The sequence below is a fragment of the Oncorhynchus clarkii genome, chromosome 15 (genome assembly GCF_045791955.1).
Source record: "Oncorhynchus clarkii lewisi isolate Uvic-CL-2024 chromosome 15, UVic_Ocla_1.0, whole genome shotgun sequence".
In the NCBI taxonomy this organism is placed as follows: domain Eukaryota; kingdom Metazoa; phylum Chordata; class Actinopteri; order Salmoniformes; family Salmonidae; genus Oncorhynchus; species Oncorhynchus clarkii.
Genome location: NC_092161.1, coordinates 21019848 through 21164026, shown reverse-complemented (window position 1 = coordinate 21164026; position 144179 = coordinate 21019848). Strand labels below are relative to the sequence as shown.

General features: G+C 42.2%; 5 protein-coding genes and 1 pseudogene across 30 annotated transcripts in view; 1 reads left to right on the top strand and 5 right to left on the bottom strand.

Annotated features, from left to right (window-relative positions):
- LOC139367033 (serine/threonine-protein phosphatase 4 regulatory subunit 1-like) overlaps positions 1–11453 on the bottom strand; it is a 23465-nt gene extending 12012 nt beyond the window's left edge. The window contains exons 1-11 of one of the 4 annotated variants that reach the window (XM_071104968.1): positions 11346–11453; positions 11157–11201; positions 8999–9083; positions 8773–8879; positions 6371–6513; positions 4780–4926; positions 4179–4286; positions 3806–3871; positions 3309–3467; positions 2043–2167; positions 1152–1900 (exon numbers count right to left, since the gene is read on the bottom strand). In XM_071104968.1, the coding sequence (XP_070961069.1) occupies positions 1152–1900; positions 2043–2167; positions 3309–3467; positions 3806–3871; positions 4179–4286; positions 4780–4926; positions 6371–6513; positions 8773–8879; positions 8999–9083; positions 11157–11201; positions 11346–11352 (1741 nt within the window). In that variant the 5' untranslated portion in view covers positions 11353–11453. Of the gene's footprint in view, positions 1–1151; positions 1901–2042; positions 2168–3308; positions 3468–3805; positions 3872–4178; positions 4287–4779; positions 4927–6370; positions 6514–8772; positions 8880–8998; positions 9135–10978; positions 11054–11156; positions 11202–11345 lie in introns of those variants that run through there. The other 3 variants (XM_071104965.1, XM_071104966.1, XM_071104969.1) reach the window with 3 other exon arrangements.
- An 8040-nt stretch (positions 11454–19493) lies between these two features.
- Positions 19494–23703, top strand: LOC139367039 (vesicle-associated membrane protein-associated protein A-like). Its single transcript, XM_071104979.1, has 6 exons — positions 19494–19684; positions 20355–20507; positions 20762–20865; positions 21156–21236; positions 22387–22563; positions 22730–23703. Exons 1-6 carry the CDS (start codon positions 19627–19629, stop codon positions 22889–22891), a joined length of 735 nt encoding a protein of 244 aa, XP_070961080.1. The 5' UTR covers positions 19494–19626; the 3' UTR covers positions 22892–23703.
- Positions 23704–23760: 57 nt separating this feature from the next.
- On the bottom strand, positions 23761–29065 carry LOC139367036 (protein APCDD1-like). Its single transcript, XM_071104972.1, has 5 exons — positions 28542–29065; positions 28025–28220; positions 27060–27615; positions 24947–25268; positions 23761–24845 (listed from the first exon to the last, which is right to left on the bottom strand). The coding sequence occupies exons 1-5, from the start codon at positions 28585–28587 to the stop codon at positions 24388–24390; spliced, it is 1578 nt and encodes a 525-aa protein (XP_070961073.1). The 5' UTR covers positions 28588–29065; the 3' UTR covers positions 23761–24387.
- Positions 29066–39137: 10072 nt separating this feature from the next.
- Positions 39138–41881, bottom strand: LOC139366814 (DNA topoisomerase 1-like; annotated as a pseudogene).
- A 2217-nt stretch (positions 41882–44098) lies between these two features.
- On the bottom strand, positions 44099–47305 carry LOC139366733 (zinc finger and BTB domain-containing protein 14-like). Its single transcript, XM_071104425.1, has 2 exons — positions 47113–47305; positions 44099–46062 (listed from the first exon to the last, which is right to left on the bottom strand). Exons 1-2 carry the CDS (start codon positions 47303–47305, stop codon positions 44717–44719), a joined length of 1539 nt encoding a protein of 512 aa, XP_070960526.1. The 3' UTR covers positions 44099–44716.
- Positions 47306–57282: 9977 nt separating this feature from the next.
- Positions 57283–143600, bottom strand: LOC139367032 (erythrocyte membrane protein band 4.1-like 3a). Of its 23 annotated transcripts, none has more exons than XM_071104953.1 (25): positions 143436–143600; positions 93203–93315; positions 91973–92176; positions 85285–85389; positions 85149–85191; positions 84933–85008; positions 84383–84601; positions 84042–84129; positions 81172–81324; positions 80550–80647; positions 80123–80298; positions 78396–78533; positions 76637–76848; positions 75712–75759; positions 75464–75499; positions 75210–75275; positions 74101–74295; positions 72132–72230; positions 68139–68258; positions 66757–67365; positions 64352–64486; positions 63260–63358; positions 61182–61262; positions 60379–60495; positions 57283–58607 (listed from the first exon to the last, which is right to left on the bottom strand). In XM_071104953.1, exons 3-24 carry the CDS (start codon positions 92024–92026, stop codon positions 60385–60387), a joined length of 2961 nt encoding a protein of 986 aa, XP_070961054.1. In that variant the 5' UTR covers positions 92027–92176; positions 93203–93315; positions 143436–143600; the 3' UTR covers positions 57283–58607; positions 60379–60384. The 23 variants fall into 23 exon arrangements, with proteins under 23 accessions (XP_070961054.1, XP_070961053.1, XP_070961041.1 ...); XM_071104952.1 differs by having other exon boundaries at positions 85134–85191; positions 143436–143599; XM_071104940.1 differs by lacking the exon at positions 143436–143600 and adding an exon at positions 142487–142623 and having other exon boundaries at positions 85134–85191; positions 93203–93336.
- Between the last annotated feature and the right edge of the window lie 579 nt (positions 143601–144179).

Genomic DNA, 144179 nt, shown 5'->3' with positions numbered 1-144179 from the left:
AATCCCGCCTCGCAGGGGCTGTGGAGGTGCTTGCTATGCCACTGCTTATAACTATAAATTAAGTAGAACTATAAGAAATCTAAGATGTGTCAAATTATATCCAGCTCAGTGCTCCAGCTATTTGTTGTTGAAATAGCGCCCCTTCTGCGCACATTTGGTAATACCGTACATCCCCCAGTATGGTAAAGAAACAGTATGAAAATCTGGATCCCGCCCAACCCTAACACAACCAAGTTGAATATGCATTGTTCGTCAAACCAATGCATTTTTTACATGCCACTAGTGCAAGATCATGTAGAGATTTAAAGTCATGTGTGCCCCATTTTTAGAAACGGCAAATCTCAGGAGACTCCTCTGGAATTGAACTGCTATAATGGTATTTCCCACACAGTGGTGATCTGTAGTATAGGCCTGGCCTATGAGTTGAGTTCTCTTTCCATGCAGTATGATGTATTGCATCTACAGGCAGCACAAGTAGGCTCACAAATACAAGAGGATTGCAGGAAAAGCCGTTTGTCATAAAGCAACAGCTTTAGTTTGAAGTTTCTTTCCAGTGCATGTTGGTAACCTCTGACAAGGCCCTTAGTTTCATTGTGTGATTCATGACATTGCTATACCGGTACACACCTCTCACAATTTTTTTATTTACTGCCTCTCAGTCCCTTTCAAAATCGGGCCCAAAAACATCCTCCCGTTTGTATTGTGTAGAATAGCCAGGCACCAGCAGGCTGCTAACTTCAGTGCTAACCTCACATGCCAAAGCGACATCAAGGGTTTCCTTCCACCGATAACACAGTTAAATGGACTCGAGGTCCAACCTCTCAAAGCGTTGGCCTATAGCGCTAGCCTCTGAGCTCTATCACCCAAAACTACCTGTGAAACATTGCTGGGGTTAGCTTGGAAAATACAGGTTGTCACTTTATTGCCCAAGGGAATTCACACTCCATGACAACTTCTTCCTAACGGAATTACATACAGCCTACAACACACTAATAGCCACTGTCTCTGAATGGACACAACCCCACGTATTTCAACAGTGACCAAAATAACCACCTCGAGTTAAATGATATGGTGTTTAAGTAAGCAGCTTATAGCTGTAGTGTAAACCTCTAATAGTGAAGTAAAGCTTCATAGACACACACAAAGCTCACCTTTCACGTCAGGGTCATCAATATGAGGCTCCAGGTTTTCAATCAACTCTTCCAGCTGTTTCCGGTCCAGGACAGGTGCCGAGGCCTTAGTCTTGCCGTGACTGGAGGAGCCATAACTGGGAGACTCCTGCTGGCAACTTTCCCCATGCTGGAGCAGCTCAATGTCCAGGTCCATCTCAGCGATGGGCATCCTCCAGAAGTGGAAGGAGTTGTAGAGCTCCTGCTCGGGAATACTGTCCTGAGGACTGACAGAGGGGGATTCCTCTACTGGCTCAGACAAAGATGAAGGCTCAGATATGTCTGCTGGTGAGTCATCCTTCTCATTAGAGGTTGTGTGCTTCTCAGGTGGCTGTGGCTCATTCTCAGTATCCCCTGAAGGGGCTTCCTCCTCCTCCCGAGCCCCTACTGTGTCGGAGGAGTCGGGGGTTAGCGAGGAAGGCTCCTTCTTGTTCTTCTCGCCACAGAGGCACTCTGGAACTATGTCGGCATCCTCGCAGCACGGTCCACCGTCTGCCGCCTGCTCCCCACCCCCCTCCTCTGCCACATCCACTCCTCCTACCTCCTCTGTCCGGCACAACACCCCCTCCCCCAGGTGGCCTGTCGAAACGCAGTCCTGTTGTGGACAACCCTCCTCTTGGTTGCCATTTGTGCATGCAGGCATGTCCTCCCCCTGCCTCTGAGAGTAATTCTCTGTGTTAGCCCTTAGGGAGGGGTCTGTAGTCTCCGGGTTCCGTGGTTTCTCCTCAGTACTGGGGGAGAGAAAGGAAGCTAGTTACAAACAAAGCAGTTCAAATCTCAAGCTTGGTGGATTTTCTTCAGAATGAAAGGATCCAGCCATTCATGTAAATTCCCTTTTAGATGCCTGCTCAAAAAGGCCAACAATGGCTGCACCTGTTCTGTGGGTGGACACAGTAACACTCGCCCACCTCCCCCTCTCTGAAGTACTGGCCCACACTGTTAGGGCTGGCGAACGTGGAGATGAACTGGCCCAGTGACTGGAAGGCAGCCTGACGCACCTGAGAGACACCCACAGTAAGAGACAAGAGGTCCAGGAACAAATGAGTACGACACTTACTTACACTCATTTAGCAGACACTATTGTAGAGAAGTAGCCAAGCTGTGAGTTCAAATAAGAAGGCAGAGTGCTTAAAAAAATAGAATTAAAAAACACCCTGTCAATTTTCCATAATGGTGGGAAAACTGGGCTAACTATTGTTAAATAATCACTACCACCACCAGGCCTTGCAGTAAAACACATGTTCTCTAAAGAGTTATTTACCTGCAGCATGAACAATGGCATTCTAGCCCCAGGTCAATGTTTAATGCCTATGCTAAAAGTATTTACCAATGGAGGGGTATCCTACGAAGCAGGTTTGAAGAGTTAGCAAGGTAAACACATGATAACAGGTCATACGAAAGTGGCTGTCTTTTAGGTCAGGTAAATTTCTATGGCAACGAATTCTTCAGAACTAACGTGCTCCGGGGAAGGCTAACTCCACTTAACCTGAATGAAATGACTGAGCCATGAGTTGAGGACCAATGAAATCAGATTCCCTCCCTCTTGCAAAGATTGCATCATCATCCCCTTCATGAGGAAGACTGATTAAATATTTCATTAAATCAAAAAGTTTTTTTTGTATGTTAAAAAATACATCACATTACAGATTTAGTGATGACAGAACGCCTTTTAAACTTCACGCACAGAAAGACCTTTAAGGAATTCAATCATTTTATCGGTAGGAATAAGGGAAAGGTGGTTGTGCATTAATAAGAACACCAAAGTCGGCACTTCAACAAGCCTATTTCACACCATTGCCTGATGAATTTGCAATAGAACTTTCCTTTCATTTCAGCACAAATTTAAATGTAGCACTGACTCGCCCATAGATCGATGTTCAGCATTGTCTCAATGAAGAGTTGAGTGTTCGACTAGCCACGTGCAACATGCATGCACCGTTACAAGCCTGCTAGAGTGAAACGGCAGGCTGGACGAGCAATATCCACCGTCGTCGTACGGATGAAACCTGAACTGGAATGTCAAGCTAACAAGCTGGTTAGCTTTTGAAAACCCAGAGTAGATCTAGATTGCTTCGTAAGATACCCCTTAGGTTGTGGGTTGCCAAATGGCAGAAATCCTCCTTTCTGTTGAGTGCTCACCCAACGGGAGGGGTCACTGATGAGGCTGATGAAGAGCGAGGAGAGCTTGGTCCTGCGCACTTCCTGCGAGGTGGACGAGGAAACGGTCATGAAGCACTCAGCACAGGCCTTCCTCACCCCCCACACGTTGTCCGAGCAGAGCTGGAAAAAGCGGGGCAGCTGGACAGGAAAGAGGTGGGAAAGAAAGGGAAGGCAGAAAAAAAATGTTCAGTTAGTCAGAGCTTGAAATGCCCTTTCCTTGTCGCACAGGGCCAAGTGGAGTCACACAGAGAGAGAGAGTCAATGTGTCACCCGTTACAATCAATGCCACAATACAGTTGCAACAGAGAACAATACACAGAGTGCAGAAAAATACTGACAATACAGTGGCAGTTGGGAACGACATTAGGAGCAATAGTAGCTTCTGACTGTCAGATTACTCATGCGAGTAAACCCTGGTGTGACAAGGCTAACAAGTCAGTTGGCTGAGAATGAAACCAAAAGAGGTCAACATGTACCAGGAGTTCCTCTGTCGCATCTCCTCCGACAACACTGCAAATGTCGCCAAAGTTTGCTGCACAAACCTGCCATAAAACACAGAAAAAACAAACATCTAAAGCATTGACTCAAAGCCCACGCAGATGTAACAATACATTAAACAAAATAGCTGAAAAGACCAATACTACATGTGAGAAAGTCTGAGTGTGTTCAGTCCCCATAGACAGTGGGACAACCACTGCCTGGGAGTGGTCTAATCCAAGGCTGTGTTCATTACGGCACACAACAGAAAGCGTAAAAAATTGTAACATAACAATTTCAGGTAGTCCCTCGTGTCTCAGTTTGTTTTCATCCATTTGGTGGCGAATGAACACAACCCTAGACTCTACTGACCTTGCGTACGTGGAACATCCTGCAGTCGCAACACATCTCACAGAAGCGGGGCAGGAAGAGGCGCTCGGTGATGTCCTTGCCCACCATGGGGGCCATCTTACAGATGATCTACACACATATGCAGACAAAAAAATTAAGTCTGTCAGCATCCTCCTCACACCGCATGGAGGTTTGGCCACATCACAAAAAGACTACCTGTGTCCTACGGACAGCCTTGAAATACTCTTGCCTTGCACTATCTGCAGGAGGACAAACATTAATTTGAATGCTGGCTGCAGCCTACCCCTGTATATCACAGCTATTGTAAATAGCAAGCCAGATAAAACAAAGGGGTCAACCTCATGACATAAAATGCTAATGTTTTAAAGTAGCATATCTTAAAGTGGCACACTGATTGCTTGGTAATATAAAAACATGTGAGCATCATGTTACGAATAAACTGCTCCATACTACATTTCCTCACACTCGTGCTTCTGAAATAAAACCCTATTCCCTATGTAGTGCACTACTTTTGACCAGAACCCATAAAAAAGTACTTAAGTAGTGCACTATATAGGGAATAGGATGCCATTTCAGACATCTCCTTGGTCACGTGACTCACGGCCATGGCTTCTGTTTTGACATCGTCGTTGCTGTCGGGGGCGGTCAGGTCCACCAGGACAGGGCACACCAGGGTCTCAATGTCCCCCCTCTCAATCAGCTCCTGCTCCAGCAGTACGAGCAGGGCTGCCTGGCTGGTCTTTCTGACCTAGGGAGACATCACAATCACTATATAGAAGTTATTAATAACATTAGTAAAATATTAGAGTTGCAATGAAATGTTTCTTTTCGCAGCTTAATTCACCATTCAAAAAAGTTAAATAGGTGTACATTTAACATGTGTCAATGGCCATATACAGGCATCTGAAAATGTGAACAGGTAAACTTAGCCAAAAAAGAAACGTCCTCTCACTGTCAACTGCGTTTATTTTCAGAAAACTTAACGTGTAAATATTTGTATGAACATAAGATTAAAAATCAGACATAAACTGAACAAGTTCCACAGACATGTGACTAACAAACAGAATAATGTGTCCCTGAGCAAAGGGGGGGGGGGGGGGGGGGGGGGTCAAAATCAAAAGTAACAGCCAGTATCTGGTGTGGCCACCAGCTGCATTAAGTACTGCAGTGCATCTCCTCCTCATGGACTGCACCAGATGTGCCAGTTCTTGCTGTGAGATGTTACCCCACTCTTCCACCAAGAAACCTACAAGTTCCCGGACATTTCTGGGGGGGAATGGCCCTAGCCCTCACCCTCCGATCCAACAGGTCCCAGAGGTGCTCAATGGGATTGAGATCCGGGCTCTTTGCTGGCCCTGGCAGAACACTGACATTCCTGTCTTGTAGGAAATCACGCACAGAACGAGCAGTATGGCTGGTGGGTCATGTCAGGATGAGCCTGCAGGAAAGGTACCACATGAGGGAGGAGGATGGTTTGTGCCCATAGGCGACCTTGTTGCCGGTGATGTCTGGTGAGGACCTGACTTACAACAGGCCTACAAGCCCTTAGTCCAGCCTCTCTCAGCCTATTGCGGGCAGTCTGAGCACTGATGGAGGGATTGTGCTTTCCTGGTGTAACTCGGACAGTTGTTGTCGCCATCCTGTACCTGTCCTGCTGGTGTGATGTTTGGATGTACCGATCTTTTGCAGGTGTTGTTACACGTGGTCTGCCACTGCGAGGACGATCAGCTGTCCATCCTGTCTCCCTGTCTTAAGCGTCTCACAGTACCGACATTGCAATTTATTGCCCTGGCTACATCTGCAGTCCTCATGCCTCCTTGCAGCATGCCTAAGGCATGTTCATGCAGATGAGCAGGGATCCTGGGCATCTTTCTTTTGGTGTTTTTCAGAGTCAATAGAAAGGCCTCTTTAGTGTCCTAAGTTTTCATAACTGTGACCTTAATTGCCTACCGTCTGTAAGCTGTTAGTGTCTTAACGACCGTTCCACGGGTACATGTTCATTAATTGTTTATGGTTCATTGAACAAGCATGGGAAACCGTGTTTAAACCCTTTACAATGAAGATCTGTGAAGATGTTTTACAAATTATCTTTGAAAGACAGGGTCCTGAAAAAGGGACGTTTCTTTTTTTGCTGAGTTTATGATAAACAACACAGAGGGATAATGTAATGAATTGTCACACGCCTCCTTTACCTGGTTGTTCTGGTCAGCCAGGTATCTCACGACGATCGGTAGCAAGTATTTAGAGAAGGCAAACGGAATGGAAGGTCTGTTCTCTTGACAGAAAATGGCGATGTGAGGAACTTGCTCCATTAGCTCTGCTCTTACAGTGGGCTCTGAAAGAGAGAGGTCATCCAATATATATATAATATAAACAGTAGAAAAGGGCCCAATGAAGTCTGAAGATCAAAGGCCCTTTAAAAACAAAATGATCTGGTTTCATCAGACAGCACAAGTGCTCAACCATGAGTGAACCCTGGCTGGATGATGAAACCAGAGCCTAAAAAAGGACTTTGGGGACACAATCTTTCTGGACAAATATAATGATATCCCCCTCTGTCCATAGGGAGAATATAATTTGTCCTGACAGAGAGATTGTCTGCAGAAAGTTACATTTGCTTAACTTCTGATGTGAATTTAGGTAGGCCTACATTTGAATGAAATACATCAATCCACTAATAAATAGAGTATAATATTTCCCAGGCTTGCCCAAAAGCACACCCACCTTTGAAACACTAGGGGAAACACTTTTTATTTTATTAACGATGTTCATGACGAAGTTGTTTTAAAACATGTCCACTGACTGACTGACTAAGGTCCCCTCTGGTCAGTGTACTCCAGGGTTGAGGGCCCTGGTTGCTGTTCTAATGTATGCATGCACCATTAAGCAGGGCTTAAGTTCTGTTATAATCTCCACCCGACACAGCCAGAAGAGGACTGGCCACCCCTCATAGCCTGTTTCCTCTCTAGGTTTCTTCCTAGGTTCTGGCCTTTCTAGGGAGTTTTTCCTAGCCACAGTGCTTCTACACCTGCATTGCTTGCTGTTTGGGGTTTTAGGCTGGGTTTCCGTACAGCACTGTGACATCAGCTGATGTAAGAAGGGTTTTATAAATAAATTTGATTGACTGGCTACTGCATTACGCTATCATGCCCTGCGCTTGCAAGGACACTGCTAGTCCACTATCCTACATTCAGAGAACGTACAAGAAAAACTGAGTTATCCCAGCTAATAACACCCAATCCATTTCCTAAACCCTACCACATCCCCATGGCCCTAACACTTCAATGTCTGACTCCAACAGGCTCCTGAACAGCTTCTATCCCCAAGCCTGATAAATAGCTACACAGACTACGTAAAGTATTTGTCCCATGTTTCATGAGCTGAAATAAAAGATCACAGAAATGTTCCATATGCACAAAAAGCTTCTCTCAAATGTTATGCAGAAATGTGTTTACATCCCTGTTAGTGAGCATTTCTTCTTTGCCAAAATAATCCATCCACCTGACAGATGTAGTTGAATCAGCTTCTTGATATGTCACATGATCATTACACAGACACACCTTGTGCTGGGGTCAATGAAAGGCCACTAAAAATGTGCAGTTGTGTCACAAAAATGCCACAGATGTCTCAAGTATTGAGGGAGCGTACAAATTGGCATGCTGACTGCAGGAACATCAATTTCTACCATAAGCTGCCTCCAACGTCATTTTAGAGAATTTGGCAGTATGTCCAACTGGCCTCACAACTGAAAACCACAGATGATGTTAATGTTGTGTTAAGAGTGCCACATGGTGGCGGTGGGTTTATGGTATGGGCAGGCATAAGCTGCTGACAACAAACAATTGCATTTTATGGATTTGAATGCACAGATATACTGTGACCAGATCCCAAGGCCCATTGTGAGGCAGATGCATATCTGTATTCCCAGTCATGTGAAATTAATAGATTAGGACCAAATGAATTTAATTATTTCAATTGACTGGTTTCCTCATATGAACTGTAACTCAGTAAAATCATTTAAATTGTTGCGTTTATATTTTTGTTCAGTATAAATATGGTTTTGGAACTGATCCTGTATATTGCTTACTTTCTTTCTCATTTTTGTTCTACCTTATGTTATTTTTAGTACTACATTGATTAGTGTTGGATTTAGAGCTTGCAAAAAAAGGCATTTCACTGTACTTGTGCACATGACATCAAAATTTGAAACTTGGATAAGTAGAAGCAGTGGTGCACCTTCTGCTATATTCCTTAGCATGCCTTCACCTTACAGATCTACAAACATCGAAGGGTTAGGGCCAAGGGGGGGGTTGAACATGGACCGGCTGTAAAAGTAAGGCCCAAATGCATTTCACCCGTTTGAAATGGCAGCCAGGTGCAGTAAACAGTCAGTTAAATACACCGCTCCATCAAACATTTATAGGCCTCTCTCTGCACTGGTGACCAGCTAAGGAGAACAGGCTGGCTACTTAATGACACAGAAATAGGGGCATGTCCAGAGCATGCAGACACACGACAGACACAGGTTTGGCGTTTTCAATTCAGTGAGCCGTTAAATATGAAACAGACACGTCATTCAGCAATGGGGTCTTACCTGAGTCATCGGCCAGTCGGCCCACTCTCTCCAAGACAGTGATACAGTCCCGCTCATCCTCATTTACAGCTTTAAGTGTGTCCAACAAACTTCGTGCCACCATTTGTCTGGAATTCACACAATAACAAGCAGGCATAAAAAGGAACCATTTTACTATTATCCAGAATAAATGTAAAAAGTCTTCAAAGTGTGTGTTCTAATAATGTTCCATTGGATAGCTAGCTACCTGTTAAAAATGTTTTCACTAGCCACGTATTTATCCAATCTTCCAAGAGGAGTCAGCATCTCATCTTGCGATACAAAGTCCAAGGCTGAAGGTATAATAATGATGTCAGACTCTGAGCTGTAGTCATCCACACCAACTATTAAAGACATTGGAAATATTGTGCATGAGAGGCACCCACCACCACCCAGACAGGCCGGTGAGTGACAGTGATGAGGAACAGCGAGTAAAATGACATGACATGCAGTAGTGGCAGAAGCTTGGCAACAATGCTAAACCTATTAGCATATCAGCAGTAGTTAAAAGAATAAGGTCCAACAGAAAAAAGGGCACAGTGAAAGACAGAATTGGTGAGAAGAACACATGAAATAGGTCTACAACGAATGCCTCTAAAAATGACAAAATGCCTATGGGTGTGTTGCACTATTAAAACAAAGCAATCCACCCTCTTGCAACACAAACAACTAGCTTGTACTGTAACAGTGTCTAGTTACTGCAATATGGCACTGCTGGCAGGCGCATGCACGCTGACTTCGGTCACCAGCTGTGCGGTGTTTCCTCCAACACATTGGTGCGGCTGGCTTCCCGGTTAAGTGAGCAGTGTGTCAAGAAGAAAGCTTGGTGTGGTTGTGTTTCGGGGCACGCATGGCTCGCGACCTTCGACTTTCCCGAGTTCGTACGGGAGTAGCAGCAATGGGACAAGACCAACTACCAATTGGATATCACAAAATTGGGGAGAAAAGGGGTACAAATTGCAAAAAATAAAATATATGGGTGCGTCAAATTCCCACTTTTGCCAATCTATATTGAAAAATAATTCAGGGCAAAATGTAGCGTTGGTCCCATGTTTTATGAGCTGAAATAAAATATCACGGAAATGTTCCATACGCACAAAACGCTTATTCATCTCAAATGTTTTGCACAAATTTATTTACATCCCTGTTAGTGATCATTTCGCCAAGATAATACCTGACGGGTGTGGCATTATCAATAAGCTGATTAAACAGCATGCTCATTACACAGGTGCACCTAGTGCTGGGGACAATAAAAGGCCAGTTGTCAAAACAATACAACAGATGTCTCAAATTGAGGGAGTGTGAAATTGGCACACTGACTGCAAGAAAGTCCACCAGAACTTTTGACAAAAAATGTAATGTTCATTTATCTACCATATAAACCGCATTCAACGTAATTTTGGTGAATTTTGTAGTATGTTCAACCGGCATCACAATCACAGACCACGTAACCACGCCAGCCCAGGATCTTCACATATGGCTTCTTTCCCTCCGGGATCCTCGTAGACCAGCCACATGGACAGCTAATGAAACAGGAGTATTTCGGTCTGCAATAAAGCCCTTTTGTGGGGATAAACTAATTCTGATTGGCTCCCATGGTTGCACCCCTGCCCAGTCATGTGAAATCCATAGATTAGGGCCTAGTGATTTATTTAAAATTGACTGATTTCCTTATATGAACTGTAACTCAGTAAAATAGTAAATTGTTGCATTTATATTTTTGTTCAGTATAGCTAGTTATGTTTTCATACTAATTTAGTTTGGCTAGCAAACCAAATAATCCAAAATCATTAACATTCCACATCGGGGAGGTTCAGATTGAGTGACTAGAGTCAAACGGCCCTGAACGAATTTCATAAAAATACGCTAGTCTTTGAAAATAAATCAACAACCTCCCTCTGCCGAGGTAGCTAGCTATCGTGCACAGATGCCCGGTGGATTAGGTTTGGAACCTAGAGTGCGAGATGTTCAAAATCAAATTGAATACAAAGCAGTGAATCGAAACATGTAATACTGGTAATCTGCTTTACCTGAGCTAGATAGCTAGCCGATTGAGAGATGCTAACTAGCCAATTAGCTTGCTAGCTAGCTGGTTAGTTTATGACCTAACTTCAGCGTGCGCGTGACATAGCGTTAGCTGTTCCAAAATGACTTTTGCAAGCATTTAAAATGTATGATGTGAATATACCTCTTTACACATCGAAGAATAGATCTGTAAGTTGTTAAGAAAGGTCCAACACGTATACCCAAGGCCCACTCAGACGACCCACCCATGAACTCCATTGCCGACAGGGCAATTATGTAGCAAGCTAGTTAGTACCCCTAGCAGTTAGAGTTCCACACTGAAAACAGAGGGGAAAACTTACATCCGTCCAACTCCTCCTGTGAATCCTCTTTGAGCAAAGATATATCTGTAAAAACAACCAAAAACGGAATGAAAGGATACTCAATCGATAGCTTAATTGTACTTTCACTCGAAACTTTTAAAATATGGGACGGGAAAAAAGTGTTAATAACGCATTTTCCCGAAGCTAATGTAAATAAAGGCTACGTACCCGCCATCTTGTCCTGGTCCTACATTTAAAGTGGTATGGGCAGACGAGGCTTCAACTGGAGAGGGAGAAAATAGGAGCCGCCGTTAAAAACTGAACAACGAGCGGTTCGGATAGTATCAAATCCGTGAACAAATCACCACTCCACCTAGAGGCGTTGATAGTAAAGTACAACGCCCAAAGAATAGTTTAATCAATTGCTTCAAATTCTGTTCAGTGACTGAATAATAATGTTCTATCTTGTGATACTGTAATTGCTTTGCTTTATCTTGGCCAGGTCGCAGTTGTAGTTTGAACTTGTTCTCAACAAGCCTACTTGGTAAAATAAAGGTGAAATAAAAAAATATATAAAATATAGCAAAATATGGTGGATAAATTAAGAGTGTTCACTCAAGCCGTTTACCAGCATCAATGTGTGAATGTAATGTAATGCATGATCTACTGTTGGAAGTGATCATTTCCCGATTTCGTGTACCATGAACGTTGATGTTACTATTCCAGACAGGGTACCACTCAGAAGATGGGGCTTTCATAAAGCAGACTGGGAAAAGTTTGGTGATCATTGCTTAAAGTCTGTTGGAGAGTTGACTTTAGAGAGGCCGGTTGATGTACTGTATGTGCTGCCTCTGTGACCTCACTGATTTTGAGTGCTGTGAATTTATATGTACCAGTAAGTGAAGTGGGTGAGAAAAAGAAGGTGGTTCCATGGAGGACTGAAGAGTGCACTGCGGTTATTCGAGAAAGAAATATGGCTTAGAGTGTTGCAGAGGAATATGACTCCTAAGAATCTACTTGATTTCCAAAGGAAGAATGCTTTAGTACGTAGGATCATTGAGTCTGTCAAGAGAAATGCATGGAAACAGTTCTGCTCTACAATAGGCAGGGGTACTGAACTGGGGGATGTATGGTCTATGTTGAAGAAGATGACTGGAAGAAGCAAGTCCACTCTAATTCCAGTTTTGGTTATGGGTATAAAAATGGCCGTAACTGATCAAGAAAAAGCTGACTTGTTGGGGAAGACATTTGCTGGGGTACATAGTGGGTTACTTTGGATTCAAGTATATAAGCAATGCAGATGTGAGATTTTAAATGCTCATGTTAATGTGTATAAGAAAAGGGATACTGTTGACTCTTCTTTGGATGCAGTTTTGACCATACATGAGATGTGTTCAGCCTTAATAGGCTGTGGATATACAGCCCCAGGTCATGATGAGTTGTGCTATGTAATGTTTAAGCATCTACCTGATGAGGCTATACATGTTCTCCAGGGATTATTTAATATGATTTGGAGTAAGGGAGTTATACCTTCTGGTTGGAAACGTTTGGTAATGTTACTTTTTGTAAAGCCTGGTAAGGACCCTTCATGTGCTGATAGTTATAGACCAATAGCACTGACCTCTAACTTGTGTAAAATGAAGGAAAAGATGATAGTCAACAGATTGTCATATTTCTTGGAACATAGAGGTTTATTGAGTCAATGGCAATGTGGTGAAGGTAGATCTACTTTGAATGCATTAGTAAAGGTGAGCAATGAAGTTGAAAAAACTTTGGTCATGAAAGAAGTAATGGCTACTGTCTTTTTTTTACATCGAAAAGGCTTATGCCACTATGTGGAGAGAAGGCCTATTGATTAAGATGGAAATACTTGGTATTGGTGGGAGATTATATAACTGGGTTTTGGCCTTTTTATTTAATCACTCATTTTGAGTTAAAATAGAATCCATTTTGTCTGATGCCAATGGAGAAGACAATGGTTTTCCTCAAGGCAGTGCTATCAGCAGTGGTGCCCCACCTGTTTTGAGCCCTACATTTGTTTTTTTCTTGGGCTTGCCTGTTTTGCATGTTATTTTGGCATTAATACGTGTCACATATCAGTTTGCAAACAATGTAAAACAATATATATATCATTAGGTTAATGAAGCCGCATACAAACATGGTCTTTTTTTGTTTTCTTGAGTAAGGCAGCTCCAAAATGCAGGTGTTTCAGCCTAGCTCAGTGATTTCTGTGGTGGTGGGGCAAGCCAGCAGAAAATACAGAGCTTTGCTCCAAGTCTAAGGGTAGGGCTAGAAAATTCGAGCCCCTTGGGTGCTGACAAAGAGTTACATTAGAAGTACCCATCCAAGAAGGCTCAAGGTCATTGACCACAGATAAAATAACATCAAATCACGTTATATGTACAGTAGCTTTGATTGGACTGATCATGTCAACATCATACTTTCAACAATCTTAGCTAGCAGTCATCATCATGAATCAAGTCGACAATCTACTGGCAAATCTTTTTTAATCCTTGTCATATGAAGATAAATAATGAAGATAAATTATAGATAAAACATAAACATTACACAACAAGTTGGAAATCACAAATTCAACAATGAGTGGTTTGGAAGGAATCAGTGGAAGCTATTCAGTGGAGTGGCTCTATGGTCCCAAATCTGAGATGAAGGGTCTCTTTCCCAAGTCAATGAAGCATGTTTTGTGCCACGCACAAAACAACTGTTAACTCTAAACTGCGAAAACTTGACTTCTGTGAGTTCAAGACAACTGGGAAGTCAGGAATAAACGAGCTCCGACTGGGAAAATGCGTTTTGAATGGTCATCCAACTCAGAATTGTAAATCTGGCCTCTTTCTAGCAATACAAAGATCAATGACGTCATCATGATTCAACCTTGTTTTTTTCTGAGTTCCCAGTTGTTTTGAAAGCACCATGTATCCAGAGAATGGCAGACATTGATGACAAAATGTGCCCAAGAAGGACCGTCGCGCCACCTTCCTGTTCAAGTGAGCACAGCACAACAAGGTGAGTCCAAAAATGTATTATATGCTGCTGCATAAATTATGTATTATGTCAGGGAGCAATGTATACTGTAGCTAAGAAAGTAATACTAAGTGTATGTTGTGTATACTGTAGCTAAGAAAGTAATACTAAGTGTATGTTGTGTATACTGTAGCTAAGAAAGTAATACTAAGTGTATGTTGTGTAGTAAGATGTTAGTAGCCCATGTGCCTCAACCTAATAATTTGGTATGTTTATCCTTTAATTTTGCCTACTGTTCTGACTTGGTGGTGCACTTGGTGGTGCCTATAACCTGTTTTAGAGAAATGTAATCATTTAATATTTTAAGAGCTTTCATTGTCCGCTTATATGCCCCCTTTATTTATTTATTTTATGGGTCTGACTTGGTGTACAGGGAGAACACTGTAAGAATGGCCCGTGTTCTGACTTCTGTCGATGTACAGTATATTTCAAAAGTGCCAAACACATAATTATATTGACTATGCCCGTCCTAGCTCGCTCATTAATGTCTTAATCGAAATTACAGATTGCCTCACCTGCTTGTTGTTTGTTCCCTTATGCCATAGTTTGTACATCTCAATTGTCATTAGAATCCACACTGGTTTAAGCAAGTCAGCCATCTCAGCTATGTTTTTTTAATAGGTAGTAAAGGAGGCTGAATGAACTGTTTCACTGCCAGACAAGGCTCCGCTGAAAGCCAGGTGCAGCAGTGGTAAGATTTTGGGACAGCTTTACATAGGCCGTTTGTGGGCACCGTTTGTCACTGTTATAGTGCAATTAATGTATTGTTTAGTGCTGTGTGTTGCAGTGACTTTGCTGGCATGCATTCCACCTATATTTATATCGCCACTGGCTATCAGTCCTTTCTTGTACAACATGATTAACGATGTGTTTTCGAATGTAGGGAGGGGTATTGGGGCTTCCCTATATGCTGATGATGGAGCTATTTGTAAGGTGGGAAGGAATGTCTCATGTGATCAAATTTATAGTGAATGTTGAAAGATTGTCAATTGACTGGGGTTTTAAATTGTCAGTGGCGAAGTCTTGTATGTTCTTCTCGAAGAAAAAAGTTGCTGATAATATACAGTTGTTTCTGTACGGACAACAGCCCGTGGGGAGGGTTTCTAAGTATAAATATGTGGGTCTATGTATGGTTCAATGAGCGATATACATGGAAAGATGTAAGAAGTGTAAGAAGGCGATGAATGTTATGCGCTCGGTCTCTGGTTATGAATGGGATGCTGATAGACAACCGTTGATGGATATTTATCGAGCTCTGATCAGGAAGACAATTGATTACGGGTGTATAGTTTATGGAACAGCAGCAAAGACTTGGCTTCAGAGGCTGGACAGAATCCAGTATATAGCTTTAAGGATATGCATTTATATCAAAATTGGATATACGGTGTAAAATAATTGTCATTAGCTTATTGAGTTAAGTAAAATCAAATCAAATTGTATTTGTCACATGCCCCGAATACAGCCATGTATTATTACCTTACCGTGAAATGCTTACTTGCAAGTCCTTTACCAACAATGCAGTTCAAGAAATAGAGTTAATAAAATATTTAAATAAACTAAATTTAAAAATCTAATCAATGAAAAAGTAACACAAGAGATTTACATAACAATAATGAGGCTATATACAGGTGGTACCGGTACCGAGTCTATGTACAGGTTATTCGAGGTAATTTGTAAAGTGACTATGCATAGATAATTAACAGTGATTAGCAGCAGTACAACAACAAGGGGGGGGGGGGGGGGGGCAATGTAAATAGTCCAGGTGGTCAATTGATTAGTTTATTTGTTCAGCAGTCTTATGTCTTGGGGGTAGAAGTTGTTAAGGAGCCCTTGGTCCTAGACTTGGCACTTCGGTACCGCTTCTCGTACTGTACCGGAGTGGGTGACTGGAATCCTCGACAATTTTTTGGGCCTTCCTCTGACACCTCCTAGTATATAGGTCCTGGATGTTAGGAAGCTTAGCCCCAGTGATGTACTGGGCCATACGCACTACCCTCTGTAGCGCCTTATGGTCGGATGCCGAGCAGTACCAGGCGGTAATGCAAAATTTTTGAGGATCTGGGACCCATGCCAAATATTTTCAGTCTCCTGAGGGGAAAAAGGTGTTGTCATGCCCCCTTCACAATTGTCTTGGTGTGTTTGGACCATGTTAGTTTGTTGGTGATGTGGACACCAAGGAACTTGAAACTCCCGACCCGCTCCACTACAGTCCCTTCACTGTTAATGGGGGCCTGTTTGGCTCTCCTTTTCCTATAGTCCACGATCAGCTCCATTGTCTAGCTCACATTGAGAGAGAGGTTGTTGTCCTGGCACCACACGACCAGGTCTCTGACCTCCTCCCTATATGTGTGTTTTGTCCTATATTTTTATTACATTTTATTTGTATTTTTAATTGCAGACCCCGTTCCCGCAGGAGGCCTGTTGCCTTCTGGTAAACCGTCATAAATAATCATTTGTTTTTAACTGACTTGCATAGTTAAATAAAGGTTAAATAACTAAATAAAATAAAACAGGTGTACCCTGAGGCTCTTGGACTGTGACTGAATGTACCTTGGCCTGACACTTGGATGTGCCTGCCCCAATCCTACCTGCCTGTTGCTGCCTCCACTGATTTTATTGCTTGGATGAGTTACTTGATGTGGAATAGAGTTCAATGTAGTCATGGCTCTATGTAGCCATGAGCCCCACCCTGCCTATTGTAAACCATTTCTCCATCCCATTCCCCCTGTTAAGCAAATGAAAGGGAGAGGCAGTGACTGTAGTCAATTGTAGTCAATTATTTTTCCAGTCAATTACTTTATTTGATAAACACCCTTTATTGTGTATGTGTGTCCCGTTTTGAAGGTTTAATAAAACGTTCATTCAGCGCATGAAATCCGTATTTTCATTTATGAAATATTCAACAGACTGAACAGTTATGTACCAATGAGATTAATTAGTTGCATTGCAGTTGTGTGTGGTGTTGTTGCCATTCTGTCACAGATCCCCCCGGAACTTTCATCACGCACACCTGTCCCCTATTCCCACTGATTACTATTTGTATATATGTGCCCTTTCGCTTCGATTGGCCTGTCCATTATTGTTCCAATGTCCGTTGGTCGTGTGAGTACCTGTGCTATGTTGGGTTGGCTTTCGTGCCACGTATATTGTGCAGATGATTACGGGTCTCGTCCGGTGTGATAATCATTGTGTATTTATTCGAGATACTCCTCACTCTTTTGTTTGGGTTTCTACCTGTGTTTTGTATACGTGTTTGTTTGGTCTTAGTCCCCGTGCCTGTACATGGCACGCTGTAAATAAATAAAAACTATTACGCATTCCTGCGCCTGTCTCCCTACCCTTTGCACCAGCAAGACACATTCAACCTCATCTAGCGATGGTATGGAATAACGGATAACTGACAAAGTACCTCAGCCTTAGGAGATCTTTGGGGAAAGAAGTCACACTTCCAGTTTGCACAAATCCTTATTTGATTTGCTGTGATACAGATAGTATAAAAGCATACATTCAATCTAGGCATGTTTTAATTGAAAATGAAAGCATAGTCTTTCTTTATTCACCATTTCAATAAGGAAAGTACAATACCTGTATTGATGACCAGCAGGCTCAGACAATATCCATAATGACTATAGAGAAAGTACTCACCCTTCAAGACTCTATGAACAGATAGCTTTTCATAAAGTCATATGGTAAGTAATGAAATACAAGTTTCTGGGTGTGTGGGGAGTGGGTCAGTGACTTGAGGGGGAGAAAGAATCAGTGGAGGCAGCAGCAGGCTGGTAGAGGGGGGGCAGCCAGCATTGTAAGTAAAGACATGTGCAGGAAGATAATCAGCCTCTGTGTCTTTGTATCCCTTCCCTTTAACTCATTTTTTATGTCAGCCAAGGCCATCTTTTCAAAGAAATGCCATTTATTTCCATTTTTAGTTGAGTAAGGAGTTTATTGCTTCAGTCCTTGTATAGTTTTCACTTCTTGTTACCTGGTAAATAACCAACAACCATGGATAACCACAAGGAGAATAAGGTGAAGAAACAATCCATGTCAGCCAGGCCCATCTTTTTAAAGAAAAAATGTTTCCATGTTTAGTTTAGTAAAATAAGTAGTTTTGTTCAGGTCACAAGATAATCCATACAATTTCAGTAAACAACACCACACTTAGGCAGAATCTTTGAAACATGGTACTGGAATGTGTAATGGCTGTACAGTAGAGGAAACGGTTTAACATATATTATTTTGTGAAATGTATGATGTAGAAAAGGAGCAGTAGTTTGACAGGATCAGAGAGGTTGGACGGGAGTGGGGAGTAGGTGGTATTTTGGGGGGAGGTGATGGGAGTAGTGAGGTTTGTAGGGAATTATTACATTTTAGTAGAAATTCAGGGTTAGTTAAGATGGGTCGCATCCCCAGCCGCGTCCTCAGAGCATGCGCAGAATAGCTGGCTGGTGTGTTTACGGACATATTCAATCAAGCCTTATCCCAGTTTGCTGTTCCCACATGCTTCAAGAGGGCCACCATTGTCACTGTTCCCAAGAAAGCTAAGGTAGCTGAGCTAAACTAAAATAAATAAAACCTAATACAACTCAAACGGAAAGCATTTGCATTTTTTTGCAAAGCACTCACTTCCGTCATCATGAAGTGCTTTGAGAGACTAGTCAAGAACCATATCACCTCCACCCTACCTGACACCCTAGACCCACTCCACTTTGCTTACCGCCCAAATAGGTCCACAGACGATGCAATCTCAACCACACTGCACACTGCCCTAACCCATCTGGACAAGAGGAATACCTACGTGAGAATGCTGTTCATCGACTACAGCTCAGCATTTAACACCATAGTACCCTCCAAACTCGTCATCAAGCTCGAGACCCTGGGTCTCGACCCCGCCCTGTGCAACTGGGTACTGGACTTCCTGACGGGCCGCCCCCAGGTGGTGAGGGTAGGTAACAACATCTCCACCCCGCAAAAGAGAAATGCTCACTAACAGGGATGTAAACAAATTTGTGCACAAAATGTGAGATAAATAAGTTGTTTGCGTGTATGGAACATTTCTGGGATCTTTTATTTCTGCTCATGAAATATGGGACCAACACTTTACATACATGCATGCATACATACATACATACAGTGTATTTGCCCCTAATGCAATTATCCAGTCTTATAAATCCCCAGTGGGATTTTGTCAAATTAATAAATTATATAACATTCTAACCTTGTTTAGCATTATCTAGTCCAAATATGGCACTATTTGTATACGTTTCAATGGGGGGATTTTATTTTGAAGGCGAACACAGGTAAGAGCACTTATTTCGCGGTGACGTGCATTTTGCCCTGCTGCGCGCTTCCTTAACAACTCAACTGTACTCGTGTTCACGTCTATTGGCTCAGAGTGACTCGTTTCCCATATAGGTGATTTTACACTGACCTGGCTCCTTGGAACGGTTTCAAACAACACAATTCACACGAAATGTCTAAATTGGAGCAGGTCCTTGATCTTGAACCACCGTATGATCTCAAATTTAAAGGTAAGATAAGAATACTGTCGGTAGCTAGCTAACGTTCCCACCTGTACTGCTAACGTTACAGGCTGTAGTAGACGCTTTCGGGAGTGGTAGCTATCGTTACCACTACAGTTCCCTGGACCGGGGATGTGTAGCTACAACAACCCCACTGACACCGCTTGTATACCGCCGCCATTTTGAGATGGAAGCGAGGATATATGGGCCTACCGAGTTACAGAGATATCACTTTAACAGTACTGTACTTTCTAATATTCTAACCAACCTACTGGTTTTGGAAGGCGTATGCTCTCTAGATCGGTATGCTAGTTAAGCAACACATTCTGATTCGACCAGACATTCACTGATTAATTTATTTGCCAGGGTTAGTGGCAAGGCTGCAAATGCGGTTGTGAATGGGGGCAAGCTGATTGACTGACAGCTCATATGCTAGTTATCCCACACATTGACACATTGCATACCCCATTTCGCTATGCACAGATAGTGCATGCATTGTTATAGCTACATGTTTATCTGAGCCTAGATACACTCTGTTTTCAATGGGTAATTTTACTAAACAGTAAACAATCTTCCATAATGTGTAGCAACTAGTCTGTTGGTTGTCAATTTTGTGCCTGTTGTGTGCCATCTTCACGTGAATCCATTGACCCTCAACACCATCTCCTCTCCCATGCAGGTCCCTTCACAGAAGTGGTGACCACAAACCTCAAGCTCAAAAATCCCTCTGACAGAAAAGTATGCTTCAAAGTGAAGACGACTGCACCTCGCCGGTACTGTGTACGGCCCAACAGCGGCATGATTGAGTCAGGAGGCACTGTCACTGTTTCTGGTAAGGCTTTGTATCTGCAGACCTTTGTCAGTGTGCTGGCAAGTATGACAGAGTATCACTCAAGCAACCCCTTTTCGTCAACAACACTAAACAAGAACAAATTATATCCTGTCACTATTTCCACTATAATTCATTGTGTGACTTTGTAAATGCAGAAGAATCAAGCATGTACATGTCAAATGCATCTACCAGTACGCCTATATGTAGGCATAGTTGTTGACCCAATTTTGACCCCATATCTTCTGCCTCCACAGTAATGCTCCAGCCCTTTGAATATGACCCCAATGAAAAAAGTAAACACAAATTCATGGTACAGACAATCTTTGCACCATCCACTGCTACAGACATGGACGCAGTGGTAAGTTTTCCTGTCTACATTACTACTAATTACATTTTGTGCTTTATTCTAGTGGCTATGTCATCAATGGAAAACCTGCTTTTGTTGATCCACAGATTTCAATACTGTATTTAAATAGCTTTTTGTCATTTCTCCAGCAGAGGGCAGCAAATAGTATATTACACAGTTTGAGGGTCTTGGGAGACAAATGAGAGCCTATGCTTATTGCTTATTGTTATTCCATCAGCGGTCCCTGTGATCAATTAATCCATCTATGTTTACCTTATCTTGTACATGTTGAATCACCACAGTGGAAAGATGCGAAGCCAGATGATCTGATGGACTCCAAGCTGAGATGTGTGTTCGAACTGCCCTCTGAAAACGATAAAATGGTAAGTAGTGTGTACAGTAGTAGAAAATATAACTTATCAGCGGCCTTCCAGGGTTCTGGTGTTATACGTCCAATGTTGTACTTTTGTCACAGCCACAGTTCAGTGTTGTCTGTCAATGCATCTTTTTCACATTCTCTCAGAGTCTACATGGCTTTCGCTCTCCTTACTGCTGTTTGTTCCTTTCTCTGCATTTTATGTAGGTACAGTCATATGATTGTTGCCCATATGCGATCTTGTGGATTTTTGTGTGGATAAACTGTAATAACAAGCATTTCTACCTCACAGCTCTCTATGGTCACATCTGAAACACTCACATCATGTAACAATTACAACTTGTTCCTAGTGGTGACAGGTCCGTTTTGTTGGTTAAACACAGTCATTTATAGCAGTCTATAATGTTTTGCCCTACAACCAAAGCAGCAATTGAGAACCACTGAACACCCCAAAGTTAAAGACATGACCTCTATATATCTATGATCATGCATGCTGCATGTGCTTCCCCTCGTGCGATAGCCTAGCGGTAGTGCCAGGGAAACCCGTGGTAGCATCATGGCATTCACCACTCCTGGGCAGACCCCCAAGCTCAGCGCCAGGCACCTGGGGGACAGGGCAGCCCCCACCCCCGGAGAGTACCGCACTCCCCTGTGCAGCTGGCACCACCTGGCAGCCCGCTACGACTCCAGCGATCTCCCAGAGTTCATGTCAGCACCCAGCTCAGTGAGAGGCAGGCAGTGGAAGGTTTGTGGCAGAGCAGGAAGTGGCTGTTCAGGGGTAGATTGGGAAGTGTAGTTTACTCACTGTAGGTGGTCACCGCTCTTCTAGTGTAAATTCTGATTGTAGTAGAATAGTTGTCTGATCAGTGCTAAGAATGCTGTACAGGTATGGTTGTAGCTTTGTAACAATGTAATGTTGAATAATGGTTATAACTGTAATTTTGCCATTAGGCCCCTAATGAAAATGTATCACCTCTTCATACCAATTTCAAACAAATTGAAGTTTTCAAAAATATATTTCCATCGATGTAACGGTTTTATGACATTTGATCTACTCAAAAGCGTGTTTAGTTTATTTGGTTGGCATGTACAGCAATGTCGGGAGGGAAACTAGGTTCCTGGTCACTTTTGTATTTTTTCACTTTGGCTGCCTCCAGAATGATGTCGATGCAATCAAAGCTGCCCCCGTCCTCAACTCCAAAGCAGATGGCACGTCGGCGCCAAGGCCCAGCAGCGCGTCCATGGATGACTCTGAGATGAAGAAACTGATGGCTGAGTGCAAGAGGCTGCAGTACGATGTGGGCAAACTCTCAGACGAGAACAGACAACTCAAGGTATGGTCATAGGTTGTGTGATGTCTAGGGTTGATGGGATATTAGGATAGTATAATATATTGGTGATAAAAGGTAATATATCCTCAAGGCATGGAGACTAATGTTCTTGTAAGATGATATTGGCCTGGGGCTGTGGTAAAGAAGGATGTGTTTATCTTCCTCTCAGGACGAGGGCCTGAGGATGAGGAAGTCCCACCGGTCAGACGACATGGTCACCGGCTCGGGCGCCATGATGAGCAAACAGCACTCTTCCAGCTCCCTCCCCTCGCTAATGGTCGTCATAGCAGCTATCTTCATCGGATTCTTCCTAGGGAAGTTCGTCTTGTAGGGGTGGGGAGGGGGTGGGCGAGAGAGAAGGAAAGCGGGCCGGCATAGGCTCTCATTTGTCTCCCAAGACCCTCAAGGTTAAAGTGTGTGTTATCGTTGACCTGCCATTATCAGTGATAGTGTCAGCTCACTGCGTACGTACATATGTTCTGTGTACCCGAATCATAAACTGGCCTCGCCTTTTACAATCTCACACGGTTAGTACACATGTGGGGAAAAACAGAGAGGAATGAGCTTTCTCTGGGGTTTTCTTGGGGGGGTTCTGTTCAGATGTTCTGTTCTTTTTTTGGGGGGTGAGGCATCAGGAGAGGGAGGTTTTCTTAACTCAAATTTTACACTTGTTAGAGTATCGATAACAGGCGAGTCGGGGTACTGGGTTCAAGACTTTGGTTGAACAATTCTAATGAGTTCTCTTTCTGTGGTTTTAATAAGAGTTGGAATGTTCAGTGTCTTGTATGTTATTTTAATCATTTTAATAAAATGGGATGGGGGGGCCTTCCAAGCAAAAGACTGCTAAATGTTGCTGGATGGCCTCTTACATTTAAATGTTCACTGAATTCTTAAATCCTTAATTTTTCTTGAGGAATGTGAAACAATACAGTATGCTGGGAATATAGGTGTCTCCTTCCATGGACATTTCCTGTTTCCTACTGACACACACAGAATTATTACATTTCTTTCTAGATTTTTTATTTTTCTTTACACAAGTTATATATATATATATATCCCTCGTGAGGCAAACGTTGACTGAAAATATCTCTCTGTTCTTGCAGTCCTGTCCCATGGTATTTAACATTGAAATAAAATGTTTAACATTATTTTTGTGGCAGTTTGTCATCTTTGTGCATCTTTTGTCTTTGAGGAAGAGTGAGGCTCGATTCCATTTGTGTTTGGTGTCCTCCATTCCTTTTAACTCCAATTGCAAACGCCATGTGATTAACATGCAAATGTCATTGGAGAGAGCTGCATGGAGCATGATGCATAGGCTGAGGTTCAACCCCATGGGGCTTGTAAAGGCAATGTTCACGGTAAGTGCTGCATATGTCGGCTCGACATTCCTTAAAAACACACCACCAACTTTTTTTGTAGCAGGTTAGGAGAATTAAGTTTAGTTTCAAATCCACAAGCTTGAATATTGACAACCATCATGACTACCTACACAGAGAAAGGAAGAAACCAGTAATATGGCAAGGAGAGAGAGCGAGAAACCCGAAAAGTCACTTGTATCGAAGTGGCGTGTTATTAGGATGTCCCATGTCGGCTCAATCGAAATTACTTTTAAATGGCATGTGGGCCGTGTTCATTAGCGCACACCGTACGAAAACAAGCATTTTTAGTACAGTAGATCATCGTTTCACCTGTCATAGTGTTTCATGCCTACTGAACACGACACAATGATAATGTAGCAACTCAACATTAATTACATACACTGTATTAAGAGTCTAAAAGTCCAATGCACAGTCAGTGCTGCTCCACAACATTCAGCCACTGCTAACCCTAGCTGAGATACAGAACGGGTATAGCTGCAATAAGCAGTACTTTGACCACATCCAGCGTGCCACCTCTTTCTCCCTGTTTGCAGCAGCTACTCCCCAGCCTATGGAGCTGGTCGGCTTCCCTCCCCCAATCCGTTGGCCCCTGGTCGGCCCCTGTACACTGCACTAGGGGAGCCTGGTAGGAGGTGGCCGTCTTATGGGGCTGGTTAGGGCTGGAGCCATCCGTGGGCCTCTGGCCGTTGAAGAGAAGGAGGTAGTCCGCCGAGTCTCGATCCATGCGGAAGAGTTCGTACTCGGTGTGCGGAAGCCGGATGCCCAGGGCGGCACAGCCATGGGTGGGGGTGACGTCCTGCTCCAATCCCTGGCGCCATGAGCCCTCGGCCCCGCACTCATTACCCCGGAAGATATTGAGCAGGGAGGTGGTGGCCTGGTCCATGGGGGTCACCCTCATGTGGTCCACTGTGAAGACCAAGAGGGGATAAGGGAGGTTGTTATGCACACTTTAATAATGGCATGATAAGCTGTGATCATATATATTTTTTATTTTGACTAACGCCTACCTGTGAAGACAAACTCTGTCCCTCCCAGGACCCTGGTGGAAAGGACTGCGTGGCTGTAGTGACCCCGTGCGTACAGGCTGAATGTGGGGTGTCTGCACACTGGGTCAGAATAATGCCAGTAGTGGCCCTCCCAAGTGCGGTTGTGGTTGTGGAAAACAAAATGGCGGGTGAGGAAGAGGACCCCAGGGCGGACCTCACACCGCTGGCTTACCCATTGGCCCTGTAGTTTGACGGATAGGTTTTCTTCGCATGGCAGGATGGGAGGATGATGCTGGTCCGCCCTGGCCATGACTCTGCAGATAAGGCAGGTACGCTCATGGCTCTGCAATGGAGAATGTTTTTGAATGTTACATATTGTGAATCAAGAAGGAGAAATACACACACCTGCAAAAGACTGTGGATGTTGAACCGCATCCCATTTCAATGTGTTACATCCATTGTACTATCAACATTATTCAGTTGTTTCATGAAATGTGTGTTTTTAAGAACCTTGCTTACTATAATACAATAAGAGAAGCATAATGTGCTAAAAGGTGAAATAGATATGTCAAAGCAGTTTAATGAGTTACAGCATGGTGATAAATAACACCACTGATGCAAACTGAAATGTCAACAGACAACCAATCATGATGATGAAAAACACAAACAAGGCAGTTCAAACTGGAGTCTGTTGTCTGACTCTGACCTGCCCAGCCAACCCAATAAAGGAGAAGAGTGCTGGCTTGGCAGACTGTTTTCTCATGTGTTACTTGAGAGTGTTCCTGGCCCCACTACACATCCTAAATTGATGGCAGCGATGAAAACAATCACCATGGGAAAGAAACAAGAGCTTCTCCCTGGCCTGGAAATTGCACTTGGTGATGGGGCTACTACTACTCTCTCTCTTCTCTGGACGGGGCTCGTTGAACTTATTAAAAGCAGTGGGTGCCTTCTCTGCCTTGCTCTCAAGTCCTTCATCATTAAACAGAATCAGCCACAGGTGTGTGAGTTTCAAAATGACAATAGCTGGGAAGATGGAGATACAGTTGAATAGACAAATAAAACAAGATATTTTCACATCCAAAGCCTCTGTTTTGGATTATTCCAAACCTTTCAACAGTCTGGTAGACTAGAACATCAAAGATGACCATCATACACAATGACTGCCTTTATGGTTTTCGATCCCTGTTTACACTCATTGGGCTGTGCATACATTCTAGTAAAAAGCCCATCAAGCCCCTGTTATGTGGGGAGCCCATTTTAGAGTGTACTCTTAGTGGTTGAGCATCAGATTAACGTTATAGCTGAGCGTACTGTATTCATTCAAGGCTGGCTGTAGCTCTACCACCTTCGCTACCATAGAATGAATGAATCACTTTCAACATAACTCGCCTCAGCTTTTAACTTTTAACTAGAGCTCATTTACATTGCCCTGACACATTATAGGCTGGGAGTTGTTTGTGTTGGTTAAAAAAAAGACATGCTGGTAGACATATGGGTAAATGCTGCGGGGAGACATAAAAGGGATGGATCCTTTTGTATGACGGAGGAGAGGGAGCTTCTGAACTGAAGGCCTAGTTCCATCTCTCTGGTCAGGATCCAGTTTTATCCCTCTGCCCTCGATACAGCCTCAGGCACACACACACTGCCACAGAGTAAGGGCAGGAATTCAGAGCACAGCATACTGCGCCACTATTTGCTATTCTCTTTGAAGAGCGGCTGTGGAAAACCAACCAATGGATGATCACTATCATCCGTGGGTCCGCTCTGACGCTGGGTTTGCACAATTCATATTCTCTCCCATTTTGCCCAAAATCAAACACAGAAAGTTGTTGTGTACAAGAAGCTACAGACAATACTGTGATTGTTGAAAGAAAATAAAAGTGCACAGCACTGGAATATGATGTATCACATACTGTACATGTGTGGCATCATTGTTGCAACAGTTTGTCATCTTCAACATCCACAATACTTTTCAGTTAGTAGGGATTTGATACTTGAAAATGAAACTACAGTATCTGCCAAAAGGGATTCTATCTCAGTGGGTCTCAGTATGTAAGTGATGACCCTGAACATAAAAATACAGAACAAAATATATGTAATAATATACATTATATATCTCTATGACTCTGACCTTGGTGTGCTGCAGGGGCGGCTGGTAGCTGGAGGGTTTGTGGTGGGTCCTCTGGGCTCGCTCAGTGTGGACATCCCCCAGGAAAAGCTCTTCAGTGTGGTCATCAGGGACCTGGGCGCCATGATGGCGGCGCTGCTCCACACGCACCAGCTGCAGCTCATTCATAGTGAAACCCAGCCTGCGGGCACAATCCCTCCCCCGCTCCTTCTCCTCGCCCCACAGGTCATAGCTGATATGGGGCTCCCAGGGCTCCCACGACTCCCCTCCAACCAGGGATGAAGCTCCGCAGCTGGGCTTGAGCCATTGGCTGAGGTTCCTGGCTACCTCAGGGCTGTGGAACACAACCTGGACGCTGTGGAGCTGGTAGTTGGCCTCGGTGCCTCCGCGGACCACCCATGAGGCCTGGCGCAGGTGCAGCTGGCCCCGGGCGAGAATGGTGTAGGTGGGAGAGGAGCAGCGGTTGTCCCTGTAGTGGAACAGGAGGACCTGGAAGGTGTGGTTGTGGTGGAAGAGATAGGATCTGGTGATGAACTCTGGCCCAGGTCTGACCTCACAGCTGACAGGGGGAATAGAGCAAAACATGAATGATATTAGCTTAGTCAAATTATTCACTATTCCAGTATTATGCAGTGAGTCAGGTGGGTAGCTAGAATCAAAACCCAACCTACCAGCCAGTTCAACACCTAGTATTTTACCCTAAGAGGTCTAAAGCTGAACCTGGTGTTGTGCCAAGTAAGTTTACATACAGAATAGTACTATTATATATTGCCGTGAACTTAACCCAACACCTAGCAACCTCCTCAAGAAGTTTAGATCTCATGTGTCTAGAGCTGCAAGGTTCAGGGTTCAAGCTCTACCCCCTGACTTCACTACAATATATTGACTATACATTCTTAAAATGATGTACATTTTTAATAAAGATTAATAACAAACCGTTTAATGGCGCACATTACACAGTAGTTTACCTGGTGGATACCCAGTGGCCTGCGATGTTGGGTGGTATATGCACTGAGATCTGTCCTCCATGGAGGTGCTTGAGCATGTAGTGACATTGGGACGCAACAATAACGGCATGCCGATCATGCTGCTGCCCATGTTTCCTCCCCAAGGACCTGACACTGGCTCTTATGTCAGAGTGAAGCAGAGAGCCCTCACAACCACCTGTAGGAACAGTGGATAAACGGGGATGTCATTAAAACACTTTTAAATAGTTAAAAAACTCGCAATTATGCATGTTTTAGTAGTCTATTATACATTTATGAAAACTATATTACACAAAATAACATGAAAATAGCATGCTTTGCAAAACATATATTGCTAAATTCTAGAAAATAAAACAAGAATCCACTACTTTAAAATCGCATTTTCAAATCATATACGTTTACATTATAGGCTATATCGCCCAATATTGGATATAATAATACAACTATTTAGGATACATATTAACTTGAAAATACTTCCACCTTAATGTTAAAAACTCACCATTGAAAAGAAAAGCAGTAGAGATAATCAATTTGATCAGTAACATTGTTAGTCTTGACTGAGACGACACTTTAAAAAATATTTTAATTAGGTAAGAATCACTCCAATTTCCATGATAAAGTATTGTTCATCGTTAATGAATTGTCTTCCTTCCCATTTGAGCCGTTCGTCACCAACCGTTCATTCCAGAATAATCAAATAGATCATTGAAAATTCCGTTGTCAATCATTCTAAGAAACGTGGCTTGCTGCGCCGATACGAAATAAAACGAGTTCCTTTCAACAATTTAGGCTACCAATTCAGCAGTTCTTCAATGTTGCTCTTAGATAAATGTTATTCATTTTGTTATGTTTCCTCTATCCGATTTTTGTATTTTAAATGGACAGGCGCACTCCTCTCTGTCCTCTGTGGCATAGTTGAAGAACACACACACGAGTAATATTTTCGTAGGAGGGCACTATCATGCTTTGACTCAGTGCCCCCCAACAAACCGATGAGTCAAATCCTAAAGTGAACGTGAGCAAAGTAAACTCCCGCAAGCAAAAAATAACCAGTGATATGCTTGGGCAGTTTAAAAACAACTGTAGTAGTAGAACACCTAGGTCTGCACTCACAGCACTGTGCCACTGACAATTTGAGCAAAAGTTATAACATATCTTATAAGCAGCTTTTTCATTTTTTCACTTTCATTTTTCACTTGCTGCTTTGGTATCACATTTCAGACCAGTGGTATAAATTATTGTTCATATTAAATACTACACATTCAAATAAATAACTGTTCAAGACATTGCCACACCATACATGAATGCACTGTACAGTAATATAGCAGACACATAATTCTACGTTCTACATTTTACATCAGGCTATTGCAATACAAATGCAATAACCAATGCACTCACTATTTTTATTGAAATCTCCTGGGTTATGAATAATTTGGTGGAATATAAATATGCCTTGCAGTTGAGTAGTGAGAGGGATATTTGTCAGTGTGTGGTCAAAAATACCTCTCACTCCAATCTCTCCTCATCTGTATTTCCTCAGTGACCTGATGGGTTTTTCAGCTACATAAATAATTTATCAGTTTCGTTGAGTAAAAACATACAAGAAGCCTACAGTATAAAATCCTGCTCCTGAGGTAAACAGTAAAGTCGATGATCCACCCAAGCTTTTTATCCTAACATTGTGAAGTCCAATAGTAAGATTCTGCAAATGAATTCCTCTCTCTTTCTTTGTTTCTGTAATTTGCCCTCTCCTCCATTATAATGTTATTGCAGTTAGAGAATCAATGCATGCACTGAGATAAAATTGATTTTGATTCATTGTATCCACACACATTTATAATGTATCAATGTAAATAATACATAGTGGGTTCTAAATAATTATATTTACAATGTCACTACCAATCATTATGGCCAATCTGGTCTCAAAGCATTTCGTATTATTCTGTACGCAAATCAGAGGGACACCATTTAGTATTATTTGTTACGTTTTGTAAGGTATGTCTTAATATGTGGATGCACATCACACATTTTTACAAATCCTAACTAGCTGGCTAATGTTAGCTAGGCTTGGGGTTAGGGGTTAGGGTTAAGGTTAAGTTTGGGAGTTATGTTAAAGGGTTAAGGTTAGGGTTAGCTAAAATGGTTAAGGTTAGGGTTATGGGAAGGGTTAGCTAAAAGCATTAGGGTTAGCTAACATGTTAAGTACTTGCAATGTAGCCAAAATGCTAAAGTATTCCATGATGAGATATGAACTCGCATCCTTTGGGTTGCTAGATGTTCGCCGTATACGCCCACCCATCCATGCTGACCAAACACGCTCTCATTTGCCTTAAGTAACCATCTGTCTTATATAACCATACCAAACGTAACAGACCATACTAATTTGAGTGTCACCGGATTTACATTGTCTATGAGACCAGGCTTTATAATGTGATATTCATGTTCTAAAAGGTGCTGCCTGGTCAATCCGTCGTCTGCATTGGCCATACAAGCATTTATTGTGATGTGGCCTTCACAGACGTCAGAGCAAACATGCCTTCTGCGCTTCGCGGCGCAGCGCAGAGCTGTTGTGAAGGAAGTTGTCAAGGAAGTGAGTCTGTGCTTATACAGGACCTCCCACTCTCACCTACCTTCAACCAATCATGTTAATGCAGAGCTATATGGAGCCCTCCGCATTATTTCAAAATTGGAGAGGAACACTGCAATGTGGTACGGAGATCAATTTGGCCTCTGCGTACCTCCTGAGGCTCCGCGATTGCGTCACACCATCCATTTTGCGCCTCCGGCCACATTTTCGGATCAAGCATAAATTGAATTTAAGTCGCAGAAGGTCTCACCTAAGTGTGCGTGTGTGTAGTGGGAAGAGACTGCTCCTTGTGCTCACTGGGCGCCTGCCAGCCTGCTAGTACAGCCTAGCACTGGCTCGCCCAAACCCTTAAGGGAACCTAAGCATATTTAACAAGACCAAAATATACTTACTATGGGCATTTGTGTTGCTGAATGAAAACATGCTTGCGTTGGACGCCACTTTGATGCTCAATGGGGTAAATAAAATGCAACACGAGAAAGTAGAAAAATAACCTTTCATGTCCATGACTGGGAATGTCTTGAATGGGCACTGAGTATTGGCATGGATGAAGGCATTGAAAGGTTCTGATATCAAAACTCAGTTTGTGGTGTAATTGAGGCGTTAAAAATGTTTCCTCAATGGACAAAGAGCTATCAAGATTAGTCAACCAGCTATAAAGTCCCAGTATTTAAACCCACGCCAATCACTGACTGACATCCAGCCACATCTTCTCCATCCTCCATCCCTTCCTTCCACATATTGATACATTTTTACCAATACAGTGATGTGGTGACTGGAGAAGTGTGTATACTCTAATTTTGTCCAATTCTTTTTTTAGAGTAGCTACCCTTTAATTCAAGTGTGCAGGCACCTAGTACTGTTGTTTGATTAGCGTTGTTTTTGTAGCACATGAGATGGAGTTTGCAAAAGTACGGCGTAGACCATCCACTACACCAATGTTTCAACTTGTTTCATTGAAACAAGGATTTGTGAATTACCACTACCCATTTCATAATGTTGACTGTTAGGTGCACTTTGGGCTGGTTTCTTGAGCGCTGGACACAAAATAATCTTGGACTTACTCCGCTGAAGGACAAGAGAGAGTGTGAGTGAGTGTCTGTGAGGAGATGAAAAGAGCAGCTGTGTCTGTGGTTCCCCACAGGACTCCTCTCCACTCAGGGGGATCTGGAGGCCGATTAGGGATGGAATCCTTGTGGCCTTTGTCGTTGGGGGTGACAGGACCCAGAGATCAAGGGTCAGTCAGCCCTCACAGATGGGAGTCAGTTGACCTCCTCTTCTAGAAGTTGGACATTGTGGGTGGATGGCAGATATATAGATGGATAGATATACCACACTGGTGTTGAACATTGCAACCCAATCTGAAGTGATATGAGGTCCCACTGGGCACAAACTGGTTGAATCAACATAATTTGTTTTTATTTAACTAGTCAAGTCAGTTAAGAACAAATTCTTATTCACAATGACGGCCTAGGAACAGTGGGTTAACTGCCTTGTTCAGGGGAAGAATGACAGATTTGTACCTTGTCAGCTCAGGGATTTGATCTAGCAACCTTTCAGTTACTGTCCCAATGCTCTAACTAGTAGGCTACCTGCCGCCCCAAAATCTGTCAAAGTATTGTGACGTGGAATGTATGTAGAAAACACATTGGATTTGCAAAAAACAATGTAAACTGTTGTTTTGAGGATGACATTTCAACAACTGGGAGTATGTCATCATTGTAACCAATATGATAAAATATGATGGATTTGTATCTTTGAAACAACGTCAGATCTTCAACGTTGATTTACTATATGTTAATGATTTAACCCTACAAATTAAACATGCTAAACTTGGTGTTGAAGTTGAAGACATATTTCTGGAGATCTTGTTGTATGCTGATGAAATAGTTATCTTTGATGAGACGGAAGATGACCTCCAGAAAATGTTGAGTATTGTTAATTTATGGTGTACTAAATGGAGACTAGTGATAAATCAAGAGAAGACCCAGATTGTTCATTTCAGAAAGAAGGACGTGTAGAGAAGTGCACACAACTTTTATTTTGGTACAACCTCATCATTCTTCACTGGGCTCTACAAATACCTTGGTTTCACTCTGGATAAACACATGACCTTTGAAGATCCCATTAGATCACTGGCAGATGCTGTAGGTAGAGCCTTGGGGTCAGTTTTAAACCAAATGAAAATATGTGAGTATCTTGGTTACTGTGCTTATTCTCAGCTGCATAAATCCTGTGTGTGTCCAGTGATGGACCATGCTGCTGGAGTTGTGACAATGTTCAAAACAGAGCAATCTGCTGCTTCTTGGTGTGCACAAACTGACTCATCAGTGGAGATATGGGCTGGTAACCATGTGTGGTTAGACAAAAAGATGACATGGTACGTCTATAGAACAGACTGATAAATATGCCAGAACACAGAATCACAAAAAAAGTGTTTGACTGGGACCTTACGCATAGATATCAGTGGGCTAGAGCATTTTTATAAATGTTGTTGTGAAACTGATTTGCAGTGTACACTGAGTGTACAAAACATTAGGAACACCTTCCTACTATTGTGTTGCACCCCCTTTTGCCCTCAGAACAGACTCAATTCATCGGGGCACATGGACTCTACAAGGCGTCAAAAGCGTTCCACAGGGATGCTGGCCGATGCTGACATGCTTCCCACAGTTGTGTCAAGTTGGCTGGATGTCCTTTGGGTGGTGAACCATTCTTGATACACATGAGAAACTGTTGAGGGTGAAAACCCCATATCCCCTTCAAAGGCACCTAAATATTTTGTCCTGCCCAGCGGTGAGTATATGCAGGTATACGCCGTATACCCAGTCATTTTTCAGTGAGCATTCCATATACTCACTTCTTAATCCCCACTGATACGTATCAAAGTAGTGTAGTGCAGCTATACACTCTATCAATTAATAGGGCTGATGGAACAGATCGGAATGTTTAGTTTAACATTTTTATAAACTATTATTTCTCACCTTTTCAGCTCAGTAGCTCATAGTAGCTCATAGGCAGTAGGCCTATGCGTGAATGCTCCACAATACAATTTGGGAAAAAACTGTAAGCGGTTTCATGGACAGAGATCAAATCAAATTGTATTTGTCACATGCTCCGAATGTAGACCTTACAGTGCTTACTTACAAGCCCTTAACCAACAATGTTTTAAGAAGTTTTAAGAAGAATAAGTGTTAAGTAAAAAATGGATAAGTAAAAAATAGGATAGAAAGGTGACAAATAATTAAACAGCAGCAGTAAAATAACAAGCGAGGCTATATACAGGGGGTACCGGTACAGAGTCAATGTGCGGGGTCACTGGTTAGTCAAGGTAATTGAGGTAATATGTACATGTAGGTAGAGTTAAAGTGACTATGCATAGATAATAAACAGAGTAGCAGCAGCGTAAAAGAGGGGTCTGGGTAGCCCTTTGATTAGATGTTCAGGAGTCTTATGGCTTGGGGGTAGAAGCTGTTAGGAAGCCTCTTGAAGAATTCTGGTTACGGGACGAGCAGAGGCTTGAATTTTGTTTCAGACAGGGCGTGTTTGAGATTGCTTAGTTTGTTCACAATGCCTGGTGGAGAAATGTATTGTTTGTGTAGTGTGGCTAGATGGTATCTGTACTTGCCATGGTTATTGTATGTATATCATTTGTTAAAAGTTATTTTGTTTTGAGTACAAGGAAAATGTTACTGTGTTTACTAGTGTCTTGTAAGCCTGTGTGGGCTGGGCACCGGTAGGTGTATGACACTTAAATAAATAATATCAATCTTTATCCACTATCAGAAAAAAAACTAGAGGCTACGCAGCACCTCCTACTGGAGAGTTGGTCTACCTACAGCTACCTACCCCGGCCAAACCCGAAAGACGCTGGGCCAATTGTGCGCCGCCCTATGGGACTCCCAATCACGGCCAAATGTGATGCAGCCTGGATATAGGCCTAGGGTCTCAAGCTTGGGTTGATTTCAAATGAAATATTCAAGTTAATAATTTATATGGTGATTCATGTCTCCATCTCAAGCCAAAACCTAAGTTAAAGCATAGGACTAAATCAAATCAAACTTTAAAGTGCATTTAAAATTTGATTGAGTCCTATTCATTATCTTAGATTTTTGGTTGAGATGGAGATGTGAATCCAACATATCAATTCATAATTTTAGAAAAACTGGAATTAAAGCAGACTAAAAGTCAGTAGCACAAAAGATACATCTCCTTCAAAGGTTGATATTTGGATGGGTTGACAACCAAACACAAATCAACATCCCCTTTGCAATACAGTAAATAGCCTATTAACAAATTATATGTTGGATTCACGTCTCCAACTAAACCAAAAGTTAAAGAATAGGATTAAGCTAGTGGCACAGATTTAACTATCCAAGCATTAGATACAACTGCTTTAAATGTTGATATTTGGTTACATTGTGAACAAAACACAATTCAATATGACTTTTGTAACATTGTAAATAGCCTAAAGTTGAAGCTATCTTAAAAACTAACATAACAGTATTTATTCAACCTTAAAATGAGTAACACATCCATGGCCACAGGTTACTGTAACTATAAAAATATTCTTACGTAGCCTAATCATAGAAAATGTGCATGTTCAAGAAAGCATACAAAGGTTCCAGGTCTGTGGAGATCTTCACAATTGCTATAATAATCTGTTCAGAATCTTGAACAGCATTAATCACTTGCACTATGTACTTTTAATGGAATCTTAACTGCAATCCAGGTCATTTGGTTGTGCAATTAGATGAAACAGTGATAACACATTAACTCATTGCATAAATACAAAATATCTGACATTGTATTCCCATTTGAACTTTGTTGTGCTTTTAGATGGTTGAAAGGATAGTGATTACACATTGGGAATTCACCAAACTTCTGGCTGTCTTTCTGAGTGGGTGAATAATGGTTGAAATCTCATTGAGCAACGTCTCAACCGATTATAACCCAAATTTCCACATTGAAATGACGGTGTGAGCCCAGTGGGGTGTATTAGGCACCAGAAACATCAACTCAAACAATACATGCAGATATTGTAGCTTCTATGACCTAGAGTATAAATCATTTATTCTCAACAAATAAGACAATAACGTATTTATGTGAGAACTGGGAATGCTTTAGAGGAAAATATCCACAAGCCTCAAGTATTCTTTTTTAGACAGGTTGTCTCTGTTGTCTGGTCAGACAAAACCAGAAAAAGTTGATGTTTCATCCTCAAGCAAACAGTTTGAAATGATAAGTGTCTCTAAACATTTGAAGAAGAAAAAATAGGCAGTGTGTTCCCAGGGAACATTTCCATGTGGGGCTCATATGGGTCAATGAAGGGCTGTTCCATGGATCACATGAGGGAAACCCAACAGTGACCCACAAAGTTATCCTCAGCATCTATATTAGCCTCAATGTTAACCCAATTGGGTACCTGCTAAGATAACCAATTAGAGCTCTTGCCCATTTGAAACTAATTTAAAACCCAGGTGGGGCCCACCTGGACATGTTGGCTGGGGTTGTTGCTTGAACATCTCAATGTGGTGGACATGTGGTGCATTGACAACCAACAAGATAAGACAAACACACCCAGGTATAAGGGAAGAAGGAATGTTGTTCTGGCTCTGGGGTTCTGAAAAATGTTCCACACGTGCAAAGAAATCTGTGTCGAGTCCAATTGGAGCATCTCCCCCCACTGTGCAAAGCAATTATAATCAGTCATTAATAATAACCCTAATTTAAGAAATGTATCCCAGAAAAATAAAAAAAAGAGAAACCACAGATGATCAATGTTGGATTAGTAATAAAAGTCTCAGTAGCAGTTGTGAGGAAACAACCCATCCACATCAATAGATGGTAAACTGCCATATAAAGTAGGCTGTGATTGAGTCATTAGTAACTCTAATAAAAAAATGTAGCCCAGAAAAGGAGAAAAAGGAGTGAAAGCAATGGCAGATCAGTAACAAGCATCTCAGTAGCAGTTTGAACCAACCCATCCACATCCATAGATGGCAAACTGCCATTAACAAGAGTATGGCAGGTCAAGTCCACTGGTGGTTATTCTACAATGTCTTCCTGCAAGCCCAAACTTCAAACGCTGGCCTGGAACAATGAGAATTCTGACTGGGCTTCCTGTTTCCTCCGGGGCTTGTGAAGTTCAAAACACCAACAGCGAATGAAAGCTCCTCAGTGATGAAATCACCAATCCGGGTCAGAATATGATTTTTGTCTCTTTCCCTCGCAGAGAAAAATTGTTCAAACACTGAGCAACAAAGTTTTTTGTAAAAACACCACCATCAATTTGATTTCACAAATTTTACAATATCTCTAGGATAGAAATCCCAGGCCTTGGCTACATATAATCCTACAATTTCTCCCAGATTCTAGTTTCAAAGTTCACAAGCTCTTTAAAACCATGGCCTTAGAAGCATACTGGGTTCTGTGAATGCCTATTATCTTACGTTGGCATATTTTCCCCATTTTGTGTTTAAACTCATTACCACTGTGTACCTTCGGCTGCTAATCCCTAAACAAACCGAGAGGGAAATCCCAAATCCATGTCCCAAAGAACTCCCTCCGTCTGGATTAGATTAGTGAAGAACACCGGCGAATCGAATCAGACTGCAGCAACACAAAGCAGGGATCAAAAGCTTAGTACTGAGACAGAGCCCAATAGGCTACGGCCAGATCTCAAGATTGCTATTGAAAGGTAGAGGAAAAGTGTAGACTGCAAGGGCCCTCCAGGTGAAGAGCTGAGAAGATTTATTTTTCACATTTTCAACGTATTAGGCCACACAACGCACTGCAGCAATGTTAAATAAAAAGAGTGTTGTCTGATTCATTGGTGGCCCTGGCCTGCAGCATGTGTACTACAGTGAATAGTTTACCATCTATGTTTGGCATGGTGGTTAAAGAAACGTAAACTCTGTTCCAGCAACAAAGGTTGAGTGAGGAGATTGCGTTCAGAGACATCACTGAAGTTGCTCAATGACAGAAGTTGCTCAAGTTCCACTTGTGCAGGGCGGTAGGCAGTCAGGCAGCAGACATGGTGCAGTCTAGAGGAATTTGTCCCACATTTTCTGTCTCTCTTTTTCAGAGGAGCTGCACACAGAGTTTTGATGTGGCGCGTTGCAGTCTACTGACCACAGTCCTGTGGGAAACCACATGAGTCTGGCGTCACTTGGGGCTATAGCAGCTCATCCATATGAAAAGGGAAATAACAGTCACATCAGCACAATTCACTAATGTAAAAACACTATGGTTTGTATGCTTCACAAAAAAAGGTACAAAAACGTCTCCACATGTAAAGACCTGATGATGAACACAAAACAACTGTTGTACTACATTTGCTTCCAGCTCTAAAACATCTCCCGACACAGTGTACATTACGTCTCCATGCCAGTGGCGCACAACAGAAAAAATATGTTATCGTACACTACAGGCGGACTTTGGAAGTCCACGCATGTTCTTTAGCCCGGTGACATTTACCTATGCTAAAAAGGCTGGTAAAACACGAGGGACTGCAATCCAGCCAGTATGACCAGAGGCAGGTTTTGAGGATTACATTCTGAGAGGATTGGAGAATTCAACATGCCATGCCAACACAGCCCAACATCTCACAGCTTCAAACTGCATAAGACAATATCAAATCTGGTACATTCCTGCCTCTTTTATATTTATGTTGGTATATTAATATGATTGTATATATAGATTTTTCTTTATACTTTGAAGGGCTGTAGGAATTCGCTCTGGAGAAAGGCAGCAACAAAAATTAAACACATCAATGAAAAGGTATTTCATTTCACACATATATTTTTGTTGACAAAGGAAACAAATCTTATCAAACTCAAAATGTACCTTGTCTACTATTGCTGCTCAAATCTCACAGTCAGAAAACAAACACTGCTGGTAACCAATAACAAATAAGGAAATATGGAGTTGCAAATAAAATTGTGAACATTAGAAAATGCCACATATTTTTTTTTTTTTTACGATAATACAAAATCAATGAGTTGTCACAGTTCAGAACTGAAAATCTTGCCCCCTTGCGTTTTGTTGTAGATCTTGTCGATTGGCATTGAATTTCCCCGTCAGTCATCTGTAGCTAGAGCTTCTTCAGCTGTTCCTCCAGTCTCTTCACCACAGCCTCCTTCTCAACCAGCCTGAGGAGAGCAGAGGAGACCACACCTATGTTTAAATATGATTTGAAATCATTTCAAATTATTGATATGTGCTTAACTGAGCTTGCTTGACTTAATTTGACCAAGAGAATGGCCTCAAAACAGACAAACCACCACTGCTGGTGGTAAAACAATGGAGGCCTAAACAAGCATCTCAGTAGCAGTTTGGATCAACCCTTCCACATCAACTGTGGGTAAACTGCCATAAAGCTGGGTTATGAAAGGTCATGTCCACTAGCTGTTATTCTACAATGTTTTCCTGTAAACGAGGAACTGTAGGGTGAAATGTGAACAGCAGGGGTCAAATGCACTCACTTTCAAGTCCTATCAGTTCCTTCCTTCTTGTGTTCATTTTATGCCTCTTTAAGCTCCTTCTTGGTCACATCCAATTGCTGCTGCTTCTGTGCAATCTTGAACAATAAAGGGACAATGTTAGACTGTGTTTTACCTTACATGCATAATTAGTATTTCAACAAAAATAAAAAATAAATCACAATATTGTAAAAGAGGCATAGAGTATTTTAAAATGGCATAAGAATGGCACTACTAGCTACTACATAAATCTGAGAACGCAAATATTCCAGTTACCTTGCCCTGCATGTTTTGCATGGATTTCTCAAAGGTATTGGGTGCTGCCCTCTGGTGGTTACAGAAAATGGCCACAGCTCTGTTGGCCCGGTTATAGCACAGCAGACTCATATCAGCTTAGGAGGAAAACAACAGGCACATCTTTCATTGGTGTACTCTCTTTACTATAAATCTGCATGTTTCAGAGATTCATGTAGTCATGACACAGAGAACATTTGAGTAAAAAATAACGCAAAGTAAGACCAACGAGGGTCAGGTATGTCACAGAGAAGAGCTGAGAATTCTTGTCAACTATTGTAAACTAGATCTTCAAAAACCTGCACTGAGTATATTGATGTTGGAATAGAAAGTGGACTAACCAGTGGTGAGCTTGTTGAGCCGCTCTTGCAGAGTGGTGGAGGCGTTGAAGGTTCTTGGCTGTTAGCCCCGGCATGGACTGGTACAAGCTTGTTCAAGTAGGTGGTCTAAGAACAAACAACAACCACGTTTAACCATATCTGCTGAGGTAGATAAGGATACTGAATGAACCACATAGCTAGTCGTTCTTTGGTTACACTCATTTCCCAGCATTTGCTAAGCATGACCTAAACATGAAAGAACCAGGTACACTGGGTCTTCAACTTATGTTTATTCTATCAAACACGTCATCGTCAGACTCCTTGTTCTCCGTGAACAGCTTCAGGTTCTTGAAATCATGTGTACAAATAATATGTCTGTGAACATTAGATGGATGTTTAAGCCCAGCTTAACAATACATTATACAGGGGAATGGATATAGAACAGTTGCTAGACAGTGCTGCTCACCCTGTCTTTCACAGGCATAGTAGCATCATGGATTCATCATAGTAGCAGATGGAGTCTTCGCCCAGGAAGTCCAACTCCACCATGAACTCCTGGGCTCAATCCTGCTGGTGCAGGGTGATGTGTCCCACTCTCAGAGAGCAGCAGCGCACAGCGTTGGCCATCTCATTCTCCTCCTTCTCATTCCCCACTCGCAGGGCCAGCTACATGCACAGGAAGACACACACACACGACTGTTCTCCATTATGTGTTTAAGGTTAACTGAACTTACACTTTGTTAACCACACTGAGGATAGTTGTGAGGTCTGTACCTTGACTATAAAGTAGAGTGCCACTCCTCTCTGTCTGGTCTTCATCTCCCAGTGCTTCTAGTCCTCGGCACAGCCTCCTGATGGTTGTCACCTTCGGCTTGCGTTTACAAGCCACCTCGTACTTCTGCCAGTCCTTCACTCCCTGAGCACAGAGAGAAAGACTTCTAAGTTTATGGCTTAAAATAATAAACTAGAAATATAATAGAATTTGAAATGTATGATTTTTACTGGGTTCAGTCTTCAGGCTCTTCTCAAAAGCTTGGGTTTCTAAGACAACTATAATTTAATTCATAAATATCTGGGTTTATCAATATCCAAATATGATTATTTTCTTTCACAAAAGTTTGAGTTTCCATATCTTAAAATATTGTTCATTTTTGTACACAATAAAACACCACTGATATGTTTGATTATTCAGGAAAGTGGGGAGAAAGGCTTTGTACCTTAAGTCTGGAGCTGGGTTTGAACATGATGTACTTGAATTTTCCCTGGACGTTCTCCACCCAGGAGGCCAGCCAGGTCACTGTGTCGTCATGCTGCACCTTCCTCCCATTGTCATCCATAGGGGCCACTGGTATCTTAGCGCCTATGGAAAAGCAACCAAAACACTTTATTTCAAGCTTATTGCCTTTAGATCGCTAATTCACTTTTGGGAGCAGCATAAACTTATAGGAATATTGTTTGTTCTGTATGCTCTACTGCTCACTTGCTGCAGTTGATGGTGAAGTCCTCCGGCTAGATGCTCACTTTCAGCTTGTCCATCTTGGGATGTTCTCCCCTCCTGCAGAAAAGCTCTGTGGGCTCCACCCGGAAGTTACCAATCTTCTCCCTGTGGGCTCCACCCGGAAGTTACCAATCTTCTCCCTGTGGGCTCCACCCGGAAGTTACCAATCTTCTCCCTGTGGCCATCCAGCACACAGAAGCCGCACCCCTCCATTCATTATTCTATATATTTTTCCCTTCAGACCTGATCGAGGGAAAAAACGAAGGTTTCCACAAGGGTTGCAATGTTATTACTCTCCCTAAGAATATATTTAAAGTTTGGGGACTATGTAATCAGTTACCTGTTTGTTCTTTTGTCATGGCTTTCTTCTCCTCCGACTTCTCCAGAAATGATTTCTTGATGTGCATGAAATCAAACTGACAGCTTCTTCATCTGCTCCCTCTTCTCTGCTGTCATTTCCTGTTTAATCAGTCTCAGGCTGTTTTTTAAATTTAAATCAGTGATACTAACCTCTCTCTAGTCTGTAATTAAGTTATCTTGGAAGGCACTCTTTGTTGTGTACTCATGGTCCAGCATCTTGGCGTAAAACTAGGCTTACGCCACATTATTAGGTAATGGTTTGTATTCTGGTGGGAAGAGTGGACCTTTGTGCTTCAACGTTGTTCATTTCTTCCCATTGTTGAAATGACCTGCTTCCCACCGGACAATAAGCATATCACAATTTGGTTACAGCACAGAAAGCCATAAAATGTTTATGCAGGTTTAAATCCAACTCAAGAGATAGACACAATAAAGACAAATACAACACATCTCTAGATGCCAGGCCAGATCTAGCTAATGTAGCTAGCTAGCTAATGTTACCCCTTTTCATTGACAATGTGTGGCTAGTTAGCTAGCAAGAATCCTTCTTCTAGTTAACTAACTAGATAGAAGAAAATGATTCACATTTTTGGTATTTCCCTTTTTCACATCAGTTTCTTGTTTTATTGTTATCTGTATTATACCATATTAGAGTTGCTTTTGGAACTACAGAGAAAATTAAATAAAAGAGACTTTTGGAATGACTTTACTGAACAATACTGAACAATTTCAAAGATTTTATTGAGTTATAGTTGATATAAGGAAATCAGTCAATTGAAATCAATTCATTAGGCCGTAAACTATGGATTTCACATGACTGGGAATACAGATATGCATCTGTTGGTCATAGATACCTTTAAAAAAAAGGTGGTGGTGTGGATCATAAAACCAGTCAGTATGACCACCATTTGCCTCATGCAGCATGACATCTCCTTCACATAGAGTTGATCAGACTGTTGATTGTGGCCTGTGGAATGTTGTCCCACTCCTCTTTAATGGCTGTACGAAGTTTCTGGATATTGTCAGGAACTGGAACACGCTGTCGTACACGTCGATCCAGAGCATCCCAAATATGCTCAATGGGTGACATGTCTGGTGAGTATGCAGGCCATAAAAAAACTGGGACATTTTCAGGTTTGTTTAAGAACATTTCATTTTCTGGAAACAGCTCTGGTGGACATTCCTGCAGTCAGCATGTCAATTGCACATACCCTCAAAACATCTGTGGCATTGTGTTGTGTAATAAAACAGCACATTTTAGAGTGGCCTTTTGTCCCCAGCACAAGGTGCACCTGTGTAATAACCACGGCTCTTTAATCAGCCTCTTTATTAACCACACCTGTCAAGTGGATGGATTACCTTGGCAAAGAATTAACGCTCCCTAAAAGGAATGTAAAACAATTGTGCACAAAATTTGTGATATATATGCTTTTTGTGCATATGTAAAATTTCTGGGATCTTTGATTTCAGCTCATGAAACATGGGATCAAAACTTTACATGTTGCATTTATATTTTTGTTCAGTGTATTTAGTGGAGAGCAACAGATGTTTTTAAAAAGAGTTCCACCTCTATACCTATGGGCACAAGCACTGTTCATGACACAAACTGATCACACCCCTCTTGTTGGTAGAGAGACATTCTTGCAGGTTTAAAGCATATTTCCTGCAATTATATTAATTTTGCCATGTCTAATGCGTATTCATGTGATTTAAATGGCTCAAACACTACAATAAAATCTATGGGCTAAAAAGCTTTAGCTGACATGGGCTAGTGGATCTGGACATTTCTGACAAGCAACAAATAGCTAGTTATGCAATGACTTACATGATAAGAGAAAAACTGTTGATGCACTGACCAATTTTGAAATTGCTCTTTGTGCATTCTAATATTACAACATTCAAGAGTGAGTTTGAAAGCCGAACTGCGATCCTTAAAAGAAATGCGCACCCTCTAGGGGGCACGCCCCACAGTTTGGGAACCACTGCACTTGAGAATAGCAACAACCATACACAGAGTATGAAGAATTTTTACTGTGGAACTTGAAAATTAATGTTGTTCACCTGTTAGTTTACAAACTTATTTTTGGTTAAAAAAAGTATCCTTTCCCTTTTTTGCTACTTTTAGATTTGCGCTACATTGACATGGCAACGGGCGAGAAATTACATAAGGGAAGCAACACATCACCAATCACAAAATATTCAAGCTAAAACATTTCCTGTATCACTTTTCTCCCATCAGATTCCTTTTCCTTGGCAGATATATTGTTGTTTAAGTCAATGTCATTGCAAATAAAGAACACCTCATCACCAACATACTGTATCTTACTCTCTGTTTACATTGAAGTTACTTTACTTTTGGTGTGAATAATTTCAGCATTAGAAGAAAAATGTACTCCTTCCAGAAGGTGGTGATGCATCCTGCGAGAGAAAGACAGAGAAACCCCATTAATAAACACTTACTATTTTCTGCTAATACAGCTACAATTAATTTCCCAAAATAATGCAAAGATATGATTTGTTGGCAGTTGAGGGTAGCATTTTTTATTAAAGCAACACATATTTTGATGTGCTAAATGTACATGTCAATTACACTAAGAGTTGTGTGTGTGTGTGTGTGTGTAACACAATGGAATATTTAACCGTCAAACATGTAGGAGTTTGTAACCATTCTTTTTCATACATTTTACAAATCAAACATTTTATTTCCAGTTTTCCTTATAAAACCAGTACTGTATAACAGCACTAATATATTGACAACCAAAACCAGGTAGAGGCAGTAGTCAGAGCATTTTTGTCCATAAGGCTGCCATAAAATTTACACAAACACATTTGGTATGATCATTCCTACCAAAACAAAATATTTTAACCATTTACAATATAAATCAAGAAAAAGATGTCATACCACAGAACAGTGCAAGAAAACCTAAATTACATGAAATAAGTCTGAAAATATATGAACACATTCAAATCCGATCTTACTCCACTACATCCTCAAGAAAAATTCTCAACATCAAATCTATGTAATTACTTGAGTATTTAGGCCTCCCAAAAGAAAATACAAAATGAAACATAATCGAAACACTCAGATTCTTCTCATATTGTCTATGACAAGTGAGGTACAAATGTTGTGTGCTATGAGCACGCTATGGACTCCAGTTGTTGCTCGGCCTCAGCGGCCATGGCTGCTGCCTGCAGCTGTTCAGTCTCAGTTTGCAGGGAGCTGGGCGGCATCTGCTTCCTCTCGCTGTGCATGTTGTTCTCATGTCTCTTTAGATCCGAAGCTTTGGCAAAGGCCTTGGTGCACGAGCCGCAGACGAAGGGCTTCTCGCCCCTGTGGCGCCTCTCGTGGTCCTTCAGGTGGGACTTGTGCTTGAAGGCCTTGTCACACATCTGGCAGCCGAAGGGACGCTCGTTGCTGTGGACCCGCTCGTGCTTTTTAAGGTCGGGTGCTCGAATGAAGGACTTGCCACATACATCGCAGCGGTAGGGCTTGAAGCCTGTGTGGATCTTCAGGTGCTCCTTTAGGTGGGCCTGTGTAGTGAAGGCTTTGCTGCAGATCTCACAGATGAATGGACGTTCTGCCGAGTGCAGCTTTTCGTGTTTCCTCAAACGGTTCTCGTCGATGAAGGTCTTTCCACAGATCTGGCAGGCGAGCTGTTCGCGGTGGCCGTAGAGGAGGTACTCGAACTTCATGTCCGTCGTGGATGTGGACCACCCAGGGGGCTGCTCGTCCTTCACCTCGCCGATGCTGTCAGCAAACGTCAGTGTGGTGGTGGCGTGACCCGCCAGGTCTTTTGGCTCCGTGTCCATGGGCTCCACGTCCTGGTCGTAGCAGCTCACCTTGTGCACGTCCTCATTGGCCAGCTCTTTGAGAATGGCCTCCTGCACTCTCAACGCCGTGTTTGGCGATTTGTCCAAGTCGTGATTGGCCGTCGGCTCTTCCACAAGGTCGTCAGTGGGAGTGTCATCATGGTCACCTAGCACCTGCACGTCGTTCTCCTGGCCCAATGTAGGGTCATCAGTAGGGAGAGCCATTTTGACAATATCATAGGGAAATGGTTTGGCATTATGGACATTATTTTCTTCAGTGGACATATCACGCTTCTGTGAACAGAGTTTGTCCAGAAATCGGATTCCGAGTATCTGGCCCGAAGACATCAGCAAATTCACATCCTTTTTCTTCACAGTAATCTTGGCTGTGTACATGTAGTTCAACACCTCCTCGAAGATGTCTGAGCGGATGAAGTCAATTTCTATGACTGAGGAGTTGTCGACTTCATGTTTCTTGAACAGCTTTTTGAAGTAGTTGCTGCACGCCGCTAACACGCAGCGGTGGGCCCTGAACTTTACGTCTTCAACGACCACTGCAATGTCGCAGTGTTCACCCTCCAACCGTTGCTCATTTAGTATTTTCAGGAAGATGGTCTTGTGTTCGTCATCCATGTACTTCACTGTTTCTGACATTGTGGACTGATATTCTGGAACAAATTAGAAAGAATGTTATTAGATGTCGTTTACACACTTCACTCTGAACCATTGAGAAATAAGTATACTGCTGTAGGCCTATACTCATGCACTGTGTGCCATGGCCCGATATGTTGTTCCTTTGGATGACACCATAATTGCTCTTGCGGGCAGAATAATGACTGAAAAGGCCATACTTTTTTTCAGCATTTATTATCATATCGACCTAATAAATGTAGTAATCTGTGTACATATGTCTGGGATAAGAGAGCCTTACTGTGATCGTAGCCTATTTATGCTATCACTTAGCAAGCTTTTAATATACCCTCCTGACATGCATCACACGAAGCATATTGTTGAAGCATTTCATTGAATGGTTTTCGATTTTTTTTAACGAAACAATATCAATCAAGGTTTGTGGTGGATGAATGTTGTTTGGATACATTTCATCTAGGCAGATTCAATTGATGGGCAATTGTATGACTGATCATTTTCAACCCAGAAAAAAATTAAATTCTATAACGTTGCACATGATAAACACGTCACATTATGCAAGTTTACTTAATAGCAATTACATCCCATTTGCGAGCTAGCTAACTAGCTTGCATGCATACAGTAACGTTAAACAGATTACAAAGCTAGCAAAATAGCTTTAGATTTGGGGGAGAGTAGCTAACTGATTAGCTAGCCTCGATGCTAACCTTTAGTTGGCTATTGTTTGCATCCATCTGGGCTTACATTCGTATTGTATACAACAGAGCATGACTATGATGTTTATCTTACGAATTTTACGACCGTACTAAAACTAATTTATGTCGATGTAAATGACAATAACACTATCCGTTTCATTATGAACGGAGGGAGAGAGGGGTGCCTATCCGACTAACCACAAGCACGCGAGGAAGCGCCTGTCACACTAGCACGGAAAAAGCCCGAGCAGCCATGAACACTCCTGAAATGACGAACTCGAGCTTTTGCTAAAACCGTGAGCGCGCAGGCATCTTGGTTAAACGTTATGCAATATTTCGGAAACGGATCTGATTCTCTAAAAATATGTTTCTTACCTGTGGTAGAATATGTTGTCCCCTTGAGAAAGTCTCCGATGAATGTCAAGCAGTGCAAAAAGAATAATACACTTTGTGTGTCGTTTGCCTGAGGACGAGCATAAGCGGAAGGACGCGCTGCGCCAGCACGGAACTGCAGAATTTGAGTGACTATGCGCGTAAGAACCATAGAGATAGATAGAAGACTCATCATGGATATATCCCAGTATAGCACAGAGCTTGCCAATGACGGCTTCCACCATTTTAAAGTAGTCAACTGGGTGGGAATTTCTGAGTTGGGAGCAATCAGCCAATGATGAAGAATACAATTGACTACTTTAAAATGGATATGGCTATTGCTGTCACACAGGGGTGTCGTGCACCCATTATTTTAGAGGGCACGAAGTGTAGGGCAAGGGGGGGGGATTTAAATTGATTTTAAAAAATCCTCAGAAATCTACACACAATACCAGATAATGACAAAGCGAAACAGGATTTATTTATTTTTGTGCAAATTAATAAAAAGGAAATAAAATAAAAATAATTTATTTACATATGTATTCAGAACCTTTACTATGAGACTCAAAATTGAGCTCAGGTGCCTCCTGTTTCCATTGATCATCCTTTAGATGTTTCGACAACTTGATTGGAGTCCACCTGTGGTAAATTCAATTGATTGGTCATGCTTTGGACAGGCACACACCTGTCTATATAATGTCCCACAGTTGACAGCGCATGTCAGAGCAAAAATCAAGCCATGACGTTGATGGAATTGTCCGTAGAGCGCCGAGACAGGATTGTGCTGAGGCACAGATCTGGGGGAAGGGTACCAACATTTCTGAAGCATTGACGGTCCCTAAGAACACAGTGCCATCCATTCTTAAATGGAAGCAGTTTGGAACCACCAAGACTCTTCCTAGAGCTGGCCACCTGACCTAACTGAGCAATTGGGGGAGAAGGGCCTTGGTCAGGGAGGTGACCAAGAACCCGATAGTCACTCTGACAGAGCTCCAGAGTTCCTCTGTGGAGATTGGAGAACCTTCCAGAAGAACAACCATCTCTACAGAACTCAACCAATCAGGATTTTATGGTAGAGTGGCCAGACTGCTGCCACTCCTCAGTAAAGGGCACATGACAGCCCGCTTGTAGTTTGCCAAAACGCACCTACAGACTCCCAGACCACGAGAAACACAATTCTCTGGTCTGATGAAACCAAGATTGAACTCCTTGGCCTGAATGCCAACCGTCACATCTGGAGGAAACCTGGCACCACCCCAACAGTGAAACATGGTGGCAGAATCATGCTGTGGGGATGTTTTTCAGCGGCAGGGACTGGGAAACAAGTCAGGATTGAGGCAAAGATGAATAGAGCAAAGTACCGAGATACTTAATGAAAATCTGCTCTAGAGCGCTCCGGACGTCAGACTGGGGTGAAGTTTCACCTTCCAACAGGACAACAACCCTAAGCACACAGCTACGTCAATGCAGGAGTAGCTTTGGGACAAGTCTCTGAATGTCCTTGAGTATCCCAGCCAGAGGCCGGACTTGAACCCGATCAAACATCTCTGGAGAGAACTGAAAATAGCTGTGCAGCAACGCTCCCCATCCAACCTGACAGAGCTTGAGAGGATCTGCAGAGAAGAATGGGAGAAACTCCCCAAATACAGGTGAGCTTGTAGTATCATACCCAAGAAGACTTGAGGCTGTATTCGCTGCCAACGGTGCTTCAACAAAGTACCAAGTAAATGTTATTTCAGTTTATTTGTAATAAATTAGCTTTAAAAAAAAAATGTTTTTGCTTTGTCATTATATGGTATTGTGGGTAGATTGAGGATTTTTATTTTTTAATACATTTTAGAATAAGGCTGTAACCTAACAAAATGTGAAAAAAGTCTGTCTGAATAATTTCCAAAGGCACTGTATATACAAAAGTATGTGGACACCCCTTCAAATTAGTGGATTTGGCTATTTCAGCTACACCCATTACTGACAGGTGTATATAATCGAGCACACAGCCATGCAATCTCCATAGACAAACATTGGCAGTAGAATGGCCTTACTGAAGAGCTCAGTGACTTTCAGCGTGGCACTGTCATAGGATACCACCTTTCCAACAAGTAATTTAGTTACATTTCTGCCCTGCTAGAGCTGCCCCGGTCAACTGTAAGTGCTTTTATTGTGGAGACTTCTAGGAAGTGGTAGGCCACACAAGCTCACAGAACCGGACTGCTGAGTGCTGAACTGCATTACACTTGACTGCCTCTGGAAGCTTCATAAAATGGGTTTCCATGGCGGAGCAGCCTCACACAAGCCTAAGATCACCATGCACAATGCCAAGCGTCGGCTGGAGTGGTGTAAAGCTCACCGCCATTGGATTCTGGAGCAGTGGAAACGCGTTCTCTGGAGTGATGAATCACGCTTCACCATCTGGGAATCCGACAGATGAATCTGGGTTTGGTGGATACCAGGAGAACGCTATATGCCCCAATGCGTAGTGCCAACTATAAAGTTTGGTGTAGGAGGAATAATGGTCTGGGGCTGTTTTTTATGGTTCAGGCTAGGCCCCTTAGTTCCAGTGAAGGGACATTCTAGACGATTCTGTGTTTTCAACTTTGTGTTAACAGTTTAGGGAAGGCCCTTTCCTGTTTCAACATGACAATGCCCCCATGCACAAAGCGATGTCCATACAGAAATGGTTTGTCGAGATCGTTGTGGAAGAATTTGACTGGCCTGCACAGAGCCCTGACCTCAACCCCATCAAACACCTTTGGGATGAATTGGAACGCTGGCTGCGGGCCAGGCCTAATCACTTCAGTAGTATTTTGCTATGTGACTCACTTTTACTTGAGTCATTTTCTATTAAGGTATCTTTACTTTTACTCCTATGACAGTTTATTACTTTTCCCACCACTGAGCATACCTCTTTACCGGTTCAATTGTCATTTTAATAATTGCTTCATTCTGACATCTCAATATACTTCACAAACATACCTAGGATATTACATGCAGTTTGTGGGATGCCTATCTAAACTGACCTCTAGAGCAGTCTGCATCCTCCTGGCTTTTAAATTATATTTTTTAAAGAAACTAAATATGCTTCTCTGCAGCTCTGCAAAAAAAATCTGGGTAAAAGATTAGTCTTATTCAGTACATTTTAGTAATTTCTTGCTTTTCTAAAGTCTAGCAACCTTGCCAGTTAAGATAGTTAGACAAGCTATTCAACCTTGACTGATAGCATGAAATGGCTCGGTAGCTAGTTACGAGAATGGGTATCTACAGAAACTGGCTAAACTAATGCCAACTTCATAAAATTGCTAGGTGGCTAGTATTACAGAGAGAAAAAAAAGAATCAATGTGCATAGCTTGATCAAATGTATTTCCAAACAACTTCTGCGAGTCCTGCCCAGCTAAAATCAAAAACTGTGTGTATCACTCTACTTTGCTCCATGGTGCACCTTGGAATGAACCACTTAAGGAGAATAAGGGGGGGTACAGTTAATGTGCCCTCTACGCAAAATACCGCTAACAGATTTCTATAAATAACGTGGGCTTAAAAAAGTTTTAATTAATTTAACATCTGAAAATGTTCAAACAGGACAAATCTATATGTATGCCAGTGTCACAGACGCTATAATAGCACAGATAAAGATCTTACCTCATCTCTATGGTACGTACGTAAATTGTAAATGGATGCAGCTACGTTCAAAACGTAAATGCAACAAAACACGCAGAAACAACACTGATGACTGAACATGCTTGCGCAAATTACCGATGAGAATAAAATCTCTGGAGCGCGAGGAAAACGGGACCAAATTTGGGTCGCGAAGCGCTTTTTACTGAGATTCTAGTCATTGGATGATAGAGAGTCAATAATTCGAGTTGTACAGGTGTGCACGCACGGAGTGTCAAACTAGTGTTCTACATGGCACCACTCATATTTAGATGAAAAAGGTTGACATTTTTAAAATCCTTTAACTAGGCAAGTCAGTTAAGAACAAATTCTTATTTACAATGGCGGTGGGTTAACTGCATTGTTCAGGGGCAGAACTACATTTTTACCTTGTAAACTCGGGGATTCAATCGAGCAACCTTTCGGTTACTGCCCAACGCTCTAACCACTAGGCTACCTGCCGCCCAAATGCCACATCAAAAGTTGATTTTTGTGAAGCAGTAACCGAAAGAGCGGATCGGACAGTAAATTGACAGACAGAATGTTCTGGTGCTCACCTCCCTTAGAGGCTTTTATTTACAATATTAACAGGTGTAGGACTAATTGGCCAATCAACTTTGTATAGAAAATAACACAGGACGTTGACAAAGATTTGAATACATCAAACATATCAGTATAAACTATAAAGGCAACAACTCTGCCTATAACAAACTCGGGTGTAGTTCTACTCTAGCCAACCTGCTCTCCCCAAGGCAAAGGCCAACTGAGCACCTAAATACTCTTTCCAGGAACACCCTTCAGCGGATGGGCATAATTTGTGGAACGTTACAACAGGAATCTGTTCCAAAAACGTCGTAAATAACAAGGTTGCCAACAAACAACGCATACAAAATTGTAAAGCGGCAGATTAAGATACCGGGTAGGGAGTTGGCAATTTAATTACGTTTTTCACTTACCACGTTTATTCCGAAAAATGTCTGTCCTCACTCTGGTAGCCTATGGACAAACATTAAGAATAAGTTACGTGGTGAGTTGATGCCTATTCGGCATTTAGTTAACTAGGTGAATTGATCATGCTACTTTGTATACGTTGTTTGTTGGCCTCCTTGTACTTTACGATGTTTTTGGAACAGATTCCTGTTGGAACGTTCCACAAATTATACCCACCCTCCTTCAACTAGGAATGTTCCATCATGATATGCGTAATTTCCCATGGACATATCATAAACAACGGTTTTACATAAACACACACACTTCAATAACTTGTGCCATAACTTCTACTTTTAGTCACAATATACATTCATGACGTAATTCACCCCAGCGATAATGAATAACTTTGGTTATTCCTGTCATATTATAAATATTCCTTGATGACACGTAGACTAATTTGCCTCATGCATAATTCACACCAGCACTTCAACAAGGAAACAGCGCAGCGCTTCAGACAAAAACACGAGGTAGGTTAAATTAAATGAGTATACTCTACCAACACATCTATCGTTATTCTAATTATATATTTCACATTACAATACTGTTTTAATAATAAAATCCATATCGAGAAACTATTTTCACAATGGATGTACCCCTACATTTCTGATGGTCCTCAATTGTAATGGAGAAATAAATTGACATTGATAATTGGATGGCATGGTTCCCTTCAGTGGCATTCTATTGGTATTCTAAATGTAAATGCATAAATTACATTAAAACAATATTCTTTGTCTCCACTGCAATGCAGTAATTAATGCTAATTAGAGATGCCCCATTGCATAATGATTCCTAATGTAGTATATGCCAGGGAAGTGAGATTAATTCCAGGGTGTCAATGTAAATTGTCAGGTGGTGATTTTTATGAATTTTTCAGCAGTCTAATGGCTTGGGGGTAGAAGCTGTTGAGGAGCCTTTTGGTTCTAGAGTGGCGCTCCGGTACCGCTTGCCACGTGGTAATAGAGAAAACAAGCTATAACTTGGGTGACTGGAGTCTCTGGCAATTTTATGGGCTTTCCTCTGACACTGCCTATTATATAGGTCCTGGATGGCGGAAGCTTGGCCCCAGTGATGTACTGGGCTGTTCGCACTACCCTCTGTAGCGCCTTATGGTCAGATGTCGAGCAGTTGCCATACCAGGCAGTGATGCAACCGGTCAGGATGCTCTCAATGGTGCAGCTGTAGAACCTTTTGAGGATCTGAGGACCCATGCCAAATCTTTTCAGTATCCTGAGGGGGAAAATGTTTTGTCGTGCCCTCTTCATGACTGTTTTGGTATGTTTGGACCGTGATAGTTCGTTGGTCATGTGGACACCAAGGAACTTGAAACTCATGACCCGCTCCACTACAGCCCCGTCGATGTTAATGGTCGCCTGTTCGTCCCGTCTTTTCCTGTAGTCCACGATCAGCTCCTTTGTCTTGCTCACATTGAGGGAGAGGTTGTTGTCCTGGCACCACACTGCCAGTTCTTTGACCTCCTCCCTATAGACCGTCTCATCGTTGTCGGTGATCAGGCCTACCAATGTTGTGTCGTGAGCAAACTTAATGATGGCGTTGGAGTCGTTTGGCCACACAGTCGTGGGTGAACAGGGAATACAGGAGGGGACTAAGTACACACCCTTGAGGGGCCCCAGTGTTAAGGATCAGCATGGCGGACGTGTTGTTGCCTACTCTTACCACCAGGGGACGACTCGTCAGGAAGTCTAGGATCCAGTTGCAGAGGGAGGTGTTTAGTCCCAGAGTCAGTCCTTAGCTTAGTGATGAGCTTCGTGGGTACTATGGTGTTGAACGCTGAGCTGTAGTCGACGAACAGCATTCTCACATAGGTGTTCCTTTTGTACAGGTGAGAAAGGGTGGTGTGGAGTGCAATTGAGATTGCGCCATCTGTGGATCTGTTGGGGCGGTATGCAAATTGGAGTGGGTCTAGGGTGTCTGGGAGGATGCTGTTGATGTGAGCCATGACCAGCCTTTCAAAGCACTTCATGGCTACTGACGTGAGTGCCACGGGGCGGTAATCATTTAGGCAGGTTACCTTCCCTTCCTTGGGCACAGGGACTATGGTGGTCTGCTTGGAAGATGTAGGTATTACAGACTCAAACAGGGAGAGGTTGAAAATGTCAGTGAAGACACTTGACAGTTGGTCTGCGCATGCTTTGAGTACACTTCCTGGTAATCCGTCTGGCCCAGCGGCTTTGAATGTTGCCCTGTTTAAAAGTTTTCACATCGGCTACCGAGAGCGTGATCACACAGTCATCCAGAAAAGCTGGTGCTCTTGTGCATGCTTCAGTGTTGCTTGCCTCGAAGCAAGCATAAAAGGCATTTAGCTCGTCTGCTAGGCTCGCGTCACTGGGCAGCTCCCGTCTAGGTTTCCCTTTGTTGTCCATAATAGTTTTCTGACGAGCGTCAGAGCCGGTGTAGTAGGATTCAATCTTAATCCTGTATTGACAATTTGCTTGTTTGATGGTTTGTCTGAGGGGATAGCGGGAATTCTTATAAGCGTCCGGATTAGTCTCCCGCTCCTTGAAAACGGCAGCTCTAGCCTTTAGCTCAGTGCGGGTGTTACCTGTAATGGCTTCTGGTTGGGATATGTATGTACAGTCACTGTGGGGATGATTTCATCGATGCACTTATTGATGAAGCCGATGACGGAGGTGTTGTATTCCTCAATGCCATTGGATGAATCGCAGAACATATTCCAGTCTGTGCTAGCAAAACAGATTAGCCAAATGGAGGGTGGGGGAGAGCTTTCTATGCACCTCTGTGTGTGGAGTAAAGATTGTCTAGGATTCCCTACCCCCCCCCCCCCCCCGGTTGCACATGTGACATGCTGGTAATAATTTGCTACAACTGATTTAAGTTTGCCTGCATTAAAGTCCCCGGCCACTAGGAGCGCCGCTTCTGGGCGCCGCTTCTGGGTGAGCATTTTCTTCTTAGCTTATGGCCTTATAGAGTTGGTTGAGAGCGGTCTTAGTGCCAACTTCGCTTTGTGGTGGTAGATAGACGGTTACGAGTAATACAGATGAGAACTCTCTTAGTAGACAGCTTATCATAAGGTACTCTACCTCAGGTGAGCAATACCTCGAGACTTCTTTAATATTAGACATTGCACACCAGCTGTTATTGAGAAAAAGACATACACCCCCACCCCTCGTCTTACCAGAGGTAGCATCTCTGTTCTGCCGGTGCATGGAACATCCCGCCAGCTCTATATTGTCCGTTTCTTCGTTCAGCCACGTCTCGGTGAAACATAAGATGTTACTGTTTTTAATGTCCCGTTGGTAGGATAATCTTAATAGTAGGTCATCAATTTTATTTTCTATCGATTGCACGTTAGCAAGGAGAAAGGAAGGCGTTGGGAGTTTACTCACTCGCCTCGGGATTCTCAGAAGGATCCTTGATCTGCGTCCCATTTTCTGGCGTCTTTTCTTCACGCCTGTTCCAGTGAAAGCAGGATATCCTTCTCGTTGACTCGTTAAAGGAAAAAGTTTATTCCAGTCAGTGGTGAGTAATCGCTTTTCTGATGTCCAGAATATATTTTCGGTCATAAGAGACAGTAGCAGCAACATTATGTACACAATAAGTTAAAAATTAAGTTACGCAAAAACAATTGCACAATTGGTTGAATGTAAAATGTCAGCCATGTTCTTCGGCGCCATCTGTTTCATGTATTTAATGTGATGCACATCTCTTCAACCATTGGATTGCACCATTGACATACACTGAGTGTACTAAACATGACATAGAAAAACCAGGTGAAAGCTATGATCCCTTATTGATGTCACCTGTTAAATCCACTTTAATCAGTGTAGATGAAGGGGAGGAGATCGGTTAAAGAAGGAGTTTTAGGCCTGGAGACAATTGAGACATGCATGTGTGCCATTCAGACAAAATATGTAAGTGCCTTTGAGTGGGGCATGGCAGTAGGTGCCAGACACACCGGTTTGAGTGTCAAGAATTGCAACGCTACTGGGGTTTTCACACTCAACAGTTTCCTGTGTGTATCAAGAATGGTCCACCACCCAAAGGACATCCAGCCAACTTGACACAACTGTGGGAAGCATTGGAGTCAGCCTGGGCTACTTTAGACACATTGTAGTCCATGCCCTGACAAATTGAGGCTGTTCTTTAAAAAAAAAAGTACTTTTACCCATTTCTCTCCTCAATTTCGTGATATCCAATTAGTAGTTAGTCTTGTCCCATCTCTGCAACTCCCCTACGAACTCGGGAGAGTCGAAGGTCGAGAGCCATGCTTCCTCCGAAACACAACCCTGCCAAGCCGCACTGCTTTCTGACACTGCTCGCTCAACCCGGAAGCCAGCCGCACCAATGTGTTGGAGGAAACACCATCCAGCTGGCGACCGAAGTCAGCTTGCAGGCACCCGGCCTGCCACAAGGAATCGCTAGAGCGCGATAGGACAAGGAAATCCGGGCCTGGCCAAACCCTCCCCTAACCCGGATGGTGCTGGGCCAATTGTGCGCTGCCTGAATTGAGGCTGTTCTAAGGGCAAAAAGGGGTACAACTCAATATTTGGAAGGTGTTTCTTAATGTTTTGTACACTCAGTGTATTTGTTATGGTGTGTGTTCAGAGTACCCTATCTTGAAGCCTATAGGGGAATTACAACAACCAACATGATGCAACCAACACAACCAACATGTTCCAGCCATTGGGACAATGTCCCTATCTGCCTCATCATGCCAGACCAGCTGTACCTTCACAGTTGACTTCATGTTGCATCTGAATTGGAGCAAAGTCAAATCCAATATGCCATAAAAAGCTAAATCTGCAATGGAAAGTACATTGTCGGTACTGGATAGATTTTTGATACACCAAAAACTATTTTGCAGAGCCAGAGAGACATTTGAAACATCTCTATATTGCACAACTTCCACAGGAACAAGAGAGTGTATTAACTCTTACTTAACTGGGTTGAGAACCATTTCCATTTCAGTAGCTTCAGGCAAGCACTAATATAAAAAGATAGATATATGTTCTATCTACTGTACGTAACACATACTGTTCAAAAGCCTAATTGGATTCGTGACAAACCGCTGTAGCCGTCCAGCATCCTTTGAGCAGGGCAATCACAAAGTAGTCTGACTGGAAGCCTGAATACAGGCCCTGGTTTCTGACTGGTTAGGTTCCTCTTTAGACAATGCTGTTGTGGAACTGAATTATCACATGACCAAATACTGCTTCTCATACGAGTCATTCAAAGTAACTGTCTTGCTGATGGTCATTTGGCTTGGTTATTATTATTCGTCTGTCACACAGAACCAAAGTGATTTACACCACATGTAACACTTGACCAGCCATTTTTTCACACCTTTCCTTTCAGCTGGGTTCCTTCCATCAATAATTAGCTAATCTTTAGAAGAAAAGAGAGGAGTGAAAGTGGAATTTATGGTCTAGTGTCACTTAAACTTGTAAAAGTCATTACCTTACTGTAAATGGCTTCACTGTAGAGTTCCTGCCATGAGTTTATGAAAGCATAACAGAGATCGCATTTCAGTGATTGACAAAAATCCAACCCAATGTATTTATCATTTTATTTATCTTGTGGGAAACACATTCAACATGGATGATTTTGCAGCTGTTGAGTTGAGGGGAGTGGGATCAGAGGCATCATGCTCCTAATATCTGAGGGGGAACCGATGACCAAACATATGTCTTATTTTTTTATGTAAGACACTACTAATGATTCATTCTCATCCCAGTTGTTTACATTGAGGGGAACATGTCACCTCAGGTTCAATGAGCATGATGCCCCTGTGTTGGATGGCCGCTGACACATCGGCCTTGGAGAAATAAAACACACATTGCAGGGTTGTAGTGGAGGTTGTCTGTCCGTTCTTCACAGTTTTAAGGCTTGGATGTGCCACGCAGGGATAAGAGGTGCATTCTGGGTATGATTTAAGAATGTGCAAGACTGTCTTAAATGGCACTCTATTCTCTACATAGTGCACTGCTTTTGACCAAAGCCCACTATATAGGTAATAGGGTGTCATTTCAGATACAACCCAACAAGAACGTTCAATCCACCGACCACTGTGTGAATACATATATTATAAGGGTTTTCTTGATCAACTCGGAAGTCACAGTAATGGAGTCTGTTTAACATTCCCTTCTAACGCAATTCTACGAGATCTTGCCTCATTATACTCATCTTTACTTTGTAATTGAAGTAAAACCAAATGAACATATTTACAATTAAAGTAAAAACAACAAAATCATCTTTGAGGGTATATGGTCTACTAAGCAAATGTACGTACCAGTACCATACATATTTTGTTTGCCTTTTTCCAGGCAATACTGTATGTAAAATGGAATAAAAATCAGCATTGGGATAAATAAGGGGACGTATGGCAAGATGAATGTCACATCTATTGCATGGATAAATATTGTGCCATCATACACGTTCAGTCTAGCTACTATTATTGTAGTTCGATAATAAATAAAACCGAGTATACTATCATAACTCAAAACTCTCATGACATACATTCTTCTCCCTTCGAGCCTGAGTGCACAGGTCAAGTAAAACATGTATATAATTTGATATTTCCTCCAATGTATTTGTTTTCTCCTTTACAAAATGCAGAAATGATCCCTTTTCATGCAGTATACATGTTCCAATGAAGGGCTGGCCAGCTTTGGAGGTCTGTGTTTGCCAGTAGTGTTGGTGAGTGTGGGTTAGGTTAGTCCAGTAGTAGTCAGACGGAGTAGTATAGTAGTGTCCTCTACAGTGGTGTGTTGTCTGTTGGCAACGTCACTATCCTGCTTGCATCTCATACTCTGAAGAGTGTGAAGTAACGTTAACAGAATGCCCCTGAAACGTCGGTGAACCCAGTGATCCTTCAATCCTGAAAAACAGAAAGGTTATCCTTATAGAACACATGCTTAGATGAAACAGAATGCTGAGCATTCACATTCTCTAACATCTTTTTCAGAAGGATGGAAATGAAATACATATTTTCTGTTTCTGCAGCTACTATGGCTGAAGATAACCCTTATGGAAAAACCACATAAATTTTTACGTGAACACACGTGAAGTGTTCCATAAACACGTTTTTATGTTATCACATGTGATCTTAATGTGAAGTTAATGTGATAACGTGACAACATGTAAAGCAACATGAAACTACACATTTAAAAATGTGATCGCATGTGCAGTGTTTCAAAAACACATGTATTCACATGATTTTGCATGTGAAATCATGTGATTTTCCTGTAAGTGGAAGAAGCTGTTATGGCTGGAGATTAAAAGCAGAGCACGAGAGGGGTCCTGTGAAAGACAGTCAATGCTTTGTCTGTTATCGGCAGAAAAAAGCTTTTTACATCTAAACTAACACTTATGAGACACGTACAAACACAGCATCATACAGGCTGCATGCTAAGACATGACAAAAATAAATGAAAATGGTCAATGCACAAGTCTATACAGCCCTTGCAAAGCAAACACAAGCTCCGTCCAGTAACATGCCTATGCTACAGTGTACAGAAACCTTGATAAGAAATGTAAAATGGTGTCTCTTTCCTCAGCATCATGCCATAACAATAACCAGAAAATAATGACCAAATCAGGTAATGTTGCTCAATACACTCTCGAAATAACCCTTTATTTAATAGGAATGAGACAAACTGGCAATTTGAAAACCGTATTGTCGGTATTTCCAGTACATTTTAAACAGTACCAGAGACGTCCAGCAGACAGCACTATAGACATCAATCAAAACCCACCTCTAAATTTTGACAAAAGAGAGTAAAAAGAAAATGCACACACCAATGAGCAAATGCACAATGTTTTAATTGCTTATGGTCAATAACGGTATTAGAAGCTGAAAGGAAAAAGCAAACATTAGCACTAAAAACATTTCTAGAGCAAGCATTTCAGCGACAGAAGCCAGCCATGGAAGACTATACTGGATATAGAGACTCCATCCACACAGAAGGAATCACGATACTGAGCGGGGCACAGATGAATGTGGAGTGAAAGCTGAAAGCATAAAAGCTAAAAGCAGCCTCAGGTTAGTAGAGCTAGCTGAGTGTCAAGCAGCCTCAGGTTAGTCGAGCTAGCTGAGTGTCAAGCAGCCCTTGTTAGTCGAGCTAGCTGAGTGTCAAGCAGCCTCAGGTTAGTCGAGCTAGCTGAGTGTCAAGCAGCCTCAGGTTAGTCGAGCTAGCTGAGTGTCAAGCAGCCTCAGGTTAGTCGAGCTAGCTGAGTGTCAAGCAGCCTCAGGTTAGTCGAGCTAGCTGAGTGTCAAGCAGCCTCAGGTTAGTCAAGCTAGCTGAGTATCAAGCAGCCTCAGGTTATTCGAGCTAGCTGTCAAGCAGCCTCAGGTTAGTCAAGCTAGCTGAGTGTCTAGCAGCCTCAGGTTATTCGAGCTAGCTGAGTGTCAAGCAGCCTCAGGTTAGTCGAGCTAGCTGAGTGTCAAGCAGCCTCAGGTTAGTCGAGCTAGCTGTATGTTAAGCAGCCTCAGGTTCGTTGAGCTAGCTGAGAGTCAAGCAGCCCTATCGAGAAGGCGGTGACTGAAGACAACCAAGGAGCCAGAGGAGGGATGAGGAAGGAATGGAGGGAGGTCAGTGTCCTGTCAGCCAGCCACACCCGTCACTGACCGACCGACGTTGTCCCCTTACCTGCGGTCATTCTTCGCCCTCCTCGGGCGTGATCTCAGTCTCTTTGTGGACCACTACTTTGGTCACTGACATGTCAGGGTGCTGCTCTTTGGCCTCTTTTATGGCCTGAGCCAGGGCCTAAAAACAGTACGCCAAACACCCCATGGAGGGAAACAGAGAGGAAGGTGGAATGGGTATGATCAGAATCACAAGTGTAAGGGTTGGACTAGTCACAGTATGTGTTTGTGTACACCTCAGTCACTGTGTGTTTGTACACGTTCGTCACTCTGTTTATACACGTTTGTCACTGTGTGTGTACACCTCCCGGTCACGGACCTCAGCTGTTGAACAACAGAGCTTTAAGTCACTTAAAGGCAAAGCATCTCTCAACACAGTATCCAGCAGGCATAATATGGACAATTATTTCAAATTGACGTCATTTTCTGGTGGTAAACTGTTATTCAGGTTGAGAAACGGCCATATAACCAGATTGCAACCAACTGGTTTCTGTAGCAACCAGGTAAAGACGTATTGTTCATGACAACATTAACACGTGAAAGAAAAGATGTCAATTTGTTATCTAGTCAGATTACAACCAGATAAAGGACGTATTTTTCTGGTTGCTAAAAAGACAACTAGTATACAGCCTGACCATGACGTCATAAAAGACACTTTAATGATGTTATTGCCCGCTGAGTAAGGAACCCAATATTATCAGCATTGTATCCAGGTACCACCTGTGTTGTTAAAATAGCTCTGCCTATTTAATAGCTGTAAGGCTACTTGCATGCTAAAGGACACACAGTGTAAAAGTGTCTTCCTACCTCGTCATGGTCTATGTCTGCATCCCCCGAGATGACGATTCTCTTCTCGATCCTCGTTTCCGAGATTCCTCCTTTCACAGTCTGGTAAAAAAATCAAATGTCATTTAAGGGGACATTTAATTCAAGGAACAACTAAGTCAAACTATATTTAGATATATTTGGTATACAGCATGTGGGAAGCAAACGCCAAGCTCAAACCAAATGAGCCATAAGAACCACCTTGGTTAAATTCTATAGCTACACCACTAACAGACTAGTAATATCCATATCTTCTATTCCAGGCTTCCCCAACTGGTTCCCAGGTTTACTGAGCAATTATTTCATTTTTTGTTTTGTTGGACATTAAAAAAAAATGGTAAAAACACCAGCAAATCAGCTTCAAGTGATTTTAATTTAGGAAATCTGTTCCAAAGTATTCCCATGCATAATAGAGATATACATGTGATTGTATACAAATGTAGGCAAGGTTTGAAACTAATCTGTTTGGGCTTCTTGCGGTCAATTTGCAATCTACAAATATTTGTAATTATGTTCCGGACCCCTGACCATCCACTCAAGATTTTTTTTTTTTTATACTGAACACAAATATAATCGCAACATGTAAAGTGTTGGTCCTATGTTTCATGAGCTGAAATAAAGATCCCAGAAATGTTCCACACGCACAAAAACCTTATTTCTCTCAGATTTTGTGCACAAATTTGTTTACATCCCTGTTAGTGACCATTTCTCCTTTCACAAGATAATCCATCCACCTGACAGGTGTGGCATATCAAAAAGCTGATTAAACCGTATGATCAATACACAGGTGCACCTTGTGCTGGGGCCAATAAATGGCCACTCTAAAATGTGCAGTTTTGTCACACAACACAATGCCACAGATGCAATTGGAATGCTGACTGCAGGAATGTCCACCAGAGCTGTTGCCAGAGAAGTGTTATTTTAGAGAATTTGGCAGTACGTCCAACCGCCCTCACAACCGCAGACCATGTGTAGCCACGTCAGCCCAGGACCTCCATATCCAGCTTCTTCATCTGTGGGGTTGTCTGAGACCAGCCACCTAGATAGCTGATGAAACTGAGGGTTTGCACAACTAAAGAATTTCTGCACAAACTTTCAGAATCCTATTCACGGAAGCTCATCTGCATGCTCGTCATCCTCACCAGGGTCTTGACCTGACTGTTTGATGTCGTAACTGACTCCAGTGGGCAAATGCTCACCTTCGATGGCCACTGGCATGCTGGAGAAGTGTGCTTTTCACAGATGAATCCCGGTTTCAACTGTAACGGTCAGATGGCAGACAGCATGTATGGCGTTGTGTGGGCGAGCGGTTTGCAGAGTGCCCCATGGTGGTGGTGGGGTTATGGTATGTGCAGGCGTAAGCTATGGACAAAAATACATTTTTTTTATCGATGGCAATTTGAATGCACAGAGATACCGTCACGAGATCCTGAGGCCCATTGTTGTGCCATTCACCCGCCGCCATCACCTTATGTTTCATCATGATAATGCACTGCCCCATGTTGCAAGGATCTGTACACAATTCCTGGAAGCTGAAAATATCCCAGTTCTTCCATGGCCTGCATACTCATCAGACATGTCACCCATTGAGCATGTGGGGGATGCTCTGGATCGACGTGTACGACAGCGTGTTAAGAGTTCCCGACAACATCCAGAAACTTCACACAGCCATTAAAGAGGAGTGGGACAACATTCCACAGGCCACAATCAACAGTCTGATCAACTCTATGTGAAGGAGATGTCACGCTGCATGATGCAATGGTGGTCACACCAGATAATGGCTGGTTTTCTGATCCACGCCCCTACCTTTTTTTATGTATCTGTGACCAACAGATGCATATCTGTATTCCCAGTCATGTGAAATCCATAGATTAGGGCCTAATGAATGTAGTTCAATTGACTGATTTCTTTATATGAACTGTAACTCAGTAAAATCTTTACAATTATTGCATGTTGCATTTAGTTGATGATCCCTGCTCTCTTCACTCATGCCCCTATTCATTCATGCTCATGGTGAATGAGAGTGGCACCCCACTGAGGCCGGGTCAGGTAGTACCTACCTTGGTGATATGTGTGGTTGTTGTGGTGCTGGTGGTCTCTGAGGTGATGGTCTGGGCGCTCATCAACACCCCCGCCTCTGGATCAGTGTCAGCGTCACCCTGGCACAAAACACAGACACAATACATCCTCTCCATTGAGTGCTTCAAAGCTGGGACTGAGACTGAAAAACAGGTCATCAAAAAGAAAGGAAGACCAAGGAAGGCACTCTTCATATAATTAATTAAAATGCCTTTATTTGTATGGCATGTTCAATAGAAACAAAGTTTTACATTAAAAAAACAACAACTTTGTTTCTATTGAACATTCTATTGAACATGCGTGAACACTTTTATATGAAGAGTGCCTTGGTCCTCCTTTCTTTTTGATGACCAATTCACCCCTTTTATCAAAGAGCACCTTCTGTCTACCAAAATGTACTATTGTGTACCTTAGTAGCGCTTCCCTTCCTCTTACTACGAGATTGAAAAACAGCCTCTATCTCAAGGCCATTAGACTGCTAAACAGCAATCACTAACTCAGAGTGGCTGCTGCCTACACTGAGACCCAATCACTGGCTACTTTATTAAATGGATCACTAGTCACTTTAAACAATGCCACTTTAACAATGTTTACATATTTTACATTACTCATATCACATGTATATACTGTATTTTATACCATCTACTGCACCATGCCAATGCCGCTCGGCCATCGCCCATATACTTATATGTACATATTCTCATTCAACACTTTAGATTTGTATGTATTAGGTAGTTGTTTGGGAATTGTTAGATTACTTGTTAGATATTACTGCACTGTAGGAACTAGAAGCACAAGCATTTTGCTACACTCGCATTAACATCTGCTAACCATGTGTTTGTGACCAATAGCATTTGATTTGAAGAACAGGGTCGTGTTCATCTGGCACCAAACGGAAGAAAACGGACTGAAACAGAGGAATTCCCTGGGCTCTTTTTTGTTTTCTGTTGCAAAACTTTTAAAACGTTTATATTGTGTGCCCTAATGAATGAGGTTGAAAACATTGGAGTAAATGAGAAGAACCAGTACAGGAATGAGCCAAAACAACCCTGTCGTTTTGTGAGGACCTTTACCTCCAGTGACCGGTATGTGATGGTTTTCATTTCCGTGTGTATTACAGGTACGTCCTGGGGCACCAACATCTCTGTCTCCTCCATCACGTCTGCCCTGTTGAAGGTCAGGACCTCTGGAGACTCCAGCGCAGATGTCTGAAAGAGAGGAAGAAGGGTGAAATGGAGAGAGACAAAATGAGACTGGTGCAGAAAGTTAGATCTTTATACCTTATGGTCTCACGCTAGCGTACATCTACGCACAAACATGTTCATGACCACACACACAATTACAATTTCACCACCTGTCTACAGGACATACACAAGCAATTTGTTTATTGGAAGGTTATAGAAAATGCAGGAGAAGAAAATGGGGAAAAAAGCTTAAAGAAAAGATTCAACCATTTTGAATATGATATTGTTTTTGTGCATCTCTGAGCAATGTTCTATCACTTCCCTGGGACATTTCATATGTATTTTTGCTATTGCCGTTTTAGGCAGGCAGAAATTCTGCCGGTATGACATAGCACTGCGATGAAGTCACTCTCACTAACCTGGAAGTTAATCGGAATACAACTTTTAGATTGTGAAAACATCTGTCATACATGTCAGATTTCAATACTGGCCGATGTCAAACGCAGGAGGTTGTCTTCTTTCGAATTAGCCATTGATCATATTTTTGATATTCCTACCTCAAGAAATGTGTAATTTAACGGAGGGTCTAGCACATTTCTCCTATTTGTCTGCCTCTTCAGTCCAGGGTGCTTTGCATGGTGCTGTTGCATGGCCATTGCGAATGTCAGACTCCACCCTGAGGCACATCGATCTACAGGTTGAACATGGTGAGGTTGTAAACTCCTAAATTGATAGGGCAGTTTGTTTCAGCGATTTTTGCAGCTAACTAGCTACTTCACATGCCGATATTGACTTTGATATTATTGTGTGTAGCTACGTTGGCTAGCTAGCTAGACAGCCAGCCCTAAGAGAGAGCATTGCATTGTAGGTTTTGTAGTCGACTTAAGCTGCAACAGATTTCCATAACGATTTTCACGTTGCTACCAACCTTTTTATAACAATAAAATATTTGTTCACAAAAAATATTGTGTTATTTAACGCTGTAAATTATAGTAATGAGTGGTTTGGGGTGGAATTTTCCTTTAAGGAAAGTCTGAATAATTGTGGATCATTCATGAGATGCATGCTCTCTCTGATAAAATATTTTTTTTAAACTTCAATAAATGAATCAACATAAATGATAAAATCCCAAAGCACAGAATAAGGGAGAATTTTGTGTTACAAAGAATGTAAGAAAATGTCAAATGTTTACAATAACAACATGTTTTCCTGATGAAAGAGTTGTGTATCACCCAGGTCCCTTTGGACCCTGACCAAAGAACAAACGCAAAGAGATTTTCACTTCAGCCAGTCTGTGTCATGCATGACAGAACTCAACAGTGTTCACCACTGAGTAAGTCTTATTTATCTGGATGTGTGGAAGCCTATTCATTCATTTTGGAGAAGGCCAAATTGGTCTACCTGGCAGGATTGTACGTATTTCTAAACTATTCCTGTTGCTTTCACTGAAACGGTCCATATCATTGAAATTGGCTGTGGACTTCAAACTTAATCGATAGCAACAGACTGCTATCTATTTAAGCTGTGCTTCTCATAGACGCGTGTCCATAAAACATTTAAATTATTGCCACTCATGATTACCACAAAGGTAATCTTTAGGAACATTGGGGAAATGAGGCAGTACTACCAGGAAGGGATATGCACCATTTCCACTGTGAAACTGGGTGTACATGTGCAGGTCGAAATATTCAAATTGAACGTTTATATTGTCGCTCCAAGAACAAACACTAACAGGCACACACACACCTCCCTCTATGCAATCTTCCACTACAGTTTTCAATACTGCTCCTGGGTAATACATATACAGTAGCGTGTATCTGCAGCTTGCAGTATTTACAACCTGCCTGGCCAGGGTATTGATTTCCAATAGAAACACCAGTGTGCAGAAACAGGGACAGGAAACAAGGTCGTTGTCATCCCCACCTGCACATCACTACACACACAGCTCCACAGGCTGTAATGGCTGACTGCTGTTATTGGTGAAGAGGAGGGGCAGGACTGGGAGAGTTGGATGGCTTATCCAGTGGTAATACTGCTTATTACAGGCAAATTACAGGCAAATGGGAGGCCAATAATTGGGATAATTTTGGGAGGCTCGATTGATATTACAGGCAATTGTGAGGGTTAGACTCGGCTAGATTGAGCACTTTCTAAGTAGCATGGACAAAAAGGAATGTGAGACCAGGGTAGTTTCAGCTAGCTTTTCCAGTGCTAATGTAGGCGAGGGGGAAGGAGAGTTGAGGAGGTACTTATGGGACAACTAGGGAAAAGGTTGGGGCTCTTTGGGGTGTTACCTCTGAGTGAGCTCTAGCAGCAGCTACCTCCCCACTGAGACTCTGCCAGGATGCTCCTGTAGGAGAGGGGGACACAAAGCGCCCTCTCCAGTCCAGGCTGTTCTCTTTCTCCTCCTCCTCCTCCTCTGAGACTGACCTTGTGGACACCTCTCCCTCTGACGGACTGTCCAGCCCCAGGCCTCCACCTGAGCCTGCGGTTGGAGTTTTCTCCTCAGTCTCTGTCTGATTCACCGCTGCCCCTACAGCTTCGTCCACAGCGGCCTGGGCCGCGGCAGTCAGGGCAGGCCCCGCGGAGGCTATGCTAGCGGCGCCGCTAGTGTCACTCGCCTCGCTGGGCGTGTCCGAGTCATCATGCATGAGCGTCCCTGTAAACCCAAGCACGGACTGAGGCCCATCATCCTTTATCCCTCCCAATGAATCTGTCTCTACCTGCTCAGGCTGCTGACCAGCTTGTTTCTCCATGTCGTCAGGCCGGTCGTCAGGCTGTTTCTCCACCGGCTGCTCCTGGTCCTCTGCCGGCTGTTCTTTCGGCTGATCCTCAACCTCTTCTGTTTGCTGTGATGATACCACCTCTGTCTGCAGCACGATCCGCTCCACCTTCTCTGTTGTCTAGCAAAGGAAACAAACAAGACGTCACAGTCAGTCTCCTTGAACCTGTGTGGGCACTTCAATTACTGTAGGCCTAGAATGGAATCAAATGCTAAAACAATGACAAATAGCATGATTGTGTTTCCATACAGCAGGAAAGGGTTACTTTATATGTTAGTACCGACGTGATCTTCTGAATGCATGTTGTCATTTAACATTGGTTTCATTGCATGATTACTTTGTTTTCCACTTTGAGGTATCGAAATGTTCTAAAAGATGAGTAGGGTGGAAAAATCAAATATGCGCCTCAATAAAGCTCTCACACAGTCATAGGACCATGTGGTACATCTGTCTAGACAAACCATGTCCTCATAAAGCTGTCCTAAATCATGTGTCCTCATAAAGCTGTCCTTAACCATGTGTCCTCATAAAGCTGTCCGTAACCATGTGTCCTCATAAATCTGTCCTAAACCATATGTCCTCATCAACCTGTCCTAAGTCATGTGTCCTCATCAACCTGTCCTCTGTTTTAATGATCGGGAGGAAGGACGGACGGACTGATAGGGAACAGGCAAGTGGCGATGACAGAAATGCCTGACAGACAGCAGTGGCTAGAGCGACAACATTTCCTCAACAACAAGGACAAACAGTATAGATACTGAACAGTTCTCTTACAAAAGAGATGTTATCTCAATGTGAATAACCTGTATATGTAAAGTTGAAAACAAATAAATTATAACTGCTGTCATCCCATTTGTTAAGTTGTATATTGTCCATAGGGCATAAGAGGCCACCTTGAGCAGGGCCTGACTATGGGCAGGCGAGGCAGTCCAACCCCGTGTGCTCGTCTGATATCGGGCCGAATGTAAGAGAGCGGTGAGCTCCGGGGACATCTCCTCAAAGGTCGGCTTAGGCTGAGCAGACAGAGAGATGGGGAGAGTACACACACAGGAGTAGAAGAGAGAGACACACACACACGCACACACACAGTTAGATACTGTACATACAAAGGAGGAGAGACACAGACAGACAGGCCTTTGACACAATGCCCAGACACAAGCTCAGGGGATGGGGGTTTGTGGGGATTATTCATAAGAGCATTGAGGTGAAGATTGATCGCTAAGAAGGGTCATTTTAGAAGATTGGGTTTGAGAAGATAGAATACTTTAAGAACTCTTAAGAATCTAGAGTGATTTCAAAGGTTTAAAGTGATCAAATGACAGTGTTTTCAAATGTGTTTTTTAATCCATGTTTGTATGCTATATTACGCAAATCTGAGGAATTGATAGAAACACCACCCTGTGACATATCAATCACTTTACTAGAGCTTTTATACATTTATCGCACTTCTACAAAATAGTGGAGCATCGTCAGCAATTCAACTTTACTAGGGAGACCTTATGGCAGCTCAGTACTTGGCTTTCATCTATTGAGAATGTCAATCACAAAGGCAATAGATGAGACAGACAAGTATGTCTTGTGAGTCGGGATGTCTCCTCTTATGAATAGGGCCCATATCATAATCTCAGATCAAGCAGCCGAGAGTTCATAGAGGGCATACCAAGGGAAGTCAAAAGTAAATGTGGTAGGGCTGAAGCAGTCAGTGGCATATAAACCATAGTATACCGTACCGTACCATAAGCCAAAGTGTAAAGCATTCATTTGGTGTGGCTAGCAGCATGGGGAACAAGCATAAAACGAAACACAATTTCATTTACATTGAAATGAAAGGGGTAAACAAATGCCAGTGCCCATGAGGCAGCAAGTTTGGCTTAGGAAAGCAGTAAACAAATTACACCAAATACCGTGGTTAAGGGATTTGTGTCCAACTAAAAAGAGCAAAGGATAGAAAGAAAGAGATACCCAAGCGATTCCCATAAACATTCAGTCGAGTGCAAAAGGGCGCCGGGTCCAGGCTTGTTGCAGTAGATACGAAGACCAGGCAGACAGGGGCGGGATTAGCTTGAAAACATTTTGGGGGGCTACAGTAGGGAGGGAGAGGGGGGGGCTTCAGGCATTTTGGGGGGAGGGGCGTCATATCATCCTACCACTTTGGAGGGCGATGGGGTTCTGGATAGATAGGACACGGGGCCGGGGCTCAGACGCAGATCCTCCATTGGAGGCTTGGGCTTTGTCATGGGAGACTTTGCCATAGGTGACTTGGCCATGGGGGAGCGTGGCGAGAGAGGTGTGTGAGGTGCAACAGGGGTGGTGCTCCTGTCTCCCAGGAGAAAAGTCTCCCTCAGCTGCTTCCTGCTGTCCGCTCTCGCGGCATCACTGATGTCCTGGCTGGAGCGGATGGACACCATGGTCCGCACGGTGCCCAGGCCCAGTGCACCGTTGCTGGGCTCAGATGGAGAGGGCGTCCTGGCCTCCTTGATGGTAATCATGGGGGGTCCGATTCCCTCCTGGGGTGGGAGACCCATGTGGACAGACACCGGCATCTCATACTCAGTCGACACCGGGATGATCTTCACTGTGGTGGTGGATTGGTCTGCTGCCCTCTTCAGCTCCCTGGCAAACGCTGCCGGAGCAGCCGCCACCGCCTCCCCACCATCTTTGGCCCGCTTTGTCATTGTGACAATCTTGCCTGACATTGTGTCATAGGACTTGCCCAGGGTATAGTTCTTCTCTCTCATCTCCTCGGTTTTGGAGGGGAGTTCGCTGCGGAAGCTCTCATACGCTTTCAACTCCTTGCCGACTATGCCACCACTGGTGCCGGCGAGCGCTCCTTCGGCCACAGTGTTAGTGACGGTCATAACTTTATAGTTGACAATGTTTTTCTTTTCGGTTACCTTAGGAGGGACTTTACTTACTATTACCCACCCGTCAGAATCCTACATACAAGATACATACAAAGACTGGGGTTAGCCAGTTCAACGGCAGATTGACGTTAATTGTAATGAATCTTGCCCTGGAGGCCATTCCGCTTGATGGACCAGCTGCAAAGTCAAAATTGTCTATACGTAAAAAATCATGAAAACAAAAATTTGGGTTAGGCATAATTTAAGGTTAGGGTTACATGGAACCCAAACCGGCTGCGCTCGTGCGCCATCGTGCATACATTTATTTTGTCCCCCCACACCAAATGCGATCACGACACGCAGGTTAAAATATCAAAACAAACTCTGCACTGATTATATTAATTTGGAGACAGGTCGAAAAGCATTAAACATTTATGGCAATTTAGCTAGCTAGCTTGCACTTGCTAGCTAATTTGTCCTATTTAGCTAGCTTGCTGTTGCTAGCTAATTTGTCCTGGGATATAAACATTTAGTTGTTATTTTACCTGAAATGCACAAGATCCTCTACTCCGCCAATTAATCCACACATAAAACTGTCAACCGAATTGTTTCTAGTCATCTCTCCTCCTTCCAGGACTTTTTCTTCTCTTGACTTTATATTGTGATTGGCAACTTTCATAAATTAGGTGCATTACCGCCACCGACCTATTTCATCTTTCACTCACCCACGTGGGTATAACCAATGAGGAGATGGCACGTGGGTACCTGTTTCTATAAACCAATGAGGAGATGGGAGAGGCAGGACTTGCAGCACGATCTGTGTCAGAAATAGAACTGAGTTATATTTTAGCCCTTGGCAACGCAGACGCTCGTGAGCTGTGTGGGTGCAATAATTGAACATATATGTCTACATATATTTTACAACGCTCAGGTGTAGTCAGCCTGTTAGGCATTAGGGTTAGCAGTGTGGATAGGTTAAAACAATATTTTATGACTTTGTGGCTGTGCCATATAATGACCACTCTGCACTGCTGCCTCCTGGGAAATATTCATAACAATAAATGCCAACTTGCAGTTCAATGGGGAGAGAAGGACTTGCAGTGGCAGTTCCAAGAAGAGTAATTCTTAAAGCAGCAACTTTAGACTTGCAAGCAACATAGATCATAGACGCTATTAACATAGACAGCAACATAGATCACAGTTCTTAGTTGTTAGTGTATTGTTAAAGAGTGACGGCCTTTAAAAAGCAACAAATCCCGTTGAAAACGGCCCTTGTGGCATCGAGCCAGAAAGAGTTCTAGTGTCAAAATTGACTACAAAGTGTCATTAGGAATAATTTTGGTCATAAAGTCAGTCTCGTCTAAAACAGTGTTGATTTGACAATGTCCATTTGGGAACTAACATGGGGTGAACAGCTGCGGTGATTGCTCTCTATCCAATAGCATAGACAATGAGACAGACATGCCCAGCAGCTCGATTTTGTTTACATAAGACAACATGTCGCCCATTCTTTTACTTGAGAAATATTGCACAAAACACCTTAGTTATGTGTTAAACTAAAACTAAAGCATCCTCTGCAAAAACTGAAAAATATATTACAGATTTCTTGAGTGAACTTTTGAGCAAGTGAAATAGGCTTCCGCGGCTACAGTGTCTCATCGGGGACAAACATCATTAACCAAACGCTGAATCGGTCAGGAAACACACCTCCAAGACTGAAATCTCGTTTTCTAATGAGCAACAGAAAAACACACGTGCCAATCGGCATGTTCAGTGGCTATTTAAAACCGGTCTCTATGTATAGCTAATTTACAGTAGACCTACATACAGATTCAAATTCTTGTCATGTTGTCATCCACTGCTGACAATGAATAACATAGGATGCTAGTCCTACACTCCCAAATGGATCTTTGGTTAAATATGTACAGTAAAACATGTTAATAATTCATAGGCTTAGCTGTCTCTAATCTAACCAAGCAGCAGAGATGAAGGTGTTCCAATCACACAGAGATAGCTGGACCAGCATACATCCTGGCTACCTACCACAGTAGTCTTAGTATCCACAGGGCTGTGGTTGATCTCCTCCTCAATGCTACCGCCTGCAGCCATGACTCTCTCATCCTCTCTCTCATCCTCTTTGCTCTACATGAATAGAAAACAAAAACAAGACAAACAAACAGCCCGGCATGAATGAAGTAGAATGGAAAGTAGCTTTGAGGCGTACGCGTGTGGGCTGTATCCTATTACGGATATCATTACTCATTCTGTTTGATAAGAGTGTGTGGGATATGAGATTTCCATAAAACACGGCACAACAGTGTGTAACGATGGGACTTAAGTATCTCTCCAAACATACTCACACTATGAGGTTGATAACAGAGATAAGGGTGTGGATTAATGAGAACATTCTCTGCAGACACAATCCCTCCTCTTCCAGTATCTCACAAATAAAGAATGGGTCAAGGTTGCAAGACTTGGCTGAGTTGTAAACTGGCTCCTTTCCACACCTACTTTAATCACATACAAACAGTCATAAAAAGAAATACTGGCAGAAATATGCTATCGTCGCTGCTACATGATAAATAAATCCCCTTTCCTTGGTTACATCATCATTGCCGTTCTCCCGACTGCTTGATGCTTGACACACACACACACACACACACACACACACACACACACACACACACACACACACACACACACACACACACACACACACACACACACACACACACAGACACAGACACACAGCATGCAGAGTGGTGGGGGTTTCTTCCTCCCTTTTGAAGTCCATGCATGCTTTTCCATAGCAGGGCTGTGGTTGATCTTAGTCCTGCTAAAATGCTTAGCCAAGGAGGATGTTTGCTTCCTTGAGTCTCTCCCTCCCACCTCCATTTGGCAAGGTTATAGCACAAGGATTTATTACTCATTCACAGGCCAGGCTGCTAAAAATCAATCCAGCCCTATATTGATGTCACACTGTAAATTGTCCCCTGGTACTTTCAACTGGTGCTCCTTGTATCTACTTTTGGCTTCAGCGGTTGGATTTTGTAGCCTACACTTTTTGTCTGCATCAAGGAGCTGCCTCTGAATCACTTCCTTTCACAGTGGCTTAACTTCACTTGAAAAACACGTTGATGCTTGGTAGCTACTTGAACACGTCACTGGAGAAGGAAGGGTATAGGTGTCACATGTCATAATGAGGCAGCGATTATTTCCTAACATCTGTCCCTCTATCTCCAGTAGCGGGGTGTTAAGCACCTTCCTCCACCTGTATAGATTATTGAGTAGCTTTTCAAGGAGACACGGTAGAGGCCCCAGTCTCCTGAGATTTGACATGGAGAGGAGGGATCTCATTCATTGCAGCAGGCACATCTCAACCTTCTCACACTGCAGAAGGCACATCGCAACCTTCTCACACTGCAGAAGGCACATCTCAACCTTCTCACACTACCGAAGGCACATGTCAACCTTCTCACAATGCAGCAAGCACATGTCAACCTTCTCACACTGCAGCAGGCACATGTCAACCTTCTCACATTGCAGCAGGCACATGTCAACCTTCTCACATTGCAGCAGGCACATGTCAACCTTCTCACACTGCAGCAGGCACATGTCAACCTTCTCACACTGCAGAAGGCACATGTCAACCTTCTCACAATGCAGAAGGCACATGTCAACCTTCAAATCATGTCCTATCAAAAGCAAGGATGCTATTTCTCTTTAAGTCAGGATAGTAGTGTGTGTACTTCCAGCAGTTTTAAACTTGATTCAGCTTATCAAGGAGCTAATGAGCAGCTGATTAGTAGAACCAGGTGTGTTAGAGCAGGATGGAACAAAAAGCAGCATAATGTCCACCCATGGATTACATGTTACCGGATTTCTAATTCTACGTGTTTTCATCCACTGAGATTCTACTAAATGTGTAATTAAAACACAGGGGTCTCTAAACGCTGTATGGATGCCTCCCCCCTCTCTATTCAGTCCCTTTCCGATTTGACAGTGAATTTACCGGTACTTCATCGAGCTCCAGTGGTTCGATCATAGGGGCTTCGTCGAGACGCAGCGAGCGCAGGGGGGACGAGGACAGCCTCTTCTCCCACTCGGTGAGGCCGGCCGTGTCGGCGCCCGTCTCCAGGAATGACCTCTTGAGCTCGCTGATGTTGGTTGCGTGTTTCAACAGCTCCTCTGGCGTGCCCACTGTGTCCTGAGGAACAGAAAGAGAAGTCATCTGACTGATGCTACTGCTAATTCTAGATTTTAAACGTGTCTGGATATCAATTTAATGTCGGAGTATTGTGTCCCGTTCTTTCAGGCTGTTTAACATGTATGTCCATGTTTTGAACAATACTGAAAATAACATTCTATTGAAAAAAATATGCTACTGGACGCTAGTCAGCAAGCTACAAATCAATCCTTTAAAAACAAAATTAGGTAGTGAATGAGTTCTGCAATGCAAACGCAATAGGAAATCAACGGTGTACTATGAGACGAAATTACAATTCTGAATCTTTGTGAGTGCAGCTTGTGTGCTGCTATTGAAGTAGCGTGGCTAAGTATCGTCTTGGTGACAGATTGACAAACATAATGTCCATTAATTGGATGTATGTTTATATTATGTTCACAGGTGCAGTGCAGTGTAATGAGCTGTATATACGGCATAATCTATCCAAAACAGGCAGAACATGCATTCAAAAGAACACTGCAATGCATTTGCCTCTCTTGTATACTTATGAATTATCCACATTTTGTGGTCTTAGTCTCACATAGACATCAATGCATGAATAAGTACAAATTTAACTGAAGTGAAAGTTAAGATTCACCTCTTTGTAAAGAAGTATTCATAGACATCAATTGAACCTTAATTCATCTTATTCTCTATTTATAAGCAATAACTCCCAATCTAGCATATCACATTAATGTATTACAGCAAAAACTAAATCACCCCAAAAACACTCCATGCTTACTAAGTATGTTAGCTAGTGAATCAACATTGGACAGTTCAAAACAATTTGTTATTGTGGTCAAAATGGGAAATCCACTGTTACTGGCCAAACCTAGTCCTTGACCAAAATGTCACCAATCTCCATGCACTAGCCTGGCGTTCCATACTGTACCAACCTCTAACATCAGCACACTATGTCTGACAAACACATTCTCTCCTTTAATTCGCCTTATGAAACTGTTCTGGAAGGAAAATGACAGTCATTTAGATGTTGTTGCATATAAAATCCACATCTCCTCATAGATTGCAGATCTTGATTGTGAACCCTACAGTGATTTTGAATCCCAGGTTCACAGGTTGCGGATGAAATGATCGTTTGACAAGCTGTGGATGAAATGAGAGTTAAGGCACCATACACTAGTTAATATACCTGTGTCTTTAACTCAGACTCGTCGTCTTGGTCCGACTGGCAGCATGGGAAGCATGGGAATTTGATATCAAAACCGCAATACAACACAACAGGTTATAGCTTATAAGAGAAACGATCAAATAACGCATTGAATGGATAATCAGACAGTCCGATATTGTTGAAATAGAAATATGGAACTAAAGAACGTAAGACTTCATCTGACAAGAACAGATGAGAGCTGAGGTGAAGTGTCTACCCGTGGTACAAACCTCAGTAGCTGTCAGTTCACCATCGACACAAGTGTCAGTCAGTTCCGTCTGTTTAGTAGTAACACAGTAGAACATCCAATGGACAAGCGTGAGGTGAAAGAGAACCGTGGCTGTTAGGGTTGAATGTAGGATTTCCCAGAACTCATATTTACCAAAACATTAGCCATTAGCAAAGTGGTTCAACAAAGTAGTGATTGTAAACCATTTTCGGGGTAAGAAAAACAACAGGAAATGCATTAAAACATATTCAGAAGACCTATGTCAACATCATTCCATTAGAATACATTACAGATGACTCTCCTGCCTTATCAATTTTCATCACAAATTAAATTACAGTTTGCCGTTTGCCCTTTCAAAATAAGTATTAGGACTCTACTAAGAACTCTTCTCCTAGGTAACGAGTAACTATAGACATTACATCTGCCAAAGTTAATTAAGTTTAAGCTCCTCGTCATCAACTTTCACAATGAATGAACATCACGTCTAAAGAAGCACTTTTAATTTCTACATTTGAAATAGTCTGTCCCTTTTCCCGAGTCTTCTGGCACTGATCTGAAGTCGCCTTTCAGGCAGAGTAGAGACAGTTCAGGTTCGGGGACTCTGAGTTATCCATTAGTGAGTTATCAGGGCCCTGCCTACCTGATAGAGAGCGTGGCAGAGCATGAAAGCACAGGACGGCATTCCCAGACAATGAGATTTGTAATGCTTCACTACCGTAGAAAAATTATGGCCACCTGGCTCTAGTCTGTCTGACAGAATAGCTCTGGCTGGCATAGCTAGGTTACACTCTGGGCTCCGGCATTAAACAGCTTTGGTTTTCAGAGTAGAATCTGGGCACTCAGAGGAATTTGTTTTAATGTATTATAGAGAGAGCTCAGGGGTGGACTGAGGACAGAGATAATTGATTGGGTGTGGAGAACTATACCTTGGTGTCATGTCGAATGGGAGAGGTTGGACTTGGCTGAGACATCTCGGTGGCTTTCGTGGTCTCGTCTTCCTCCTCCACCTCCACCTGCACCTCTACTTCCACCTCTTCCTCTGCCTTCCTCTCTTCCACCTTTTTCTCCGGTGTCACTGTGGTGATGAGGTCACTCACGGCAATGCCCTTCGCCCTTCCGTATAGATCCGAGCCCATCTCTGAAGCATGCACATAGACGCACATGCATGCACACGCACGCACACAGGCACGCACATACCCACACACACATACACACACACACACACAGCATTTTGCATTAAGGAATTGTCATTTTCCTCTAACTGAGGCAACATTGCAGGTTAGCAGGTTGGAGCGTGAATGTAATAAGCTGCAGGTTGTATCGGCATAGTCATCACAACCATAGACTCATAGAAGATAAACCTAAAAACACACATTAAATCCCATTCCCATTGATAATAACACTATTATTATCAACGTCAGAGCTTTTCATTCAGATATTAGCCTTGATCTGTAATTAAAGCCAATACTCCATAATCATTGTGTGGTTTGAAATGAAAAGCATCTCATAAGCAGTATTATATATTAAAATCGATATCATCAAGGGTTTCAGTCACAACAGTACGCACCTAACAAAATACCACGCTCCAGATTTATGAGAAAAGGCTATATATATATATATATATATATATATATAAATTGCTATCAGTATATATATATATATATATATATATATATATATAGCCTTTTCTCATAAATCTGGAGCGTGGTATTTTGTTAGGTGCGTACTGTTGTGACTGAAACCCTTGATGATATCAAAACCATATCTAGTTTCCATGCAGAGGTTTAAATGCTAGGGTGACTACCCTCATCATCAATTTTCAATTAACATTAGACAGCAATCCCTGATAAGCTGTCATTTTTCAGCTCCTCTATGGGCCGTACTTACAAACATTCTCTAATTGACTGCAGCTTTTGAATTCCTCCCATTGACTGATAATGAAAGCTTCAAACTGCATGCACTTAAATACCAACATAAAAACTACTGCGTCAGAACCTAAACGAGAAAGGGGGAAAAATATGCAGTTGGCAGATGATATGGTATTGGGTGTGCTGGTAAATTAGAATCATTTAATATTCCATCATCGCTATGAGTCAGCTCAGACAAAACATGCACTGCATCCCTGCCGTGAACTTAGAACACAGCTTATTAGCTTTGTTGATCATTCAGGGCATAAAACACATATCTTAAACAATGACTACTGTAACTATGTTAACTTATATCATCTCCCTACGTCACTGACAGCACAAAAAGCACTCTGAATCAATGTAACGAGCTGGGAGAATGAGCGAGCGATTGCTGAGTCTCTTAATAGATCCAGGCCACATAAGCCATTAGCGGCCAAACTAACAGAACAAGGCTGGGATTTTTTTCTCCATTTTTTTCTTCAAACAAACAACTACAAGTGAACAGCTATGAAGGGAGGGCCATGGTGCGTTCACATGCTGGACGGAGAGCCCCCCCCCCCCCCCCCCCCCCCCACCCCCCAATCAGCATGGGAGCATGCAGCGCAAGCCTGATCAGCACCGAGGGGTGTCTGTAACCAGGGCCCAAAACCAAATGGCTACCGTTGGAAAAAGTCAAAGGAAAGAAGCAGAGATGGGATCATTAACTAGCAGGCATAGTTAGCTCAGGTGCTACATCTACTGTTAGCACGTACAGAGAGACACAGTGCATAATATCTACCTGTTGGTTTAGTGCCGTTTAAACTAGCAGGTGGTTTAATTCTCGGTGATACAGTTTTTTGGGGTGAACTCCTTTTGGGTGAACTCCTATTGGGTGTACTCCTTTTGGGTGTACTCCTTTTGGGTGTACTCTGCGGAGCTGAGGAGGATTGCATAGAAATTCAATATCACGGGGGAAGATTCAACATTAACATTACACATAATATTATTCAAAGCTGAGCATTAGTTAGTCAGCTGAGCACTTGGGAGAAAGAGGGAGAGAATATTGTTTGTTTATATAATAATTTTGTAGAGTTATTGACTATGGATTTGAATATATGAACGTTAAAGAATGTGTAAGTTGTCTGGTTCACAGTATTATGGAAAGCCTCTTAAGACTAAGACACTGAATGGATACACTTTCTGATGGGATGAGAAAAGACAGTCAGACACTAAACTTTCTCCCATCAATGAAGAGTTGAGACAGAAAAATCAATGTTGCCTTTTAGGTCCAATGATACTGATGGAGTCTGAAACTAATATGGGCCCCGGGGCGGCTCATATTCAATTGATATCACAGCCAATTGGCCGAGTCTCTCTTTCAAGTCAGTTAGCTAGTGAAATCCCGCCAAAAAAGCTCTTTATTCCTAAATGAAACAGCAACATTTGCATTCAAACGGACAGGTTTTCGTCACAGCTCAGATATGACATGGGAGGGGCGACAGCATAAATACAATAAAAAACTAAATTCTCCAATTAATCAGCGAACGGGGGAGAACAAAAGCAGAGGGTGCATCGTCAAGCGAAGATGACAAAACAACACAATGGGGTGCCTGGTAAATCCCTGTGACGAGTATCCGTTCCCTCAGAAGGGGGATATAAAATAAACAATATTTTCGATTCTCTCTTCATACATAGCCGTCGTCACTACGAGCCATTTATCTGCGGCTTCCTCTGTGAGCTGGCTTGAAAAATAAAGGACTTTACCCGTGGTTTGGGGCTGGTTGATAAAGACAGGGGAGTGAGGGATGGCCCTGGGTCCTTCCAGGGAATGAAAAGGCATTGTGAGTGCAGAGCGGCAAAGATAACAATGGCTAAAAACTGTAATTAGTCTGAGCGGCGTACTGAGGCTTTAGAGCCTTCACAGCACGGCTTGCTTACGGAGGTTCTCTTAAGCTTTCATGTAGACTAAGAAATGTTGAAGCTGTCAAGCAAGCGACCACTTTCAAGACAAACGGCGCCCAAAATGGCTCTGTGGAGAATATCAACTATCGTTCTAGGGATATTCAAGGGAAAGTATTCCCTATTCACACCACACAAGTATTCCCTATTCCAGCCAATGACAGGTCTGGGAGGACTTGAGTGAATTTCAATGTGAAGACCAAATCAAGTGTGATTGATTGACAGATGTCACAAGGTGTGCAGTGGTATGGCCATTATGACAAATGGGTGCATTGATTGAATGGTGCCTGAGATGCATGTAAAAACATCTCTGGATACTGTAAATCCCTCTGACTTGGACAGCTTAGAAACAAATACTTCAGAAAAGTGTGGACATGAACACGGAGGACAAGGGCAACATATGATTTTCATAAGTGCAATGATTTAGGTTTGGTTGTTTAATAATGTCTCGTAGCTTGCTTTGTCCTGTAGTATGCTTCCCCAACTCAAACTCTATGGGGAGAAATGTGATACAATCCTCCTTCATTTCTAACCACTTCAAAGAGAAAGGTTGATGGGACTACAAACCTCCGTCCAGGCTGCGAGACATGATGTAGCGCTTGCTGGTGGAGCGCTCAAAGCAGGGCGCTGGGCGGACGATCTGGGAGCTCGCTCGTCGAGTCTGGGCCTGGGTTCTCCCGCTGTAGCGGAACTTAGAACCCAGGTTTAGGAACTTCTTGGGGGGAGTTTCTGGAGACACCAACCTAGAGGAGAGAGAGGAATGTTGAGGGCAGGAGAACAAAGAGGAGACATTAATCTACCTAGAGGTCAAGAAAGACACACAATTACAGCAGGGATGGGCAAATGGTCCTAGAGGGAAGCAGTGTGTGCAGGCAATTGTTCCAACCCAGCATGAAGTTAACCAAGACAATGTTCAATAACTATGGATTTACATCCAAAACCCTTCACTGAAATGGCAGATGTCTACACGTTGAGGTGGTGGCCCAGGTCTCACCTGAAAAAGGTGTGGTGCTCCACGCAAACCTTCCATAATCTCTTGGCCGCCCTATGGTTGGGGAGCTTGAACCCAATTGTACTTTCAAACTGCTCAAACTGATGACAAAACATACAGAAAAAACACACAAACACAGGGATCATCAACTAGATTCAGCCGCGGGACAATTTCTTTCTTGAGCGGATGGTCGGGGTGCCGGAACATATAATTTGTTGACTGCAAAAAAAAAAAGTCCAAACAGATATAATGTTAGATTAAAAGATAATCATTTCAAACCTTGCATACATTTCTATATGATCATGTGTCTCTCTCTTATGCGTGGGAATACTTAGGAACAGATTTCTTAAATTAAAATCACTTGGAGCTAATTTCCTGGTGTTTTTACAGTATTTTATTTCCAACAATAAATGTTGTATTTATTTTTGCTCAGAATACTTGGAGGGCCAAATAAAACCACCCGTGGGCCAAATTCGGGCACACGGGCCACCAGTTGGGGAACCCTGTTCTATGTGATGCTATTCTATGTGATGCCATTCTATGTGATGTGCATACTACCTTCATACATGAAACAGGATCGGGACATTGCTTTCATGTCAGCAGGGCCTTATACTGATATGCTTACCTCTCCAGGGCGTATTTTGATGTAGAAATTATTCCTTTTGTAGGAGATCTTGAGGACCTTGGGCCAGGCAAACCTGTTGATGCGCAAGCGATCGCGGTAGATCAGAAGACCACTGGAGCACACGCCCAACATGATCTCAACACCCTCGGAATCCTGGGAAGGAATGTCAGGAAGCGTGGTTAACAACCTGACACTACTCAAACGAGAGTCCGGGTTGCAAAATTCCTGAAACTTCCACAAAGTGGGATTTCTGAAAAAACCTGGGAACTTTGGTCAAGTTTGTGGAATTTTGTTACTAATCTCACATTGAGGAAGCCTAGGTGTCAGTCAGTTTTGGTCTTAGTCAGCCCACCTATTGGTTGTTGTCCTTAGTTTACTGTCTGCAGGGCTATTCAACTTCATGCCTGAAGGGCCAAAGGGCTCCTGGCTTTTTTTACTAACTAGTAATTCATTGATTGATTGAATGTCACTGATTGGCCCAGAGAGTCCAGAAGTGTTTCGTTCCTCCAGGCCTGGAGTTCTAATAGCCCTGGTCTACAGTATGCCTATAGACTTATTCCTAATCTTTTCTAGACTCTACCAAACATGATAACAGCAGAGTAGTTGACTAATGCCAAAACAGATTGACAACCAGGCTAAAAAAAGTTTCTGATTGTTTAAAACAAAAATGGTTGACATTATCAGACACCACCACTTTCTCCTACAAAGAAGTGAGGCAGCCTGAGATGACTGGCGATACGGCAAGCCAAATACAATGCATTATTCAATGAAGGATTCAAATGAGCTTTCTAAAAAAATGATAATTGAAATGAAAACATAATGAGAGCTGTGGTAATGTTGATGAACATATTTCACAAACCGTCGCCAAACCAAGAACTCAAGAGACAAGAAAATGACCTACATTACCGGAAACCAATTATTTATCCTAAATCGCCTCTTTCACAGCTCCTACTTTCACTAGTTATCTGTCTGGCTTAGCCAGGAGCAAGTATTGGGCTCTTTCTCAATTGTCTAAGAAGTCTGTCCTCTCATTGCACTCAGCTGAAAGAACTGAGCAGGTGAAAGCCAGCCTAATCATGATCTTGCACCATAATGTTTTTACCTGTCACGTTCCAATCAGTGCAGATTAAGTTAAGGAGATGAGAGGGAGGAAGCAATTGAGAGCCAATTTACAGAGCACAGTGATGTACGTGTCATAGCTATTTAAAAGTAGTTCTATGGTAGTAACGAGCAAAGCTGAGGTATTTTCATCTACTCTGTCTAAAGTCTAATTCTATGTTCCAATGTCCACACTAGCATACCACATGCCTAGTTGCTTCATTCAAGAGGCATGTTAATGTGGATATTGGATGTAGCCTAAATGTGGGGTTAAAATGGCAAATACTAGTCACATGACATCACAATGATGAGGCCTTCCCCAAAAGGTCTTAAAGTCTGCAGATGAGCACAGTCAGGCTGCCACAGAGCAGATGGGGGGGCAGAGGGTGGTCCACAACTCCCTGTGTGTGGGATATGAAAACTGGGGCTATGAGGGGATGCAGTATACCATGGGGGGGGGCGATATCCTACACCTCACAACAGCCACCTAAGAAATTACAATCATCCACGATATCAACTTGAAATTGTGGTGAGACAACCCCACAGCCCTAAACGATGGACTCTAACAGTCCATGGTCATGCACGAAGACAGGGGTTTTCAGACAGGAACACATGTAACATACATGTAACTTTACATACACACAAACAAAATGCAAGCCTTACCTCGCCCTTAGCTGGAGACAAGCACTCAAACAGGCTTCCTACCAACTAGGCCATTCAGTAAGAATAAGACAAAAAAAGATAAAAACAGTCTGATCTGACCAAACGGAGGGAAAGTTTCCATGCCATCAGTGAGTCTGTTATGAGTGTTTTATGTGTTCCATACTTATTTGGTTATGAATGAAAATCATAAGTGCATGTCATTATTTCATGTTTTTTTTTTCATGACAAAACACTGTTTACTCTCTGACGCAAGTGGTGCTAGGAGGTGTTGTGAAACGGTTTTTGGTGAACGATTTTTCCTCATGGTGCGTTGGGGTTACTTGAGGTCAGATGATATAACCCACATTACATAGCTGGGTCAGGCTATATTTACATGGCTGGCAACAGAAATACAATTTTCCAAACAATGTTTCTTCGATAAAGACAAAAAATAACCATATTTGTAAAAGGTTCAGCTAAAATCTAAAATAAGCTCTTTCTCCTCTCCTATTGCTTCTTGAGAATATTCAATCTGACAATGTTCTTTTATCTAACCGTGCCATGTCCATTAAAATCTATGCCAGTGAATTGGGCCAGTTTTTGATTTGCTTGGTTATATAACAGTGTTGTGTAGATAGGTGATTAGTTAGTCCTAAAATGTCATTCCCAGCTGACATTGCAAACAACATTAACAACCAACCGAGGCACAAAGTAACAACTAGAACAAAATTGAACACAAAACAGAGAGGACATTAGCTAGTGATACGCAGACCATAAAAAGTGTACGCACCTTTGACAGGCTAAAATAATGAATTTGGTAGCAAGGTTAAATTAGTTCATTTCAAAGCCTATGTAAGTGATATCCTTCATTCCCTGCACTTGTGGGGTTTGAGGTGTCACTTAGGGCAGTACATAACACCATGGTTTGGATCTAAGGATTCAAACAACAAAGATGCAAATGGCTATTCAAGCTGCTGGCGGTCAAAGGACAGGGAACCAGGCAGAATCATGCAGGTCATAACAACAGGGCTTTTTCAATTCATGGCAGAGCAGACATTTTGAAAAAAACAACAACAACAGGGTTGGGGTCAATAACAGGTGTTTGTATACGTTGAATATGGCCCCTTTACCTTGGCATGGTGAAGGTCCACTCCGTACATGGACAGCTTCTTCACGTTCTCGAGGAAGTGCATCTCAGCCTCAGCTGGCATCATTCCTCTGGAGAGAGAGACAAACACACTCAGAGGGTTTTGTATGTTTTTTTATACAGTAACTGTTCAGTCCATGACCGTCTCTTCCAATAGGTTATATAGACAGAAAGACAGAAAAATGTAGACAGACAGACAAACAGACTGAGCTGTAGTTCTAGACACAGAGACTGACTTGTAGTTCTAGACAGACAGACAGAGACTGACTTGTAGTTCTAGACAGACAGACTGACTTGTTGTTCTAGACAGACAGACAGACTGACTTGTAGTTCTTGTGCAGGTCCATGACCTTCTCCTCCAGCTCCTTGGTTTGGTTGGGGGCAAAGCGGAACTCGCTGACGTAGTCTGTCCCAGACTCCTCTGGATCGTAGTCCCCCAACTCTGATTGGACTGTGTAGGATCCCAGCACCGTGTGGGTGGCAAAGGAGCAGGGCAGACGCCCCGACACCACGTCATCTCTCAACTGGAGGCACAGGTAATATCTGAGAGTGAAAGGGGGAGGAAGGAGGAGGGACAGAGAAATAGGGGTGGGGAAGGGAGTTTGTCGGAGAAAAATAAGTGTGAGAGAAAGGAAAAAAAAGAGAACGAGAGAGTTAATTGGCAGCCAAATGCACAAAGCACAGTAATGAATTGATAAAAAAAACGTGTCATTATGCTAATGTGAAACCCTGAGGACAGAAGAATAAAAACATCCCAGGTGACTCAGACAGCTATTTGGTGAATGTAGACATCCCAAAGGTACAAAAATAGCAAACCTCTTGAAAAAGGACCTAGTGGACAGCTTCCCGAAGGTGAAACTAGAGAAAGTGTTACCTTGTAATATCCTCAGACAGCTGGGCAGGGTCTGGAGGGTAAAACTTCACGTTGAATGAAAAATTCCAGGCGACTCCTGGAGCGTACAAAAACAAGCGGGTCATTCAAATGACCATTGAACAGTAGGATAGATCCTTTCAGCCTGAGTAACTAGCATGCTGGCTAACATTCAAACCATGCAGAGAAATAATATCCAAATACCCATATTCCACGCACCTCTGATCTGTTTCTTCATCTCTTTAGATGGGTCTAACCAGTTCTGTGAGAATTCAAGAGGACAGTGTCAATTCACCTCTACAAAATAACCAAAATACCCCTAATTACACAGAAAAATCAAAAAGAGAAATTCCACCTTTTGGTTTTCGATATCCCGGAATGTGATGCCAAAGTAGTCCTTTTCCAGGAGGTTAAGCTGCTCACAAACTTTGTGGAATAACACATGGCCTCTCTCCCGTTTCTGCACAGAAAAGCACATGAAAAACTCTTATTCTATAAATGCTACAAACATACATTGGAAAGATTACTGCGGCAGACCATTTTTCTATTATCTAACCCCTCCTGAATGATAATGGTGTGTCACTGCGCTAAACTGTGATGTATTCCTCCAACGGGGTCAGGAGCAATTTAATGAAAGATAGGCACTGTAAAGAGTATTCAGACACACACACACACACACACACACACACACACACACACACACACACACACACACACACACACACACACACACACACACACACACACACACACACACACACACACACACACACACACACACACACACACACACACACACACACACAGTCATGTCTGCCGCTGTGGGTGCCAGTCTTCCTACCATAACTCCACTCTCTACAGGGGAAGGGGGTTGCCTGTCAAAAGGGCTCCACTCCCATCTCCCAGCATCACACCATGTTATGTCACATCATGATCCCTGTACTAATGGCTGTTACCTTGCCTGGCCCTCACAGGGCGAGATCCAAGGCTTTCAGAACCACGATACGTCAACCTGTGAGGCTCCTATTGCTAGCTCTAAATTAGCAACATGCCTTAACGCTTTGTAAAAATAGCCCAATTAAGCCAGGGGTAAAGGGGGCTGACACAGTAGACTTCTTCCAAATATGTCACCTTGAAACGGACAAAGATTTGAAGGGTTATCTTTTGTAACGTTTTTTGTAGAGGACTAGGTGTGGTAAAACTAGGTTATTTTGTAGTGCTTCTGGAGTAGTAGCTAGGTGTGTTAAAACAAACCAAGTGTCCGAATGAATACTTGAGATGGGCTACACAGAAGTTATCCCATCCAAGCTAAACAAAGTACAAAATAACTGTGCGTGTACTGTATGTGCGTGAATGTGTGTGTGTGCGTATGTGTGTGTGTTTGTGTGTGTGTGTGCAGCAAAAAACACACAGGAGACAAGAAAATCCCATATTTTCACAGTGTATTCGTAAAGTATTCAGACCCCTTTCCTTTTTCCACATTTTGTTACGTTACAGCCTTATTCTAAAATAGTTGTTTTTTTTTATTCTTAATTTTTTTTCTCTCTTTGTAAATTCAATTGATTAGACATGATTTGGAAAGGCACACACCAGTGCATGTCAGAGCAAAAACCAAGCCATGAGGTTGAAAGAATGGTCCGTAGAGCTCAGAGACAAGATTGTGTCATTGAAGGTCCCCAAGAACACAGTGGCCTCCATCATCTTTAAATGGAAGAAGTTTGTAACCACAAAGACTCTTGCTAGAGCTGGCCGCCCGGCCAAACTGAGAAATCAGGGGAGAAGGACCTTGATCAGGGAGGTGATCAAGAACCAGATGATCCCTCTGACAGAGCTCTAGAGTCCCTCTGTGGAGATGTGATAACCTTCCAGAAGGACAACCATTTCAGCAGCACTCCACAAACCAGGCTTTTATGGAAGAGTGACCAGACGGAAGCCACTCCTCAGTAAAAGGCACATGACAGCCGGTTATGAATTTGCGAAAAGGCAGCTAAAGAACTCTAAACGTGAGAAACAAGATTCTCTGGTCAGACAGATTCTCTGGTCAGACAGATTCTCTGGTCTGTTGAAACCAAGATCGAACTCCTTGGCCTGGAGGAAACCTAGCATCATCCCTACAGTGAAGCATGGTGGAGGCAGCATCATGCTGTGGGGATGTTTTTCAGCGGCAGGAACTGGGAGACTAGTCAGGATCAAGGGAAAGATGAACGGAGCAAAGTACAGAGAGATCCTTGATGAAAACCTGCTCCAGAGCACTCAGGACCTCAGACTGGGGAAAAGGTTCACCTTCCAACAGGACAATGACCTTAAGCACACAGCCAAGACAACGCAGGAGTGGCTTCGGGACAAGTCTCTGAATGTCTTTGAGTGGCCCAGCCAGAGCCTGGACTTGAACCCGATCGAACATCTCTGGAGAGACCTGAAAATAGCAGCGCAGCAATGCTCCCCATCCAACCTGACAGAGCTTGAGAGGATCTGTAGAAAAGAATGTGAGAAACTCCCCAAATACAGGTGTGCCAAGCTTGTAGCGTCATACCCAAGAAGGCTTGAGGCTGTAATCGCTGCCAAAGGTACTTCAACAAAGTACTGAGTAAAGGGTCTGAATACTTATGTAAATGTGATATTTCCGGTTTTGCAAACATTTCTAAAAACCTGTTTTTGCTCTGTCATTATGGGGTATTGTGTGTCGATTGATGAGAAAAAGACAAACGATGTAATCCATTTTAGAATAAGTCTGTAACGTAACAAAATGTAGAAAAAGACAAAGGGTTGTAAATACTTTCCGACTGTACTGTATAAATGAGGAAAATGCTCATCTCCGTGATTTACTGTGAAATGCAGTCAAGCGATTTCCCAGGTCGTACGACCTCTTGGGGTTAAAGGTCGACCGATTAATCGGAATGGCCAATTAATTAGGGCCAATTTCAAGTTTTCATAACAATCGGAAATCGGTATTTTTGGACACCGATTTGGCCGTTTTTATTTATTTATTTACACCTTTATTTCATCTTTATTTAACTAGGCAAGTCAGTTAAGAACACATCCTTATTTTCAATGACGGCCTAGGAACGGTGGGTTAACTGTCTTGTTCAGGGGCAGAACGACAGATTTTTACCTTGTCAGCTCAGGGATTCAATCTTGCAACCTTGCGGTTAACTAGTCCAACGCTCTAACCACCTGCCTCACGAGGAGCCCGCCTGTTACGCGAATGCAGTAAGAAGCCAAGGTAAGTTGCTAGCTAGAATTGAACTTAATCAATCATAATCGCTAGTTATAACTACACATGGTTGATGATATTACTAGTTTATCTAGCGTGTCCTGCGTTGCATATAATCGATGCAGTGCACATTCGCGAAAAAGGACTGTCGTTGCTCCAACGTGTACCTAACCATAAACACCAATGCCTTTCTTAAAATCAATACACAGAAGTGTATATTTTTAAACCTGCATATTTAGCTAAAAGAAATCCAGGTTAGCAGGCAATATTAACCAGGTGAAACTGTGTCACTTCTCTTGCGTTCATTGCACGCAGAGTCAAGGTATATGCAACAGTTTGGGCCGCATGGCTCATTGCGAACTAATTTGCCAGAATTTTACGTAATTATGACATAACATTGAAGGTTGTGCAATGTAACAGGAATATTTAGACTGATGGATGCCACCCGTTAGATGAAATACGGAAGGAACGGTTCCGTATTTCACTGAAAGAATAAACGTCTTGTTTTCGAGATGATAGTTTCTTGATTCAACCATATTAATGAACTAAGGCTCGCATTTCTGTGTGTCATTATGTTATAATTAAGTCTATGATAGAGCAGTCTGACTGAGCGATGGTAGGCACCAGCAGGCTCATAAGCATTAATTCAAACAGCACTTTTGTGCGTTTTGCCAGCAGCTCTGCAGTTTATGACTTCAAGACTATCAACTCCCGAGATTAGGCTGGTGTAACGATGTGATGTGAAATGGCTAGCTAGTTAGCGGGGTGTGCGCTAATAGCGTTTCAAACGTCACTCGCTCTGAGACTTGGAGTAGTTGTTCCCCTTGCTTTGCATGGGTAACGCTGCTTCAAGGGTGGCTGTTGTCGTTGTGTTCCTGGTCCGAGCCCAGGTATGAGCGAGGAGAGGTACGGAAGCTATAGTGTTACACTGGCAATACATCCAATAGTCAAAGGTATATGAAATACAAATGGTATAGAAAGAAATAGTGCTATAATTCCTATAATACCTACAACCTAAAACTTCTTACCTGGGAATATTGAAGACTCATGTTAAAAGGAACCACCAGCTTTCATATGTTCTCATGTTCTGAGCAAGGAACTTAAACGTTAGCTTTCTTACATGGCACATATTGCACTTTTACTTTCTTCTCCAACACTTTGTTTTTGCATTATTTAAACCAAATTTAACATGTTTCATTATTTATTTGAGGCTAAATTGATTTCATTGATGTATTATATTAAGTTAAAATAAGTGTTCATTCAGTATTGTTGTAAATGTCATTATTACAAATAAATGTTAAAAAATCGTCCGATTATTCGGTATTGGCTTTTTTTGTCCTCCAATAATCGGTATCGGTATCGGCATTGAAAATCATAATCGGTCGACCTCTACTTGGGGTACCACTTAACCACCACAACCTTATTAAACACCCAGTAATATAGGAACAATATAAACTATGTGCATTAGCCATGGGCAGCTAACAGCTAACGCTAAAGAGGATAATCTCTGCAGCCTTAATTTCCCCTTCCAATCACCAGATGACATCAGCGATGTCACTCACTGTCTGAGTGACCCAAACAACATCCAAACAAAGAATGTAGCTCCTGAACAATGAGGACAAACAGAGATGGAGAGATAAAGGTGTTTCCACTTCCCTAGCTCCTCTACCGCGCTACATCCATTACTAGGGCTCAATCTCAAATCACTCCCTTCTCCTTGGCCCTCCATTTGCTCGCTCCCGTGCGCCTCCGCCAATTGCACACGTGTCCCAAAGCTGAGGGACCGAAAATGATCGAGGGTTTAGGGGCTAATTAGACCTTCCGATAGCCACTTCGGCCAAGCCAGCAAGGCTTCAGAGTGAAGTACTATCCCGACACGCACCGCAATATCTATGGAGTTGGCGCAGTTTTCTACTAAAGAATGGAGAGGCGTGCCTAATTATACGCCACATGTATTAGCTAACAGATGAAATACCTCCCAAATTAAATGTTGAACTGTTACTGAGTTTATATCTTGTAAAACAACAGGGGGGGATTTGTTCATTTGATTTTCATGCTTTTTAAAAACTATTTAACGAGTGTGTCCTGAAGTTGATGGGTTTATTGATCCCATCGCCACTCACACTGGAAGTCGTTCTCAGAGTTCTGTCAGCAACACGTAACAACGGAGGGCCCTCCGAGCAAGTCGGTAGGGGCGAGGGGGGGATTTGGATTCACTATAGGAGTGTTGTTGTGACATTGATGGGGCTGATGGGTAGTTAAGTGGAATGTTGTAGAGGTGACTTGGGAGGTTAGAGCGACATTGATGATTCAGACCATGTGACCCAGAAGCGGAGTGGCCTGTGACAGACGTGACACTGTGCATGTCACTGTGAGAGAGAAGGGGATGTCACGCTATCACCCGCTTCTCTCTTTTTATCCCCTCAGTAAACTTCTTGCCCCTCTCTCACCTCTCTCTAAAGGTACTATCTACAATCTAAAAGGGTTATTCGGTTGTCGCCATAGGAGAACCCTTTTTGGTTCCAGGCAGAACCCTTTTGGTTCCAGGTAGAACCCTTTTGGGTTTCATGTAGACACTTTTCCCAGAGGGGTCTACATGGAACCGACATTTGTTCTATGTGGAACCAAAAAGGACAACCAAAGAACCCTTTTGGAACCCTTTTTTCCACCGAGTGTATCCATCTCCCTTCTCCCCTCAAGCCTTTCCACTCTCCTCTCTACCTCTCCTTTCCCCACTCTCCTGACCTCTATCCCCTCACTCCTAACCTCTATCCCCCCAAAACATTACCATATCTCTCCTCACCTGCCTTATCCACTCTCTTCCTTTTCTGTCCTCTCCTCCCTCATCGCTCTCCTCCCCTCTCTTATCCACCTTTCTCCCCCCCTATCTCTCCTCTGTCCTCTCTGCCAGGGAAAGAGCCAGTCAATAATCACTGCAACATGTTTAGCCCGGAGCCACACCCCTCTCTTCGCAATGTCGCTTTCCAATGGCCACCTACGCAGAGCGACCAGCAAACGACCGAGCCAACCGGCCACAATGCTTTATCTTTTTCCATTGAATGTACCGACTAATCTGGCCATATCCAGCCTGGGGCTCAAACTGCACTAATAGATTGGTTTCTCTCCAGTAGTTGGTCGACAGAGTTGGCTAGAAGCTGAAGAACAGAACCTCTGTTTTTTTGTGGAGACAAAGCAGTAAATGTGTAGGAATGGACAGATTTATACAGAGTGATGGATGTCTGCTTAGAGGGAAAACGCCGGTGTTGGCCAAAAAACTGTCTGATTATGCGCCAGTGGGGGATGGGGTGTTTTTCAATGTATACAGCCAAGTATTAGGTTTAAGGGGAGTTTATTACAATAATGTTAAAAGCAGAGTGAATTCCATTGGGGCAAGCTTCCATAGTCTTTAATTATGTTAAGATCAGATAATACAGGAAATAAAGGAAAAGCCATGCATATAGATAAGCTTGCTAACCTATATTGTCAGTGTTAGTCTTCCAGTAGAATAAGACCATTAATGTCCACTCAATTCATGTAGACAGAGGTGACTTTGTAGAATGAGACGTCATCAATTCAGCTTGATAAAAAAACTATTTCAAGACAACTTTGAGCCAACCCCACAAAGTATGACTTGAGAAAGAAATTATAAGTCAGTGAGACTAACTTTGATAAATACATGTCCTGCCCCCTCTGATCCCTGCTGAACTCTGCAACACACACACACGCACACGCACACGCACACACACACACCAACCCATCCCTACACGCACATTAACCCACCTACCTGCAAAACTCCCCTCAACCCCAAGTGGTGACCCCCTCCACCCACCTCCACCACACAGGTGTAGTCGGAGCCATCAAGCAGGTTGACCTTGCACTGCATGGTCTTGTAGCTGCGGACGCTCCGGCCTCCACCGGGAGACCTGGACAGCTTACTGGTGGACGACCTGTGTGAGGTCCTGTCCTCCTCCACCTGCGATGGCTCAAGCTGATTCTCCTGTGGGACCACGCCTCCCTCCGCTCTCTCGCCCTTCTGGACAAGGGGGGCACAGGTTTTAACATAGCACTGTGATGAGAATGTTAAAGTGTGTTGATTATGATAATGTGTTGTTTTGGACTCAACAGGTTGTGACACGAATGGTCAAGTGGAATAAATAGTTGGTGGGCCGGATGAATGTGACGGAAATGTTAAAGGTATACTTCTGGATTCTGGCAATGAAGCCCTGTATCTACTCAGATTAACTTTCTATTTTTATGTCTTTGCGTCAGAGTGTGAATTACATCATGACATTCGGGAGGGGGAGCAATTTTTTTGATGATCCTAATAATAAATACATTATTTAAATGGGAAAAATAAATTACTTTTTAATGGGGCTTGAACACAACCAGTCATGATGCTGTAGATAAAGTTTTTTTTGCCAAAATCCAGAAGTATCCCTTTAAGGAGAAATTATTTGGACACTTGTTGATTATAAACCTGAATAGTACTACTGTGGCTGTTTGATATGTATCAAATGTTTCAAATTCAGACATTTAAAGCCTATTCCCAGGTCATTTACTGTATAGGCTAAATGAGGATGACGGTGCCAAAGACAGTACAGTATGAAGATAGGTTTCTCCAATATAAATACACGATCATGCTTTTAGGCGATGTCATAGCAACGCTGGCTAGCTAAGCTCAAGCTCAGAAACAGGTCATCAGGTCTAACGGCCGTCTTGTGCCGGACTGCGCATGTGCAGGCCGTTAAATCAAAGGCACTCCTTCGATATAAAGTGTTTTTGATGAAAATGCAAATGTTTTAGATTTGGATTGTCACTTTCATGAGGTTGGAGTAATAACATGTTTAACTACTTAAGTCATTGACTCGAATCTAGGTTGTGCCTTTAGATTTAGAGAAAATGTACAAATAAGGAATAATTTTCACTTCTCTCATTAACTTCACAAACCCTGGCCGTGTCTAATTGGCTTGCTTCACAACCGTTCCCGGAAGTCTCGCGATGTTGCACCTCTGGGTTTAGAAACTCTATTACGGTGCTATTTTTTGTGGGTGTGGCTAACCTGCTTCTTCCTGACAGGCGTGCTGTGGGCGGCGGCCGGGGGGAAAGACTCCGCCTCCAGGAGTGGAACCGCACTGGCCTCCTGCTGGTCCGCGCTGGACTCTGAATTTGGTTCTGTCGTCATGACGATTCACCCTACAACACAGCAAATAAATACACACAAAAGAAGATGGAAGAATTTCGACTGAGACAAAAAAAATAAAAATTCAACACAAGACAACAGTTGCAACACATGCTCTAATACATGGCCACATTTCAAGATACAACTGAAATCTAACAAATTGAAAATGAAATGCTATAATAATCTGTACCCTGAATACTTTCTGCAATGCAGACATAATCATATTTCCAACCACTACACCGTCAATCTGAGGAAGAGATGTGTTATTCTGGGATCAATCAAGAATAACCTGCATAGCAATGAAGTACACTTTCTCACTGCTGACGCCAAACATATCTAGGACAACAGCCATGATAAGAAGCTCTTGTAATGTGAAAGTCAACATTGATTTGACTACTAATGTATTTTACATAGCTTCAAGGTTGAAACAGAGGTGACACTACAGTACTTCTCTATATAATAAGCTTCCTTGAGACAGCAGTGATTCAACTCAGATTAAATCAGTGAAGAGTTGTGAGACACGTCACACTCGCCCCAGCATTAATATACCTCAATGTCTCATTGTGACAGTCCATCAGTGTCCACCAAGTGTCTTTCAAATTTAAATGAATCGAGGTGTAACTCGTAACTACAACAGTGCAGTACAATTTACAGTACTATATTTTTGATATGCATGATAATGGCCCCATTTTCCATTGACAAACCATAAGGACTTATAATGTTGTGTATATGGGTTCCCCTGAGAACACACTGTAATGGTACAACCCCTTCAATATATTCAGCTGTCTGAAAGGACAAAGTCAGTAAAAAATATCAAATGCGTCTTTATTCTGTAAAGAAAACGACACTCTACACTCCATTACAGTTCATTCGCTTATCATCTGACACCTTATAAACAACCTATTACCATTTAATAATTCCCACGTGCTAACTCCAAAATAATCACAATGAATATGTATTAATGTCAGTAAGATGTATCCATGCTGTAATGAATCTGTAATAAATCTTAGTAGTAAGGAAAGGGCAATGTTAGTATGTGAACTTTAGCCAGCATAGCTGGAAGTGTTTGGCTGGGGAAGTGTGGCTTTCACACACGCACGTACGCACGCACACACACACACACACACACTAACAGTGGGCTGTGGCAGGGTGGTCAGAGCTTTAGGGCTATTTATACTGTATCACCAGTGTTTACCCACAACATGGGACTGGGCTCATTTACCCCTTCAGGTCTACACACACATGGTGCAGGGTTTCCAGTATCACACACATAGACACACATGTGCACACACACACACACTAATGCACAAAAATATGGGCAAACACACACAGACATATTAAACGTAAACATGCTGAGGCATGCACACACATGCACGTAGACAGGTGCCATGACACCCCTACCCACACGTGGCCACTAAGGCCCATGGCAGTCAGAGTATGCAGGGTTCAAATATGTACCACACCCAATCAGCTACTACTGTAACGGCCAGTTAAGAGTTATGTTCTTTACTGCTTTCCCTCAGAAACTAAGTCAAAGTCGCACTTGAGTTGTTTGAACATCTTACAAAAACATGCCCTCAGCAACACATCATGAACTGCCGTTGAACTCACTGCGTTCATTCCATAATGCTTTAATTCAATTAATGCTCAGCGTTGCGATGAATACAGATAATACAAAGACTCTGTGAGGTCCACCAGATACACATCCCCTAGAGAAACACTTTTGAGAGTATTTCATTCTTCCTCATTCAACAACGGGTTTATCCTAGCTGGGTTTGGAATGGGCTCTGTGGGCCGTAAGCCTGTGGAACCTTCTCTTGGTTTAATCTACAATCTGTAATATAGGTCAGTGTGCACTGCTGACCAGGCAGAAGGTTGTCAGACACACTATAAGCTCTCCATCCGTTTATTCCAACCAAAGAGGTGACGGATTGGAGGAGCCCAGCTATGAGGACCGGACCCTGTTGCCATGAAAACCATAAATATAAGCAATAAAAACGTCAATACCAATCTCCAAAATGATTTTCCATATCCGAGCTTCAGGAAAAAGCGGATGTAAAAGCTGGAAGGGAAGGGATGTAGACTAACTACGATAGGAGTATGTGTCTGCATAATGAACCAAATACAAAAAAAGAGGGCTGTGGCGGTCACGAAATTTCATCAGCCGGTGATCGGCAAGCAAATAAATGTCGGTCTCACGGTAATTGACCGTTAACATAAACATATTTAGCATCTCCTGGCTTCCACACAGCCTACAAGACACTGATGCAGACCTTTGGAACATTTCCATTTTAAAAAGTCTAATAAATCCATGTAATATCGTCTACACCATCACAATAAATCCATGTAATATCGTCTACACCATCACAATAAATCCATGTAATATCGTCTACACCATCACAATAAATCCATGTAATATCGTCTACACCATCACAATAAATCCATGTAATATCGTCTACACCATCACAATAAATCCATGTAATATCGTCTACACCATCACAATAAATCCATGTAATATCGTCTACACCATCACAATAAATCCATGTAATATCGTCTACACCATCACAATAAATCCATGTAATATCGTCTACACCATCACAATAAATCCATGTAATATCGTCTACACCATCACAATAAATCCATGTAATATCGTCTACACCATCACAATAAATCCATGTAATATCGTCTACACCATCACAATAAATCCATGTAATATCGTCTACACCATCACAATAAATCCATGTAATATCGTCTACACCATCACAATAAATCCATGTAATATCGTCTACACCATCACAATAAATCCATGTAATATCGTCTACACCATCACAATAAATCCATGTAATATCGTCTACACCATCACAATAAATCCATGTAATATCGTCTACACCATCACAATAAATCCATGTAATATCGTCTACACCATCACAATAAATCCATGTAATATCGTCTACACCATCACAATAAATCCATGTAATATCGTCTACACCATCACAATAAATCCATGTAATATCGTCTACACCATCACAATAAATCCATGTAATATCGTCTACACCATCACAATAAATCCATGTAATATCGTCTACACCATCACAATAAATCCATGTAATATCGTCTACACCATCACAATAAATCCATGTAATATCGTCTACACCATCACAATAAATCCATGTAATATCGTCTACACCATCACAATAAATCCATGTAATATCGTCTACACCATCACAATAAATCCATGTAATATCGTCTACACCATCACAATAAATCCATGTAATATCGTCTACACCATCACAATAAATCCATGTAATATCGTCTACACCATCACAATAAATCCATGTAATATCGTCTACACCATCACAATAAATCCATGTAATATCGTCTACACCATCACAATAAATCCATGTAATATCGTCTACACCAGGGGTGTCAAAGTCAAATGGACGGAGGGCCAAATAAAAAAATCAGCTACAAGACGAGGGCCGGACTGTTCGAATGTTCATTGAAAAATTTTTAAATGACGCATATAGTCTAGTGAACCTAATTGAACCTACTGAAAACCTAACAAATATATTACAATATGATCAGATAAATAAAGCAATATTTTCTTATGGCTCTGTCAGTAATCTTTAATTTTCAACAGACACAAAAGACAAATTTCCTTTATATAAATATCCCCATAACATGAACATTAAATGAAAGAAACCGGTATTCAAGGCACCATCAGTAGACTATATTTTCTATTTTAGCAAAAGTGGGCTAAATTTACTTCAAAGAAAAAACAATAATAGCAATTTTCTATCATCCACTCAACTGAAATATTTTTAAAATATAATTGGATTGAAATACAAAAAAATAAAGTGCAAAAATCTATTAATCAAAAACAACACTTTGTTTAAGGAGAAGTAACATGCAGTGAAAACAAATATTAAATTTTAACTTTTAAACTTGAACTGAGTAAAAACTCTAAATATGTGATTGCACAGTAATGTTCACTTGTTTGAGGTTGAGGGTGATACTTGGTGGTGTCCCATCTTTTCCACAAGTTCATCAATGTTCGGGGTAAGGCTCTGAGCTGAAGAAATCCTCAGAATTGAGTGGAGGTGTTCAGCAGTAAGTCGACTTCTGTGTGATGTTTTGTTCAGGTTCATCAAAGAAAACAGTTGTTCACACAGGTATGTGCTGCCAAACATAGACAACGTTTGAGCAGCCTGGATGCGCAGCTGGGGCATTGTGCCGGGGAGGAAACGGGCGAACTCCGCAGCACCCACTGCCGCATATTTTGCCCTCAGTGCATCATTGCATTGGAGGTCAATCAACTCCATTTGGAGGTTTGGTGGTGAGCTTTCCACGTCAACAGCAAATGGGTTACCGAGCAGTTCCAACCTGCTTTTTTGTGCTTCAAAGTCAGCAAATCGGCGTCGAAAGTCAGCGGCAAGCATACCTATTTTATCAGCCAACTGTGTGCTCGGGAACGCACTGGTAGAGAGCTTCTCTTTCATGGTCTGGCAGCTGGGAAAGTGGCTCAAATTTTCTTTCCGCATCTGCGTCTCCCACAGAGTCAGTTTGGTTTTAAATGCCTTCACTGTACTGTACATATCAGAGATGACACGATCCCGACCCTGCAGCTGCAAGTTTATTGCATTCAGATGACTCGTAATGTCACACAGAAAAGCCATTTCACACAGAAACATTTCGTCTCGGAGTTGTGTTGTGTCTTTCCCTTTGCTGTCCAAGAACAGACAAATCTCCTCACGAAGCTCGAAACATCTTTGAAGCACCTTTCCCTGGCTTAGCCATCGCACCTCTGTGTGATAAGGCAAATCACCATGCTCCGTTTCTAACTCCGTCAGAAATGCCTTGAACTGGCGGTGATTCAAACCTTTGGCTCTGATAAAGTTAACTGTGCGCGTGATGATGCTCATTACATGCTCCATTTTCAAGGCTTTACCGCACAACGCTTCCTGGTGTATGATACAATGATAAGCTGTCAGCTCACCTGTCGCGTTTTCCTCTTGCATCTTTTCCCGTATCTTCGCCACCAGTCCGCTCCTGTGTCCACACATCGCAGGTGCTCCGTCGGTTGTCAAACCCACGAGTTTTTCCCAAGGCAGCTCCATCTCATTTACACATCTTGACACCTCTTCATACAAATCATGCCCCGTAGTTGTGCCATGCATAGGACGTAAAGCCAAAAACTCCTCTGTCACGCTTAGGTTGGAGTCCACTCCGCGGATGAAAATTGACAACTGGGCAATGTCAGAAATGTCGGTGCTCTCATCCACAGCCAAGGAATATGCAATAAAATCTTTTCCCTTTTTCACAAGCTGCTCTTTTAGATTGATGGACAACTGGTCTACTCTCTCGGCAATGGTGTTTCTGCTCAGACTCACATTTAAAAAGAGTTGCCTTTTTTCTGGGCAAACTTCGTCACAAACTTTAATCATGCAGTTTTTGATGAAATCCCCCTCCGTAAATGGCCGGGCTGATTTAGCGATCTCTTCTGCCAAAACAAAACTGGCCTTGACAGTTGCGTCCGCGTGTGTGTCCGCGTGTTTCGTTTCATAATGTCGTCTCAGATTATACTCTTTCAGTACCGCCACACTTTCTCCACACAGAAGACACACAGGTTTTCCAGCTACCTTCGTGAACATATACTCCGACTCCCACCTTGTTTGAAACCCCCGGTTCTCAGTATCCACCTTCCGTTTTGCCATTTTTGATGGGTATCTGAAAGTTAATTTTACTGTGATGCTGACGACTGCTGTGCCAATAAATATTGAAATGAAGCAGCCTACTGCTCGGTGCGTCACCTTTGCATTGTGGGAAATGTAGTATTGGTGCGTGTAAAAGATCTGCGGGCTGCCGGCTTGCTGCGGGCCGGTTCTAATAATAAATCAAGATCATCCCAGGGGCCGTAAAAAACCTTCTTGCGGGCCGGATGTGGCCCGCGGGCCTTGACTCTGACATATGTGGTCTACACCATCACAATAAATCCATGTAATATCGTCTACACCATCACAATAAATCCATGTAATATCGTCTACACCATCACAATAAATCCATGTAATATCGTCTACACCATCACAATAAATCCATTATTTATTTTAGACAGGTCTAAAGAAGCATGATATAAAGAAAATGTAGTCTATTTCAGAAGAACAGAATAGCATACTCTGAGTTGTAGTCATTTAGCAGACAAGATTGTGCTTAGAATTCTGTGGCATTATTTTATATTATTTAATAGTATGAAGAACACAATTGAACAAAGCTGAATAAAATATAAATATTTTCTCCAAACGATTTGAGGGAGTGCGCACATGTGCGCACACATTCTGTGTTGAGCGGTTAACAAATAAATTGTTATTTTAGCTTCAAATGTTAATAAGCTATTAGGCCATTTCTTCACATTATAAGCACATGGCAGTAGGCTATTATAAACAGGAATGTTCCATTAGCGGGAAAACACCATTATCAAAAGGGACTACAAATGCGATTATTATAAAAGTGCATTTTTATGGTGAAAATGATCTTCCCTAAACTTGAAAGCCACGCACTGTTTATGTATGCCAGTTAGGCTCTAAACCCCTTGTAAAGCAAATTAATGTGCGTCATTTAAAGACGTTTTTTGGCCACTTTAGTTGTGATATAAACCTTATCAAAACATATAGACCTATAGGCTAGGCTACTTGATGTGTGCAACTATGATTTGAAAAGGTCTGTTTCTTATACTGGGCATCATTCACAAGTGATAATATATAATATTGTCACCCATCAGACTATTCTTGATTTAATCTTGTCTTTACATATACAAAATAATATGTGTGTGAAATTTGCTGTGATTTAGAATGGACCATTATCATGCACCTGTATTGAAACAGGGGCAGCGGGGAAAAATACATGTCATCTATGCATTTAAATAGCAGATGGAGGACGCTTTTCCCGTGATCATTTTCATGCCAGCCAGGTAGGCTATACTCCTGTTGTAAAGATAAGCAATGTGCTTAATATTAGGAAAGTTGCGAAATAAATATAATAGGCCTAGCCTATTCAGTAGAGGCCATCACTCTGTTTTCTCACCAAGTGCATAGCCTATGGAGATGTTGCGCAACATGAGCTCATGAAGTGTTTGATTCCATTTTCGAATATGTCAAAGTAATTAGAGGGACAATAGAGTGCTGAGTACCAGGCAGTTAGCACATTTGGTAGGCTACTAATGAGGTGTGGCGGTAATACGGTCACTGCAGCAGCCCTATGTAGGCCTAATGCAAATTCATCATCATAATGCAAAGATTCTTGTCAGAATGCATTAGCATCAATTTGTAAAAATATGCCATATTACCTGCCAGTGTGGAGGTAATCAGAAAAATTATAGCATAATGGTAAATTATTATAACCTTTTACTAGAAACAATATTTCCCTGACTTGCATAACCTTAGCTTCGTTAACTTAACGTTGACCGCAAATATTGTATTATCTATCGACATTTACATATAGTGAAAGAATGTGTATTTTCTTGACAACAATACGCATATGTTTTACCTCTAAAGATGACAGAAATAGTCAATTGGCCAGGCAAAAAGTCAAGGTGTAAACCAGGGGAGAATTCAAAGAGGTAAAAAGACTGTGAGCGGATAAACGCTAATAACATTTACAGCCACACAACAAGGGCATTAGATTTTGAAATGAACCGCTCCCAAATGTGGCCTGTTCATATGTGCAGATGGGGAATATTATCTCGCCAAAAGTGATATTGGACGGGTGAAATTGGAGATTGGAACATAATTTTTTACTTTATGAAGGGTTTATAATTAGTTGACATACTGTCAGTTAAACACATTTAACTCCTTCGCTACAATTGTGAGCTGAGAAAGGACATATGAGAAATATATTACGCACACAAGCCCCTACCAATGATACCAACTGAAAACAGAATAGGAGCATAGATTGTGGAGAAGCTTGGATGAGGAGAGAGTGATCGACTAGCAATAAATAAAGTCAAGAGTCAAGCACCTGTCGCCCCCTTCCCCAAACCCCCGCGCTACACCACCATAATTCTATTCATCTGCTGTAGGAGTAGTGATGAGTCTGTATTATTAATCTGCTGTAGGAGTAGTGATGAGTCTGTATTATTAATCTGCTGTAGGAGTAGTGATGAATCTGTATTATTCATCTGCTGTAGGAGTAGTGATGAATCTGTATTATTCATCTGCTGTAGGAGTAGTGATGAGTCTGTATTATTAATCTGCTGTAGGAGTAGTGATGAGTCTGTATTATTCATCTGCTGTAGGAGTAGTGATGAGTCTGTATTATTCATCTGCTGTAGGATTAGTGGTGAGTCTGTGACATAGAGACCATGAATGGAATGAGCTGACTAAACACAACCTTCCAGGCTGAAATTACAAATATTAGTGTGTGTGTGTGTGTGTCGGTGTGCGTGACTTTTTTCTTTATTTAACCAGGTAGGCTAGTTGAGAACAAGTTCTCATTTACAACTGCGACCTGGCCAAGATAAAGCAAAGCAGTGCAACACAAACAACAACACAGAGTTACACATGGAATAAACAAACATACAGTCAATAACACAATAGAAAAAAGTCTATACACAGTATGTGCAAATGAGGTAAGATAAGGGAGGTAAGGCAATAAATAGCATTTAGCAATTAAACACTGGAATGAAAGATGTGCAGAAGATGAATGTGCAAGTAGATATACTGGGGTGCAAAGGAGCAAAAATAAATAACAGTATAGGGATGAGGTAGTTGGATGGGCTATTTACAGATGGGATATGTACAGGTGCAGTGATATGTGAACTGCTCTGACAGCTGGTGCTTAAAGTTAGTGAGGGAGATGTGAGTCTCCAGCTTTAGTGATTCTTGCAATTCGTTCCAGTCATTGGCAGCAGAGAACTGGAAGGAAAGGTGGCCAAAGGAGGAGTTGGCTTTGGAGGTGACGAGTGACATATACCTGCTGGAGCGCGTGCAACAGGTGGGTGCTGCTATGGTGACCAGTGAGCTGAGATAAGGCGGGGCTTTACCTAGCAAAGACTTATAGATGACCTGGAGTCAGTGGGTTTGGCGACGAATATGAAGCAAGGGCCAGTGAACGAGATCATACAGGTCGCAGTGGTGGGTAGTATATGGGGCGTTAGTGACAAAACGAATGGCACTGTGATAGACTGCATCCAATTTGCTGGGTAGAGTGTTGGAGGCTATTTTGAAAATGACATCGCATGAAGTCGAGGATCGGCAGGATAGTCAGTCTTTTTCGAGGGTATGTTTGACAGCATGAGTGAAGGATGCTTTGTTTCGATATAGGAAGCCGATTCAAGATTTAATTTTGGATTGGAGATGCTTAATGTGAGTCTGGAAGGAGGGTTTACAGTCTAACCAGACACCTAGGTATTTGTAGTTGTCCACATATTCTAAGTCAGAACCGTCCAGAGTAGTGATGCTGGACAGGCGGGCAGGTGCGGGCAGAAATCGGTTGAAGAGCATGCATTTAGTATTACTAGCATTTAAGAGCAGTTGGAGGCCATGGAAGGAGAGTCGTATTGCACTGAAGCTTGTCTGGATGTTAGTTAACACAGTGTCCAAAGAAGGGCCAGAATTATACAGAATGGTGTCGTCTGCGTAGAGGTGGATCAGGGAATCACCAGCAGCAAGAGCGACATCATTGATGTACACAGAGAAAATAGTCGGCCTGAGAATTGAACCCTGTGGCACCCCCATAGAGACTGCCAGAGGTACGGACAGTCCCTCAGATTTTACACACTGAACTCTGTCTGAGAAGTAGTTGGTGAACCAGTCATTTGAGAAACCAAGGCTGTTGAGTCTGCCGATAAGAATGTGGTGACTGACAGAGTCGAAAGCCTTGGCCAGGTTGATGAATACCTCTGCACAGTATTGTCTCTTATCGATGGCGGTTATGATATCGTTTAGGACCTTGAGCGTGGCTGAGGTGCACCCATTACCAGCTCGGAAACCAGATTGCATAGCGGAGAAGGTACAGTGGGATTCAAAATAGTCGGTGATCTGTTTGTTAACTTGGCTTTTGAAGACCTTAGAAAGGCAGGGTAGGATAGATATAGGACTGTAGCAGTTTGGGTCTAGAGTGTCTCCCCCTTTGAAGAGGGGGATGACCGCGGCAGCTTTCCAATCTTTGGGGATCTCAGACGATACAAAAGAGAGGTTGAACAGGCTAGTAATAGGGGTTGCAACAATTGCGGCAGATAATTTTAGAAAGAGAGGGTCCAGATTCTCTAGCCCTGTTGACTTGTAGGGGTCTAGATTTTGCAGCTTTTTCAGAACATCAGCTATCTGGATTTGGGTGGAGGAGAAATGGGGGCGTCTTGGGCAAGTTTCTGTGGGGGGTGCAGGGCTGTTGACCAGGGTAGGGGTGGCCAGGTGGAAAGCATGGCCAGCCGTAGAAAAATGCTTATTGAAATTCTCAATTATTGTGGATTTATCGGTGGTGAGAGTGTTTCCTAGCCTCAGTGCAGTGGGCAGCTGGGAGGAGGTACTCTTATTCTCCATGGACTTTACTGTGTCCCAGAACATTTTGGAGTTTGTGCTTCAGAATGCAAATTTCTGTTTGAAAAAGCTAGCCTTTGCTTTCCTACTAATGGGTCACTGGCTGGTTAACTCATCCAGGCCCGGATAGACTCAATACTGCTTCACCACCAGGGAAGCCCTGTGAGGCTACAGCCAGTGACTCTACATAACATCTCTGATGTAGTCAGGGAATTCTGGTTCATAGAAATGCTATGTTGTTGATTTTAATCATTTTAATCTGGTGTTTGAATTGGGAATGACTCTGAGCACTTATTGGTTCAAGCTGGTCGGTCTATTGAACAGGTTGACAGCACGTCAGCAGACTAACTGACATCAGCATCACTCCGATAAAGCAGTGAGCCATAATCATCTCTCTCTCCTGTCAAGCTTGTTTGATGTTTGCCTCTGCCTCAGGGTGATTCTAGCTTTGTTTGGAACACAGAGAGTTGACTTTGCTTTACAGAGACTAAAAACGTCCGGGGTCAAAGAGGACGAAAGACACTACAGCCCAGATATAAAAGAATAATGCAATCAAACAAGAGAGGGAGGGGCTAGCGAGCGAGATAACGCTTGAGCGAGTTTGAGATAGAGAAGATTAAAGCTTACAAAAGATCAGGACATTCTCATCTCAATTGCGTTTTACACCACATCAAACAAATGTGTAGCAAACAGGAAGAAGGCAACGGCTGAGTTTCCTCTCGTTTCTTTCAGTGAGCAAAAAATATCCCACAGCATGCTCTGCTTCTCAGAGGCTGATAGGTACTGATGGGAGCTGCTCCGAGCACTCCACCAAAGGGGATATTGAGAAATATTCTGAGACAGCCCCACTGACCCCTGGAGAGAGAGAAATGGGACGTGTCCCAATCCTCTAACGTAGGATTTTATTTCCCCCATGTCTCTTTACTTCTATTGCGGTTCAGGGATGAAATCAGGCACACAGAGTGAACACTGTTAGATAGGTGCTATCTAGTACCAAAAATGGTTCTTTGGCTGTCCCCATAGGAGAACCCTTTGAAGAACCCCTTTTGGTTTCAGGTAGAACCCTTTTGGTTCAATGTAGAACTCTTTTGGGTTCCATGTAGAACCCTTTCCACAGAGGGTTCTACATGAGTGCTACCTGGAACCAAAAAGGTTTCTCCTATGGGGACAGCAGCAGAACCCTTTTAGAACCCTTTTTTTCTGAGAGTGAAGGAACCCTATTCAATCAAAGTAAAGAATGTTTACTTTACAGTTTCAAGTCAACTGCAAAACATGCTTTTCTGCTGTGCAAGGACTTTCTGGTAATTTATTACTAGGTTTAATGGAAGTAGGTTGACCACATTTAAAATACCCAAATGCGGGATGATTTTGCGGAACATTCGCAGGACAGTGTAGCCTACTATAATATTTCTAAAGAGATTACATTACAAGTGTACAGATGTAGGATCTTAATTTGATCACCCTGTTGCAGGATAACTTGTAGTGCATTTGAGGTTTAAAAATACTTCTGAAGTTTGTAATTTCCACTATGTCAGACTTGATTTTCCCTTACGAAAAATGTATCAACACTTACAAAAATGCCCATTAATTATAATCCACATAATAATTCATATTTCCACATAATAATTCATACTTCCTAAAATCCTACATCTGTAGCCTACTGTGCATCACATTTTCAAAAAATATTATCACTATTGTCCATGCTCTGCAAAACACCTTGACAAAAGGAGCCCCAAAAAAAGACACAAAGGTGGCCATTGTTGCGGTAGTTACTATGGCAACATTAAAGATAGTCCAGGCTAAACAGCAGGAACACCAGTAAACTGCAGCCCAATTTAGGCCAGCATAGCAGTCTTCTGTTGGACTAATATTAAAGCAGCAGAGAAAACAGAACAAACAAGAAAGATCCCATGAAGGTCAGGAAATCCTTTCTAGCCATACTGATACAAGGAAATTATAATCCTCAAATGTTGTAAATGTTCTGGATTTTCGCTTGAAAAATCATGAGACAAATTTGCATTTCTCTACGTTCCTAGTAAGCAGAAATCTGAATTATTCAAGCCATCATCTGAAGGTTATTTATTTATCAGAAAAAGGAGTAAAAATTTACTTGACAAAGGAGCTGATATTTCAACCAGAATCAATCAACTTTCATGACCAATGAAGCAAGGGGGGGAATTCAAGAGAAAACAGGATTTTACTACAGAGATAAAGGCCAGTAGTTCCACAAAAAATAACATGTCATCCATACTGAACAAAAATATAAACGAGTTACAGTTCATATAAGGAAATCAGTCATTTTCAGCTTTCAGGAATTGTGTACAGATCCTTGCAACAATGGGCCTCAGGATCTCAGGATCACAATGCAATTGTGTTAGTTTTCCGTAGCTTACAGTATGTCTGCCTACGGTTGGACATTTTGGGGAATATTCTGAGGTGGAAACTTTCTGTGGGAATTAATGGGAATATATGGGAATTAATGGGAATACATGGGAATTAACGGAAATATATGCAAATTAATATTAATACCATTTAAATGTAGATGTTTTTTGCATTGGATATATTTACCATATCATATGGAGACAGAAACATAAACCTTTTACCTTATCATAAGTAGACATAATTGCAAATTATTAAATCCTTCCAAAAGAAATTTAAAAAACAATTTAGTTACGAATTGAACTTAAATTAGAAGAGTTTGTATTTTTGTATTTATTATTGATCCCAATTGCTGCTGCCAAAGCAGCAGTTATACTTCCTGGGGTCCAGCAAAATTAAGGCAGTTTATACAATTTTAAAACATTCACAGATTTCACAACACACTGTGTGCCCTCAGGCCCCTACTCCACCACTACCACATATCTACAGTACTAAATCCATGTGTATGTATAGTGTGTATGTTAGTGTGTGTGTGTATGTTAGTGTGTGTGTGTGTGTGTGTGTGTGTGTGTGTGTGTATGTGCATGAGTTCCATGTAGTCATGGCTCTATGTAGTACTGTGTGCCTTCCATAGTCTGTTCTGGACTTGGGGACTGTGAAGAGACCTCTTGTGGCATGTCTTGTGGGGTATGCATGGGTGTCCGAGCTGTGTGCCAGTAGTTTAGACAGACAACTTGGTGCATTCAACATGTCAATACCTCTCATGAATAAAAGTAGTGATGAAGTCAATCTCTCCTCCACTTTCAGCCATGAGAGATTGACATGCATATTATTAATATTAGCTCTGTGTTCATCCAAGGGCCAGCCATACTGCCCTGTTCTGAGCCAATTGCAATTTTCCAAAGTCCTTTTTTGTGGCACCTGACCACACGATTGAACAGTAGTCAAGGTGCGACAAAACTAGGGCCTGTAGGACCTGCCTTGTTGATAGTGTTGTTCAGAAGGCAGAGCATCGCTTTATTATAGACAGACTTCTCCCCATCTTAGCTACTACTGCATCAATATGTTTTGACCATGACAGTTGTCACAATCTAGTGTTACGCCAAGTAGTTTAGTCATCTCAACTTGCTCAATTACCACATTATTTATTACAAGGTTTAGTTGAGGTTTAGTGTTTAGTGAGTATTTTGTTCCAGATACAATGCTTTTAGTTTTAGAAATATTTAGGACTAACTTATTCCTTGCCACCCACTCTGAAACTAACTACAGCTCTTTGTTGAGTGTTGCAGTCATTTCAGTCGCTGTAGTAGCTGACGTGTATAGTGTTGAGTCATCCGCATACATAGAAACTCTGGCTTTACTCAAAGTCAGTGGCATGTCGTTAGTGAAAATTGGAAAAAGGAAGGGGCCTAAACAGCTACGCTGGGGAATTCCTGATTCCATGTGAAGAGTTGACTATTCACATGGGATGATTTCACTGAACAACAAACGAAAGGGACTATTGAATGATCCCCAATAATCCATCGCATCTCCCAAAAACAGTTTTTAACATACATCTTTAAAATGTCTAGAAACAAAATATTTGGTTGTCTTCCTCTCAGGCTTCCATGTCTTCTCCCTGGACCTCCTCAATGTCCACCTCTTGAACATCAGACTCTGAGGCCTCATCTTCACAGTCACTTTCCAACCTTGTAGAGGATGGGTCATTGTCAGGCTCAAAAAAACTCAAATTTGCCCAGATGGCAACAAATTCTTCAACCCTTGTTTTGGTCAGCCTGTTGCGTGCTCTGGTGTGTGTGTTCCCAAACAAGGACCAGTTGCGCTCTGAGGCGGCTGATGTTCGTGGGATTTGGAGGATGATGGAGGCAACAGGGGAAAGATCCTCAGATCCACAAAGTCCCTTCCACCAGGTGGTTGATGAGATATGTTGGCACGACTGCCATATCACATCTCCACCCCAAAGCCCTTGCTTGGAAGTGTACTTCGCCAGACTGCCAAGAACCTTGCCCTCATCCAGGCCAAGGTGGCGAGACATGGTAGTGATGACACCATAAGCCTTGTTGATCTCTGCACCAGACAGGATGCTCTTGCCAGCATACTTGGGGTCCAACATGTACTCTGCGGCGTGTATGGGCTACAGGCAGAAGTCTTCATGCTTTCTGATGTATTTCAGAACTGCAGTTTCCTCTGCTTGGAGTAACAGTGAAGTGTGCAGAGCAGCACGGATTTCTTCTCTTACATCTGCAAGCAGAGTCTGAACATCAGACAGATGTGTGCAGATGCGTGCAATCTGTGCAATGGCTACTGCTACAGGTTTCAGGAGTATCAGGCTGCTTACCACTCTCTTCCAAAATACATCATCCAGGAGGATCCTCTTGATGGGGCTGTCCATATCGGCAGACTGTGATATAGCCATTTCTTGGAGAGACACCTTCCCCTACAGGAGACTGTCAAACATGATGACAACACCACCCCAACGGGTGTTGCTGGGCAGCTTCAATGTGGTGCTCTTATTCTTCTCACTTTGCTTGGTGAGGTAGATTGCTGCTATAACTTGATGACCCTTCACATACCTAACCATTTCCTTTGCTCTCTTGTAGAGTGTATCCATTGTTTTCAGTGCCATGATGACCTTGAGGAGGATTCAATGCATGAGCAGCACAGCCAATGGGTGTGATGTGAGGGTAGGACTCCTCCACTTTAGACCAATCAGCCTTCATGTTCACAGCATTGTCTGTCACCAGTGCAAATACCTTCTGCAGTCCAAGGTCATTTATGACTGCCTTCAGCTCATCTGCAATGTAGAGACCGGTGTGTCTATTGTCCTATGTGTCTGTGCTCTTGTAGAATACTGTTTGAGGGGTGGAGATTATGTAGCTAATTATTCCTTGCCCACAAACATTTGACCACCCATCAGAGATGATTGCAATACAGTCTGCTCTCTCTATGATTTGCTTGATCTTCACTTGAACTCTGTTGAACTCTGCATCGAGAAAATGAGTAGATAAAGCATGTCTGGTTGGAGGGGTGTTTGCTGGGCAAAGAACATTCAGAAATCTCTTCCAATCCACATTGCCTGTGAGCATCAGAGGTGAACCAGTTGCATACACAGCTCGAGCAAGACATTCATCAACATTTCTCTGACTACGTTCCTCCATTGAGTAAAAAAAAACTTTGGATTCCAGGAGGACCAATAGCTGTTGCTATCGATAAAGTGTCTGATTCATCATTTTCACCTCAAATAGAAGTAGAGGGACTTTTGTCAGAGGTTGCTTGTTGTGACCGCTGAGGGAACTTTATGCACTTTGCCGGATAATTCTGCATCTTTGTTGCCTTCTTCACATATGATTTGGCACAATATTTGCAAATGTACACAACTTTTTCTTCTACACTAGCTGCAGTGAAATGTCTCCACACATCAGATAGTGGCCGTGGCCGATAGTGGCCATTTCCTGTAAACATTAGAAAAAAATGAGTAAAGAAATTCCTAATACAATTTCATGTACAGATAAATAGTTAAGTAGTTAGATTAAAGAACTCCTTTGTAAGATAAATGTTTTAAAATTAAACATCTATGAAAACATGTGAATTAACACTCCTCAGTTAATAGGCCCAAGCAAGCTAAAACCCACATGGTAGCAAAAACTAACTAGCAGAAATTGTTGACAAGTTAGAAACAATTTAAACACACTTTGCTGTAGGCTACTATTTGCTAGTTAACGAAAAATCATTTATGTCTTATAAAATATATTCACCCCACCCAGTATTGTAATGAAAAATTACCATAAAAAATGTTTTGTCCTTGGCTCAGCCAGTGTAGTAGTGTGGGCTCGATAGCATCTCATTAGTGTGCAAGATCTTGAGAATCAGCTGTACATGTGATGGAAGAGTGCATTGCACATGTGAAGGAAGAATGCACTGTGCATGCAGAGGGTTGCAGTTCCATTGAATTGGGGATAGTTTAACCAAAATATGCCACAAGACAGAATTGCCTTATGTGTATCCCACAAAAAAAGGTTCACTGTTATAAGCTAACATTTTTGATGAATTTAAGCAAAATTCCCCAAATTCCAGGGCTTAAATACCTATGGAAAATTTCCGGAATGTTTTCGACCCTTTGCAACCCTATGTCTGCCCATACCATAACCCCACCGCCCCCACGGGGCACTCAATTCATAATGTTGACATCAGCAAACCACTCGCCCACATGACACCATACATGTGGTCTGCGGTTATGAGGCCAGTTGGACGTACTGCCAAATTCTCTAAAATGACATTGGAGGCAGCTTATGGTAAAGAAATTAACATTAAATTATCTGGCAACAGCTCTGTTGGGACATTCCTGCAGTCAGCATGCCAATTGCACGCTCCCTCAAAGCTTGAGACGTCTTTGGGCATAGTGTTGTATGAAAAAACTGCACATTTTGGAGTGGCCTTTTATTGTCCCCAGCACAAGGTGCACCTGAGTAATGATCATGCTGTTTAATCAGCTTTATTGATCTGCCACACCTGTCAGGGGTATGGATTATCTTGGCAAAGGAGAAATTCACACTAACAGGGATGTAAACAAATTTGTCCACAATATTTGAGCGATATAAGGTTTTTGTGTGCATGGAACATTTCTGGGATCTTTTATTTCAGCTCATGAAACATGGGAACAACACTTTACATGTTGTGTTCAGTGTAAAACAAATGCGTAGCTTCTTCAACCTCCGGTGAACACTGATGTATTTTCTTTTTCATACAAGCCTCTTGCTAAAGCCCCAGTGGAAAACGTCTTTCTGGGCTACCATTGTATCATGAATGATGCTCTCTCTTTATTGGTCTCTCTCCCTTTCTCTCTCTCTATCTGTCTCTTTCTCGCCCGTTGGTGCCTATAATTAGCAAGGATGCCAATATGGGTTGGGTTGGGCACAGCTGTGCAGAGAATGCATGCGTGTACTGGTATCTTTTACACACAGAATGCCGACTGCTGTCGAAAAAGATGGCCGCTCTGACCTTTTCTGACACTTACTGTATCTGGAGTCCTCATCAAAAGACTGTCTGTCTGTGGACCTGTGGGACTCTTCTAGAGAGCATATAGCATCAAACAATGGCCTGTCTTCTAGTCAGACAGACCTGGGTTCAAATGGTGTTTGTTTCTGTTCAAATTCTTTAATTGCGCTTGATTAAGCTTGCTTGGAGAAACGGAAAATGCCCAAAAGTGCAAACCCCGCTTATTTGGCATTTCAGGTAGGCTTAAACAAATGCTCAAAGTATCTGAAGGAAAACAAACAATATTTGAACCCAGTGTGTCCTCTAGTTCTGACTACACATCCTCTTTATGGACAGTATTACCTTTGAATAGTCTCCTCTCCTCTGACTAGATAACATCTGAACCCTTCTTCTCCTATCTCTATTTACAGCACAGAGAGTACAGACTAGGGCTGAACGATTAACTGAAATGTCTGTTCTTTTTCAGTTTTCAGTCTTATGAACAATCCTCCTTTTTTTATCAACTAGTCTGATAAATTCATATATTCTTTCTACAGCTTATCAGCGTACACCCAATATGTTCCCACTGTTGATAATGCTTATTATGCATTATGGTTGAACCAAAAGATTACATGTAACAAAAATTAAATTGGAAACAATTAAATATATACTGTATATTGCATTTAATTCAATAATAATGTACAGTATGTTGACGCTAATATTATGTACAATATCTAATTATGTTGACATATGATAACATTAGCCTAATATATTCAACATGTTGTAAACTATTGTCTTTTAACAGTTTCACTCAAATCATTCTCATCAACCTAATAATTGACACACCCCTCAATATTGTCATTGTCTACATAACCGTTGGTGGTTTACAAAATAAATAACTGGGAGTTTATATGTAGAGTATATAGCTTACAGTTTATTTGCCATTAGTCAGCACCTCTAAACTAAATAATTTCTCTGCTTTTTATTTTTCCGTTTTTAAACAACTAATTAACTGACGTCAGTTCAATTATTTAAATTCCATTTAGTTCTGTTTTTTTTGTGAGCTTGATGCTCATTTTCTGTGGAGAAAAATCTTATCTAGCCCAAACTCTGCGATGTAGTAGGGATTTATAATTTCCAACAGGCCAATATTCTACATAGTTTAGCACAGGAAATGTGGTAATTAACTACAATAACCATAATCCATTGCACGTCCGCTTACTTGTCAGGTCTCGGTCTGTGTGGAGCATGCGAGAGAGATAGAAAGCAGTTGCATTGCGGGGCTTTCGCTACCTACAAATACGTGATCTAGGTGATTGATTGTTGGTATTCAGCAGTAATAAAAGTGCCTAATCTACTTTGAAGAACTACTAAAATGGTGAATTTGTCAGGCTATATAGGCAGCAGCTCTATAGAGATGAGATGTTGGCTTGGAATGAAATAATAAAGTCATCGACTAAAACAAATATTTAAGTAATGTGAATAAATTATGTTAATAAGTAGTAATGTGCAGTCACTACCATCATAGGACTTTTATTAATAGTTTTATTCTGTGTTGTTACAGCATTCAACCCACAAAATGCATTGTGCATTTAATGTCCAAAAAAATTATAATCAAAAAAGAAATCGAAAACAGTGATATTTTTTTATAGTCGAAACGACCTCAAAAAGCACTAATCGCTCAGCACTAGTACTGACAGAAGTCCTCTTCAGATCTTATCTTACGCTTGCTTCCTTCAATTATTGTTCTCCCTTGAATTATTCCCAAATAACCAGTGTCTCCTTCAATCTGATTGCATTGCTTTCTTCCCCTTCAGCTAATAGAACCGGTGGGCCGGCAGTGGACCGGCAGAGTCCAGAGACCCCCCAGCCAATTACCCAGTTCAATGCCACAGCTGGTCCTCTTTACCAAACAGCCCTACAATTTAACCAACCACAATACCAGGATTCAACCCAGACCACCCAGGGAGAGGGGGGAAAGCAACAGTAGCCCACATGAGTGAGGGAACACATTTCCACAATGAATGACCCCCCTTAGGGAAATTGGAGGAACAAACAGAGGGGGAGCTAGCTATAAGCACATCTGTGTTCCCCCATCACAAAGCATCCAAAAGTGTGAAGTAGAACAAACACACTGGAAGGAGTTGATTCTGTCTGTCACAATGCGCTAAAAGCCTATCACAGAAGAAACCTGTTTTGTCCAACTAAATAACCCCAGGGCAGATTAGAAATGGTCTTGAGGGAACCATTGATCTGAATGGGAGAGAGGTTCAATCAGCTGACACGGTTTAGATGAGCCTAGTTACTTATTGTATGGCTCTCCCTGGTAGGTGGATTAAAGACCTTTATACTCAATCATTGATGACCCAAAACAACACTGCTCATGAATAAAGAATAAGTCTAATATATGACATCTACACAACCATTGATAACTTATTTCCTGAAATGAAGAGATTATTATTACAATTACAAAAACATAGTTTTTTTATGAGGTATCATTAACAGAGTCAACTACTGTAACCTAGAATACTTTTCCATTCAACTCTACCCCTTTGAAGCCAAAACAAACACGCCTGCAACTGTAATAACAGTGACTCATGTAGCATAATATTGATGATATTAAAGAGATCGATTTTGGCAATGAAGCCCTTTATCTACTTCCCCAGAGTCAGATGAACTCGTGGATACTATTTTTATGTATGCTAGCTGTACCCAAAGACTTCCACTATTTGTGCTAAGCTAGTTAGCATTGGCCCGTGAACCTAACTCTAACTTCCTTCATACTGGACGCAGCTCTGTACTGTAAGTCGGTCTGGATAAGAGTGTCTCCTAAGTGACTAAAATTGAAATGTTAATGAGAAATATGAATTATTCAATCAGGTCCATCTAAGAGCAAACAGAAACCTGGTTAAGATGAGAAAATTCAACTAATTATAAGAGTAAAAGAAATTGAGTTTAGATCCCAATTAAAATAAGGCATGTACTGATCTGATCTGCATACTGAGCTCCAATAGTTTTTTTTCTCCCTTTGATAGACGTTCTCATCATAGAGAATCTCCCATGGACTCTAAAGCAGGATCGCACCATTATATTACTGAATGATACAGTACTATCCACAGATCCCCACAATTACAGAGTATAGTACGTAAAGGCTGTCATTCAAACATCTAGGACAGCCGCCAGGCACACTGTGAAGATTATGATCCATCGATATAGGCCTATACACTGTCTACAGGCCTATACACTGTCTACAGGCCTATACACTGTCTACAGGCCTATACACTGTCTACAGGCCTATACACTGTCTACAGGCCTATACACTGTATACAGGCCTATACACTGTCTACAGGCCTATACACTGTCAGTATTATGATTATAAATGGAGAATACAACTTCCAAAAACCTAAATACAACCTCTATAAAAATGTTTGATAACACTTCACATTTACCATGGAGTAAAGTGGTAATAACATGGTTAAAGTATATTATAAACTGGGTGGTTCAAGCTCTGAATGCTAATTGGCTGACAGCCGTGGTATATCTGACCATATACCACGGGTATGACAAAACATTTATTGTTACTGCTCTAATTGCATTGGTAACCAGTTTATAATAGCAATAAGGCACCTCAGGGGTTTGTGATATATGGCCAATATACCACGGCTAAGGGCGTTCATTCATGCCTAAGAACAGCCCTTAGCCGTGGCATATTGGCCATATACCACATCTCCTCTGGCCTTATTGCTTAAGTAACACGTTATACAGTAGTTGTTGCTGTTTACAATGTAAATGTTACTACCTGAATTCTATATAATCAGACTTTAACTCCGCTAAACTGCTCATGGTTCAACTCATAGGCCAGGGGTAGTCAACTCTGACCCTACGAGGTCCGGAGCCTGCTGGTGTTCTATTCTACCTGATCATTAATTGCACACACCTGGTGTCCCAGGTCTAAATTCGTCCCTGATTAGAGGGGAACAATGAAACAATGCAGTGGATATGGCTTCGAGGCCCAGAGTTGAGTCTGAGGGTCATAGGCTTATATCAAGGAAAGGAATGGCAATGTTTCGCAAAAAAACCTCAGAGAAAAAAAATTGCTGAGCTACTGCATATATCTCTTTCAATGTGATTGAATTATCCTGATGACAAAGCAGCAGCACACTTACAAGGCTTGCTGATTGACATTCACTAGCCCTTCAGTTATGAGAATAATAGGCTTACAACAGTGGTATAGGAGTTGAACTGGGCCTGACTGTCTATTATTCAAAGTCTGTGGCGCTGTCCTTGGTGCTGTTGCAATGCTAAAACACAGCTCCTTGAGTCACAAACAAGTCCTGCTTTCCTCTTTTACATAAAACATGCATGTCTTGTAAATTAGTCTCCATGCAGTAATCTGAGTGACTGTATACTTACACACAAGGCAGTCTTTTTGAACTCTCTTGGCTAAGCGGCAGCATGTAGCCTAGCAGTTAAGAGCGTTGGGCCTGTGACTGAAAGGTCGCCGGTTCGAATCCCTGAAAAGTCTGCCGATGTGCCCTTGAGCACGGCACCTAACCCTAACTGCTCCTGTAAATCAGTCTGGATAAGAGCGTCTGATAAATGACTGAAATGTAAATGTACTAGAGGTGCACAACCAAAGGACTTTACACTGCTATTGATAGAAAAGTCCCTTGGTATCTTCGTATTATTTCTGCTTTGCTCTGAATAGGCTGCTGCTCTGTGACTTGTTCCACTGTAGCCTAGATCCAGTGATTGAAACACTCGACACAGAGGCCAAAAGCCACTGGCCCATATTTAGACTGAGAAATCCATTCCAGACAAGCCAAGCATTGTTATTTGGCCCCCATTGCTCCACCACAGTACTACCCAACATATCACACTATAAATCTAGTATTTTGTGTTTTTACTCACAGGGTGGCCAGTATGGAAATGTATGCACTCACTACTGTAAGTTGCTCTGGATAAGAGCGTCTGCTAAATGACCAAAACGTAAAATGTTATGGTAAGAGATGCTGTATGTGTGACATTCTCCCATGTAACCTTACACCGCTGCACAGTAGCAGTATTGTTGCAGTAGTCCGTGGTCAGCATAACACACTTTAATAAGCCATCCATCAAAGTCATATAGTGTAGGACATAAGGATGATACGCGTCCATGAGAAAAATGGAACCCATCCACTGCTCCTGGACTGAAGAGCTTTACAGAAGGTTTAAACCCAGAATGGCTTCAGCAGCTGGACTGAAGAGCTTTACAGAAGGTTTAAACCCAGCATGGCTTCAGCAGCTGGACTGAAGAGCTTTACAGAAGGTTTAAACCCAGCATGGCTTCAGCAGCTGGACTGAAGAGCTTTACAGAAGGTTTAAACCCAGTATGGCTTCAGCAGCTGGATTGAAGAGCTTTACAGAAGGTTTAAACCCAGCATGGCTTCAGCAGCTGGACTGAAGAGCTTTACAGAAGGTTTAAACCCAGAATGGCTTCAGCAGCTGGACTGAAGAGCTTTACAGAAGGTTTAAACCCAGCATGACTTCAGCAGCTGGACTGAAGAGCTTTACAGAAGGTTTAAACCCAGCATGGCTTCAGCAGCTGGACTGAAGAGCTTTACAGAAGGTTTAAACCCAGCATGGCTTCAGCAGCTGGACTGAAGAGCTTTGCAGAAGGTTTAAACCCAGCATGGCTTCAGCAGCTGCACCGCTCCTTTCTTCTATCCGAGGCCTTATAACCATTATGTTGAATCAAAAGCTATTTTACTAATATTGACCAATGGTTGGCTGAGCTCTAGCCAAGATAAAGGATATTGGGCAGGTGTTAGTGAAACTGCAGCAATATGCTTATTTGTTTACTTCTCTGTTAGCCTCAACAGGCTGAGAGTGAGTCACTTTCTGAGGTGTGGTCACTGGTCAACGAACACAACCCTAGCATGCAGCTCACGTAAAGGAAACCATGACAATCACCATTCTGTGGACCATACTGCTTTTTGGAGAGAGTAAGTATTGGTATGGACACACATTGATGCCCTCTACCTCTTCAAATACGCTAAGAAAATAAATCAAGTTCCAGATAGCCTATCACTTTAAACATTCCAAGCAGAGTGATGCAGACATTATCATAACCATTTCATTTCAAATCAATCATAGCATTACCTTGTGCTGGAGTTTGCAGTTTCTACATCATAAATCAAAATTATGATAAAAACAGACAAATAGCAAACATGTACCTATGTAAACAGTTTATTACATTTACACACAAACATAGTTGTAAATTGTTGGCCTATTATAACCCATTTCTGATGTCCCGTGGTGACAGATGAGACCAAAATAAAAACACATCCATAAAATAGTAAACAATGGACCACTATAGCTACATTTTCTGACCCATGAGCTTGCAGCACCACCTGTGTCTGTAGCATGTGCCCTCACTTTGCTAACCATGATGTGGGCTGAAAAACGCCCCGTTGGGCGAGTAAACCAGCTGGCCGAGCAGCCACAAGACGCTCTCCTCTCCTCCTCTCCATCTACCGAACAGTCAGGCCACACCCACCGCATTGCAGAAATACCGAAAACCGAGACAGGAACTTCGGGATTGCAAGTCATAACTGTCATACACCGGTGATAGTCTACCAATAACTTATCAAAACCGCTAGACGTTACGCATACCGCCATAGTAAATTGTACAAAACAGAGCACAACTCCCACAAAACAATACAACGTACAACTTTTCCTTTGATGCGCAAGAATCCGTGCGTAATCCAATTATTAGACACTTTTTAACCAGTCGCAAATAGGCATCGGGCGTTTTGATCACATGGCCATGATACTGTATCCAGAGGAAAATTATACTCATATGATACAAAGTAGCTTATGCAGAAAGCATGATTTCTCAAATTACAATGAGGGATACAAAGATTCAATAAAGATTAACAAATCTCCATTCGTCTTGAATGTTACTATAACTAAGTTATCCATGAGCAGTATTTTTTGTACAAGGGAATCGCCTCGTCATCTCCTGTAAATGATGCAACGGCCGCACGTCACATTTTCAGATGAAAACATCGATAATGAAACTATTTTCTCTCTTTCCACAATTAATGTGCGACTACTGAATTCAATACACGAGTCCCCTTTATGAAATCTGGAGTTACTATTGCATTACCGGGTATCCTGTGTCCTCCAAAATCCGTTGTCTGAGGTGCAGTTTCTCCAAGCTTTGGCTGCCGACTCCGGTAGTCCCCCTATGTCATCCTGCCACCGCCTGCAGTAGCCAAGCTAGGTTGCCACCGTAGGCTACACCGGGCACACGGAATTCTGGGATAGCCAACAATGCCCACTTTATGAAAAAAAACATCTGGACATATCACGACCCAGAGATGGATAATACCTGGGATTGAATTATGCTGTGTAATTATACCTCTACAAAAGTATACCTCTACAAAGTCCCTGCTGTTTAGGTCCTAATCACAAGGAGCTATCACGCACTCACGCATACATAACCTACTTATTCAAACTTCTGTAGTGTTATTATTTCTATATTTTTGCTTACACTTATTTTCATATTGACATAAGCTTTCCATACAGCAGAGTGTAGGTTCATAATATTTTTGTTATGAGCAATTTGGTGATCCTATAGTGGTATTAGTGCCCACACCACAGTTGGGCATTAGGGACTCCCCTGGCAACAGTTCAAGTTGGAGCTCTTCCATACAACACATACAGGTACACACATCCTTGAAGTTTTGGAATAAAACCAGAATCTGCCAGAGACCATGGTAAACAAATTGCTAGCTGTAAAGTTGTTTTATTTGGCTCTCAGTATGCACTTGGTACAGTGGCAGCTGGTGGGAAAAGTTGGGGGGGGAGGATGGATGAAAATTATGTTTGTTGTTGAAAATTACGTTTTTAAAAATGAACTGATGTTTTACAAGCCATCCTCTATCTAATGTGCAGGTTGATGTTTATTGACACGAATCTTGCCCTGGAGGCAGAACTGAGTGATATCCACTAGATTGGCCAGCTGCAAACTTAAAATTGGCTATATTGTAAACATTCATGAAAACAAAACTTAATTTAAGAATAGGGTTAGGCATTAGGGTTAGCAGTGTGGTTAAGGTTAGGTTAAACATTTGATGACTTTGTGGCTTTGCCAGCTAGTGACCATGCTGCAGAGGTGCCTCCAGAACAAGATTCATGATGAAAAACGCTAACCTGCTATCCAACATGCATAGAACAACAACACAGTTTAAATAATCTATGAGAACACAACTCAAAACTACTACATGAAACTACAGTATACACAACACACAAAACAGATAACACAATGTCTGTTTACTGTCAATGTGCAATGGCAAAGGCTCCCGAGTGGTGCGGCGGTCTAAGGCACTGCATCTCACTGCTAGAGGTGTCACTACAGACCCTGGTTTGAGTCCAGGCTGTATCACAACAGGCTGTGATTGGGAGTCCCATAGGGCGGCACACAATTGGCCCAGCATCGTCCGGGTTAGAGTTTGGCCGGGGTAGGCCGTCATTGTAAATAATTTGTTCTTAACTGACTTGCCTAGTTAAATAAAGGTTAAATACAAAATAATAATAATAAAGTGTCGGAATTCAGATATGACGTCATTGTTGGAGCACTATTCGCAGATATTTTAAACTATGGCACAGAACATGGTTCAATGCGCTAATAAATCAGCATAACCTACTTTTTCAGTTTGCAGGCGTCTTGGAGCTAGAATTGGGATAATTTATACTGTGCTAATGCCGAAACAAAAAAAGGGTAACAGAGAGCAATGTACAATACGGCGAACTTAGCAAACGAGGCATTTGTGGTAACAGTATGGAGGCCGCCATCGTTATGCACCTCTGCTATTAACAACCTGAATCCTGACCTTCAGTCTGGTGAGGACCTTCAGGGGGCCATCTGGGTCTATTTCCATTCAGCCAGATTGGCTTGATTATATTTGCGATATCCATTTATATTAAAATGCCACAGAAAATGCATTTATGATGCTCTGTAGACCTGAGTGCATTAGCGGATATGGTCTGATGCTACCAATGACCATCAGAAGTAACCTATCAAATTATAAATCAGTTTAGACTCCTCAAAATGAAGATTCATAACAGTAACTTTAGTATAGATGACTTAGTGTAAGGTTCTGTATTTATTTTCTTAGTCAACCTTGTGTTCTGTTTCGTTGTGTTCTTGAACGTAGCCCTGTTTCTTTGTGTTCTTGAACGTAGCCCTGTCTTTCATTTTTATTCTTTGATTTCACCTGTGGTAGTTACTCACTTGGTCTCATCAGCTCCTTATTTAGTTCAGTTCATTCTGTTTGTGCCTTTGTGAGGTATTGTTTGTTTTAACTCTACTAAGCCTTTTCCTAGCTCGTTTGTGAGAACCAGTTATAGCCTTCAGTCCTAGTTTTGATTCACCTGCCTGTTTGCCTACCTGTGTATGACCATTGCCTGCCTGTGAAATAAACACCTGCCGCGCTCTGTGAGTGAATCTACACCATTTTCTCACTGAGTATTCATTACACTTAGATTGCAAGTTGAATTATGAAGCCAGCAAACATTATTAAATGTACAAACATTTCAGGTCATATTACCAGATCAAACGACAATGAAACCTCCTATGAAGAGCATCCATGTTTTTGAATATGCTAAATAAAATATGCTATTTTATTAAATAATTTGTATGACGGGCATATTATCAAATAGCTGAAAAGCCAACCCTAAAATAAAACACAAAGAATAGGAAATAAAGATCCTATATTGTTTCCTTTGACATATCTGACTTGTCGTTTTCCAAGTGAAGATGTTATATCATTGACTACCCGGGACACCTTCCCAAAAGCACAAGGCATGCATTGGTAAACGACAACCTATTAAGGTCATCCAGTCTGATGTATCTGTGTTTGAATTATAATCTTTGCCATGGTCTGACTTCTGACTGTCATCTCATCTCCCCAAGTTCCATACCTGCCTACATGTACATACAGTGCATTTGGAAAGTAATCAGACCCCTTGACTTTTTCCAAATTTTTTTATGTTTCAACCTTATTCTCAAATGGATTAAATAGTTTTTTCCCCCTCATCAATCTACACACAACACAACATACAGTGGGGCAAAAAAGTATTTAGTCAGCCACCAATTGTGCAAGTTCTCCCACTTAAAAAGATGAGAGAGGCCTGTAATTTTCATCATAGGTACACTTCAACTATGACAGACAAAATGAGAAGAAAAAAATCCAGAAAATCACATTGTAGGATTTTTAATGAATTTATTTGCAAATTATGGTGGAAAATAAGTATTTGGTCAATAACCAAAGTTTATCTCAATACTTTGTTATATACCCTTTGTTGGCAATGACAGAGGTCAAATGTTTTCTGCAAGTCTTCACAAGGTTTTCACACACTGTTGCTGGTATTTTGGCCCATTCCTCCATGCAGATCTCCTCTAGAGCAGTGATGTTTTGGGGCTGTTGCTGGGCAACACAGACTTTCAACTCCCTCCAAAGATGTTATATGGGGTTGAGATCTGGAGACTGGCTAGGCCACTCCGGGATCTTGAAATGCTTCTTACGAAGCCACTCCTTCGTTGCCCGGGCGGTGTGTTTGGGATCATTGTCATGCTGAAAGACCCAGCCACGTTTCATCTTCAATGCCCTTGCTGATGGAAGGAGGTTTTCACTCAAAATCTCACGATACATGGCCCCATTCATTCTTACCTTTACACGGATCAGTCGTCCTGGCCCTTTGCAGAAAAACAGCCCCAAAGCATGATGTTTCCACCCCAATGCTTCACAGTAGGTATGGTGTTCTTTGGATGCAACTCAGCATTCTTTGTCCTCCAAAAACGACGAGTTGAGTTTTTACCAAAAAGTTCTATTTTGGTTTCATCTGACCATATGACATTCTCCTAATCTTCTTCTGGATCATCCAAATGCTCTCTAGCAAACTTCAGACGGGCCTGGACATGTACTGGCTTAAGCAGGGGGACACGTCTGGCACTGCAGGATTTGAGTCCCTGGCGGCGTAGTGTGTTACTGAAGGTAGGCTTTGTTACTTTGGTCCCAGCTCTCTGCAGGTCATTCCCTATGTCCCCCCGTGTGGTTCTGGGATTTTTGCTCACTGTTCTTGTGATCATTTTGACCCCACGGGGTGATCTTGCGTGGAGCCACAGATCGAGGGAGATTATCAGTGGTCTTGTATGTCTTCCATTTCCTAATAATTGCTCCCACAGTTGATTTCTTCAAACCAAGCTGCTTACCTATTGCAGATTCAGTCTTCCCAGCCTGGTGCAGGTCTACAATTTTGTTTCTGATGTCCTTTGACAGCTCTTTGGTCTTGGCCATAGTAGAGTTTGGAGTGTGACTGTTTGAGGTTGTGGACAGTTGTCTTTTATACTGATAAGTTCAAACAGGTGCCATTAATACAGGTAATGAGTGGAGGACAGAGGAGCCTCTTAAAGAAGAAGTTACAGGTCTGTGAGAGCCATAAATCTTGCAAATACTTATTTTCCACCATCATTTGCAAATAAATTCATTAAAAATCCTACAATGTGATTTTCTGGATTTTTTTCTTCTCATTTTGTCTGTCATAGTTGAAGTGTACCTATGATGAAAATTACAGGCCTCTCTCATCTTTTTAAGTGGGAGACCTTGCACAATTGGTGGCTGACTAAATACTTTTTTGCCCCACTGTAACTGGTTTGTATATAATTTTTTTTTAAAGGAAATAATCACATTTACATAAGTATTCAGACCCTTTACTCAGTACTTTGTTGAAGCACCTTTGACAGAGATTACACCATCGAGTCTTCTTCGGTATGACGCTAAAAGCTTGGCATATCTGTATTTGGGGGGTTTCTCCCATTCTTCTCTGCAGATCCTCTCAAGCTATGTCAGGATGGATGGGGATCGTCACTGCACAGCTATTTTCAGATCTCTCCAAAGATGTTTGATCAGCTTCAAGTCCGAGCTCTGGCTGGGCCACTCAAGGGCATTCAGAGACTTGTCACGAAGCCACGTCTGTGTTGTCTTGGCTGTGTGCTTAGGGTTGTTGTCCTGTTGGAAGGTGAACCTTTGAGGCAGTCTGAGGTCCTGAGCACTCTGGAGCAGGTTTTCATCAAGGATCTCTCTGTACTTTGATCTGTTCATCTTTCCCTTGATCCTGACTAGTCTCCCAGTCCCTACCACTGAAAAACATCCCCAAAGCATGAGGCTGCCACCACCATGTTCACCATCGGGATGTTGCCAGGTTTCTTCCAAACATGACACTTGGCATTCAGGCCAAAGAGTTCAATCTTGGTTTCATCAGACCAGAGAATCTTGTTTCTCATGGTCTGAGAGTCCTTAAGGGGCCTTTTGGCAAACTCCAAGCTGTCTGTCATGTGCCTTTTACTGAGGAGTGGCTTCAGTCTGGCCATTCTACCATAAAGGCCTGATTGGTGGAGTGCTGCAGAGATGGTTGTCCTTCTGAAAGGTTCTCCCATCTCCACAGAGCTCTGTCAGAGTGACCATCGGGTTCTTTGTCACCTCCCTGACCAAGGCCCTTCTCCCCCAATTGTTCAGTTTGGCTGGGTGGCCAGCTCTAGGAAGAGTCTTGGTTGTTCCAAACTTCTTCCATTTAAGAATGATGGAGGCCACTGTGTTCTTGGGGACCTGCATTGCTTGCTGTTTTGGGTTTTAGGCTGGGTTTCTGTATAGCATTGTGTGTCATCTGCTGATGTAAAAAGGGCTTTATAAATACATTTGATTGATTGATTGATTGACCTTCAAAGCTGTAGAATTCTTTTGCAGTTTTGTCACACAACACAATGCCACAGATGTCTCAAATTTTTAGGGATCGTGCAATTGGAATGCTGACTGCAGGAATGTCCACCAGAGCTGTTGCCAGATAATTGAATGTTCATTTCTCTACCATAAGGTAATGTCAACGTTGTGAACAGAGTGCCCCATGGTGGAGGTGGGGTTATGGTATGGGCAGGCATAAGCTATGGACAATGAACATAATTGCATTTCATTGATGGCAATTTGAATGCACAGAGATACCGTGATAAGATCCTGAGGCCCATTGTCGTGCCATTCATCTGCCGCCATCACCTCATGTTTCAGTATTATAATGCATGGCCCCTTGTCGCAAAGATCTGTACACAATTCCTGGAAGCTGAAAATGTCTCAGTTCTTCCAAGGCCTGCATACTCACCAGACATGTCACCCATTGAGCATGTTTGGGATGCTCTGGATCGACATACACTACAGCTTGTTCCAGTTCCTGCCAATATCCAGCAACTTTGCACAACCATTGAAGAGGAGTGAGACAACATTCCACAGGTCACAATCAACAGTCTGATCAACTCTATGTGACGGAGTTGTGTCGCGCTGCATGAAGCAAATGGTGGTCACACCTTATACTGTGGTTTTCTGATCCACACCCTACCTTTTTTAAGGTATCTGTAACCAACAGATGCATATCTGTATTCCAAGTCATGTTAAATCCATAGATTAGGGCCTAATAAATGTATTTTACTTGTAAGTGTAGGTCTTGAAATTGTTGCATGTTGCGTTTCCATTTTTGTTCAGTATAGCTTCCTCTCAATTTTTATTTCTCATGTTTTTATATATGTTTTTATTAATTATCCTATTTGATATTGAATACTGCATTGTTGGGTAGGGTATGTAAGCTAAGCATTTCACTGTAGTTGTGCATGTGACAAATAAAACTTGAAACTTCAAAGAATAGAGTGGGTAGATGGTTGGCTGTTTCGTCATAGCCCCCCTCCCAACCCCCCTTGGGGGAACTAATAATCCACATAACAGATTAGTAGGGGGATGAAAAGGAAATGGTTTGGAAGGTTTCCAGACACTGAGCACTCTGACTCAGAGCCTTCAGCAAATTGTAAGTGTTGCCTGAGCGGCGCCAAATCCAAGTCTCATTTACTGTTTGATGCATTTCTGTGTAGGCCAATCTCACTCCAACTGGCAACCTGTTTTCGAACAGTGAGCCATCATCCTGCAAGTGGGACTAACGACATTAAGTAGCACTCAAGAGCGAATTATAGCTGTCTTAGGTTCATGTCTTGCTATGTGTAATGATACTCATAATATTATTCACATGGAACTATTCCACAGCAGAGAGTATATGGCGGCTTGTGGAATTGCACCCTGTAACACCCTGTTGCCGTACTCTTTTAAATCCAATTTTTATTTAATGCATGCTATCATCATCAGGTCAAAGAATTCAACTATAAAAACACTTGGGAAGCAACTACATTGTGAATGGATTACAACAACAAAAAGTGAATACCTTACATTCTGATGAACAGAATTCCTCAACCCAATCAGTAACACGTGGCTCTATAAAACAAAATGTCCCTTACAAGCAAAAAGTTATTGCACCACTATACAGTACCTCTGCGCTCCATATGGCCCCTTCATATTAAAGCAGTAATGCTCTCTGCATGCTGATGGGAAGCCTTAGTCCCAGAGGCTTCGGCTCCACGCCTGCAGACTCTCAAGGATATTGTTGTTTGTTAAGTGTCATCGCCGGGTGAGAACCTGGGCAAGGACAACGAGGAGCTGGAGCTTCACAGATACACAACGAAAACCCTGGCCGTGTCCATTCGGCACACCAACGGAAAATGTTTTAAAACGTTTTGCCAAGGAAAACTAAAATGAGAGTTTGTTATTGTACAAGTCCAGGTAGGCCCTCCATGTTTCAGTCTGTTTTGTTACGTTTAGAGTCTAACGTACACGACCCTGGCCACCAATGAGACACCAGTCAACTCCGAGGTATGACTCATTACCACAGACTCCTAATTATCGGATGAAAAATAGACAAGCCGATGAAGATTCATTAAACACTCGACTGCTTCTGACGTGAGGGGCAAGTCAATCACTGTTTAATCAGGAACTGAATTTTAATGACTTTAAGTATGCTTCAAGAACCAACTGTCAAAACAAAGATGGTAAAGGTAAAAATTAAAAGGCAAGGAGGAGGAGCAGCCATGGCAGAGATAAGAACATTGCATTTGCTTTTTTAATTGTTTTCAAAGCCAGACAACAAACTGTCTTCTGAAACGTGTTTAGTCTGAGCTCAGGCCGACCATGCAAAATCCTTTGTTGCGTTAGTGTTACTCTGGATAAGCCTTTTTTCTGCCATACGTGCTTAATCCATGGAGGTAGCTTTCTCTCCACAACTGGAAGGAAAATGTGACTGTTTCTCCTGTGGGGCAATTCAGCACAGCAGCAATCAAGGCATATTTCAAGATTTCTTTATTCAGATTAAAAGCTTCCATGACAACATGTTTCAACTGCAAGCCTTTCAGAACAAATATAGTAGAGTTGTCATGAATGAGGGTGATGCTGTACAATTTTCCCTTCATTTTGGAGAGACTAGGCCTATGAAACCTAGTTGTTACTCTTGCTGCTTTCACATTGGATTTACAGATTTTGACTGTAAAAAGAAATGGGGTAATGTTTATATTATCCCCTTATAAACAGGCCCATTTTTACCACATTCTTGACTGCATATGCCTTTTATACCTATGGTGCGCATGCCGGCATGCTGGGGATGAGTGGTAGTAGTGGTGTGAAGATGTGGGTGGGCGTCTATTTTAATAAATCCATTGAGAATATACACCATCAAAAAGAAATGGCACATTTTTTGTTTAATTATGTTATGACCAAATTAAATCAATAGTTAATTATTTTGTTCATTAAACAGACAAGACACACCTACCCCAATCACAGTCAAACACATATATTTTGTAGTAAGAATATAATGGAATATAACAGAATAAAATACAAATAATATTTTTCCCACACAACCCACACAAGTCTCGTGTCCATATTTCACAACCTTTGTGGGCTTTTGGAGTTGTCTATACGCGATCCAGCAAAATAATAGGCCTACACTTGATTTAGGCTACATTATTGCATGCTAAATGTTTCTGATCAGTGATAGATGAGCAAATGAATAGATGAGCTATACCACCTCCACTTATTTGCCCAGCCAGAAACCAATTAACCAAATAGCCTATAAGACAGAGATTCAGTGAAACAAAATCACATTGATTGAGACAAGTCAAGACACACTGAGATAAGTCAGTGGTCACAGGCTTTTGGTCAGGAGTAGGCCTAGGCTACTAAGCGACTGTGAGTTCAGAGCAAAATAATCCACTTGTTAAACTACATAACATGCTGGCAAAATGTTCTAACAAATGAGCCAACAAGAAAAGTTGATAATGAGCAGCACTCACCTCAACTTAGCTAACATTTCCCCAACTAACTATAGCTTAACAAATATCTAAACGGAGATTCAGTGAAAAGTCAAATCTGACATTGATTTATCAAGACGAGTCCCCAAGCTTATCTCAAAGTAAGGCGAAGGTGGTGTCCCAATCAAAATGGTGCTGAAGTTATAATCTAGTTGACCACACGCGGGTAGGCTATTGCTTCAAATGTATTACAATGGTTAGATGACTTTGGGAGTTTCAGTAAGCAACCATTTGAAACATGCCTTCAATTGCATTAAGATGCTTTATTCCAATATTTTTCTCATTCAGTGATATTTATTCCTACAATAAATCTTTATGGACCATCCAGTTGTGGTTAAGATAACAGTGCATGCTTAGTGGTGGGCTATGCAAAGAGATGTGACAAGTGACATGCCAAGCAAAGTTTAGAACTGGCAGGAGGATGGTTAACGGGTGCTGCCTAGCAACCATACATGAGTTTAACGGCGCAGTGCCTGCCAATGCCACCTCAGCATTACGGCTATGTTTCATACTAAGACGTAGGCAGAAGTTGACCTAAATGATTACTAGGTTGCTAGGCGGAAATAATACCGGCAATACCTTTCAGATATAAGGAAAAGGCGAAAAACAGTTGCCGGTATGTCAAAGTTGCCGTCAAAACGTCTTAGTGTGAAAGGGATATATGTAACATGGGTTTGGTACTGTAGGCCTACACAGCAATGTTTAACCAAACATATGAGGCAATCTTCAGTAAAAACAGATCTGCACCACATTCTACACCAATAACATCTAATCAACAATTCTGTTTCAAATCCAAAGTAAGTCTTCACAAGATCCAAAATGGAAACGATGCTCAGCCGAACACAGTCGGCCCACAACAGCAGGAGAAATATCCATTGAATAAGTGAGAACTCCACAAAGACCTAATTATTTTGCAATCAAAGACAATGTAATAGTGCGTCTCATAATGAATTCATATTTCAACAATGGCGAGCTCCTTGTGAATCTCTCCTAACAGTGTTTACAAAAGGGTAAAAGGAGGGGAACGAGTAAAATTAGGCTACACTGTGATGTTGACAGAAAGTTATTGGGGCAATTAAGCTTTCATATGGAATTGGAAAACTATGCTTAATTACACAGCGTAAGGATACAAAAAGGGATACAAAACTACATCAAATCTCTTCAATTCTGTAAAAACAGTGTTTATTCCTCCTATTATCCAATGAGACAAAGTCAAATATTTAGTCTCCAAAAGATTTAAATGTTCCACTGAAGATCACAATCATTCTAGACAGACAGTATCCCACCAATCAGTAAAATATTTAGAAACCCATCACATCGCCAATCACACTTCAGATGTGTTTGTGTGTGTGTGTGTGTGTGTGTGTGTGTGTGTGTGTGTGTGTGTGTGTGTGTGTGTGAAACGAGTGAGTGAAATAACGGAAGAGAGAAGATGAAGGGAGCCCTGAATCATATTATCACTGGCTGTTCGGACAGGCAACTTAACCAGCGCACCGGAGAAGACATGATCACGGCTGTGTGGGGCAAATTGAAGGACTGTTTCCTGAGAATATGTCCACACAACACTATGTTCGTTTAGTTTCGTAAGCATTACATGTCGCGTTATTGATGTGTTGCTAATCGGACTGGTATATCCATCTGCTGCCAGCAGGTTATTTGCATAGCCATGTGCTAATGTGAAGAGGTTGTAGGAGAGATCTAAATCAATTTATAAAATGGGTGGTTTGGAATTCCCATTGTTAGATCCTGCCCCTGATATAATAGACAACATACATATGGCCAGTACATTCATAAAAATTGCCATTGTTTATGTCGTTACCTAGCAACGCACTACTATTTTTACAGATCCACTGCCCAGCCATGCAATTTATGAACTTGATATCAACTATGAAAAGCAATTACAAATGATGTCTGATGTTTTTGTTGCAATATTGAAATTCGATATCCACTGTGTCCCATAATAATGAATGTGTCGGGAGTCGGGATGAGACAGACAGGCAGCGTTTCTCCAGTCAAAATGAATCAGCATAATTTTCATGGATATATACCAACAACAAAAAAATAGATGGAAAAACAGGTAACACTAAATGAAATGCAGCTAGTTTGCTGCCTTTCAGTCTGAAGTGATTGTGTTAGCTGTGTAGTTGGCAAGCTAAAAAGGGGGAAGAGCCTCCATAGCAGGCAATACAAATAGAACTAACGACCAGAGAACACCTAAAATTGCACTTGACAATCAGTGTTAGTGAATGTAGCATCACGTTTTGTTGAAAATGTTATGGTTAGGGAATGTTGCTTTTTTAATGCTGGTAACTCATTGTATAAAACAAATAATATATTAGAGTCCACGTGTTATGACATTTTTATCATGGCTGTGGTGGTATACTCAGCTTCGCCTCGTGGCTATGACCACGTCACAACCATGATAAAAATGTCATAACACATGGCCTCTTATGTATTATTTTTTAAGTGATGGTGCTGTAGGGGTGCCCATGGCTTGGTGGGCCACTCTCCAGGGTCAACCTATTAGCTACAAGCCTATATCATCACTTAGCCTATTCAAAAATAAGCCCTCTGTACACAGACCATCTGATGTGTTAGCATGGTCCAAGTTTAGATGCACTATCTCACTGTCATCAACATTCAATCAACATTCAACACCTCCAGGCTGCTCTTAATGATTATGCTGTTCATTCACACCCTGCAGGATCAGTCCAGCCTATGACCAATCTGCCACACATTGTCCAAAACTGTGATTTAGCCAATGGATTACAGCTAATCTGTAGTAAACCCCCAATCCCTCGCAGACAACGGCTTAGAGTTCGATTTCAAATTAACACAGTCACCTACATTACTGTTGCACATTACTGTGCCCCGTTGTCAAGGATGGACACAAGAATGAAATGAAAAACACATTAGTACATCAGTGACACCAAGATATATCTGATAAACCAGGAGGGTTAGGATCAATGTTGTTGACTACAAACTGTTGACAAAAACAGTGATACATTAACTACGTGTGGCCCACGCGGGAATCAAACCCACAGCCCTGGCGTTGCTATCACCACGCTCTAACCCACGGAGTCATTGAAATCATAACTATTAAAAAATATATAGAACAGGGGAGAAAGTATAACATCTGAGGGACAGATTTCTTCGCTAGACGGTGAGAAGGGAAAGCAACAGAGCTATAAAACAACATGGCAGACAGACGGAGAGACAGAGGGCAGTCCCAATGACTGGCTGCTTTCCCCACCCATCCTTTGTATGGGCCCAGCAGCTGAACTAGTATGTTAGAATTCTCCTCAGATACCCTTTCTCCTGCCTTCACAAGACTGGGCTCCATACAACCATCACACCACCATTAAGTGACATGCATGTTCCGCTACATTGCAGTCCCTGAAGCCTATAGGACTTGACCTAACATTAGAAATGCAAAGCTCACAGATATGTTACACTTTCTCCGCTGTTCTCTATATTTTTTAATAGTTATGATTTCAATGACTACGTGGGTTAGAGCGTGGTGATAGCAACGTCAGGGCTGTGGGTTTGATTCCCGCATGGGCCACACGTAGTTAATGTATCACTGTTTTTGTCAACAGTTTGGGGTGGCAGGGTAGCCTAGTGGTTAGAGTGTTGGACTAGTAACCGAAAGGTTGCAAGTTCATATCCCCGAGCTGACAAGGTACAAATCTGTCGTTCTGCCCCTGAACAGGCTAACTGCCCAGGCTAACTGTTCCTAGGCCGTCATTGAAAATAAGAATGTGTGCGCTGTACTGCAGCGCCAGCTGTGCCATCAGAGTCCTGGGTTCGCGCCCAGGCTCTGTCGTAACCGGCCGCGACCGGGAGGTCCGTGGGGCGACGCACAATTGGCCTAGCGTCGCCCGGGTTAGGGAGGGCTTGGTCGGTAGGGGTGTCCTTGTCTCATCGCGCACCAGCGACTCCTGTGGCGGGCTGGGCGCGGTGTTTCCTCCGGCGCATTGGTGCGGCTGGCTTCCGGGTTGGATGTGCGGCTTGGTTGGTTGTGTATCGGAGGACGCATGACTTTCAACCTTCGTCTCTCCCGAGCCCGTACGGGAGTTGTAGCGATGAGACAAGATAGTAGCTACTACAACAATTGGATACTACGAAATTGGGGAGAAAAAGGGGTAAAAATTAAACAAAAAGAAAATAAGAATTTGTTCTTAACTGCCGCAGTTAAATAAAAGGTTAAAAAAAAAATATATCTACACTGTACATGGCTATTTACATGTCATTACCATGTTATAAGTCATGGTTAGGCTGGTAAAGCACCACTGCAGTGAAGCTTCGTCTCTTCATCTTTACTGAAAACACAGGCTAAATCAAATCAATATGGAGGATGCACACCGATTTACTTTCACCTGTCTAGTTTTTGAATGTCACTGTATATGGAGGAAAGGAGACAAGGGGATTGAGGATGGAGGACGTCACTTTGCACTATTGAGATGCACCCTAGGAAACAGATATAGACCGGAGCAGTAGGTGGGTGGGATGCTTTATCTGTCCTCGCACCTGAGTCCGCCCCACACTGGTTAAATAGATCCTCAATTGTTCACGACCAGGGGGGAGTCCAGACGCCTCAGGCTAGCCGCCCGCCACAAAGCAGACACGTGTATTCATGCAAAGCCATACAACAACAAATGCCCTAACTGATAGCTACTGGCTAATGTGGTGTATGGTAGTCGGTAATCGAAACGGGAAATAGCGGGGTGGTAGTGTGTGTGTGTGTGTGTGTGTGTGTGTGTGTGTGTGTGTGTGTGTGTGCGTGCGTGCGTGCGTGTGTGCGTGCGTGGGTGGGTATATATGGAGATATTGCTGATGAGTCAGTCACAGAGCAGACAAGGCCCATGGCGAGGAGAGAAGTAGCTTAGCGTCACAGTCTACGACGGATACACACACAAGCTTAGTCATACAAACACATATAGACAAGTGCACAGCAGAGCTGGCTTCAAATACATGTGTATTTAAGTATTTGTCATTGAAATATTTGTATTTGAGTATTTTCAAATAATGTGGTGTAGAATCAACTACTTCTATTAGTTATTTGAAAGTATTTTCAAATCATTTCCAATAAACAGCCAACAATTTGAAACTATTTTAAAATATGTGTTTCCATTTACATTACAGGACCAAACAGTAATCCTAAAACCAAACAGAACTGAGCTGAAATGCCTGGGAGTATTCACATATTTCAATATTTGTATTTGAAAATACTTTGAAATGTAAGTTAAAGTAATACAAATAAATATATAAATATTTGAACCCAGGTCTGGAGCGCACACACACACCCACACACACACACTTGTGAAGTCACACACATGCATGTATGTGCATACATACACAAACTCACAGGTAAATTCACACAGAAACATGCAAGCATGCACTTGAGCTGGTAGGTTAAACCGAAAGTTAGACACTGACTGAACCGACCACATTCGTGGACATTTACCAGATATCACCACGATAAGTAGCCTTTACTAGAGATATGTGAAGTTTGAAATAAAATATGTTTGCTAATGTGTGAGTGTTAACGGGACAATTGAAAGCTACAACATTCAAAGTAGTAGCAGTATTATTATTTGTATTTGTACTTACTTTTTTCTCTCACCACTTTCGTGATATCCAATTGGTAGTTACAGTCTTGTCCCATCGCTGCACCTCCCATACAGACTCGGGAGAGGCAAAGGTCGAGAGCCATGTCTCCTCCGAAACACGATCCTGCCAAGCTGCACTGCTTCTCGACACCCTGCTCTCGTAACCCGGAAGCCAGCCGCACCAATGTGTCGTAGGAAACATCGTACAGCTGGCTACCAAATTCAGTGTAGATGTGCCCGGCCGCCACCAGGAGTCACTAGAGCATGATGGGACAAGGACATCCCAGCCGGACAAACCATCCCCTAACCCGGACGATGCTGGGTCAATTGTGCGCCGCCTCATGGGTCTCCCGTTCGCGTCCGGCTGCGACACAGCTCAGGATCGAACCAGGATCTGTAGTGACACCTCTAGCACTGGGATGCAGTGCCTTAGACCGCGGTGCCACTCGGAAGCCCAGTAGTAGTAGTTTTAAAGGGAATGTAAAAAATAACTGTGTTGCACATTAATGTTATACAAACATATTGTTAAATGTATCATTATCGTGATAATTCAGTCAATTTATCATGATATGGATTTTTGCCCATATCGCCCAGCTCTAGTGTGCACACAAACATACACAGACACACACACAACACCCCCCACACACATCTTCTTTGCTTGTGATAGGTTTTAAGCTATATAATGTTCATCAGATTCATGCTAATAACATTCTAACAAGGGAAAGCTAAAAAAAAAGTTAAGAGAAAACACCCAAATCTATTCAGCGAAGCCCTTCCAGAATCCATCACTGAGACATCTACAAAGGGCATTCACTCAGCAGGGGGGATGAATCACAAGGTATTTCTACGAGCTGAAGAAGGCACCAGGGACAATTACTGCAATAGAATATCTCACACAGAGTAAAAAGTAGTGGCTGTTTTTTTTGTGAGGCAAAAAACATGAAACATTGAGTCTATGTGCAGCCATGCGGGATCCGTAATTAAAAAAGGTCTTAACTGCGGCATTTTAAGATGGACTAGAATGCTAGGGCTGTGACGGTAATGGAATTTTGGATGATTGGCCAGCCAAATGACCGTGGTCTACGTAATAATGCTTTGAATAACAGACAAAAAAATATATAATAATTTTCTCTCCTCCACTCCTGACTGCATGTGCTGCCATAGATTATATTTCTGTGTTCTGCTGCTGCACCTCGCTGGCACCTTTCTCTGTGTTCTGCTGCTGCACCTCGCTGGCACCTTTCTCTGTGTTCTGCTGCTGCACCTCGCTGGCACCTTTCTCTATGTTCTGCTGCTGCACCTCGCTGGCACCTTTCTCTGTGTTCTGCTGCTGCACCTCGCTGGCACCTTTCTCTGTGTTCTGCTGCTGCACCTCGCTGGCATCTTTCTCTGTGTTCTGCTGCTGCACCTCACTGGCACCTTTCTCTGTGTTCTGCTGCTGCACCTCGCTGGCACCTTTCTCTGTGTTCTGCTGCTGCACCTCGCTGGCATCTTTCTCTGTGTTCTGCTGCTGCACCTCACTGGCACCTTTCTCTGTGTGCTTGTTTGCTACAACACCCGGTTTGTTTCAGCAAGGAGCAACAACGCTTCATCACGTTTTTAAGAGACCATGTTACCGTAGAAACAGACACAAATTCCCGGCCACCCCCTCTTCAGTCAGCCATTTGTAAAAATAAATAACAAAAAAGGTTAAAATGTTATGACGGTTATTTTATTTTCACGACTGTCTTCATCCATAACCGTCAAATACATGGTTATACGGTAATTGTGCCAGCCCTATAGAATGCATCTGCACACTGAAAGCTAGACAGACAATTGCATGGAATCCTACAGTCCTGTATGGAGGGCGATGACTGTGAAATAGGCCTGCTCAAGAGACAGACTTCTATACTAGATGTTCTGTCTCTGGAACTGGGCCAATACAACATGCACACACATTTAGTTAGGCATGCCTCAGATAAGAACAGCATGAAAAGAGTGGTACTGATCCACAGTATACTGATAGACAACATGATCTGCAGTAGCTAATATAGCCTAGATCTGGTCATGCTACATCCAAAGCTGTGCTACATTGCTATTGCTCAGTATATAACTCAGTATACTACTCAACTGACTAACCTAGTACACACTGTACATGTTTGTGAGGAGTTTGTCTGCTGTTTTGGTTTGCAAGTTCTCTCCTTCACCTGCCGCGGGCATGTAGCCAAACCTGACAGATCTGCTGTGGGAGCACACACACACACGCACGCACGCACACGCACACACGCACGCACACGCACACACACACACACACACACACACCTTCAAAGCTCCAGACTTCATTCCTTGTCTATTGGGCTGTTTTTCAGCCATTCCCCTGCACACTATCTAATATGACAGAGACTATAATTGCTTTTGCTGAGCAAGTGGGCTCTAGCTCTGGCAGTCCCTCAACACAGACTTTTAGGAAAATCATCTTTAATGATGTCTGAAACCTCAGACTTTTACAGTGGACTCAATGTGAAGAATGGGCACACTTTGCTGAAGAGAAAGCCATCACAGCACAGCCAGCCAAATGAGCAGCACTAAGGCAGAGTCAAACCTACAGCAAAATGCCTCTACTCAGGTGTCTCGACATAGTAGGCAACCCCATCATCTTAGTGGGTAACAATTAAATACCTTACTCAGTTAAAGTGGTCAAAAATAAACAAAAATAGCTTCTTAGCAAAGAGCAATTTCTCAAGCAAGAATTTTGCTCTGACTGTCTGGGAGTGATATCACCAGGCAGGCCAAAACTCCATCCCACCAAAACAGGCTGAAACTTCAGGCAGTCTTTTCAAACAGCCCTTACACAAAAAAAAAACATTATCATCATTTTCACAATTACACAGTATTATTCCAACCTCCAGTGTGGAAATATATATCTAACACAGGGAAACTCCACAGACCTGGCACTCATAAAAGGCAGGAGAAAAGCATGTTTTTGTCATGAACAGCCATCTAATATCCATTTGCATTCATTATGTAAGCTGTTGATGCAGCTGTGTGGATGACATTTGAGTGTATAGATACATTTAAAAGTCCCAAGCTAAGGATACAATGGTTTACCCATTCACCACTAAATACATAACAGGCATCATTCCACAGACAGTGGTACATTGTCAGTGAGGTTATGTCATTAGTGCTGCCTCGTACTTTTCTGTTACCCACATTCACTTCCTGTTTTACACAGCAATCCCGGCTACTAGTGAAACCTTTGGCCGTGATATCAGAAATCCAGTGTAAATGCACTCAGGGGAAGACTTGACAAATCATCCAAAACTGGGATTTTATAAGAAAATATCATGCAGAAGATAGGCTACTTAGTCATACCCTGTCAAAGTGATTATCATTGCGACCGCATGACTTGGAACAATGATCTTTCAATCCCTGATATAAAAGGCCGGAGATAGAGGAAGGAAGAATATTGACTCAGGAGATTAGCTTTTGTTTATGGCCCATTACATCAATAAAAGAGAAGTGCTTTTGAGGCCAAAGATTTCAGACAACGGTCAATGAACAAACAAATCATCGATGACCATTATTTCTGTTACAGTCAACGCGCAACACTCATCACACAGTGTATGATAAGGACCTAGCAGCACTGAGTTAACTGAGACCTACTCACTGAGCACGGATGTCAGTTCAATGTTCACTTTTGATAGAGATTTGATAAGACTTGTCAACAAACAACTGAACGAGTTCAAATATTGAGACCAGCTATAGCGCTTTGGTTTTAAGTTGGGTACAAAAGGCAAAAAAAATCTATTGATTACTATTTTTTTTCCCATGTTGGTAGAACTGTAAAAACACTGTAATAACAATGTAACACGATTAAAATAACTTTGTGAAAACAACATTGCATCCACCTGTTTGAGCACGGTGGGCAATGGGCAGGCTACATCTGTTTTCTGAGCCTGATTTACAATGCATTTGACATACAACTAGGCCTGTATTCCCACTGTCTCACAGTAGGAGTGATGATCTAGGATCAGGTCCCCCCTGCCCATGTAATCTTATTCAACATGTTCTAAAAGGCTAAACTGATCCTAAATCAGCACTCTTACTCTGAGACGCTTCGTGAATAAGGGCATCTATCCATTGCAGTTTCATTCATCACGTTTAAAGCCCCTCATCAATACAACATAGCCCTGAGTCCAGGGTGAGGGATGCTTCAATAAGTCAACCTTTAGTTTAACATAGGCACAAGCAAAAGGTAAAATAAAAAAAAGGGTTTCTTTGAATTATTGAGTAGACCAGTGTGTGTATTGGGTATGGAATCAACTTTTGATCTTGGCCAGTGTGAGATGTAGCAGATTTGTAATTACAGTGAGAGTATCAATGGAAAAATATCTAACAAGATGTGGAGGCCTGCTCCCCTGGGTACTGCTGGTGCAGACTGACATAGTTTTGAGTGTTAATGTCTGTGTGTAGCATTTGTGCCTGCATGTGCGCATTTGTGTTAAAGCTAATATGACAGGCAAGATTTTTTGGTCAACCCCAGCCAAACCGTCCCCTAACCCGGACGATGCTGGGCCAATTGTGCGCTGGGCCAATTTATTTTATTTATATTTATTTTTTTCTTCGCATTTTCAAACAGTCCATTTATATTTTCCAACGGGGCTATACATTTGGGTGAGGTTTTTTTCTCGCACGAGTATGTCATGACTTCCGCCAAAGTCGGCTCCTCTCCTTGTTCGGGCGGCGTTCGGCGATTGACGTCACCGGTTTTCTAGCCATTTTTCATATATCCATTTGTCTTGTCTTGTTTCCATACACACCTGGTTTTCATTTCCCCAACAAATCTACTTGTATCTAACCCTCTGTTTCCATCATGTTTTGTGTGATATTGTTTCATGTTATTGTGGTGTTTTATTACGCGCTTTACTTTTGTTATGTTCCGTGTTTTGAACGCATTTGATTTATGTAGTGCTCTCGTTTTGGAACTAAAATAAAAGTGTGCCTGTTTACATCACTCTACTCTCCTTGCACCTGACTTCGCCTCTTATACATTCGATGAGAGTAACCTTGTTTCACTGCCAAAAATCTAGTATTCAGCGAAATAACAGCACAACGTCAAATATAGGTAGCCTAGTAAAATAATGAACATCCAATCACATTAATCGTTACTCTCTCACGGGAATTTCACTATGAAGCCAAATGTAGCTGCTGCTCATTCCGTTTGCTCGAAAATTGATAAATGGTTAAAAAAAAGTAAGGCCTGTGTCCATAGAGACATATACCACCTCTACTGATAGTACTGCTACTACCAGCAGTACTACACCTGCACCTGTCGACGACACAAGTTGTTCTGCTTCCCACGAGCACATCCAATGCTAGCATCAGTAATTCTACATTTGTTGTTAGCCCAGCTAGTGTGGATACTGACAGTTGTGAATCTGATGCAGCTAAAGAGCTACTGCCCCTTGACCCGGGAAAGCACCGAACAACAGACAGGGACGTTGGACCATCGAAGAGGTGCAAATATGATGAGAACTACATTGATTTGGGGTTCACTTATATTGGGAGTAGTGCCTTTCCTGAGCCACAGTGTGTTATATGTGCAAAAGTACTATCTCACAACTCAATAAAACCTTCACTCTTGCACAGACATTTAGAAACAAAACATGCCAGTTTGAAAAATAAGTCACGGGAGTTTTTTGAGAGAGAATTAAGACGACTTTCAAGTAGTAAGACATGTATAAAAGCAACAGATACCATTAATTACAAGGGTCTAGAAGCGTCTTATATGGTGAGCTACCAAGTGGCTAGGACAGGCAAGCCCCATACTATTGTGGAGGACTTAATTATTCCTGCTGCCGCATATGTGGCTGGGGGAAAAGGCCCAAAAAACTATACAGACAATGACTTCATCAAACAACACTTTCACGACACATCAGTGATATGGCAGGAGATGTTTTGAAACCAGTGAATTCTATGCATTACAGCTGGATGAGTCAACAGACGTGACGGGCCTGGCACAGCTCCTGGTATATGTCCGTTATGTTTATGGGGGGGTCAATTAAGGAAGACATCCCCTTCTGCAAACCACTGGAAACCAGGACAACGGGAGAGGATATATTTTTTAAGTACTGGACAGCTTTGTGACATAAAAAGGACTTTGGTGGTCAAGATGTGTTGGTACCTGTACTGATGGTGCTAAAGCCATGACAGGGAGACATAGTGGGGTGGTAATACGTGTGCAAGCAGTTGCTCCCGACGCCACTTGGGTACACTGCAGCATCCACCGAGAGGGTACTTCTGTCAAGGCAATGTCTGACAGCTTGTAAGACGTTTTGGACACTACAGTGAAAATGTTTAACTTTGTTAAAGCAAGGCCCCTGAACTCTCGTGTATATTCTGCACTATGCAATGATATGAGCAGCGACCATGTAACGCTTTTACGACAGACAGAAGTGTGCTGGTTATCAAGGGGAAAAGTATTGACATGTTTTTAAAAATTGATTGACGAGCTTAAAGTTTTATTTTCTAACCATAATTTTCACTTGTCTGACCGCTTGCATGATGACAAGTTTCTCACATGACTGGCCTATCTGGGAGATGTTTTTTCTCGCCTGAATGATCTGAATCTAGGATTACAGGGACTCTCCGCAACTATATTCAATGTGCGGGACAAAATTCAGGCTATGATTAAGAAGTTGGAGCTCTTCAACACACAGGTCTTTCCATCATTGGATGATTTTTTTGTGTGCAAATGAACTCAAGCTTACGGACAATGTCAAATGTGATATAGCGAAGCACCTGAGTGAGTTGGGTGCACAATTACGCAGGTACTTTCCCGAAACAGATGACACAAACAACTGGATTGGTTATCCCTTTCATGCCCTGCCTCCAGTCCACTTACCGATATCTAAACAAGAGAGCCTTATCGAAATTGCAACAAGTAGTTCTGTGAAAATTTAATTTAATCAGAAGCCACTGCCAAATTTAGGATACTGCCAGATTATCCTGCTTTGGCAAATCGCGCTGTTAAGACACTAATGCCCTTCATAACCACGTACCTATGTGAGAGTGGATTCTCGGCCCTCACTAGCATGAAAACTAAATACAGACACAGATTGTGTGTGGAAAAAGACTGAGACTCTCTCCAATACAACCCAACATTGCAGAGTTATGTGCATCCTTTCAAGCACACCCTTCTCATTAACCTGTGGTGAGTTATTCACAATTTTTGATGAACAAATAAGGTTTTATTATGTAAGATGGCTAAATAAAGAGCAAAATTATTGATTATTATTATATCATTATTTGTGCCCTGGTCCTATAAGAGCTCATTGTCACTTCCCACGAGTCAGGTTGTGACAAACTCACACTCATTCTTATGTTTAATAAATGTATTGTATAGTGTGTGTGTGGCAGGCCTACAATGATGGCAAAAAACAACATTTGAGAGTGCGCTGACCCTGGTGCTAGAGGGGGTACGCAGCTAGAAGTTGAATGTTTGAAGGGGTACGGGACTATAAAAAGTTTGGGAACCACTGGCTTACGGAATGCATTGTGCATAGCCTATAGGATTCTTCAAACCTTCTTTCATGAGCTTCTATATTAGAGGGAGAGTGCAGTGCAATCTGAGATTCTATCTTACAATCTCGAAAAGTAAATATAACTATTTAATCAGTGCATAACAATCTTGCAGTCAGAGACGACCATATATATTGCTTTACAAAATATAACCAGGAAACTGTAATGTGAATACAGAGGTCTTTGCACCCAAGTTTAATTAAAAAGACTATATGCACTAAAGCCCTGACAACCTGAAACAGTGGTCGTTTTCTCCCAACCTACAAGGCAGGGGGCAGCAACACTGGAGCAGGCATAGCCAGGGTATTGCAATCAAATATTTACCATGCTGAGTTGATACTTTGACTTTCATAGCACTTAAGCATTCATAATCATCCCATAAGTTTGGCTACATGAAAAATGTCTGATCAGTAGGCATGAGTCATTCTGGTAATGGAGCACTTTATGACTGCTGCTGGGAAAGGAGGCTGAGTCTGAGTTATACCTGCAGATCAATAAGGATTATTTTTGCTTTTGTATCGTATTGCAGGAAAACACTTCCCTGAGAGAGAGAGAGAGAGAGAGAGAGAGAGAGAGAGAGAGAGAGAGAGAGAGAGAGAGAGGAGAAACAGAGCAAACTAAAACATATTTTGGCCCTAAACAGAGAGTACACAGTGGCAAAATACCTGACAGACTCAGTGAGCATTGCCTTGCTATTGAGAAAGGCTGCTGTAGGCAGACCTGGCACTCAAGAGAAGACAGGCTATGTGCACACTGCCCACAAAATGAGATGGAAACTGATCTGCACTTCCTAACCTCCTGCAAAATGTATGACCATATTAGAGACAAATGTTTCCCCAAAATTACACAGACCTACAAAGAATTTGAAAACAAACCCAATTTTGATAAAGTCCCATATCTATTGGGTGAAATACCACAGTGTACCATTACAGCAGCACGATTTGTGACCTGTTGCCACAAGGGCAAACAGTGAAGAACAAACACCATTGTAAATACAACCCATATTTATGTTTATTTATTTTCCCTTTTGTACTTTAACTATTTGCACATAATACAATATTTTACATGTCTTTATTCTTCTGGAACTTTTGTGAGTGTAATGTTCACTGTAAAAATGTTTTTTGTTTATTTCACTTTTGTTAATTATCTATTTCACTTGCTTTGGCAATGTAAACATATGTTTCCCATGCCAAAAAAGCCCTTAAATTGAATTGAGAGAGAGAGAAAGATAGAGAGAGAGGAGAGAACCAGAGGCACATCTGCCTGGCAGTAACTGAACTTTTCCCCTAGGGAATGGACAGAAGAAGCCCAACGATATAAATAGGAAGTATCAGCTGCACAAAAATTACAATAACAGCACGCCAGACCGAAGACTGACAGACATTTCTGTAGTATTTTAATAGCTTAGTGTTTCTAGTGCTGTGCTGACTGACATTTGCTGTGGTTAATCCACAGCTTTGGGGGGTTCGGAAGATTAAATACGAGACAAATACCGGTAGGTTAAAACCCAAACAGAACAGGCTGTCCTAAAAATAACCTTTTTGAACTGTGTTTCTTGAGTTTATTCACTTCCTTGTCACAGCAAAAGGCATTCTGTCTGTAGTCAATTCACCCCAATTCAACTCTCTCTGTGTCATACCTGCAAAACCATTTGCTGTGGTAGGCTAGGCTATGCATTTATAGCCTCCAAGGCATTTGGCAATCTCAAAGGAGCCTAACAGTTGTAGCCTACAGTAGACTTAAATGTCCCACCATTTGTTGATAGGTGACAAGGGCAGACCCCTCCAACAGGTTATATTCCTTTTGTGTGGAAATGTAGGAAGTATTTATTTGTACTCACCATGATAATTCATACAGCACATCCAGGTTCCATCCGGAATTGCATTCAAGTTGATCCAGAGTGATGTGGGGGGAAAATGTAATAAAAGATAAGATGTTCAACACTCAAAGTGCAAAACATAACCAACATAACCTTGAGATCAAATAGGCTACACCAGTATACATTTTGTAAAGCAGTAATAATTTAGGCTACATCAATATTTGTAGGCCTACAGCAGTGTTCATTCCAAACTGCAATCAGAACAGGCGCCAATGTTTTTGCCAGTGGCACGCGCCTGCAGTGAAGCCAGCCATCTGTACACGACAATCACCGCACATCAACATTCTTGACTGCAGAGACTGACATCGAATATTTCCCCTACAGCCTACTACCAAAGACCGGTGTACTGCTGCAGATATTGATATATTCACTATTACAGTATGCAGGAATATAAGTATTCGCTGTTTCAAAATGAAACCATTCTACAGAGTAGTTTACAGCGACTGGAGAATGAATTCCAGATGTAGAATACAGTAGCCATATGTCTATCCTCGAAGCTTTACGCACAGGATACTTTGTATCAACAGCTGTTGAACGCATGGAGACCTGATACAGTAAAATACAGTAGCCTAAAGGAGAAATTGTCATAATTCAAGGGAATATATGTAATATCTCCCTCGCACGGATGTGGGATATTGTTGTAAAAACAAGTCATTTTCGCAAATAATGAAATGCGCATAAGGCAATACAGTTCGCTCAAAAATGTTTAGATAACTTCGAATAGAAAATATGTATACCTGCAACAAGGTAAACTTTCAAAACACCCATCGATAGAGCTTCACAGTAAACACACTAACATTACTCAGTGACCCCAAAACGAACAGACATTAGGCTACTCTCATTACCATTGACGCGCTAAAGTCCGTCCTGAATGAACTATATAGGGTATTTCACTTGAAAACGTGTTTACCTGATTCCTGTAGATATGTTTGTGCTCCCAGCCAACTGATACAATCCGCTCAACCAATACCGTTATTTCTGAAATGTCTAGTTGGCGGGTTGCCGTAGCCTAAATGCAGTTCAGCAGAGAGTGCCTCACCTGCAAAACCGTCCCCTCGCTCTCCACAATAGAACCAAGCGTTCCACACATTCACGCCCCCTATTGCGTAATTAAGGAAACGCTTTAGGTCAACCCTCATAGGCCAAGGTTACTGTCAGTTAAACAGATGTGGGCTGGCTGTTGCAGCTCAATTCCAGTGACTTTATTGAGTGAGATAAACGCAGTTACTGTCCCTCTGGACTACAGTATTCAGACAAATGTCGCTCCTGCTGCCTAATGCAACGGCAGGGAGAGTAGTATCTGTTATAGCTATTGAAATGGAGGTGCGTGCATTACTGAATAACTAAGCTTGCTGGTTATTTCAGGGCAAATGCCTGTATCAGTCTCTATGCATGCATTTTGAGGGAAATTCAGAGTCAAAACACTGGAGTTGATCAATATAATTTTAGGCTATTATTAACAGGCCAACTGGCTTTGGGTATGACAAGTATTCCCTTTAGAGTGTAATAGGAGTTACAAAGAATGTCACAGCGACACGTCAGTAGGCTATATCTTCTTAATACACCTCAGACCACATGTATCTTTCTTTACCCGATCCTTATGAAGGGTGTGTTCCAACTGTCTTATGAATTACTGAATGTAAACCTGTCACCT

Bases quoted from the DNA above. Each gene is read 5' to 3' on its own strand.
- LOC139367039 (XM_071104979.1), top strand. From the start codon at position 19,627: ATGTCTAAATTGGAGCAGGTCCTTGATCTTGAACCACCGTATGATCTC. The intron at 20,508-20,761 runs GTAAGGCTTTGT...CTGCCTCCACAG, and splicing joins AGGCACTGTCACTGTTTCTG to TAATGCTCCAGCCCTTTGAA. The intron at 20,866-21,155 runs GTAAGTTTTCCT...GAATCACCACAG, and splicing joins CTACAGACATGGACGCAGTG to TGGAAAGATGCGAAGCCAGA.
- LOC139367036 (XM_071104972.1), bottom strand. From the start codon at position 28,587: ATGTTACTGATCAAATTGATTATCTCTACTGCTTTTCTTTTCAATG. The intron at 25,269-27,059 runs GTCAGAGTCATA...TCTCCATTGCAG, and splicing joins CGCCCCTGCAGCACACCAAG to AGCCATGAGCGTACCTGCCT. The intron at 24,846-24,946 runs GTAGGCGTTAGT...TGGTCTTCACAG, and splicing joins GACAGAGTTTGTCTTCACAG to TGGACCACATGAGGGTGACC.
- LOC139366733 (XM_071104425.1), bottom strand. From the start codon at position 47,305: ATGATGAGTCTTCTATCTATCTCTATGGTTCTTACGCGCATAGTCACT. The intron at 46,063-47,112 runs GTAAGAAACATA...AATTTGTTCCAG, and splicing joins GACAACATATTCTACCACAG to AATATCAGTCCACAATGTCA.
- LOC139367032 (XM_071104940.1), bottom strand. From the start codon at position 93,325: ATGACGACAGAACCAAATTCAGAGTCCAGCGCGGACCAGCAGGAGGCC. The intron at 92,177-93,202 runs GTTAGCCACACC...CCCCTTGTCCAG, and splicing joins CGCCTGTCAGGAAGAAGCAG to AAGGGCGAGAGAGCGGAGGG. The intron at 64,487-66,756 runs GTAACACCCCAA...CCTCTCTTTCAG, and splicing joins CTGCTAGAGCTCACTCAGAG to ACATCTGCGCTGGAGTCTCC.